At 39.8% G+C, this 144,179-nt stretch overlaps 4 protein-coding genes across 9 annotated transcripts in view; 3 read left to right on the top strand and 1 right to left on the bottom strand.

Annotated features, from left to right (window-relative positions):
• Positions 1-26,823: 26,823 nt before the first annotated feature.
• atxn1l (ataxin 1-like) lies at positions 26,824-38,719 on the top strand. Of its 2 annotated transcripts, XM_053513791.1 has the most exons (5): positions 26,824-26,942; positions 28,487-29,571; positions 30,393-31,861; positions 37,990-38,038; positions 38,209-38,719. In XM_053513791.1, the coding sequence occupies exons 2-3, from the start codon at positions 28,606-28,608 to the stop codon at positions 31,590-31,592; spliced, it is 2,166 nt and encodes a 721-aa protein (XP_053369766.1). In that variant the 5' UTR covers positions 26,824-26,942; positions 28,487-28,605; the 3' UTR covers positions 31,593-31,861; positions 37,990-38,038; positions 38,209-38,719. The 2 variants fall into 2 exon arrangements, with proteins under 2 accessions (XP_053369766.1, XP_053369765.1); XM_053513790.1 differs by having other exon boundaries at positions 37,990-38,719.
• A 1,985-nt stretch (positions 38,720-40,704) lies between these two features.
• znf821 (zinc finger protein 821) lies at positions 40,705-58,918 on the bottom strand. 5 transcript variants are annotated; one of them, XR_008365716.1, is made up of 7 exons: positions 58,536-58,918; positions 51,966-52,097; positions 51,750-51,862; positions 49,396-49,494; positions 47,099-47,265; positions 42,272-46,831; positions 40,705-41,117 (listed from the first exon to the last, which is right to left on the bottom strand). XR_008365716.1 is itself a non-coding variant. In XM_053513786.1 (7 exons), the coding sequence occupies exons 1-6, from the start codon at positions 58,573-58,575 to the stop codon at positions 46,066-46,068; spliced, it is 1,317 nt and encodes a 438-aa protein (XP_053369761.1). In that variant the 5' UTR covers positions 58,576-58,918; the 3' UTR covers positions 40,705-42,407; positions 46,053-46,065. The 5 variants fall into 5 exon arrangements, 3 of the variants coding, with proteins under 3 accessions (XP_053369761.1, XP_053369762.1, XP_053369760.1); XR_008365715.1 differs by having other exon boundaries at positions 40,705-42,407; positions 44,270-46,831; XM_053513786.1 differs by having other exon boundaries at positions 40,705-42,407; positions 46,053-46,831.
• An 8,189-nt stretch (positions 58,919-67,107) lies between these two features.
• On the top strand, positions 67,108-101,983 carry ap1g1 (adaptor related protein complex 1 subunit gamma 1). The gene is made up of 23 exons (XM_053513222.1): positions 67,108-67,201; positions 81,339-81,542; positions 81,725-81,849; positions 81,937-82,078; positions 82,165-82,261; positions 84,877-84,953; positions 86,112-86,207; positions 88,130-88,210; positions 88,319-88,417; positions 88,522-88,577; positions 89,470-89,583; positions 89,699-89,839; positions 90,293-90,347; positions 90,679-90,801; positions 90,893-90,982; positions 92,168-92,292; positions 92,391-92,495; positions 92,602-92,740; positions 96,904-97,027; positions 97,133-97,234; positions 97,327-97,487; positions 97,589-97,687; positions 100,675-101,983. The coding sequence occupies exons 2-23, from the start codon at positions 81,342-81,344 to the stop codon at positions 100,774-100,776; spliced, it is 2,454 nt and encodes an 817-aa protein (XP_053369197.1). The 5' UTR covers positions 67,108-67,201; positions 81,339-81,341; the 3' UTR covers positions 100,777-101,983.
• Positions 101,984-113,780: 11,797 nt separating this feature from the next.
• The window catches only part of phlpp2 (PH domain and leucine rich repeat protein phosphatase 2), a 47,780-nt gene continuing 17,381 nt past the window's right edge, over positions 113,781-144,179 (top strand). The window contains exons 1-8 of the mRNA XM_053513748.1: positions 113,781-113,904; positions 118,472-118,743; positions 123,016-123,149; positions 130,172-130,362; positions 131,840-131,965; positions 137,263-137,417; positions 139,227-139,373; positions 140,606-140,836. Of these exons, the coding sequence (XP_053369723.1) occupies positions 118,478-118,743; positions 123,016-123,149; positions 130,172-130,362; positions 131,840-131,965; positions 137,263-137,417; positions 139,227-139,373; positions 140,606-140,836 (1,250 nt within the window). The 5' untranslated portion in view covers positions 113,781-113,904; positions 118,472-118,477. The remainder of the gene's footprint in view (positions 113,905-118,471; positions 118,744-123,015; positions 123,150-130,171; positions 130,363-131,839; positions 131,966-137,262; positions 137,418-139,226; positions 139,374-140,605; positions 140,837-144,179) is intronic.

Below are 144,179 nucleotides of genomic sequence, written 5' to 3'. Positions count from 1 at the left end.
TTTTTACTCCGGGAAACTTCACCATAGCTCTCCTTGGCAAGGTTCTGACCAAACACTATTTGACAATGCACTTTGGAGATTTTCTTTTTTGATTGGTTAATCTTTTTTTGAAAGTGAAGACCGCTTAAACATGATGGTAAACATCCAACACTGTGTTTCATCACACATTCACTACATAAGATTTCGGGAGGTTACTTAGCTGTTTCACTCGCTGTAAAATATGAGGTGTTAGCAAAACGTTTTGAGAAACAGTTCTACACTAGACCTTTTTTGCCTGACAGGGATAACAGACACTCACTGCCCATTTTGGGCTAAATGGAAATCTTTATTTGCTTCAATTTCAGTTTAAATCTATTTAAAATTGATTACAAACATAATGTTTTCTGAGGTTTGCTATGGTGCTTTTACTGCTATTTGTTCCATTACAGCTGAAATAAGATCAGCCAGAGAGGCCTCATGTGGTCGTCTTTTAAGTGCTGCTGAGTCATCTGATGTAAACAGCACGGAAATTTAGCAGCTGACCTTGAGAACTCCATCATCCAGATAATAAAATACAGAAAGGCAAGAAGATTCCAGGCTTTGTGGAGGCTTGTTAAAACAGTCCCAAAAGCAGTGGGTTTAGGAGCAGTGGTCTTGTCCATAGGCCTGGAGCTCATCATCGCTGCTGGACATGAAGCGGCGTGTGTTCGCTGAGGAAAAGGCTTCAGGTGTGAGAGACTCCATAGACGAGTACATGAAGCCTCTACGTATGTATTTCCATCAACCGACCGGAGCGCTAGAGGAGACCGAACGTCTGGAGAAACAGCGGAGTGAACAGCTCCATGCTGCATGATGACCAAATGAGCTCGTCTGCTAATAAATGGCCAATGGGCTTGTCTGCTATCAACTCGACTTAGAGGAGCTGTTAAAGCAGTACAAGGCCTACAAGAAATCAACCATCTCACTTTCTCACTCTGACTGGTGGCTAATAGTGACTTCTATATCTCCTTCAATGAGATCAATTTTACAAAATCGTTGGATTGTTAAGGACAAGGAGCTTGATCAGGAAACAAGCTTCGTATATTACCTGCTTTTGATGACGATCAATTCGAATTACTTTGCTGATCACGTATTCGATAACTGGGCACTGCTAAAAACAGCTAAAAAGCTATTTCAGCAATCTTAAGAAGAATCTAGAGGCTCTGATCCTCCAGAACAATGAATTTAACCTGCAAAAGGTCTTACCTGCCTCAGACGAACAGGGTGCTTAAACTATAGCTTACTGTATCAACATGTAGCCCATGCAGGGTTTTATACATGATAGTCCTTTATGATAGACATATTATATTAACATTATCCTATATAGTATTAAGTTATTGATTGCATGTATTACTGCCCTTGATTAATCTGTAGATGTAATGTAATCATGTAATCATTAATTAATGAACAAATTCAGCTGATGAAAAGATAACAAATTCTGGATTTCTGCACTTCTTTAAATATCAATGGATAAAATAACAATAAAATGAAATAAATCAAAATAAAATATTTTTATATGCAGTATACAGTCATGAACAATAATAAACCTGTAACAGTAAAGAAAATATTAACAACTAGATTAATTATTAGAAGGAGCCTGATAAATCTAAACATCCATAAAATGAAATAAGAGAGAGAAAAAGGGAAAGACAGGGACAGAAAAAATTAAAACACACTATATTGTATCATGAGTGGTGGGATCAAGCAGTAAATTGCTCTAATTGCTTTTCGTGTGTTGCAGTGAAATAGCTCGGGAGAGGGGGGCAAGCTTGGAGATGTGTGGCTGAGTGTGTGTGTGTTTGTGTATGCTATTTCTATGTAGATATGAACATAGCTGCTGCACTACTATTTTTTCCAGGGGAGGTTTCATATCAGCTTGTAATAGGACAGTTGACAAGGGTTAGAATCAGGTTTCTTAATTACTGGTTTAATAACTATTAATTTAAATAATTTTGGTACGGACCCACTGCTGAGTGAAGAGTTAACTATTTTTAACACAAATTCTGTTATTTCTGGTACAATTTGTTTGAGAAAATGTGTAGATATAGAATCTAGTCCACAAGTTGATGATTTTGCAGAAGAGATAAGTGAAATGAGTTCACTCTCTTGAAGGGGAGTAAAATAATTGGGTCATGTTCCTGCTGCTTTTAAGAAGGCAAGAGATATTCCCATCCTCAAGAAACCCTGCCTGGACCCAACAGAAGTTAATTCAATTCAATTCAATTCAATTTTATTTATATAGCGCTTTTAACAATGGTCATTGTCCCAAAGCAGCTTCACAAGAAAAAAATGAAAGATTTTTTTTTTTTTTTTTTTTTTTAAGAAAGAAAAGAAAAGAAAATATTTGGAAGTGTGTATGTGTGAGAAAAATGTGTCTAGATAATAATTAAATTAATGAATAATGAATTAAATTTCTCTGATGAGCAAGCCAAGGGTGACAGTGACAGTGGCAAGGAAAAACTCCCTGAGATGGTAATAGGAAGAAACCTTGAGAGGAACCAGACTCAACAGGGAACCCATCCTCATCTGGGTGATAACAGATAGAAATAACATCAAGTGTGTTGTGCAGGTGAAAGTTCAATATATCAGAAGTTGTGTAGATTCAGTTCAGCAGTAGGTGCAGAGGGCAGATGGGGTCTGGATCACTGGAAGCACAGGAGCAGGATGTGTAGCTCCAGCCATCATAAAGCAGAATCTAGCTGGAGCAGGTCCTTCTCAAGATGCTTTAGAAACCTCGCAGGGTTGGCCTTTGTCTACTGAAGCTGGCACAATCTCCAGATGTCTCAGGATGGGTAGAAAAATACAGAAAAGATGGAGAGAATTAGCGTAGTTGCCATTCAGGATAAGTGTAATGGAGTATGAGGTTATGGGATGAGTTACGCGTATGCCAGATTAAAGAGATGCGTCTTGAGCCTACTTTTGAATTGGGAAACCGTGTCTGCTCCCCGAACAGTGTCTGGAAGGCTATTCCAAAGCTTTGGAGCCAAATATGAAAATGCCCTGCCCCCTTTTGTAGATTTTAAAATTCTGGGAATTACCAGAAGTCCGGAGTTTTGTGATCTTAAGGGACATGGTGGATTATAGCGTATCAAAAGACTGGTTAGGTATGAGGGAGCTAAACCATTTAAAGCCTTGTATGTAAGTAATACTATTTTGTAATTAATTCTAAATTGAACAGGTAGCCAGTGCAGGGATGATAATATAGGTGTTATATGATCATATTTTCTGGATCTAGTGAGAACCCTGGCGGCTGCATTTTGGACTAACTGTAGCTTGTTTATTGAGGATGCAGGACAACCACCTAGTAATGCATTACAATAGTCCAGTCTGGAGGTCATGAATGCATGAACTAGCTTTTCTGCATCAGATACGGATAGGATACTCCTAAGTTTGGCAATATTTCTAAGATGGAAAAAGGCTGTTTTTGTGATATTGGAAATATGATTTTTAAAAGACAAGTTGCTGTCTAATATCACGCCCAGGTCTTTTACTGTTGAGCTAGTAGTAACAGTACATCCTTCTAAACGCAGGCTGAATTGTGAAAGCTGTTGTGTGCTGGTTTTTGGGCCGATGAGCAATATCTCTGTCTTATCTGAATTTAGTAAAAGAAAGTTATTGGTCATAATTGTTTTGCATTATTGGTTATTGGTCATAAGTTAACAACTATCGCCCGGTATCGCTTCTCTTTTTTATTTTCGAAATTCTTGAAATTACTGTTTATAACAAAATTTCTCTTTATCTTTCACAGAACAACCTTAATAATCTCACCAATCTGGATTCAAAGTGACACACTCCATTGAGACTGCCCTTCTGTCAGTCACTGAGAAGCTCCATGCTGCTAGATCTGCCAAAGTGTCATTTGTCCTCATCCTCCTGGACCTATCAGCTGCATTTGATACAGTGAACCAAAAGATTGTATTATCTATTCATAAAAACCTTGAAATCTGTGGAACAGCGTGGCAGTGGTTTGCTTCTTATCTAGAAAATATCTAGAGAACTTACCCTAGATGTCCGTTCAGCAGAGTCTTTGACAATCTTTAAATGACGATTCAAGATGCATCTGTTTCTTCAACACTTGGACTAATTACAAAAAAAAAAAAAACTATTTTCTTTCCTTTGTGTTTGACTGATGGCACTTACTTAGTAACCTAGTAACCCAGTATAAGTATAATCTATTCAGTGATGTAAACTTCAAAGCACTTTTTTTGCCAAATGCCTAAATGTAAAGGTAAATAATCTAGGTGGTAATCTGACACGGTTATCTTATCTCCTGAATCAATGTTTATTAAATTGTCTGGTTTAAAAGCCTGAATTTGTTGCCCAATGTTTACATTTTTTTTATAGAAAAAGTACCCACTACTATGTGTAAATGTTGTGGAGATTTCTGCAGTGGTCTTATTTCTAGTTAATTTTGCTACAGTATTAAATACAAATCTAGAATTATGACGTTATTTTCTATAAGAGCAGTTTGCTTTAAAGTGCGTTTGTGGTCATTAGGGAGAAAGTTTCTTATCAAGAAACAGGGCAGGGTGCTATGAAATGTGAATGTGTATAAATCATAATGACCAGATTGTCCCTGATGAGCAAGCTGTGGGTGACGAGGCTGAGGGCAGAATCATATCATGCCCACTTATCATACATTGTTTAAATGCAGCATAATTAATCAAACAAAAGTCATCAACAATAATATGCCTGTAACAGTAACTATTATCAATTAGTAACAGATTAACATGTCCTGTTTATTGATAGAAGGAGCCTGATACAGATAGCAGACACTCCCTGCCCGCACTACGCTAAATGAAAATCTTCATTTTCTTATCAAATTTAAAATTGATCACGAACAAAATGTATTCAGCGGTTTCCTATGGTGTCTTTACTGCTATTGGTTCCATTACAGCTGAAATAAAACCTGCCAGAGGGGCTTTATGTGGTCGCTGTAAAGTGCTGCCGAGTCGTCTGATGTAATCACTGATGTTGGTAGCAAGGGTTCTTTGGTGAAGTACTAAGTATTAAGTCTAGCAACTAATAAAAGACATCAGCAGCAGGATTTCGGGCTATGTGCAAAGTCTGGGCAGTGCATTAACCCCTTTTACTAAGGTACCATCACTGCTCATCATCACTGCTCATCATCACTGCTCAGGAGGACAGGGAGAGTACAGCACAGAGTCAGGAGGAGCGGGTCGAGCAGTGAATTGCACTAATGCTTTTTGTGTGTTGCAGTGAAAAAGTTGGGGTGAGAGGGTCAAGCTGAGAGATGTGTGGCTGAGTGTGTATGTGCATATAAAATAAATACATGTTGAGGATTAAAACTCTACCTAAGTGAGAACTCTACCTGTATTCAACACTTAATTTTCCCAGTACCCACTAGTGCCAAATTTTTTTGCTGTAGCTGCAAAAGCTCCTCCAGATGTAGGTCGAGCAGGAGGAGTGCAAACATCTCAGCGTGCAGTGTTGAGGAGCCACTCCTTCTCATCATCTCAGAGTCTGAATCCTAAAAGGCAGTTGACCAGGGTACTGCATTCTTGTCACAAACATTACACAAGCATTAGGAGAAGTAGTCCGTAAGCTCTGGAGCTCCTTCTCACTGCTATGAGTCACACAATAGCAGGAACACTGGTTGCATTGCATTGCGTTCCACAGTGTTCCACAGTGTACTTTAAAGTGTGCACCATCCTCCAATTTGAAGGAAACTTCCCTTAACAAAACACGTCTATTCGGAACACTCTGGAACGTCACCAGCGCAGACATCACATCCTCTGTATGTTTCCATGGTAACATAAGCACCAAACAAACCAAAAAAAACTGTTGCTGCTGCTGTGGAAATTTCACACTACAGACATTAAATATTAAATGTTTATTAAAACAAAACCTGATACAATTATAAAGCGATTCAATTATTTGATTAATTTACAAGATGTACAGATACAATTATTATTATTGTAGCTATATAACATAGGCTACCTCTGTTAGCCGTATTAGCTACCAAAATCACTACCCCGGCGAGGGTTCACCACTAGAGGGCACTGTGTTTAGTTTGTAGTTTTTGTTGGTAGACTCAGTTTCCCAGAAGGCACCTCGGTCAAGTGATGCGGGTGCTCACCTGAACAAGGTAGCTCATTACTCTCGTTATAAATAGCTGGTTGTCTGGGAAACTGGGTCGAGCATTACTGTGAGTTCTGTTAAGTGGGCCTTTGTTTTAGTTTTCTTTAATTATAGTTGGCCTTTTGGTTTCTGGAGCTTTAAGTTAAGTTTATATTTGTCTTAGTTTAGTAAGTCTTTGTGTCTCCTAGCAGGATTAGCCTCTAGGAGAATTAGCCTTGTGTGTTTACCCTCATGTGTGATTAACCTCCTTTGCATGTGTAGTTTTTAGTCTGTATAAATACTAACCAGTGCACTACTAACCTGCTTGGATCTTAGTCTGTTTAGTCTCCTCATCTGTTTAGATCATAGTCTGTTTAGGTACTAACCTGTTTAGCCACTAACCTTTAGAGTTCTTAGTCTGTTTCATACCTAGTCTGCTCATCCCTTGGGTCTCTGGCTACTAGCCTGTTTAGCAATTAGTCTGTTTAGCTGCTAACTAGCTTAGCAGCTAATGTGCATAACAGCTAGTAGGCCTAGCCAAGTCTGTCTTGTGTGTTTAGCCTCTTGCATGTATTGTCCCTTGTGTTAAGTCCGCTAGTCTGTTTAGTGTGTCTTGTCTCATCTGGTTTGTATCCCATGTCTGTACTGTATTCGTTTGTGTAATCCCTAGTCTGTGTATGTTAAAGTGTTTTATGAGTACTGTTTATAGCACACTCTAAGGTAAAGCCAACTTCCTTTGTTCATTTTTTATTAAAAGACTGTTACACATCATCCCCCTCTGTGTCTATGCCATACCTCAGCCCACAGTACAACACCTAACAGTACGTAACAAGCCCGAGTTAATGAAGAACGTCACATCTCTGTTGTATTGTACAATGAATACTGGTTTTAAAGTCAGTAGAGTTTGTTCTTCATACATGAACGAAGCAAGTAAACGTTTCGGTACCGCACACAACTCGTCATGATTCAGCTCCCAGATTTTTCAGGAAGATGGGAGGAAATCATTGGATTTAGAAGAAACCCACTACATTTTTTCACAAAACAGCAACCCAAGCTCAGGTTCAAACCCAGGACCCTGGAGCTACCTGATGCACCGTTCCAGAGTGCAGAGTATTATTTCAAATGCCAGGATGAATTTCAGAGGTCTTAAAAAAAAGCTCTGTAAATACTGACTCTCTGTATACATTTATGTACTTGTCAATAAAAGCCTTTGACACTTATGAAATGCTTGTAATTATACTTCAGTATACCAGAGTAACATCTGACACAAAGATCTAAGAAGACTAAGGCAGCAGACTTTGTGAAAATTTATATTTGTGTCACTTATGAGGTTGTAGGCTTTGGAATATGGTTAGTCTTGTATGTGATGTGTAGGGTACATCACCAGGGGGCGGCATTGTGGAAAGGAAGCATGTGATCTGGTCTGGTACTTGTCCTGCGTCTGCTACAGTAAGCTTTTATTTACATTTCAGCATTTGGCCGACACCCTTATCCAGAGCGACTTAACACTTTGCTTTTAACACTAGAGTGAGTGCATATGCCAATCGCACTCCATGCCACTCTACTCTCTGGCTCACCAGCTTGAGGCTGGGTCTTTTGCCTTTGTCCTTAGTCTTCAAAGCTTGCTCTGTCTTTGTCTTTGGCCCAGATACCTTTACCGGTGCTACCTAATGATAGCACAAAGTGCTCAGGTATCAGGGCTCAGGTAATAGGCAAGTTCGCAATGAATGTGCTTACAGTGCCATCGCCTGGCAACCATGCATCTGGGTGACCGTGCCTCTACCTGTTCAGAACCCTGCGGGTTAGAAGACTGAGGACCCTGGAGCTACCTGATGCTTATTTAAAACAGGCTTTTAAATGTCTTTAAATCACACTTTTGCATTTAACAATGTGGGATGTTCAGCTTTAGAAACCTGTAAACGCCACCGCTAAAAACTGCAGCAAACCAGAACACTGCTGAATGCAAAAAAAAAATGTTTTAATAACTCTTACCAAAAAGTTTACTTACACTTGATGTTAGTATACTACTTTCAGAAGATAGATAGATCAAATCAATTAGCTAATAGAGGAAGAAAATATATGCCATAAAAATATATGATATGATTCGTATCAGCCATAACATTAAAACCCATAACATTAAAACCCAATATCGTGTCGGCAGCTCTGGCCCCTTGGGGCTTAGTGTGCTGTGGTGTCTAGGGCTGTGGTGACGTTAGCGGTGGTTCCCTTGAGTGCTGTGGATTGCGGAGTGGGGCCTCCATGGATTTGACTGAATTAGTGGTTAGTAAGATTTAGATCTGGGAAGTTTGGAGGCTGAACCTTTTTTCAGCAATGAGCTCTACATTGGCTTTTTCACAGGATCCGTCTGGGAGGACTGGCTTTTGGTTTTTGGTTGAGCTCTGCGTGCCCATTATTTCTGTCAACTGTTTGCTGGTATAATGTTATTCATGTTATTATACTTGGTGTTGGGATTATTGTTGTGGCTGATTGGTGTGTGTTTGTGTGTGTTTGTATTTATATATACACATTACCAGTCGAAAATTTGGACACATCTTTTCCTTCATTGTTTTTTTTTGTTGTTGTTGTTGTTATTTAACTGTTAATAAAACATAATATTTGGGTATTGAATTGCATGATAAACTGACTTTAAAGAAACAGTCTCATCTACAATGCTGTATGGTTTTCAATGTCATAATTTTTGTTACACATAATCATTTTGTGTTAACTGTATCTATCCAAATCCTATTTCTTTCCGTACAAAATGTTGATTTGTATCAGAATGCATGTGTGTGTGTATGTGCAGTGTGTGTCTGTGAATAATGGAGGACAGCCAAGAATGAGTGTATGAGCCTCCTGAGGAAAGTGGAATGTGAACTCATTTTCTTCCAGCTGTGTATCAATACCTCCAGGCCATTTGTGGCAAATAACTATTATGAGATGTTGAAAAAGATTGTATTGAAAAGTAGAATGGGTAATGGAATACAGGAACATGTCTACGTATAGAGTAAAAAAGGAGGAGGATCTATATATGACAAAATGTAACTGACTTAATAAATAATTTTTGTTTGGTTCTTTAAATACTTCTGTAGGTGAAAGCATATTTTGTGGTACTACACACTAAGTGCTTTTAATGGTGTCACGAAGAAGCTTTACTGGACTACAATCCTGAAAATAAATGAAAAAATATATATATACCCTTTCTAGGCTGCTCTTCATATTTCTCTCATTGGATCAAGGACTTCCTTACCAACCGTTTACAAATAGACAGGTTGGGCTTGTACCTTAACACTCAACACAGGGGCCCCACAGGGCTGTCTGCTGAGCCCACTTTTCTATGCCCTCTATGCTTATGACTGTACCCCAACCTATTCTAATAATACAGCCATAAAATTTTCAGATGATATTACGGTCAGTGGACTTATCTCAGGCAATAAGGAAACTGCTTATATCTGCATGAGAAGGACAAGAAACTCCTTCAAACGGAGTTCAGATCTGCACAGGAAATTGTTGTCTGTTCCCTGTCCTCCCTAAGGAAACTTTATAAAACACACTGCCTTAAAAGGGCAGATAATATCTTATATCTTAAAGGATCCTCCTCATCCTGGACATCATCTATTTAAATTACCGCCATCAAACAAACGTCACTGTTCCATTTTTTCATTTACCCTCAGACTTAAGGATAGTTTCTATCCTAGCACCATAAGGTAGTTAAATGCTGCTTGGTTTCTTAATATTGACTTATAAGTTGTGAAAAGCTAACCAGTGCCACAAAGCCATGAAATCTTGAGTAATTTGTTTTTAAAAAATTTTGGCACCAGTGGCATTGTGATTAGCAGTGTCGCCTTGCACCTCCAGGGTCGAGGGTTCAATTCCCCCTTCGGGTCTGTGTGTGGAGTTTGCATGTTCTCCCCATGCTTGGTGGGTTTCTTCCAGATACTCTGGTTCCTCCAACAGTCCAAAGATATGCAGATTAGACTAAATTTTAGTTTCTAAAATTTTAAATTTAGTTTCTAAATTAGCCGTAGTGTGTGAATGAGTGTGCGCCCTACGATTGATTGGCACCCCATCCAGGATGTACCCCGCCTCGTGAGTCAGTATGCTTTTTTTTTTTTATGTTTATTGTTATTTTTTTTATCCTACCAGGCGGTAGCAGTTTCCATCTCCTCATAACATTCCAGCTCGTTACAGAGCTCCTCCTTGTTCCTGATTTAATTGAATAAATAGCTACAGGAAAGGAAGTAAAAGACAAGATAGCAGACGTATATTGCTGTGACTGCTCCGACCTCATTTCTGGATTAATTTAGAAGGGAAAGCTTTATAATATCCTATTTACCGCAGTGTTGTCGGCGATATGGGTTCCTCTATATCTGGTCCAGCTGATAAACATTTAATAACAGAACAGAGAGAGGCTGTATTCCTTCACATGTTAAGTGGTCCTCAGTCATCTGATGTATTACCTGATGTTGGTATTGATGAGTCTTTGGTGAAGTACTCTGGATTATTTTCAGTAGAGGACTTCATCATCCAAGACCTGGCTTTGGGCCATGTGGAAAGTCTGGGCTCTGCTTTAGCTGCTTTCGAGGTGGTACAAAAAGTGGTGGGTTTAGGAGCGATGGCCCTGTCCATAGCCCTGGAGCTCATAATAGGGAGAAGAAAAGACAGCACGCTGGATATGATACACCGTGTGTTTGCTAAAGAAAAGGCTTCAGGTGTGAGAGACTCCATGGACGAGTACTTGAAACGCCTAGGCATGTATTTGCACCAGCCGCCCCGAGCGCTAGAGGAGACCGAACGTCTGGAGAAGCAGCTAAGCGAACAGCTGACCCGTCTGAAAAACTCCATGCTGCATGATAACCAGATGAGCTCCCGATCCCTGAAGCACTGGACCAACGGTGCGGCTTTCCATCTGCAGATGCTCATCCATGCAGCCAGACTGAAAACACAAAGTTCCGCAGTACACAAGGAACGACTTCAAGTCTATGTAGCTTCCATCGAGAGAGTGCTTAAACGCTATCAATTCGACTTGGAGGAGCTGCTGAAGCAGTACAAGGCCTACAAGAAATCAACCATCTCAGTTTCCAGAGTTGTTGATGTTTCACGCAGATACTATAAGGTTAAGGACAAGGAGCTTGAAAGGGAAATTGTCAGAGTGGCTTACAGTGGAAAAGCAGCCAGTATTTTATCGAATGATTACGTTGACTACATGTTTGACAACTGGAGCAAGTTAAAGGAGTTGAAGAGCTATTTCAGCGATCTTAAGGAGAACCTAAAAGACCTGATCACACAGAAGGGCGAATTTAACTTGCAAAGGGTCTTACGTGCCTTAAACAAACAGAGTGCCTAAAATGTACACATACATAGTTCATTCATAATAGTCCTTTATAATTTGCCTATTATGTAGGACTGTATGTAGGAACACATAAGGTACTGTATGGAATTTTTTCTACTTCTTCTTCTTTTTTATTTTTTGTAAATACATATATCTATTTGAATGCAAACCTGAAACAACAACTCTTTCAACAATCTCTAACAGCAACTTGAGACTGAGGAATGTTAAATAGAGCCCCGGTGTAAATGATGGGAATCTAAAACAACTACAGTATTTCAACGACAGCAACATGTGGGAAAAAACTTGAAGAAGTGCTGATGTCTCGTCTGTGTGCCTCTCTGCTCTTCTCCTTTTGATCCTAAGGTTGGGCAACACCGTACACATAAAACTTGTGAACTGTAATAATCTTGGAGAGAAAGGTAAAATGGAACAAGGATGCCACCTGCTGCCCAATGTCATCCATCATCCTCCAACATAAATGCTTTTTATCTAAGAGTTTTGATTTGATTTGATTTTTTTTATGTTTTAATTGTGTACTGTCTGAGTTCAGGAGTAAAACTGTTGAGTTCTTTAGGACAAACTTTAAACATAGCACATTAAGTTATCACTTGATTTTTAAAATCTCTATCCTCTGTTCTTTTAAATAATCTATATATGACTGTAGTCATTTCAGTTATTATATTATTATTATTTCTCAGGTTACATATGAAATCTCACTGAGACTTGAATTTATTCCACATGTAAAGTCAGTTAATTAACCACCTAAGAGAAGGAGTAACAAGCAACATCTACTGTATATTATGTGTTTTAGTTGTGTATTCTCTGAGTTTGACAGTGAGTTCAGGAAGAGGAGGAACAGTGTCATTGTTGAGTGTGCTCAGTGTTTCTGGAAAAAAAAAAAACTTCAAGCAGTAAGATAAAATCACATATTCAGTCAAGAGCAGGAAACTGCACGGTAGCGCATGGCTTGAGAAAATGCTTCCTGTTATCAGAATTTGGGGCTGAACTTCAAAACCTTGGTGTGCATGAAGCTTCAGTAAAACCCTCGTTTTGTGCCTGCTCAAATCTTGATTCTGCTGATGACAATTTAAACATAACCTGTATAATTAAAGAAATATAAAACATGTGATCATAATAAACTAAGGAATATGTACATTTGTCAAAATACACAACGAGGCAAGTGTAATTAATTGACAGAAAGGTAGTCTTTAATAAAAGATCATTCTAGCAAAGAAATGCCTTGTAGGTCTTTTTATTATTAGTTTATGCATATTTGTCACATTTAATTGATTTAGATATTAAAAAAAAATTATATAAGACAAACAATCTGGGTCAAAACAAAATGTTTTTTTTTATTAACTTGATTACACACATCCAAGTCTGCCCCTTAAATCATCACAGAAAAACAACAGGAAAACAGTTTTAAAAGAGTTGCAGTATTTAGAACTTCAAACCAACTTCAAAGTGGCCTGGCCCTGGTGTAGCGACGGACAGTTATTTCTTGCGCTCTTTATGGATCCCTTTGAGCATTCAAATCCATCTACGTTTTTTTCTGCTTTTTGTCCCTTGTAACGTTTGGAATCTAACTTTAGCATGGCTGATCACCTCATGGCATCCGATTTACAGGCAGCCAATAAGCGACCAGAACATACCTCATGCGATCAGGCAATGAAGATGAAAAAGGAAGTGAAAAGGAAGTCTGCTTTTTCTGTTTTTCAGTCTGCAGTTCTCTTAGCCTGGCGAAACAGCAGATACATTATATTGAACTTGTTAAACTGTTTTGTACTTTAGGACCATCAATCTGATTATTATATCCCGTGGTGCTGTTAAAGTGATGGCGGAGAACACCTCTGAAAGTAGAACAGATCTAATAGATATATACGGGCGTATGTTGTATGAATCATCTGACCAAAACCCTGATGTTGGGATCGACCTCTCTCTGGTGAAGTACTCTGGATTAAATTCAGCAGCAGAACTTGAGAACTCGGTCAACCAGGAACTAAAAGACGTGTGCAGCAAGATTCCAGGCTACGTGGCAGGTCTGGGCTCTGCACTAGCAGCTTTCGCAACGGTCCCAAATGCAGTGGGTTTAGGAGCGATGGTCCTGTCCATAGCCCTGGAGCTCATAATAGGGAGAAGAACATTAAACGGGTAACACCATAGTGTGCATAAAGCTTCAGTAATCCCCTTGTTTAATAACTTTTATTCTGGTGATGACAAGAAAATAGCTTCAATAAAATAATTTATTTTGTTGCGGTGGTCTATTCCCCAGGTTCCTACAGTCACCATGTGGATACCACAGTTTTAAAATTGATTAAATTATATAAAAATTAAAAAATTGTAAATAATTTTTACCGCAGTAAGAGGTGTATGGTATGTATTTGTTTATTATCCTTGATGTTTTTAGTATGATTTTCAGTGTTTTGGGTTTGTTTGTTCATTGATGTTTCTGTACGTCACACATCACACATGTACTTGAAAATCAATTAAAAAAAAACATAATTCTAGTAAAAAAAAAATATATATAAACATTTGCATTGTATAGATATTGTTACTCTGTTTAAGGGTTTTTTAGATCTTAAAACAGAGAGTCAAAAAAATGTTTTTTTTTAGGTTTTAATTGATTACACACAGGTTTGATTACTGCTAAGTCTTCATGCGATGTTTAATTTCAGAATGATTTGTGTTTATTTGTAGAGTTCACCTACAGTATGTGCAGAAAATGTTGATTATTCTCTCTGAGTTTGTTTCCATGGCTGCCAACAATCAAGTGTAAAAAGACCCTAAAATAAAATCCTCTTGTGCAAACAGTTTACGGGACGACGGATTGTAGTGTTTTTCCTTTCGCTATTAAGGGTTTTCACAGACTTCACCAAGGCTTCAGAAGCCCTTCAGGAGGGTTAACTAGTAAGAAGAACAGGAAGGAAAGTAAAAGTGAAAGTAAAAGAGCAGAGCTGGTCAGAGTCAAGACAGCTCTGCATTGATTCAGATCGTAAAGATGTTCGCTTTTTTCGGAGAAAGAGAAAGCCAGGAGGATCTTTTCCGTCGTATGTTAAGTGCTGCTGAATCATCTGGTCTTATCCCTGATGTTGGTATCGACTTCTCTTTGGTAAAGTACTCCAAGATAAATTCAGCAGCTGAACTTGAGAACTCGGCGAAACAGACACTTAAAGACATCCATGACAGGATCCCGGACTATGTGCAAAGTCTGAGCTCTGCTTTAGCCGCTTTTAAAAAGGTACCAAATGCAGTGGGTTTGGGAGCCGTGGCCGTGTCCATAGCCCTGGAGCTCATCGTTAAGACTCAGGAGGAGGAAAGAGACAGCACAATGTACATGACGCGGCGTGTGTTCGCTGAGGAAAAGGCTTCAGGTGTGAGAGACTCCATGGAGGAGTACATGAAGCGTCTACGTATGTATTTGGACCAGCCAACCCGAGCGCTAGAGGAGACCGAACGTCTGGAGAAACAGCTGAGCGAACAGCTGACCCGTCTAAAAAACTCCATGCTGCATGATGACCAAATGAGCTCTCGCTCCCTGAAGAACTGGACCAACGGTGCGGCTTTCCATCTGCTGATGCTCATCCATGCAGCCAGACTGAAGACACAAAGCTCCACAGATCATCAGAAACAACTTCAGGTCTATGTAGCTTCCATCGAGAGCGTGCTTGACTGCTACCAATTCGACTTAGAGGAGCTGTTGAAGCAGTACAAGGCCTACAAGAAATCAACCGTCTCACTTACCCACCCTGCAAAGTGGCTTGTCCTGGTTTACTTTCCAAGTGCTTTATTTTTAATGTGGTATTGGGTTGTTAAAGACCGGGACCTTGAAAGGGAAACTCCGGTTGTGTTTTATCCTTTTCCACATCCAGGTGATTTAAGTTATGTTGACTACATGTTCAACAACTGGGATCAGCTAAAGGACTTAAAAAACTATTTTAGCGATCTTAAAGAGAACGTAAAGGACCTGATCATCCAGAAAGCAGAATTTAATCTAAAAGAGGTCTTACCTGTCTCAGATAAGAAGAGTGACTAAAGTTTCTACCTACTGTACATGTAGAGGTGATTTAGCGCCTTAGGCATGCTAGTCCTTTCCTAAACTGCTAGTTTATCACACTGACACCTTATTACAATGATGCTATGCATGGGCTATCCTCCATTACAAACTATAAACCTGTTCTATAAAACAGTGTTGATAAATTAAGCATGAGCCACTCTTCTAAAGTTAAAAGCATGCTATTTGTTTAAAGAGAGATGACAGACTACAGTATCAATACGCTTGTGTTAACCTGCTGTCTGTATGAAGTATGTATCTGGTAGCATGTTTGTTGTGTTAAAGAGAATTAGCAGCATAAGTACAGCAGTTCCCCTTTAATGTACCCAGAATCCTCTGTGTGTAACACATGGACAGACTGAGTAAATGTGATCGGTGCATGTATGCTTCTTATGTAATCTTCATTCATTAATAAATAAATATAGTTATACATATAACAACGTACATGGTTTCAGTTAATGGAAAGATTTTTTTTTAATCAGTGTCTTATATAGAACTCGTTTCATTGTTTGAGGATTTTTTTGCACGCCTTTTTAAAATCGTGGATAAAATATAAGCTGTTTATTAAAAATATGCGATAGAGCGAGCCTGACAAATGTTACATGTTGTGTTTCAGATCCAAAGCGGCATAAAATGAAAATGTTGAGAAAGAGAGAGAGAGAGAGAGAGAGAGAGAGAATTTTTCTTTTCTTTTTTTTAAATCACCTTTGAGCGCCGCCGAGCAGTGAATTGCAGTGACGAGCAGTGGCGTGGTGTGGGGGAAATTTTTGAGGAAGCCAACTGAGTTTAGCAGTAATAGAGAAACTTTATCTTTCTCACTGAAAGTCTGAATCACTTTTTTGCCCTGTCTGTATGCGGCTCTGGATTTTAATATTTATTTGCTTTATTTTTAAAATTCCGCTCAAGAGCGGAAGAACATTACTTGAAGATGACGAGAGATCAGGAAAACCTTCAACAAGGTTTCGAAAATGTCAAAACCATTCAGCAACTTGTGCATGACGACCATCGGAGAACGATCCACAATGTTGCTGCCGTTGTCGGTGTGTCGTACAGAACAGTTATCCTAACCTTTGGTTCCGGGAGAACACACCACTGATAATAAGTTTTTCTGTGTTGCAGTAAATTTGGTAAAATAAATAATGGCCCGTGCAAAACAATACATGTTCTTATAAGTCCGAGGTTGTATTTGCCAAATACTAAGACCCGCTACACTCAGATGATTTCTATTAAATTTTTACACAAAAACACATAAAAATGACCTAAAAAGGAGGGTTTCTCTGCGAAAATAAATCTCTGGTGCGAAAAAATGGCAAAAATATTTCAATAGAGAAATCAGGATATGAAATAAATAAAATGATACAAATGTAGAAAACTTTAAGCTGAAAAATTTTAGCTTTTCAGTTTAAGTTGCTAATAAAATCAAATTAAAGTAGAAGTGTACAGTATAAGGTGTTAAGTGTTGAAGGTATTACTTACTTACTCACTCATTCACTCACTCATCGTCTGTACCACTTTATCCTTTATTAAGGGTCGCAGGGGGCCTGGAGCCTATCCCAGGAGACTTAGGGCACGAGGCGGGGTGTGTATAAGGTACAGGATAAATTACAGCAGAGAAAACACAAACAGAACAAAGTGCAACATGTAAGCAGTGGGCAAATGTGCAATGTGATGAGCAGTGCGTTACATCCTGACTTGCTGTGTTAGCAGGAACGTAGAAGAGTGAATAGTGTGAGAGAACAGAGCGAGCGGTCCTGGCTGTGAAACTGCAGTGAAGCATTATGTTCTTAATCAATTTGAAATCAATCACTGAGCATCCGGGAAAAGAGGACGTCTTGTGTTCCACCCTGTTTCCCTGTTGAGATCCCGCCAGGCACTGGGGAGTGTGCGGTCAGGAGAAGGCTCATACACTGTCATGGGACGGCATGGCGCTGCATTTTTATTGAAACAGAAACTGTTCTACACTGGTCATCTTTTGCCTGACAGAGATAACGGACACTCACTGCCTGCCCTGTGCTGGCTGAAAATAAAACGAGTACTTGAAACGCCTAGGCATGTATTTGCACCAGCCGACCCGAGCACTAGAGGAGACTGAACGCCTGGAGAGACAGCTGAGTGAACAGCTGACCCGTCTGAAAAACTCCATGCTGCATGATGACCAGATGAGCTCCCGATCCCTGAAGCACTGGACCAACGGTGCGGCTTTCCATCTACAGATGCTCATCCATGCAGCCAGACTGAAGACGCAAAGCTCCACAGAACATCAGGAAGAACTTCAAGTCCATGTAGAGTCCATCGAACGTGTGCTTGCCTGCTATCAACTCGACTTAGAGGAGCTGTTAAAGCAGTACAAAGCCTACAAGAAATCAACCATCTCACTTTCTCACCCTGACCCCTGGCTTATAGTGGCTTCTATATCTCCTCCAGTGAGTTTAATTTTACAACATCATTGGATCGTTGAGGACAAGGAGCTTAATCGGAAAACAAGCTCCATATATTATCCGCTCCTGATGACGATCAATTCTGATTATTTTGTTGATTACGTGTTCGAAAACTGGGCACTGCTAAAAAAGCTAAAAAGCTATTTCAGCAATCTTAAGGAGAATCTAGAGGCTCTGATCCTCCAGAACGATGAATTTAACCTGCAAAAGGTCTTACCTGCCTCAGACGAACAGGGTGCCTAATGTTTCCATCTGCATCTAGCTTACGCATGCTTCATCCTACAGTATATGATAGACATATTATATTAGCATTATGTTATATAGTATTATGTTATTGGTTGCACGTATTAAAACCATTGATTATGTTCATTACATTAAGGGACTGCATGTAAGAACACAGATGTTCGGATAAGAAATACTGCATAGAATACTAATAATGGATGGAGATGTGCACTTACTTTTAATGCAGATTAAATACAGACTACAGGATTCAGTGTCACAGTCATAGGCGTAATTTATGTCTTTATAACAGACTCTTGTTTTATTTTATCTTTAGTGATGTTAATAGGTAGCTTAATCTTATACGAAGTAGTAAAAGTGGTAACTTAGCTTTGTCAATGTTAATATTACTGATAATATATACAGGAATATAATAATAATAATAATAATAATAATAATTCACCATGACAAGTAATTTCAGGTTGTATTGTGCATGTGTGTGTGTGTGTGTGTGTGTGTGTGTGTGAGAGAGAGAGAGAGAGAGAGAGAGAGAGAGAGAGAATAACAATTGCTGTTTTTGTTATTATTATTAATATTATTATTACCTTTGCTTTCCTTTTATTTTAAATAGTTTTCAAAAAAGTCACTTTATCTTTGACTGCAGAGTTAAGTGCACTCTGTTATTTCATATATTTCTATTCATTTACTATTATTCTATTATGATGAAATATTAATATTCTATATTTTATTTTTTCTTCTTTATCACTTTTTCATTATAATTTTTTTGCTCTATCGATTCCTTGTTATTTGTTAAAAAAAGGGTCAAAACTTCAAATACTGGCTCTTTACATAAACTTAATGTAATTGTCAATAAAAGCCTTTGACACTTATGAAATGCTTGTATTGATACTCCAGTTTACCAGAGTAACATCTGACACAAAGATCTAAAAACACTGAAGCAGCAGACTTTGTGAAAATGTATATTTGTGACATTCTCAAAACTTTTGGCCCCCGGCTGTAGGCTTTAGAATATGGTTAGTCTTGTATGTAATGTGTAGGGTACACCACCAGGGGGCAGTAGGGACGCGTGTGATCTGGCAGCTGGGCAGACATGGTGTGGTACTTGTCCTGCACCTACTGCAGTAAGCTCTGTACCTGAACAGCACAAAGGACAGAAATACACAGACAAACACCAACAACAAAATAAATAAAGTCTTCTGCTGGGAAAGCAACAATAATAATAATAATAACAATAATAATAAAACATTACTCGATGGCACAAGTGCCAGGTCTTTAAAAAGGTCACGAGAAGTTTGTGATAATAATAAGGAAACATAAGGATTAATGTCTAAACTATAATGTTAGAACAACTGTTTATTGTATCTGAACACAATCTAGATTTAAAGCAGATAAACTTTTAGCTTTCTCATTCTCTATACCGCTTATCATGTACAGGGTGGCAGGAAGGCTGGAGCCCACCCCAGGGGATTCGGATCTGAGGCAGGGGGACACCCTGAACATGGTGCATGTCCCTCAGAACACACAGAGACACAGACACATTTGTTTTTGGAAATACCAATTAGCTTTCTCTGCATGCCTTTGGGAGGACATGCAAACTCCTCACACAGACCTCATGCGGAAATCGAACCCTCAACCCTGCAGGTGCGAGACCACAGACCGAACCACTAAGCCACCGTGCCCATTACCTTGTACATTCATTTACATTAACTTTAACACGAAAAGGCAAACTTCTCCTGCACCGTCAGTAGGACTAGGAAAAGCCAGAGGAACAACACACACACACACACACACACACACACACACACACACACACACACACACACACACATACAAACACACACATGGTTCCTGTCACCACATATGCCTCATGCCCTTTGCAGACAGTGTTTTTTTGGGTAAATGTCCTCCATGGTGGGTAGCCCCAATACCAGTGATTCTTTGGGCATTTTTTGCCACCCACTGAAGTAAAAAAAAAAAAAAAAAAAACTGTGAAAGATATCCATTAAGTAATTGATTATAATTTTTAAGGTTTTGGGACTCCAGTGATCCAACCAAAGGTTCGTACAGTATGTAATGTTTAACACACCACTGTGATACATAAAATTCTGACGTCGTACAGAATCACATGACCTGCAACCTGAGACAATCTAACGAAAGAGCAACAGAAAATCACTTTGAAAAAGAGTTTCCTACACGAACTAATAGCAATATTCATTTAAAAATAATAAGGTTTTCTGTAGTTAAACAAATCACTTTTTCATTTCTGCTTACAACAAAGAATTTATCTTTTATCATTTTTTTTTCCTTTATTATAATGATTGTTATTATCAGGACATGGGCTTTAAACTGCACCGGGACCTCAAGGGAAGAAATGAAGGGTGAATGAAGGCATAAACTGGACCTCAAGCACAGTACGGTGACGAGACTCTTCACTGCAGCTTAACATTCAAATCAATTCAATTTTATTTTTATAGCGCTTTTAACAATAATCATTGTCTTAAAGCAGCTTTACAAAAAGAAAAAGAAAATTTAAAAAAGAAAACTTATGGAAGTGTGTATGTGTGAGAAAAGTGTGTCTAGATAATAATAAAATGTCTCTGATGAACAAGCCAAGTGTAACGGCGACAGTGGCAAGGAAAAACTCCCTGAGATGGCAATAGGAAGAAACCTTGAGAGGAACCGGACTCAACAGGGAACCCATCCTCATCTGGGTGATAGAAATTATATAACATCATGTGTGTTATGCAGCTGAAAGTTCAATATAACAGAAGTTATTTAAATGAACATGAACGAGTCAGTAGGTGCAGAGGGCAGATGGGGTCTGGATCACTGGGAGCTCAGGAGCAGCATGTGTAGCTCCAAACCATCATAAAGCAGAATCCAGCTGAAGCTGGTCCTTCTCTGGATGCCTCAGGATCCTCGCAGGGTTGGCCTTTATCTACCGAAGCTGGCACAATCTCCAGATGCCTCGGGATGGGTAGGAAAATACAGACCAGATGGAGAGAATTAGCGTAGTTGTCATTCAGGATTCAGCATTCGAATGGTGCAAACATTTTAAAGAAGGCCGTACATCTGTGCTTCCGTCTGGTTGTTGAATGTGGGCCAGATTACTGTTAGTATAACACTGCACCTGACTTTATACTGTATCACATTTAAAGTTTATCAAATCAGAAACAGAAAGCAGACTGATGCCAGTGTTTTACTATTTGCTTTTTATTTTCTGTCACACCTGTTTAATGACTAATTAACAGCCTTTCCTGAACTAAAGTGTGTGTGATGAAGCAGGGGAAACACTAAACTCTGCAGGACACGGGGTCGTCTAGGATTAGGACTTATCCAGAACCACTGGAATAAGTGGAATCAGAATGTCTTGTGCAAAGCTCTGTCTTGGATTTTTCAAGCGAAAGTTCTCAGAGTGGTGTCTTTCTTTCGCCGAAAATGGGTGTCGAAGACTTGAGCACCACAGAAGGGTTAACTCTTTACAAGAAGGGGAAGAAAAAGTGAAAGTGACAGAGCACTTAATAAGAGCTGCTCAGTCTAATCCCCAGAGTCGCCAACTGGACTCATCTAAACACTTCGGGGGAATAAATCATCGCTGTAACGGTTAATTCAACATCGACTGCTGTTTGGTCACGACCAGGACTACTCTGAATACATTTCTGGATTAATCCAGAACAAAATGATGTTCGGTGTTTTAAGTCGTGCTTTTGGCAGTGAGGATACGGCTGAAAAGAGAAGCCAGAGAAAGGATTTTTTTCATTGTATGTTGAGTGCTGCTAAATCATCTGATGTCATCCCTGATGTTGGGATCGACCTCTCTCTGGTGAAGTACTCTGGATTAAATTCAGCAGCAGAACTGGAGAACTCCTTCAACCAGGTACTTAAAGACAAGTGCAGCAAGATTCCGGGCTACGTGCAAAGTCTGTGCGTGACTTTAGCCCCCTTCACTAGAGTCCCAAATGCAGTGGGTTTAGGAGCAGTGGCTGTGTCCATAGGCTTGGAGCTCATCATCTGTGATCAGGGTGAGGACAGAGAGAGTAAAGACAGCATGCTGGACATGATGCGGCGTGTGTTCGCTGAGGAAAAGGCTTCAGGTGTGAGAGACTCCATGGAGGAGTACATGAAGCGTCTACGTATGTATTTGCACCAGCCGACCCGAGCGCTAGAGGAGACCGAACGTCTGGAGAAACAGCTGAGCGAACAGCTGACCCGTCTGAAAAACTCCATGCTGCATGATGACCAAATGAGCTCCCGATCCCTGAAGCACTGGACCAACGGGGCGGCTTTCCATCTGCAGATGCTCATCCATGCAGCCAGACTGAAGACGCAAAGCTCCTCAGGGCACCAGGAAGAACTTCAAGTCCATGTAGCTTCCATCGAGAGCGTGCTTGACTGCTATCAATTTGACTTAGTGGAGCTGCTGAAGCAGTACAAGGCCTACAAGAAATCAACCATCTCACTTACCCACCCTGCAAAGTGGCTTGCGGTGTTTGGTGGGTTTCCAATGACTTCGATTTCAGAAACATTTTGGTTTGTTCAAGACAAAGAGCTTGATCGGGAAACAAGCTCCATATATCACCCGCTCATGGTGACAACCAGTACAGATGATTATATTGACTACATGTTTGACAACTGGGATCAGCTAAAAGGGTTGAAAAATTATTTCAGCGATGTTAAGATGAATGTAGAGAACCTGATCATCCAGAATGCAGAATTTAATCTGAAAAAGTTCTTAGCTGTCTTAGATGAGCAGGGTGCCTAAAGTTTTCACTTACATGTATTTATACAGTGCCTTAGGCATGCTAGTCCTTTGTGATTCAAGATTTTATCAAACTGACACCTTATCATAAAGATGTTACGCACATGCATAGGATTTTGATAAATGAAGCATGATTGATCATTGATAAATTAAGCCACGCTTTTCAGTTAAAAGCATGCTCTTTGTTTAAAGAATACAGTTTCATCCTGCTTGTGTTAAATTGCTGTTTGTATGAAATATGTATCTGGTAGCATGTTTGTTGTGTTAAAAAAAATTAGCAGCATAAGTACAGCAGTTCCCCTTTAATGTACGCAGAATCCTCTGTGTGTAACACATGGACAGACTTATTAAATGTGATCTGTACATATATACGTAGACTTCTCATGTAATCTTCATTCATCAATGAATAAATATAGTTTTGGACATTGTTAAAGATAACAAATCTTGATCTTTTTATGTTCACTATAAAGAATGTGTTTCTTCGAGGATTGCACTTCTTTACCTATTTATGGGGGAAATAATAAAATAATAAAATAAAGGGAAAAATAACAAAGCTTTCTGTTTTTAATTAAAACTCACCAGTGAGAACTCTACATTTCACAACTTGTATAAAATATAAGGGATGAAATTCAGTACTGCATACATTAACATGCATGAATACTCACGCATACACCCACATCGTGTGCACCCAATAGAAAGGCCTCTGATGCCAGGCATTGCTGAGATTTGTGTGACGGTGTTCAAGTCTTTTGTATGAGTTAGGATGACTTTCCTGCCATGCAGTTCGTTTTCCGTGCAGTAGTTGCATTTGCTCATGAAATCCTTTCATTTATTGTGGGAGATTTTTATCTTCCACTTTTTTAATAACCTTGATTAAAAATGTGAAACAAACACTGAATCTCTAGTCAAAAAGGACCAAAGAACGACTCAGGACTCTGCGCAGATCTGGATGAAGTAAGAAGGATTTATTGCAGCAATAAAACCAAGTGAGCCGCACTCGCAATGCTTAGGTTGTAAATCCAAGCATTATCAAGAGCAGACTGTCTGACAGTTACATGCAGGCTCATTATGTACAGTTTTCAAGGGGAGGGATGCACACCTTATATCCTCCCTTTGTTCTTTTTTTTCATTCCTTACCAAATGTTTTAACCCATTCTTTCATTATTTTTAAGTTTTTCTACCATGTTATGTTACGTCAAATACCTCGTCATCTGTACCAAGTGATTATATTTTTTCCCATTATAATTAATTTTTTTTTAAAAATACTTTCCATTATATTTACAATTCTTTAACACATTTTTCTGGCGCTAAATTTTACTATACATTCCAGTTTTTTCCTGGTTTATTCTACAATTCTCAAGAGACAGACCATGGGTAAGCATCTCTTTCGCACCATTTCAATTTCTTGTCTTGTTTTCCCAATTTTTTATACTGACATATTTTATTTTAATCTTATAGCTGATTGTACTTGCCCAAGTGCTCATTGCATCCCTCTGGACGACTCAGACAGCATAGGCAGTACGGATTATAACCCTACTGAACCTGGTGAAGGTGGTGTAATAGTGTGGGCAAAGTTTTTTTATACACTCTAGACTTGTTAATACAAATCAATCAACACTTGAAAGCCTATGTGAGACCATAATGGACATGCATCCCTTCATGTCCATTATTCATTCCATCCTTTATCCCTTGTAATAATGAATCATTTCACGAATTTAAATTCGTCTGAGATCTGTGTTAATCAATGGCCTTCCCAGTTATAAGAACTGAATCCAATAGAATACATTTGAGATGTGGTAGGATATGAGATTCACAAGCATGCATGTGCTCCTGAAAACGCGATTGTGTAAACATGAACCAAAATATCAAAGGACTGTTTCCAGCATCTTGTGATATAAACGCCATAAACTTTTAAGGCTGTTTAGAGACCAAAGTGAAAATCCTCTAAAATCCTACAGGTGGAGAGCTCTATACTGTTCACAAATTGTCAGGTAGCACAGCATCTTGCATGGTACAAGCACATTATTTGCTAAGTTTGTTTAGACAATTACAGCATATCAAATTGTGATATTTATAAAATCATGATACTTATTAAATCCCAATAAAAATCCAATTGGCATGAAGGTATGGTGAAAATATTGTGTTGTATTGTGTATGTTGGTGCTACTGGTACAAGTGGAACAGGTAGATATAGAAGCATTTAATTCAATTCAATTCAATTTTATTTATATAGCGCTTTTAACAATGGTCATTGTCTTAAAGCAGCTTCACAAAAATAAAAGAAATTCATTAAAAAATAATAATTATATATATATATATATATATATATATATATATATATAAAATAATAATAATAATAATAATAATAATAAATTGTGTATGTGTAAGAAAAATGTGTCTAGATAATAATGAGATAAATGAATGAAATTTCTCTGATGAGCAAGCCAAGGGTGATGGCGACAGTGGCAAGGAAGAAACCTTGAGAGGAACCAGACTCAACAGGGAACCCATCCTCATCTGGGTGATAACAGATAGAGATGATATAACACCATGTGTGTTATGCAGCTGAAAGTACAGTACAATATAACAGAAATTCTTTAAATTAACATGAAGTCCAGTTCAGCATATGGACGAGTCGGCAGGTGCAGAGGGCAGATGGGATCTGGATCACTGGGAGCACAGGAGCAGGATGTGTAGCTCCAACCATAATAAGGCAGAATTCAGCTGGAGCTGGTCCTTCTCTGGCTGCCTCAGGATCCTCGCAGGGTTGGCCTTTGTCTACCGAAGCTGGTACAATCTCCAGATGCCTCGGGATGGGTAGAAAAGTACAGAACAGATGGAACAGATTTATCACATGCTCGTATCTTCTTGGTCATCTTGTACATGATCAGTTAGAGACTGCGGGACATTTTTCCATGCACAGATCTGTGATAACTATCTAAGGCTTTGTTAGCTTCAGGCTTTTCAAATTGTGTTTCTTTCTTGTTTTCGCTGTGCTTTGTGGGTTTCCACTGGGTACTCTGGTTTCCTCCCACAGTCCAAAAAACATGCACAGGCTAACTGGTGATCTCAAATTGCCTGTAGTGTGTGAATGTGTGTGTGTGTGTGTGTGTCTTCTGTTATGTATTGGCAACCTGTACAGGGTGCCTCGTGCCCAAAGTCACCTAGGAAAGACTCCAGGCCCCCCACAACCCTGTATACAGGATGAAGCGGTATAGATGATGAGTGAGTGAGTGTGAATGTTGACTGGAGGTCCCACCATGGTTGTGAAATAGGAATAAACACTGTGGTAGTCACCAGTGGCCTCCACAGGCCCTAGCTAGACTATGGAGGGCCCTAGATCAATCTAGATTGATGGATAAAGATGTAATTTGCTTATATTGAAATCGGAATTTGTGTGTAATATACTGATACAAGTGGAACAGGTAGATATTCGTGTGGATTGGTGTGGAATGGTGTACCCTGCCTCGTGGTACATAAGTCTCCTGGGGATAGGCTCCAGACCCAAGCAACCGTGCCGTCCACCCCACCCCACCCCACCCCAACCCGAGACTGTTCACAAGATAAATCTGACGATCGGTGGGTGGGTGAGTGAGTGATTAACACACCCCAGGATTTCAGGAATCAGACGTTTTAACATTTATAGGAAAAGGTGTTGCAGCCCACGAAAGTTTTGGCACCCCAGTTAGAGGGGGGGGGCAAAACTTTCTGCAAGGGCTTTCTCAGAATGACGTAGAGTGGTCGTACGTCTACCTCGACATACAGCAGGTGGTCGTGATAACAATACGTGTGTAAATTACGTGTGTATACTGTGTATTATAGAATAAAGACGATCCGTGCGTCGCGAACGTGCTTTAAAGCGGCGCCCGAGAACGCGTGACGTCATCAGTGCGCGCCGCCGAGGTTTCGTCGCTGGCCTCTGAAATGGGCACTAATCATCAGCCCTGATTTCACTGCTGATTTCTGTCACGGACTCATCGAAAAAGCCCGAAACTCGAACCCTCGGCGACACCATGACATGCCCGGGTAAGTCCGCGTTTCTCAAACCAGTCGGTGCGACTGAAACAAACAACGCTGTTTTTCTTATTATTTTTCAAACCGCGATTAGCAGTTTAGCAGCGGGTGGCTAGCGCTCGAGCCTGCTTGCTAGTCGGGATGTCCCCGTTACTGCTCAGACCAACTCAACAACACATTTCTCTGTTTATTTTGGTTAATAAACTTGTTCTTTAAGACCAACAATAAATTCTCCGAGCGCGTCTTTATCCCAAGAAAACAGTTTAACTCTTAAAAAAATATAAAAAATAATGTTTTTATTTCTTTATAAACAGATTTCCTGTACAGTTTTCCATCTTGGCTAGCTAATAATGTCCAAGCCCACTCACAATCACAACAGCCAGAGCTAGCTCTTCGCTAACAGTTAAAGTACCATATAGAGTGTCGAAGTTCTTTATCAGAGTTGTTTTAAAACTGTGAAAACATAAATGGATGATCATGGACTGCAGCCTAGGAAAGCTGGGATGGATCAGTTAGAGGGGTGCCAAAACTTTCTACAACGCCTCAGAAGGGAAGTGGTACGTCTGTCTCTACAGTATACAGGTGGTTGTGATAAACTGCGTAGAAATGATTATTCTTAGGACACAAGATTCAGAAAGAGTTGTTTTTGTCAGCAAAAAAAATAATAAAATAAAACAAGTAAACAAATAAAAAAAAAGTGCTCGCTCTTAGCAAATAGGCATAGTTCTCCGTATAGCTTAAATGTGTTGGTTAGTCATTGTGGATGTTTTAAAGTTGTGAAAACATTTAATAGATGAGGCGTCGCAGCCTAGGAAAGCTGGGAAAGAGTGGTGCCAAAACTTTCTGAAGCGCATCAGAAGGGAGAGGACTTACAGAGAGTAGGAGCGAAGTAGGTAGGTAGTTGTGATAAACCGAGTATCATTTTTAAGTCACATAATTCAAAAAGTGTTGTTATTAAAATAATAATATTATAATAATAATAATATGTTGGTGTATATGCATGTAAAAATTAGTGATAAGGAGTAGGAAATAAAAGTGCATTGAAAATCTGAGAAATTTCAAGCAGAACCTAAATGTTTATTTATTTTTTAATAAATAATGCACTTGCTTTTTAATGTCATAAAATGTACTATTTATCAAAATATCTCAATCCAGCTTTTTACCATTCAGATAACAACAGTAAAGTATTACAGAGACTCATTGTGTGTTTGTGTTATGATTAAGCTATGTTGTACAAATAAATCAGATTTCATGTCAGATATGATGCCACAATTAATCCAAATGTTTGCTTCAAAATAAATAAGTAAGGAAGGCTTCTTTAGAAGATTAAATCCTTTACAAATTAAATCCTAAAGTTATGTACTTACTGAGTGTAATGTTTCGACTATAACAAACGTACAGTGTTTTCTGTTGATCTGTACCTTCTGAGCTACAAACAGCTAGAATTAAATTACTTGACTAAAATAGCAGTTCTGATTCTGAATAAAACACAGGAGTAGGGAAAAAGTAATTTTTTATTTTTTTGGAATACTCATGGAGCGTTTTTTTGTGTTTAGGTAGCGTGATGGACGAGCTGTGCGAGCGGTTCCCCGAGCTGATTGCAGTGGCGCCGTGTTTGTGGCTGTCGTCAGACCTCGCCTCTCGCTAACATCGTCCGCGTGTAGTACAGAGCACCATGAAGCCGGCTCACGAGCGCAACCAGGAGTGCCTCCCTCCAAAGAAGCGCGACCTTAACAATGCTTCCACCATTCCTAATAATAATAATAACAGCAGCAGTAGTAGTAGTACTGGAGGAGGTGGAGGAGGAGGTGGAGGGGGAGACGAAGCGACAATGTCTCAGAGCTCTGGGTCGGGCGGAGAAGCTCAGGGTGGAAGCGGAGGTGGCGAATGGGTCCGGACTCAACCTAACCTGCATTACGGAGTGGATGGGCCCGAGAGCATCGCCCCGGGGTTACCTGTGGATCAGTTCGGCATGGTGTATAAAGTCGCCGTTCCGTCGGTCACCTACTCGCCCACCAGCCTCCACCCCGTGCTCGGGCATATCTCTCCAGCCTACACGGTTCCCTCGTCGCTCCTCCAGCACACCGGCATCCATTACCCTCCTCTCGGCTATGCCCCCATCCCGCAGTTCGTCAGCCCTCAGTACGCCGCCGCCGTTCCCTATGCAGTCCCCCCGGGCTTCGTCCACAGCCCCTTGATCCAGGCTCAGTCCCACCTGGTGCCCTATCCGCCCGTCATCCAGGAAGGTGTGGTCTCGTCCCCGCCTCAGCAACAAGTCGCGGCTCACACCTACGCCAAAGTGGGAGCCGCAGGAGGCGTCCCGTTGGTGCTGACGTCCGAACAGGTTGCGGCGGCAGCGACAGCCGCCGCGTCTTCTTCGTCTGCGCAACAGCAGCACAGTCTAAGCGCGATCGGGATGATCCCCACGGCAGAGCGCGTCCCCGTGTTTTATCACACGTCAGCGGCCACTGAACGTGCCGCGCAGAATCAGGAGCACGCTCGAGAGGTGAACGGTGGGGAACGGGAAAACGGCAGGGACAGCATTCAGGACGTGGTTTACGTGCCGAGGAACGCAGCAGCGCGGATGCAGCAAGGAAGAGCATCTCCGGGTCAGCGCACCACCCCGGATATCGACCTCGAGGTGAGGCAGGCGGGGTTTTTGTTTTTTTGTTTTTTCTCCCCCTCTTTTTTTTTTTTAATTTTTTTTTTTAAATCAATCATTAAAAGATTTGTTTTCAGAGTATTTTTTTTTAAGTGAAGTTCAAGTTAAATTATTGACTTTTATTTTCAAAATATAAAAATTAAATTTTTTTTTAATTTCATTTAAAAACAATGTTTAAACATGAGACAAAATGAAAAAGCTGCTGACTAAGTGCTTCAGCAAGAGTGCTTGTGCTCACGTTGCTTCTCAGAAATTTTTTGCTTCTGGGTTCACATCCAGGTCGTGGTTCACCTCGGGTCTATGAAGTGATTTTTCTGGAAATGTGTATATATATATAATAGATTTGTTTAATAGTATTTTATTTAATGAGTCACAGATCCTTCTTATGTTGCTTGAGTTTCCAGTTTGTTTTTGGTAATTGAAAAATGTAACGTTGCGTCTGATGTTGAAACATTGTGAAAGATTCTTCCCCAAACTAGCACGGTGTAGACTTCTCTGAAACATTGAAGTTTTTTTTTTTGTATGTAAATGATGAAGGATGTTGGAAGTTTTGCTTCGCGTCATGCTTTTGAATCACTATTCGTTACACCATAAATCCTACTCCACTTCCTTCCTGTATTAGCTGTAGTATGTGTGTGTAGGTGGTTGAGCAATACCCAGTCTCAGAACCACTTCTTAGAAAGTACCCGAGATTTTAATTTTTTTTCTCAGATTGCACAAGGATAAAGGTCTACGCATTGACTTCTTGTAAAACGTGCAGCTTTTAACCTTTGAATGTTTTTTTGTTTATCTGTACGCAGGTCCAGCAAGTGGTGGGGCGTCTGGCGTCTCCGGTCCGCGTTCGCAGAGAAGTAGCGCACGGCTCGTCTCAGGGTGGCAGAGAGGGTCAGGGGGAGAGCAGGACGCCGTACACGTTGCACCCAGGCGGTCAACCGGACCCTCAGACAGCGCAGCCCGGTGGTCATACAGTGATCCTGCAGAACGGGCAGCCGGTTCTCATGCCACTGGACTACCATCATCATCATCATCATCATCCTCCTCCTCATCCTAATAACGACGCTGCAGCCGAAACGGCAAAACACAAAATCTCAGAAGAGTCGGGTGTAGCTGAGCGGGTGCTGGCGGTGGAGCTGCCCTCCGCCCCGGCCGCGGCTGCGCCCCCACCCTCACACTTCACCAAGGGCGCCATCATCCAGTTAGCAACGGGCGAGCTGAAGCGCGTGGAGGACCTGAAGACGAACGACTTCGTACGCAGCGCCGAAGCGAGCACGGGGCTAAAGATCGACTCGAGCATGGTGGTGGATATACGCGCTAGCTCGCAGAGACCTGGCTTAGTCGCACTACGCTTTGCTGTCGGCGAGCGCCAGAGCAAAGTGAGCATCGACGTTCCACCCGAGCATCCGTTCTTCGTCTTCGGTCAGGGCTGGTCATCCTGCAGCCCGGAACGCACCGGCCAGCTCTACGGCCTCTCCTGCCACCACCTCCAGGTGGGGGATGTCTGCGTGTCCATCACCCTCCAGCAGCACTCCGCGCCTCACCAAATGCCGCCGTCGGTTCCCCAGCAGCCGCAGCAGCCGACCCACAGCAGGACTTCCACCAAAGCCAACTCGATGTCAGGAGCCTCCTCCGGCCAGCCCATGGGCCCCCCAGCGCCTCACACCCCGCGGCCTCAGGGGCAGCTCAGGATGGAGCGCGCTCACAGAGAGCGAGCCGACAGGGAGGAGCCCTTGAAGCCGAGCGCCTCGGGACACGGGGACGCGCCCTCCAGACCCGAAAGGACTTCCGCGGAGCACACGCGCAGCCAGAGCAGTTATTATTTGCACACCGAGGCCCACGGGCCCTCACAGAGGCGTTGGTCCACCCCCGGTTTCCAAAGATACCCCATCAAGAGGGAGGAGGGAGGCCTGGCCGCGCCGCCGCCGCCGGGCTCCTCTCGGCCCTCTTTTATCCCTCAGGAGGTCAAACTATCCATCGAGGGGCGCTCCAACGCCGGGAAGTAGCATCAGATCAGACTGCAGGGCGTAGAAGAGGGGAAGAGGGGAGGAAAGTGTCAAAAAACGAAAAGAGAAAGAGAGAATGTAGCCTAAGAATGTTTTTTTTTTCTTGTTGTCGTCTTTTTTTTTTTTTTCTTTTGACATTTTGCACACGAAAGATTTTATACACACGCACCCTCTTGTTTTCAGGCAGCCCGAGAGCACTCGGGAGAGAGTAAGTGCCAGTTCATAGGGATGGCAAGAGCTCCGACCATCTGGACCGACTGCCCCAGCTGGTAAATGATCTACCAAAGCCTTTCACGCTCTGTAATTCACTTACAGATGAAATATCATTAGTTACAATTTTCACAGCTCTTGAAGGACATGGTGGGGTGGGGGGGGGACCGGACGCAGCCATATGATGTTCATAAATACGCCTGCTTTCCTCCTCATATATAAATATATGAATATATATAGATAGATATATAGATATTTTAAACATACCCTGTACTTGATAGATAGATAATTTGGACTACCTAACCATAAAATACTCTCTCTCTCTTTCTCTCTCTCTCTCGCTCTTTCTCTTTATCCTTTATCCGCTCACTTTTGACTCGATTTTTTTTAGTTTCTTGTTTTTTCATTCTCACATGACTCCACACCAGCCCCTCCTCCCAGCTACGTATCTTTCTTTTCCCTTTCCTCAGATCCAGTGTTTGTTCGGTTGGTGGTGGTTGTGGTAATTTTTCCTTTTGTAGCTCAAGAACGATCACCTCTTCCTGAATCAATCAAACAACCAACAATCAATATTTAGGAGGGAAAAAGAAAAAAAAAGTATCAGGTTACACATTTACACTGTCCGTAGTATCGTGCTCGACCCGTGCCACATGTTTTATTCTTCTTGTTGTTTTATTATTAAATTTTTTTTTCCATTTTTCGTTAGTATTACGGTATTGTGGTTTTTAAAATCAGCATTCCAGAGTAGAAGTCTTCAGATCGTTTGATCGTTGTTGTTTTTTTTCTCTTTCCATCACGTCCTTGGTGTGGTATGCGCCAAGTGTGTATGTTGGGCCAAAATCTTCACCACTTTTAAGAAAGAAAAAAAAAGATAAAAATAATAAGAAGGTAAATGTGGTATAGATCATAGCTGCTGAAGATCGATCTGGAAATCATGACATCACCACTGATGGGTTTGAAAGCAATAGCCTAACTTAATTTTTACCTTGAATTTTTTTTTTTACTTTTTTAAATACCAGCTTTTTTTTTCTTTTTTTTTTTTCTTCTTCCCTGTAGCACAACTTTTTTTTTTTTTTTTAACTTCTTGTGATTTCTCACCAGCGTGGGTTTCAAGCAGGGCACTATGTGACCTTTTGAAATGACACGATCTCTCTCTCTTTCTCTCTCTTTCTTCTTTTACTTTTATTAGAGATTCTAAGATCTAAGCACACGTTTCATTCCTCATCTTTTCCATCATTTTTGTTTGTTTTTGTCCCTAGTTCATTTTAATTAATTTTTTTAGTAGGATTTCCTTCTCTGCAATATTACTCCTGATGACGCTCGTCATTGCACACGGTTCACCAGGGCTGGGCGACGTGACGCAGATATTGTCTCGTGATACAGCAATACTTTTTGTCCTCAAGCGTTTTTTATAATACACACATAATGCTGTGTGTAAAAAAAACAACAAAAAAAAATTACTAACCTGTTAATATAAACGCCCTAACAAACGATATCCGCGGCACAATTTCCTCACCGATATCACATCGTCACATCGCCACGCCCTGTGGTTGAGTTTTCTGAAACAATTCATTGATGTTGACACTGACCTTTTTGGTTTTTTTGTTTTTTTGTATGAAGGGAAAACTTAACAGTTTTAATTTGTATTTATTTTTTTTATATATATATATTCATTCTTGTGTGTGTGTGTGTGTGTGTGTTTGTCTGAGAAACTGACAGGCGTGCTCAACACTGTTTACAAATTAGCCAAGAAGAAATGCTGCGGTTTCATCACTGATATAGATATAGATAGATAGATTTTTTTTTTAACCTACAAATTTAAACATATAAAATGAAAATGAAGTGCAATTAGAACATTTTGATGTAAACACAAACATGAGACGCCATTCCAGATTCGAGCCCGACGTTTCCCGTTTAGTCTAAATCGATCATCTGTTTGTTAGTTTTTTTGAGGGGGCGGGGCAAATCTATCAATTTTCGGAAAAAAGCATAGTTTTTTTTCCCCCACATTTCATACCCTATTGAAAAAAAAAAAACTAATTCAGAGATACATTTGATCATGAGGACAGTGCTTTTAATTTTCAATCATGTTTTTTGTGATAGATTTCGACTTTTTGGTTGTCATGTGATCTTTCTGCAGGTAGCATTAACTCTCAGCACGGATATAAATGTGTGTGGCCGGTCTAGTACGCGTTTCTGGTTTAAAATGATCGTTTATCTTTCTTTTCTTTTTTTAAATATCATCTCTGGGCTCTGGCTTTGTGTTGATTTTTAAAAAATTATTTTGTATTTTTTTATAACCTAAATATTTTCCGTAGAACAGATTTCTCAATCGGTCCTACGTATTTCAAATTGAAGGGTTTGATTATTTTTTTTTTGCCCCCCTGTTTGGATTAGGGATGCATCGATTGGTGTTATTTTGGTACTCGACGGTACCGATACTGACAAAACCGATACTGGGTAGTGTTAAGTATGTAGGATTTAAACAGTACGTTTAATAATTTTTAAAAAATTGCTTTGAATTCACCATTACTGACAAGGTGATGCCAAACGTGCGACAGCTTCTTCCGCGCACACTCGCTTCACCGTATACTGAACAACATCTCCACGGCGGTAAAACAACATCAGCATGGCATCGATCATTGGCTGTCGATATACAAGTATTTTTTTTACCGAACTAAGCGATCGAGCCGTTTCAGTATCCATAACGACGCATCCCTATTTCTAATATTAGATAAACTTCCCCCTTTATCTTTGCACTCCTGCCCTAAAGTAGCCTTTGTCGTCAACGTTTTGGTAAATCCTCTCATTCCGTTTCTGACATGTGACCAAAAAAAAAATTTTTTTGTCTGACAGACAGATGCAGTATGTTTGCTCTTTGGGTCATTCCACCAGGTTACACAAGCAATACCCTGACGCACAAGCCTGCGTGATCTCAGCTCTGTGTACTATGCAGTAAGAACGAGCGTCTAACTTCGGCAGCCGTGAGCTCATCTACTTAAAGGAACTGGACGTATTTCTATTGTGTCTCATGCACGAATTTCGTTTTAATGACTCGCCCCCGGTCGCAGTTCACTTCCCCAATCGTCATAGAGAAACTACTTAAAGGGGAACTCCACCATTTTTTTTTTTTTTTTTTTTTTTTTTTTTATAAAGCGTGAACTCTTCCGTTCTTTGTATCTGTACAGTGTGATCGTTCCTGACAAGAATCGTGACACATTTCCCAGGGAAAAAAAAATTTACCCACAAAAAAAGAAAAACAAAACATTTACGACGAATTGACATTCAGTGGAAGTCTAAGGGCAGATGACGAACCTCAAACAACATTTCAAAACAAACCCCCACACGAGGCCTACCTCGCTAGCTATTACACACACTTACCAAGTTTTTTTTCCCCCAACTTGATCAAATTTAAAAGTGTAGCTCTGGTTACTTTTACGCTTCTTTAAAGGTTTATGCCGTGAGTGCCTCGTGATGTTTGTTTAACATCCAAGCACAGATTCATCTCTGACAGGAGGCACTTCTACATGTTTTTAGAGTTTTATGCACGGAGGCCACTGATGAGTCAAACATCTACCCTCACACACTTTCATTATACGTGACACACACGTGCTACACACCGATCAGTCATAGCGTTAAAACCCAAAACATTAGGGCAGCGCAGAGGGTTGAGGCAACGAGTTACTGATCGGAATGTTGGCGGTTCAGGCCTCAGGTTGCTGTTGTTGAACTCCGTGGGCGTTGCATCTTGACTGACCCCGCCCTCTGGGATATGTCTTCAGTTTCTCAGTGCAGTAATGTGGATGTGACAAATAAAAAAAAAAGCAACAGGATCACTTTGGGTGCTGTGATGTCTTGCACCGGGACGTTAGCGTGGGGTCCCTTGTGAGCTCACTTGTTTGTCCGGCTTGAGATCTGGGGAATTTTTTGACCAGATCAACAACCTTGAACTCTTTATCTGCTGAACTCCGTACGCAGCAGGTTGTGATGCACTGAGTGTCCTGGTACCTTTCTGTCATTGCTGACTGGCTTTTCTGTAGAATCAGTTCGGACCAGACCAGACGGGTAGCCTTTGCTCCCCACGGCCTCGGGTGTCTCTGATCCCGTCATCAGTTTCCTGGTTTATAACTGATAATCAATGTTTTTCAGATCAACTGGTGATGACGTTAGTGTTATGGCTGATCGGGTTACACACGCTACAGATGCAACGGACTGACGTTCTGGTTAAAACGAGTTCCCATTCCAAATCTTCTTATTAATTATTAAAATCTGATTTCTTCAGTCCCATTTTTGTTTGCTTAAAGTATGAATTCCACAAAATCTTAAGTTTTTCATCCTGCTAGATTATTGTACATCGTGTTTGCGTGTGTGTGTTTTTGTCCCCCTCACTGCGCCGCATCGCCTCGAACTCCAACACACTGCCTTACTGACCCGCCTGCTAGAGGAGCTCAGATAGTGTGTAACGAAACGCTTCAATCCAGTGCACTGTAACTTTGACAAATCTAATGTAATGTTTGTGCCTTTCCTACACACGTGTGTGTGTGTGTGTGTGTGTGTGTGTGTGTGTGTGTGTGTGTGTGTGTGAGATACCTGCAGTTGCCACTTCTTTTTGACCACTAAGGGCTGATTTATACATCATTAAACATTGATATACAGAGGGGCCCAAAAATGTATACACACACGAAAAGTTTTTATACTTTTTTCTTTTTAAAAACCTTGAATTGAATTATAAATGATGTGTAGTCTTATTATGTTTCCTCTAAAGATGATGTCAGTAGTCGCACTTTTGATGATACTAATCAGGTATTTTCTTTTTGTTTTTGTTTTTTTGTGCGTGTATACATTTTTTTTTAAGCCTCTCTACATGTGGCCATGTATACACATGAGCACTAGGGGGCAGTGTTGGAAAATACATGACAAAGATGTAATGAAAAGGAAAGCGTAAGTAGCAAAAAACATCGAGACGAAGCGCTAAATAGCGAACGATCAGTAGCTGGTTTTGTAATTGTGAGGTGGTACTATGATTTTCATTTTTTTTTTTTTTAAGGAAAAATTCTTCAAACTGAGCTCTAGATTATAAGTAGCTTTGCAAGTTGTTCGTAGCTGTTCTGTGAAGTCGCCGTTCTCCTAGCGGTGGAGCTTAGACGAGCGTCCTATTCCGGATGATGACCTGAAGTTTCTCACACTGCCAAACCTTTTTTTTTATTTAATTATTTTACACTTTCAAAATGTTTTTTTTTTTCCTGCAGCATAAAAAAATGACGTTAAGACCTTGCACCCTCTCGCTCCTCCCTCCTGCTGGACCTAGAGCTCCTGTTCAGTCTGTGGTGTGTTATTTACCCATAATTCTCTGTGTACGTACAAATCAGCCCTTAATCCTGATCTGTCACAACTGCACGGTTCCCTCTCGTGTTCTTGTCTCTTCATCTTTACTGTCATGGCTTAGACGATGTGATCTCACACAGCGCCCCCTGTAGATGAACAGTCATAGTGCGTGGTCAACAGTACATAAAAATATAAAATTATATATAAATCAACTCATTTTCACATACATCAGGAAATGAATTGATGCACTTACTCTAGTCCACACTCGGTTACGTAGTAACCTCCTCTTATATTCAATTATATGCGAAACCGTGTTAAAACAATCAATGCGCGCGCGTGTGTGTATGTATGTGTGTGTGTGTGTGTGTGGATAAAAGATGAGCTTTCTATATTATCGAGCTTGCCTTAAGATTAGTTGTGGAACCAACGACGGGTTCGCCCTCGCCGAAAGTAGTAGCAGGTCGACTGTTCCGCGTAGAGGAAGTGAAGTCGTGAGCGTTTCTTAACAAGTTTTGATTGAGATGAGAGAGAGCCATGCGCTGCTGACACGGGCTTTTGAAGAGCTTTTACCTCAGAGACCTCGTCGTGGTTGGCGTTAGGAAATGAATTTTTATTTTAATAATTTCTTTTAAAATTCTGTTTGAAATGCGTCTTTAATCTCAGTCGAGGCGCGCAATGTGCCAAGACGTGGAGCTGGCGACTTGCATCATGTGATCATTCTGTGCTACGTATTTTAGCTACGGATGGACATACGGACGGATCGATAACAGGATGGACGCTCAGATCTTTTCTCATTCGTACTATCACTTTAAGACTTTCCTGACTTTTTCCTGTTGGTTTATTTTTCTTTTTCTTTTTTTAGATGCTTCACGACCCATTTACAGTAGAAACAGGACTGAGACTAAAACAGAGTGAGTGAGAAAGTTCTAATGGTTAAAACTTTTTGTTTGTTTTTTAAATCGATTAATTGTGTACTTTTAAAATCTTACTTTTTTGGCACTAAGTAACACTGCTTTTTTTTCCTTTATTTGATTTTATTTTTTAATTATTGTTTTTTTTTTTTACATGACCACATAACCAGTTTTACAAGAAAACAAGCGTCTTTCGTTTAGCGCATAAAAGATCCTGCAAAATATATGCAATGACGTGTATGTAATCTTCAATCCTCAAGTATAATCCAGGTTATATGAACTTTGTATAGTGGATTTTAATCTTGTATGGCCGTACCAGTATGTATTAATTCTTCTCAGAAGCCTTAGAAGTTGTCTACCCAAAGTGCTCCCTTAGACACCCTACACCTACCTGAACTTTACAAAGCATTAATAACTATATTTTGTTGCTTTTTTTTTATCTTTTATTTTAATTTGTACCCTTTTTTTGGAATAAAATAGATTTGTACTGTATATTTGTACCTCTCTGTGAACTACTTAGGGCAGTTTTTTTTCCCTTTTGTTTGGTTTTTGTCTTTTTCGTTTTCGCTGTCTTAATTCTATGTACGGACACAAAGATATTGTATTTTTATTGTTCCAGCTAACTTCTTGGAAACAGTGCATTTATCATGTTTGTTAAGTAAACACAATATAATATATATAATATTACCAAACTGGTCTGGTTCTCTTTTTTTTTTTTTTTTAAATTGTGTGTTGTTAATTTATCTTAATTTAGTTTTGTATACTTCTTAAATTCTATTAGCAAGGTTTGCTTACTTTTGTGTAAATATTTAATTTCTTTTAAAACAGGGTGGCCATAAGACTCCATACATAGGAAATTATAATTTTTTTTGTTTTAGATAAAATTATCTGAACACTAATTAGATGAGTAGATAGATACGGTGGAACCTTGGATTACGAGCATAATTTGTTCCGGAAGTGGGCTCATATTCCAAAACCGTATGAAACAAAATTTAATTTTCCCATAAGAAATAATGGAAACTTAAATTATTTGTTCCACAGCCTAAAAAATAAATACATAAAAATAATTAACACAAAATATAAAGTAAAAATAAAACAAATTAACCTGGACTTCACCTTTAAAAAAAAGTAAAAATAAATCCCGACAGATAAGTGTTTCCGTTTATCCGCGCAGGCGCTGTGTGTGTTTGGGCCTTGATGGTACTTTCTACCTTGATGGTATCCAAGCACTAGTAAAACACTGGGATCAGTGCATTAGTGTATCAGGAGATTATATAGAGAAATAAAGAGAAACCGTGTTCTGTTATTCCTCACAGGCAGAAGTCCCGCTTTAATTTAAACGGTCTGTGTATACTTCATAAATCTTTAGAATTTGTTTTTTTTTTTTTTCTTTCTTTAAAGGTACAATATTTTTTTTTTATTTGTTATGGTAAATATGTCAAACGTTTAGAAAGTAAATAGTTTATTCGCTGGCATTAGTACACGTGTATTACATGGGTAAGAAGACACTTTGGCAAAGCCTTCAGTGGGTCATTTCATAGCCGCATCCCAGTGCATTTGAGACTTCATAAAGGAAACCCTTACGATTGGATCACGGCTGCTTTCCTTTTAACAGCAAAACAAATATAAATACTGGACAATCAACATTATTAGTTTATTGACAGTAAAGGGGATGAAGTAAGATGTATAATTATCATGTTTAAACCTTTAAATAGGCAAGTTGGACATTACTTTGAATGAGCCGTGTTCCTAGAGATGTACCGAATTCTAAGATTTAGATTATTTTGATTCAGTTGTGTGTCACATGCCCTTTACAGCACGGTGAAATTATTTCCCCTGTTAGGAAACCGGGTCAGAGTTACAGGGTTAATGACCTTGCTTAAGGCCACAAAACAGTGGCAGCTTTGTGGTACTGGGGCTTGAACCCCTGACCTTTAGATCAATAACCCAGAACACCTCAGTCAAAAGGAGTAGGATTAAATATGTTTATACTTCTTCCTATTCCTTTTCGAACATATTCGTTCTGCTTGTTTATTTTATTTTGTTTGTTCTATTGTTACATGTTCGAAATAAAGTATTTAAATCAATTCGAAATCAAACTTAAGCGTTTGAGCCATTAAGAAAGTTCAACCTGGAATGTTCAGCAGAAAGCAGCATGACCGCTAAATGCTAACACCAACAACACGAGTCAGATTAAACTCACTGGCCGGAGAAGATTCTGGCATAAACGTGTGGGTTCTAAGAAGTAAAATAAATAAATAAAAAGAATATTATTTAAATGGTGTTGTACTTTACCTGTTTAACCACTAGGGGGACTAACTAACTGCTTATTCCCTGGAGGTGGGCGTGGCTATATGCATCACACAACAGAGCCAAGACACGCATAAGACACAGAATTATTATATTAATAATTATTAATTATATTAATAATAATAATTATTCTTATTATATTAACGCCAATCAGCTTATTTTTACCTTTAACCTTTGAACAATTTCTACACACTCCTTTCCCGTCAATGACGGGTTTATAATAATTTAAATAATCTGATTTTATGGGAAAAGGTGTGAATGTAATTATAGATCATTATAGAAATACAGTACACAATATTTAAATATTTCCTGTATAAAATTATTTCTTTTCTTCTAGTTGAAGGCCCATAGTCTCAGTGAAGATCTAATCGTGAAGAGCTGCATTGTTTCCACACACTAATACACACACACACACACACATGCATTTTTGCAGCCAGGTCAACGTTTATTGATCCCAGTTTCATCCTGACATTTTAATCTGTTAATCCAGTAACAGAGAATGGCTTTCCACATGTGTGTATAAATACACTACTGTACTTCTGTCCTGTTTTCTCGCGCACGTGTCGACTTGCAGCTCCGCCGCACGGCTCGTTCAGTCAATCAAGAGTTCGACAAACGGGAGGCTTCATGGTTTAGGATCCGCTGCGATCGATACAGATTGAGGTCAAAGGTCGAGGAAAAGCCGTTCGGCGACAAGCCGTGCCAGTCGACACGTAGCGTTAGCCGTTTTGCCGTCTGTAGACGTTTGTAAACGTGGTCCGAGCGTCTCCTGAAGGACGAACCGAAAAAAAATGTATACAAAACACAACCAAAAAAAAAAAAGCCAATTTGTCTTTAGGTCCTTTGACACAGAGCGAGAGAACGAAGCAGGCAAAGAACAAAACACAAGCGTATAAAAGAGGAACATATGCATGCACATTTCAGGGTTCTTCTCAACGCATAACACTTCGACACACACACACACACACACACACACACACACACTTGGCACACCTTAGAACCAGTGTTTCATAAAATTCTCTGGTCTTTCTTTTAAAAATAGATTGGCCTCGAAAAGGACCGAACCTGCGTGTGGATTTTGGATCAAGATAAGAAGAGGCGAATTCTAGACCCACATTCTGAGGGAAAAGAAAAGAAAAAACATAGTTTAAACCTTAAAAGATCGGGTGTAATTCATGTGCGAGGTTTGTTTTGTGCAAAAGATGAAACGGTTTTACATTTCCGTCAGCGGCGCAGGTGCTGCTGTTTAAATTTCATTTTTTTTTTATCAGCCAATCAGAACTTGGAATAAAAAACGTCTCGTTAGCTGGAGAAGTCACGATGTTGTCGAAAGCCAGGTACTTTTTATCTCCACATCAAAGTACATTAAGGGCGTAGGGGTTTTTCAGATGTTCCTCTCAGGATCAGGTTCCCAACTACACTCCTGGAGATCCACTTTAGTGTTTTAGAGAGAATTCCGGACATGCTGGTTCTCCAGGATCTAGAGGAGTTCTAGAGGAACCTGTGTTCCTGTGAGGAGTACGTGTCACGCAGAACTGAGCGTTTTAACTAAATGGGTTCTAGGGTTAAACAGGGTTTTTGTAGGCTAGAGGCTGTTTCATGAGAAGATATTGTTTTTTTTGAGTGTAGACCGAAGTTTAACTCTGATACTTGGTTTGTAAACTCAGATTTGATTTTTCACACCATCGCTCCAAACCGCGATCAACACGGGAGGGGGAAACAAAAACCTATACATCAGACGTGCCAAGTACAGATTTCAGAGTTTAGATGCGTGTGTGTGTGTGTGTGTGTGTGTGTATGTTGATTTGCTGTATGCAATCCCGTCTCCTTTCACCTTTCAGCTGCATAGTATCAATAGAAAGTGTCAAGATGTACAGGGTTTGGAGTACAGAATCGTTGCATAGTTATTTATCTCACTCGCACCTCTTTCTATCTCTGATCCAGACTCAACATCACGCTGCCGCGTCGGCTCCGACGGCAGGAACGAAGAAAAACCTCAAAACGGTCAATCTTGTTAACCTCAACTGGCGTGTCAGTGTTGTTTTTCTTTCAGCGATAACTGGAATAAAGAATCGGAATGGAGGAAAGGAAAACAGTTTACAGTAAACAATAAAGTACAATATGATCTGACCCTGTTCGTTTGTTTGTTTGTTTTCAAGAGGTATCATTCAGGAGTTATGGATAAGTTAAATCTGTGTGTAAACAGTATCTAAAGCTGCTGTAATCGAATTTTAAGAACACTTCGGCTAGTTACATCCTGACAGCGATCGCGGGGGGAAACCTGCCAAAAGAGACGCGAGCGGAAGTGAAGCGAAGATTTTTATTTATTTATTTTTCGCTAGCAGAAGTTCTGGGATAAAACAGAGGTCTGTTCTTCAGCGGGAAGAAAAAAACAAACAAACAAACAACAAAAAAATAAATAAACCCTAGAAAAGCCTTATCACAATTACATTTCAGCTAGCTTGATATCTAGGTGCAGTTTAGTTAACTCATCGCTTAGTATAATGCTAGCCAGCTAGCCTCCTTTTATATACGTTTATGCCAATATTAGCTAGCTAGTTTAACTGAGCTGTAATTTTTTTTTCTTAATTTCCAGATAAACAGTACTGTGCAAAAGTCTTAGGCACATGAAACGACTGCTGTAACGCAAAGACTCCTATAAAAACCTTATATATACTTATAAAGCCTGTAAACAGTAATTACTGAATCAAGGTCAGTATTTGGTGTGATGACGCTTTTAGGTGTCTGAAACCCGGCAGCTTAAATAATGATTTTTTTTTTTGTCTAAAAGGTGGTCAATTAATAATAATAAAGATGCGGAAAAAAAATAGATGCTGTTATGAATCGCGATTCTTTCATTTGGTGATTTACGTATCGCCACACTTAAAAAATAAAATAAAAACATTTTGGTGTCAATGATTTTTTAATTTTAAATTTTTTCCAGTTTGATTGAGCGTGACCAGTAATCAGACTCAAATACAGATCCTGTACGGAGCGTAGAAGCTTCCAAGCGGCGCAACAGAAACATTTTTCACCATCACGCGAGTTAAAAGCCTCCAATCTGCCTTGTTCTCCAAACTCCATGAGCTGATCAGTCTCAAACAAACTCATTACACACACCTACACCAGTCTCACATCCCCGCTGACGATAATTAGTGGACAATCGTGTGTTAGAAGCCAACACACACCCTTACACTCACTGTTGCGTTTTAACATTTTGGAGGTGTTTGAGGAGGTAAAACATCGTCATTTCTTTATAATCCTACAGGTGGCGCACTCTGAACTATTTACACATTTTCATCCTGTGTGGTAGGAGTTAAGTGTTTGCTAAGTTTGTTTAGAAATAATAGTTATGGCGGTTGACTCAGTTTGTATTGTTTAAATACACTGCACTTGGTTTTTAAGTGAGAAAAATTTTGTTATAAAGGGCGGGATAAATATAATGAATTACTTAAACTTTTTTTGAAGGTTTAAAATTGGAACTAAATCAAGGACAAATGTAATATCGAATGGGAATATTTATAAAATCATGATACTTATAGTATATATAAGTGCAAGATTCGGTGCCGAGGTATCGTGATATCGGATCGGGAGGTAACTGGCGATTCCCGTCACTATTACATAATGTGCTGCTTTCTTTCCTGGCTTACATACATGTTTTCTGGAATACTGATGTTTGAAAACGGAAATCCTTTTTTTTGTACTAACTTAATAATAATCATAAAAATTTAAAAAGAAACAAAAAAAAGACTTTTGCACAGTGCTGCATCTTCACTGGGTGTTTTAAAATCATAAAAACAACGCGTACTATAAGATAAATTTTGCGGTTATTTTTGCCCTTATCGAACTCGGACCCGAAGAGGAAAGGCGTGACCAACATCGCTTACAGCAGCTTTAATAAATATGTATAAATCTATTCACCTTCTAATGCAAAAATCATCCATCGAACTACAAACATGCTCACTGCCTCGAATCTGCATTCATCCATCTTTCATGCAATCAGTTTTTTTTTTTCACAATAATTATTTTAAACAGAACTTGTCATGCCTGTCTCGAAATATAAAACATTGAAAAAAAGATTTCTCCAGTGACAAAGGCAGCATTAGCGTTCGTTTATCATGATACACAGAGAGTCGAGGAGAGGAGAACGCCGCTACGAGAGTTCCAGGTCACGTCGCGCGACTGAGAGTCTGAGAGTTTTAGTCAGTTGAGCGCTTGTTGCGTCGTGGACGGGTTGTCAAACCCGAAAAAAAGAAAAAAAGTAAGCAAGCAGCAGGTCGGTGTGGATAAAACAATTGGAGCGAGGATGAGGCAGTGCTTCTCTCCACGGTTCTGCAGCGTCAAAGAGAAGAAGCACGGAGAGTTTCTTCTCTTCTATCCTCCCAGGCTGCGAGGACGAACCCGTTCACCCTCGACATCCCTGAGACAAGAAGGAACCCGTGTTGTTTTAGTTGTTGTTCTGTATATGTAGATCAGTACGGAGGTTTCGAGTTTACCACAAGTTCAGCGTGGAAACAGAGAGAGAGAGAGAGAGAGAGGGAGTTTGTCAAGTGGTATTTCCTCTTTTCTTTTCAGAAAGAGAGTCATCTGTGCATAAGTCTGCTTTCACAACGACGTCTTTCTCCTCCACAGCTCTGGACACTGGAGACTCCTTACCCTGTAAATATGTTTATGTATATAAGCATCTAACACATCTCTCGTTAATCTGTTTACTGTTAGAGGAGAGATATCCAAAATAAAAATAAATATAAATTCCATAATGTGACACTAGAGGGCGTTGTGTAATAAATGTCCTATAAACAGGGCTGATCAGTTAAAGTAAAAAAAAAAAAAAGACTTTTAAATGCTTTTTTTAAAAGCAATATTTTATAATTTCATTGTGGAACTAAAAGTTTAGCATTTTTACATCAGCAACATTTAGTTGTGTCATTTTTTTTCATTAGATTATGTGACTGAGTGTAGTTACAGTGACAGGAGCCGTGCTCATGACTGCCTCCTGCTGGCTGAGACATTATTACATTCACTTAATTTTTGAAACGTCTGACAGATACGACACTATTATTCTGAAAGCAGCTAAGCACCACTGTGTGTGTGTGTGTGTGTGTGTGTGTGTGTGTGTGTGTGTGTGTGTGTGTGGAGTCCCTGCAGTCCAAACAGAACACATCGAGCGCAGAGAGGTCTCGAGACGAGGTAGTTGAACCTGTGGATCAGAGCTCCAGCAGGAAAAGGAGGAGGAGGAGGAAGAGGAGGAGTTGTAGCTACAAAAAGTAAACTCCGGCCCCATCGGGCTGCACATCTCTTCCTCCTCTCTGTAGGTCCACATGCAGATTAGATCTGTAGAATTACGCGAGACAGATCGCTAAAACATGCTTGGTCGTGAGGAAGGGGCGTCAGATAGTCTTTACCCTGCGGGGGAGTATAAATATCGGAGTTCCTGTTTGTGCTCAGGTGAAAACCGGCCAGCTGTTTGTGCCCTAAACGCTGTGCAAGGAAGGAAAAAAAAATGTTTTCCCTCACTTGTTAGGTTAACGAGCTAGCTAAAGCTGTGCCGATTAACAGTAATTAGAACCTAGCGTCATTTTTTATAACGTGAATTAGGACTCAAAACATAATTTTTGGTTTTCACCTCAGGACAAATATCACCTGTTTATAAATTAAGGTGGTCACGTGAGTCTTATCAGAATAATTTCATCTTATTACGTACGAGAGGAAATCCGTTAGGGTATTTTCATGAACAGCCCGTTGTCCATCGAGGAGACCGGGACGGAAAAGGGGAACTGGAAGAGGTTGACGTCGGCGGTGAGCGCAGCCACGGCAGCGGGATCGTGCTCTATCTGAGCGCGCAGGGCGGGTTCGATCTTATCGAGTCTCCGCTTAAGCCGCTTGGCCTCTCGTTCGCGCACCAGCCGGGCCTGTCTTCTTTCGGGCGTCTCCGTGGCACGTTTGAGGCGCATGGCCTCGCGATCCCGCTGGAGCCGCCGCGCCCGCTGTTCCTGCGTCTCCTGCAGCCGCTGCATGCGCTTGGCCTCTCGGTCGCGTAGTCGTCTCAGCTCGCGCTCCTCGGGCGTCTCGCGCTCACGCTTGCTCTTCTTGGCTACGCGTTCGCGCTCTAGCCGCTGCACCCGCGCCTCCGTCGGTTCGTTCCTGCGCCGCGACGCCCACTTTCTCATGGCGGAGGACGGACTGCCCGATAACTGCTGGTACGCCACACAGCTGTTACACACCAGCAGCACGCCCGCCGGGTACACGGGCACGGGGTTCAACAAGTCAGGCAGCGAGTCGGGGAAGGAGGGCAGTGAAGAGCCAGAGGAGAGGAGGCTGCCCGGGAGCGGGGCGTAGCCCGAGCCTGGGGAGGCTCCGTGATTGGCCCCTTGGATGGACATGTGACCATCAGAGACGGTCACGGCCTGGACCATGGAGCAGGTCTGATCGCCGCTGTCGCTTTCTAAATCACTGGCACTAAGGAACTCCTTCAGCTTCTCCCTGCAGTGTGAAGACAAATGACACAAAAAAACATAAATGTCCTGCTTTATATCTTAATTATGTGCGATGTCATATCTGAACACCTCAGCGGTGTTACTACAAGTGTGAATTAATGCCGGAGTCGATTTAATTCATAAATCATTTTCAATTAGACTTAAAAATAGTATTTGAGAAGTGTACAAACGGGACAAACCATCATTGCAACATTTTTGTAAACGTTCTGAGCGTCACGTCTGAGTGAGGTGGAGGAGCGACTGGGTTACAGACCTGTTGAAGTTGTTGGTTTCTGTAAAGCGAGCTCCGCACACCGCGCAGTTGGAGAGTCGGTCGTCTGAATGGATGAGGAGGTGACGTCCGAGAGAACCGGGTGAGCTGAGAGCTCGTCCACACACCGGACAGATGTAACTTTTACTGCTGCCCACCGTCGACGTGTGCTGCTCACAATATCAGAGAGAGAGAGAGAGAGAGAGAGTAAACAGTCAGAATGTCATTTCATACAGTTACATATTTTAGTTAACATTTTCCACTGAACATCACAAGATCTACTGTAGTTCTGACCCAATTTAGATCAGAGGTTTAAATAATGAGTTCGCTGTTCCTCCATCATGCAACATTATAACCTGTACTTTGCTACAGAACATTGAAGAAGAGTTTGGATTATAAGCTCATTCCCTCAAATCATTGGTGTTTCATTCCACTGTGAGAAAATGGAAATGGTTTTAAACTGTAAAAAAATGAAAATATTTTGAGGATTTGTGCATCGCGTGTCAACTTTTCCATGGTGGAAAAATAACTGGAAATAAATAATCTTTTTTTTGTAAAATAAATATTTGTGCTGACAGGGAAAACCAGCTCACGCAATGTACTGGACAACAGCAAGAACGAGAGCTCTTTTTTATTTGTCTGTGTATATGGTGTCATGGGTTGTGAAATGTCTGTGTAATATAAAAATGTCTAACCAAAATGAAACCCTGCTAGGCCTATGCCTTAGGACCATTATAACGGTGGTGATGGCGAGTATTATGGTTTGAGTTCAAGTAGGCCTTAATGTCACTTCAACCCTATACAGTTAGTACACAGTGAAACGAAACAACGTTCCTCCAGGACCAAGGTGCTACATGCAACATCAATTTACAACATAAATTAACAGAAAAACTGAACTAGCTAACTAAGAGGCCTAGTTAGCTGGCTAGCAGAGACAAGACAGATAGTCCTAACATAAATTACAACATAAATTAACAAAAACTAACTAACTAAGGAAGACTATCTACAGGGTTTTTACAGACAACATACAACATAAAGTGCACACGGTTGTTAAATAATTAATTCATAACAAATTAATTAATTGTAGCCCACTGTTTCCACTACCTGACCCGCATGGTCTTTGTTTTACCCATAACTAAACCATAAATAAATAAAGATAAGTTACACACAAATTAACACCTGTCAATCACTTTTGCCGCGAGACTCTGGCATGAATAAGCACAAAAGGTGCAAATTCGCCTATCTGGCAATACTCTGGCTTTAGACCGAATGAAAGAGGACAGCCACGAGATACGTCTAAAGTGGTGTGTAGGATTTGCGGTAAAGTTGTCCGTGCAAAAGATGCGCAGACGACAAATTTACATAAGCATTTGCGTGTTCACCATCCCGCGGAATACAGCTCATTGCCAGTGTCATCACGCACAACTAGACCTCGCAGGAACCAACCAACAGTATCTGAGGTTTTCGCTAAAAATTACTAAGTACACGCGTGAAAGCGAAAGATGGAAGCGGGTTACTGACGCTGTGACCCGCTACCTAGCAAAACAAATGGTTTCTTTTAATACGGTAGAAAAGAGCGCATTTAAGGCCATGCTGCAAACATTCTTATACTTTCGCGAGACCTCCAAATCAAGAGGGGAATCCCGGTGATGCAGCGGGTTCAGCTGACCTCGTCTAAAGGTTGACCCAGGATAACAAACGTACCTGGTTTTTACTGAGCGCGTGAACGGCTGCCATTTCACCATTTTAACACCATGCAGAGCTGTATTGGACTGTGAACTCTGTTTTGCTGAGGTTTATCGGAAATTAGGATTATTCACCATCAGGACAGCTTTACAGGACATCGTCAGCTCCCGGACTAATTCTTTGAAACCGGTCAGGCCAACTCATTTATCCTTCACTCACACGCACATACAATATACTGGACTTTAGACATTTTATACATTCACTTACACACTGACAATACTGTATACAATTGTAAATATAGGTATCTGGGGCAGTGCAGTGTCTTTGTTTGTTTTTCTTTTTTTACTACTTCCGTAAATGTTTGTAGAACCGCGGTCCGTTCATATCTGCAGAAATTCCTAACTCAAATGTTCGTAAGTTGGGGACAGACTGTATAGTGGTGATGGAAAAAATGGTAAAATGAAGGTTGTGGCAGTGATGATCACAATGGAGGTAAATATAATAATGATTGATGATGACATTAATGATTATGATAATGTAATGGTGACGGTGGTGATGATGATAAGCGGTCATGATGATGGTAACGGTGATGATTATGGTGATGATTTTCTCACCTGGTAGACGTGTGCAATGAGTTGATCTGGAGTGCTGAACTCCAGGGTGCAGATGGGACAGGCGTAATTACCACCCAGGTCTGAATCCCTCTCGCTCTCCTAATGAACACAACACACACACACACACACACACACACACATATAGGAAGCGCTTTTAAGACAACAGCAGATACGTACACTAGTAGCAACCATGAGCGAGCCGGACCTGTACAGAATTTAGTTCCCTTTCATGCAGGGTACCAAGAACCCCCTGAGTGATGTCATCGATCAGCTAGATAGAGTTATACCATACATAACCTCTTTTTATGCAGCATTTACAAAGAAACGAGTAAAAATATGTTAAATATATATACATGTATTCCAACTAGATTTTACATATCGATATTATTTTAAAAGTATTGGCACCCCCCCTCCCAGGGTTTCTTTGCAGCCATTATGGCGGAACTCCTCCCTCTTTCACAGGTTATGCGATGATTATCAGGCACAGGGACTTCGGGTGTGAGCTGTGATGATACCCACACCGAGCTGAATGATAATCACTCGAGAATGTGCACTGATTGTGTGTGTGTGTGTGTGGGGATGTGTGGGAGGTGTGATGCTGTAGTACCATGTGCCCAGTGTATGACTTTTAACCACACACACACACTATCTGTTCTCTGCCCATTCTGCCACGCTTATCTGGCTGCCAACTACAACGAGGAGGCGTTAGCGTGGAACATGAGCGTCTCCTTCCAATCTGTGTGAGTCATCTCGACTGTCGTGGTGACGCTTTGTACCGTGTTGCCATAGAGGCATGAATCACGCTTCTGAAATAACACCCAGGACTCGTTTTCTCGTCTCTCGCCTTTTCATTAAAGAGCTCCGCAAAGATGCGCCCGATACGATCCATTCAAATTTATGTCAATGTTTTTATTTCTTTATTTATTTGTTTATTTTAACTGATTCAAGCTTTTAATTGAAATGAATTATCTCACTACTTAACACTTCCTCGTTGCGTTCTCGTGATTTACAGTAGGAGACGGAACCTGTGCTAAGACATTGTTGTGGGATTTAACCAGACGCTGATTTAAACACTGGATCTAAATATCTCTTAAAAAGAACTTTCATATAATGATTTTAAAATTAAAGTTGATAGTTAAATGCTCTAACTTATCTACCATGTCTAACTTATCTACATACGGGTTTCACTTACATCATAGGAAACATATGATGTTAAAGAGAGCGCCGACTTTCTTTAAAATGTTTCCTAAGTGAACATGAACGAGTTGTTACTATAGAAACTACTAGTGTTAGTACGCGTCATTGACAGTTAAAGAGTTTGCAAAAACAGTTAAAAGGTTAAAGCTTAAAATAATCTGCTGATCTTTAATGTAATCAGTGATATTATTATCGTCAGACAAATACACTCCCTGGTCGGTAATCAGAGAGTTTTGTCTTGAAACGACTCCAGCGTGTTAAAATTCACTTATACCACTTCAGCGCTGTTATTTCAGCCAAAGTGACAATATGAACTAATCCCAGTCAAAATATTCACTTTATCTTTTCTAATTAATATCTATTGGTGCAGGTGTTTGTTTACATTGAGACAGTAGCGCATTAGTAGATTATTTTACAGTAGATTATTAAATCCCACACATAACTGTTCATAACATCACTTTTACTCCACATTTAGATTCACTTATGGTGCGGATTAAACTTCAGACAGAGATCTAAGGACTGCAAAAGTGTCTGTCCAGACAGTTTTGCTGATGCTGCGACAAAATCTGACACATAACTGCTCACAACTTAATTTCTAATTAACATTTTAATTTCAGAGCCCAACACCGGGCCCTCAGTTCAGGTATTTTACGCGCTCTCACCTCAGACTGATGCGGATGTTTGCTCTAACGACCCGTGTTTAATCTCTGTTTGTTTTTAGCGCCACGGTTTCAGAAACATATGAGACAAACTGGTTTTAAACTTCCTGCAGGAAGAATAAAGATAGATGCATCTGTCCATTCATCTTTGAAGGTTCAGTTTTGATAGTCTACTTTTTTTTATTTTTTATTTTTATTCATACCGAGTCGTGCTTTCGTTTCTGTTTCTAGATTGTGGCGGCTTGTAGGTGCATTACCGTCGTTTCTGTGTCTTCCATATATTCTGTCCATACACTAAAATAAAAAAAATACTAGATGCTGTGACATACCCAAGCACTGCCCAAGTTTCGGGTCCCTTTCTTTTATTTACGTAGATATAAACCTCTGATTTGGACCTGCATGTCTGGAGAAAACCTATCAACACCTCCTGACCAATCAGAATGCACAAGAGTTTTTCCAGGAAGTCTTCAGGTTATGTCCCCTTATTTTGAGCCTCACCTCCTTCATGCCTCCGCCGTGAACGGAGCACTGACTCGCCTTGTGACACGCCATGTTGTCATCGGCCGAGGTGCTGGAGGAGTTCTCTTTGTCCAAGTCGCTGTCGCTGTCATCTGAAAACAGGAAAACAAACATATACATATAGATATACACGCTTCGTTAGCGTGACGGGTTTAAAGCGCTGAGCGGGATATCTAAAGTGTCTAAGAGGTTCACCGGTGGTGCCGTCCTGCTCGTCCAGGTCTCCGCAGTTGGCGCTGTGGCATGCAGGGTTTTCATCAAAGTCGTCTTTGGCCTCCATCTCCGAAGCGTGTTGTGGGCCAGAGAAGCCTGTCATGTGAAACGGCCCTGTGGGGAACCGGAGGAGAGAGTTACTGAGTGTGTGTGTGTGTGTGTGCACAAGTGATGATGACAGAAAGATGTCACGTAAAGCTCTTGCGGTGGACGGGGCGGTTAACTATTGGCACCCTTGGCAACAAAAAGATGTGCACCTGCCGTGAACACTGTTTGATTAGATAAATTCGGGAAACACGTTTATAATAATCTTGTAAAGCTCTGAGCTTTAGTCTTAACTACACAATAACCAGGAATATTAATTATGGTTAACGTTGATTTTAACATTTTTAAGCAAAAGATAAATAACATTTCGATTTCTCTTACTCAGAAGAACACCCTCAGGAATCTCCCAGCTCCATCTGACCTCTAACTGGCCCTCATTTACATCTATCGCTACCGTCTTGGTGCCTAATTGATGCTCCCCCCCCCCCCAATCCTTTTTTAATTCAGTGTATGAATGAAATAAACCACGCCCACCAGAGCCACTCGGCGAACGTCTCACTTTCAGAGCTAACTACTTTAACGCAAATGAAATAACGCACTGACAGACGCTTGTTTGATTTACATGTATTAGCTTTAGAATTAGATCAACTAGCTTTTAGAAATGAGGGAAGTATAGGTTCAGTTACGTATCGTGAATCCTTCAGGTAGTGCCAACACTTACCCCAAAAATAGATTTTTTTAAATACATTTTTAATTAAAATCCGTTTGCCTTTGAGGCGGTAAAATGTTGCAGTTCCTGTACGATCCTACAGGTGGTGTGCTACCCAAACATGTGTGAGCTAATCACAAATTCTTCTACACGAATACAGGTGGAAAAAAGGTATCACTTGTTCTTTTAGCATCAATCGTTCATCAAACGGCACAACTGTAAAGAACACTGTACTGTATCCTCGTAGACAATCCTAGACAATGTTTGTTGGACTTACAAACAAATTGGACTCGTTCGTATGTAGGGGACTAAGTGTACGCTGTTGGTTGGTTTAGAGTGTTTCATATTTTCAACATTATATGAAGATAAAATTACTTTTTCCATATTGATAGAATCGCAAAACAAACTGAAACGGTTTTAGTACTTTTAGTAGTTTTTAATATGTTTTTAGACAGTAAAAATGAGTGCTATTAAAATAAATATTAAATCGAAGCGACAGTCTATCCATGATTCATAGCTCTACTATCTAGCATAGTTAGATAATATGAATTCCTTCTCGCTTGCTCGGGTGAAAGTACAGAAAGTACGGACATAAATAAAAACTTTATTCCAAACTACATTAAGTCAAACATGATGACATTTTTAGTCGTGTTTTTTCTCTCTCTTTTTTTTTTATTAATTAAGCATTGCTTAATGCTGAACGTTCTTCACTCCGTCTCTCCCTCCGTCCATCTGTCTCACTCACGCGCCGTCAGATTTGCATGAGGAAAGACGGTCTCGGCATTCCAGACCGAACTGCCACAACAGGCCGGCTCGACGGCTTGTGATTGATGTGAGAGATACCCATCCCCCCTCCCCCCTTACACTCGTTCAGCCCGGGCTCTGTCTGTACATCTGTCTATCTACCCTCCCTTCCCCCCCCACCGCCTCCCTCCCTCCCTCCCTCTCTCTTCCCGTCTCGTTCTCGCTGCCACTCTGATGTTATCTCCGCGTCTGTGTGTCTGTAGGCAGATGACGCAGTGTCTGACCGAATCCAGACAAAGAGACAGACTCATCAGCCGACAGACGATGGCAGAAAGGGTCCGAGTCACGCCAGGGCGAAGGGGGAGGAGGAGGGAGGGGGTTTACAAACAAAACACACACAAAAGAGACAGAGTATGCCAAAGTTTAAACACAGAGCTATGGGGGTGGCCTTGAATTCACAGCACCCACCTCTCAGCGCTCGTCTCCACAGACAGACAGGCAGACGGACAGGCAGACAGACAGCGCATAGACACACAAGACAGGAAATATGCATGGGTGGAGGCCCTTATACCCTGTGTTGGTGTGAACACTTTATATCACCTTCCTTCTCAAGGAAATGTCATGAGCATTATAGTGTATGTATCAGTCGATATCTGTGCTCTCTCTAAAATGTATGCCCTCCATGTCTCATCATACGACAAAAGTTCGCCTGTGATAAAAAATAAAAAATAAACTACTTCCGGACAAGCAGCTCCCGCGCCCTCGCTCTCTGACATTTCAATAACAAATTTCAGACACTCTGACTAAACTTGTCTACTAAATCGTCCGTTGATAAACGCAAAAACGTCACGTTACGCACGGATCTCAAACTCTTTTACAATGTCTGGTTTGTGTAGAAAAATCGTTCTCCGTCACTCCAACCTGGCAGAGACCTTGTTCAAATATTTATACCTATCCAAACAGCATCTGTCTGACATGGTTAGAGAAGAAGAATCAGAACGAACCGTTGGGGGTGGTGCCAATACTTTTATTCATGGAGAACCCTGGATATAAAGTTGGCTGTACGTTTTGTCGGACGCTGCGGAAATACAAACAGACGTATGCTCACACACGGTGATGATGTACCACGCGTAGTGAGTGTGAAAACAGGAAGTTCATCCTAAACAGGAAGTCTGAATCCTGACGAAAACACAAGTTCATTCAAGCCATATTGAATTTATTATTTATTGTATATATTTCGATACAACAAGGCTGTTATCTAACACCAGGGCGACTCTTCCAATTCTCAGTTTGACCAATCGGTTTATCTGCACCATTTGTAGCTCCACCCACACCGCAGCAGATCCGTTCTTTCTGAATTTGTTAAGCAAATTTCAAACGCAAAAGAGCAGGAAAGCCCGGGGACAAGGCGTTAATCATCTACCCAGTTCTTTTTTTTGTTCTTCTTTCAGACAGAGTCTTAACACAGTTTCATTAAATCCTGGTTTCTAATTGGTTAGATGGTGCGGAAGCAGATTTGTCAGATTCACGAATGCGTTTTAATACGTTATATAATTCCTGTAGTAACGGTTTGTTCACAGAGAGTTGTGTAAACGTGTAAAGAGGACATGTTTGTGTAATGTTTATGGAAGGAGTCTCCAGTGTCAGGCCGAGGTAAAGCTGTAACTAAAACACACCTTCCTCATGCCGCCTTCACTCACAGTCCATTATTTTTATTTACGCAGCAGAGACATCTGATGTTCTCTCTATAAGATATCAATGTCTGATCTACTTTATATAAGATATCTGTAGTCTGATGTACTCTATATAGGATATTGGTGGTCTGATCTACTCTTTAAAACAGTGGTCTGATTTATTTTAAGATACACGTGTTCAGATCTACTCTATATATATATCATCAGTGGTCTGATCTACTCTTTATAAAACATCAGTGGTTTGATCTACTCTGTAAAAAACCCTGTAGTCTGATCTACTCTGTAAAAAAAACTGTAATCTGACCTACTCTGTAAAAAAACTTAGTCTGATCTACTCTGTAAAAAAACTGTAGTCTGATCATCTCTGTAAAAAAAAACCTGTAGTCTAATCTACTTTATATAAAAAAAACCTGTAGTCTGATCTACTCTGTAAAAAAAACATGTGGTCTGATCTACTCTGTAAAAAAATCCTGTAGTCTGATCTACTCTGTAAAAAAACTGTAGTCTGATCTACTCTGTAAAAAATCACGTAGTCTGATCTACTCTGTAAAAAATCCCGTAGTCTGATCTACTCTGTAAAAAATCCCGTAGTCTGATCTACTCTGTAAAAAATCCCGTAGTCTGATCTACTCTGTAAAAAATCCCGTAGTCTGATCTACTCTGTAAAAAAATCCTGTAGTCTGATCTACTCTGTAAAAAAATCCCGTAGTCTGATCTACTCTGTAAAAAATCCCGTAGTCTGATCTACTCTGTAAAAAATCCCGTAGTCTGATCTACTCTGTAAAAAAAATCCTGTAGTCTGATCTACACTGTAAAAAAATCCTGTAGTCTGATCTACTCTGTAAAAAATCCTGTAGTCTGACCTACTCTGTAAAAAAAGATGTAGTCTGACCTACTCTGTAAAAAAAGATGTAGTCTGACCTACTCTGTAAAAAAAGATGTAGTCTGATCTACTCTGTAAAAAAAACTGTAGTCTGATCTACTCTGTAAAAAAATCCTGTAGTCTGATCTACTCTGTAAAAAAAATCCTGTAGTCTGACCTACTTTGTAAAAAAAAAACGTAGTCTGATCTACTCTGTAAAAAAAGATGTAGTCTGATCTACTCTGTAAAAAAATAAACTGTAGTCTGATCTACTCTGTAAAAAAATAAACTGTAGTCTGATCTACTCTGTAAAAAAATAAACTGTAGTCTGATCTACTCTGTATTAAAAACCTGTAGTCTGATCTACTCTGTAAAAAATGTGGTCTGATCTATGCTGGATGAGATACCTGTGTTTAAAATACCTGTGGTCTGATCTACTCCATATAAGAGACCCATGGTCTGAGCAACTCTGTGGTCTGATCTACTCTATATAATATATTACTCTGATCATAACACAAGTGAAAACAGGAACCGTTTGTTCTGTAACAATACATTAAACTACAAACAGTTACAAAGTACGATGTGCCATTTATTAATATTATTAGCAAGTCGCTGTAATAAAACAAGGAGGAAACACTTTGGGACAAGCTGGTATGGGAGAATAATCAACTTCAGGGTGGTAAGAGTGACTAGACTTCATCACAAAACCCTGTTGTTCATTATTTTCCTACAGAAGCGCATCACAGAGGATGCTGTCACTTTTAAAAATATGACCCAGTAAAGCAAAGTGAGATGTTTCAGTTTCATGTTTTCTTGAGAATAAAAACCAGTTCCCAGTAATAGGCAAATGTCCATTAGTCCATTTTGGCATCAGTACAGAGCTGCATAGGTTTTTACTGAAAGCATATGGTGAGTCAGATTCAGTTTAGGAAGCATTTTAAGCCTATTTGTCTCTTGAATCGGATGTGCCCAAAAAAAAGTATTACATCATATGATGTGACATACTACTGTAAAACTGTTCTTCAAATAAAAAAATAAAAAAAAATTTGAAAACTAAATTAAACATCTAAACACAAACCATTTTTATATAAGCAAATGATAAATTAGATTTTCGGGACGACTGTAACTCTTACCCCTGGACTTGCACTAAGGTTTATCTCTTGTTTACTGATTACACAGAGGCACACGAGAGCTAAGCTCGAAAGCATGTCCGATCAAAACCTCTCATCGCATTTTTAGCATTTTTAGTCGCACAAGCTTGCAGGGAATCTCGTTCGGTATCAGATAGAAGATCTCCAAAATCTCGGATATATGCGGCAGAAAGGGGGGGGGGGTGCTTTTTTATACTAATAGTCTGTCACGTAATAAAAATGTAAACAATAATAATTTTTTATTACATTTTAAGTCTGAGTTCATTTACAATTCTGATTGTATCATAAGAATCTTAAACTCGCCACACTCACTTGTTTAAATATATTTAATTTAAAAATTCAACTCTGAACATCATCAGTTTATTCCGAAAACCCAATAGACTGCGAATAGCCCTTAACTCTCACATTGCTACTAGCTTTATTTAAAAATTTTAATGGATAAAAAGCATTTATTTAGCATCTATGTAAGGAGTCTTCAGTCTAAGTGCTTTAAAGCTGTTAATACTTTCATATTAACTTATATAGAGACAAAAGAAATCGACAAAAGTGAGAACAGGAAATAACTTGACCATCATTGATGTTTCTTGACGGTAAGGTTGCGCCTAACAATTTAAAATAACATTTTCTGGCATGTTCGTAATGGAAAGATTGAGATGTCGACAACCAACCACACCGGTTCTGATTTGTGGATCGTGATCGGTTCGGTTTATGGCTGATCTGGCCATAAAGTACGCCGAGATTCCCGACCGCAACTTATTAACTTCTAGTCCATTTTGTTTTAAAACACCAACACTAATAAGGCTTCAGACGTGCTTTACATTTTCACACATCTACGACTCAGGGTTCAGCGCTTCACATAGACGGCAGCACTTTGTAAGATTTCTGTGTGCTTGTTAAATAATAATACCAATAATAATAATAATAATAATAATAAACTTTAAGGACCTTAAACAACACTAAATCCGTACTAATCCTGTATAAACAAAAAAATTATATAATTAATAGTATATTTGTTTTGCTCCTAAGCCAAGAGAAATAACTCACTTGCTCATGAAATACTTCACTAAAAGTTTAATAGTTAATTCTAAAAATCAAAAATTAGGTAATAGATTACATATAGATAGAATGTTAGTGATGTGTTAATCCAACACACACACACACACACACACAGATGGTCATAGAGAATCAGCTGTCCCAGTTCTAGCAATGAACACAATAATTACAATAGAATCACCTCCAGTCTTTATTAAACAGGAGTTCAATGCTGATTAGAGAGCTATTCCAGACATTACGGTAATGTGAGATGAGTATATTTAAATATATCTGTACGATACCTGGGATACCTACAATTCACTTTAAAAGGGTTGGTCTGTTTGCGTCTTGACATATTATTATCCCCAAGCTGGAAAGAAAAAAATCCTGCCTCCTTCTCCTCCTTCTTCTTCTTCTTCTTGTTCTTCTCGATTAATTGCTGTATTTTTGCACAAAATCCAGACAGGAATAAAAATCAGTGTTTATCGGGGGAAGAAAAGCAGCAGCAGCAGCCCGCAGTTCATCTCATTCCACCGAATAACGACGGAATATTCCCTCTCCCGCGCGCCTCCCACGACTCATCCTCAGCCTCGTCCTGCTCTCGCCTCCATCCTGTCGATTTCACCTCATTCTCGGTGTAATAAACGAGCAGTCTCGCGCCGTGCTAACGCCGGCTCGGCTCGGTGTCGCTCGCGGTGAAGCTCTCTCTCTCTCTGCGCCGAGCGCGCGCCGCCATTCACTGCTGTTTTCCTTTCCCGAAATGCATTGTGGGATACCTAGCGGAGCGCATATGAGCGGGCGGCCATATTGACCGCGGCGGCGAAGCGTCGTCGCGTCCGCCATGTTGGAAAGGTCAGCTTGTGGCATCAAAAAGTTTAGAGATTAGCTCCGTTTACCTCACTCACGTCTTAAAACCCACAGTGGTGACGCTGAAATGACGCCTCATTCCCAGTGGGGAGGGTAACTGGGAAATGAAGCTTTGTGTTTAGGTGTCGAGGCCTCCAGCCAATAGTTCTACCAAAAGATTCATTTCACGAAGCTTCATTTAAGGGCTCGTTATACTGACCCCTAGTGGACAAATTGTGTAAATAGATAGTAGCATCCCAAGCAGCAGCACAATTAATATAAAGTAGTGTTGCATCCATCATTAACAGTGGTGTGTGTGGGTGTGTGTGTGTTTGGAAAATCCACTGTTCAAAGAATATGTTTATGCACATAATCACCAACCCTGAATCTTTACAGAAGATTTTCTTTCTGATCTAGAACAGAAAGGAAAAGTAAAGAATAAATAAAGGAAGTCATTTTCTTTCTTCCTTTTTTTAATTATAAACACAAACACAAACATGAATACAACTAACAAGCCACTTTTTAGAATATTTGAACATAAATGAATAAAGCGCAGCTAATTTAATATGTTAATTGAGGAGTGAAAAAAAATTGAGATAAAAAAAATAACTAAATACAATAACACTATATAAATACAATAAATAAATAAAAATTCCCATCAGTTACTGCGTCTCGCTGGAGCGTGAAAAAAAATGGACCTCGAAAAAAAGAATTTATTTATTTACTATCATTATCATCGAGGATGACATCATATCAATATGACACAATAAATTTCCACAGCAGCAGCAGCATCAGGAATCCGAGGTGCTTATGTTACCATGGTAACGCATGGAGGAAGCGATGTCTGTGCAGGTGATGTTGCAGGGTGTACTGATCGGTGGAATTTTGTAGACATTCACCAACATTCCCTACACGCATAGCAGTGATGTACACACAGAATGTTGATGTGAAATAAACGTACGACCAGAACTCCAACCAGAAGTGGGGCACCAGGATGGGTCAGACAAGTCCGGAGGGCAGAGGGAGTCTGAATCACTGGCAGCTCAGGAACGACATGTGTAGCAGGTGAATGTATATTTAGTGCAGAGTGCAAGCAGGGACTCCGGCAGGACTAACTATGACATCATAACTAAAAGGGAGAGCCAGAAGGAAACACAAACATGAGGGGGAACTGAGATGTAAAGCAAACAATCACCTCACCGTCAGCAAACCTGAGTGATCAATGAGAGTGAGGAAGACAGCATCTAAACATACCAGTTCACCATAATACTTTACATCCATGAGTCCCCCAGATCTGCTCCTTTACCTAAGGCTAATCTATTTACAAAGATGCTTGGCTAAATAAATACAGTATTAAAAGGTGTTTGATCGTCTCTGGTGGTCTGCAATGTCTGAACCTCTGTGATCCAGTCTGTACAATTCACCAAAGGTTTATTTCATAAAGCTTCATTTCAGGGCTCATTGTACTGCCCTCTAGTGGAGAGATTTTGTCTAGCAAATAAATCCTAACATTGCAAGCAGCACAATTAATATGGACATGCAGCTGCAAGTGATGTTGCTTTCATCACTGACAGTGTGTGTGTGTGTGTGTGTGTGTGTGTGTGTGTGTGTGTGTGTGTGTGTGTGTGTGTGTGTGTGTGTGTGTGTGTGTGTGTGTGTGTGTGTGTGTGTGTGTTTTGTTTGAAAATCCACTGTACAAAGGAAATGGTTATGCATGTCTTTGAAAATGAAATAAAGATCTGGGACAGAAAGGGAATGTGAAGAACAAATGAAAAAGTATTTTCTTTCTTTCTTTCTTTCTTTCATCATTTTTTCTCTTTCTTTTATTAATTATAAAGATGAGCATGAATACAACCGTTGATAGGTCGGATGAAAGCCACTGTTTAGACTTTTTGAACTTTTTGCTTGTCGGTGTTAAGCATTCAATACATAGTTCAATGATTAAAACACACAAGAAAAAATGAATTGATAAGTAAAAGAAAAATTAAAAAGATTTAACCTCAGGCAGATACTTAAAGACTGGCAAAAGTTTATTAAATTCTGTCCAGCGAGTTTTGCGTGATGCTGTAACAAAACCTGGTGGGACAAACACACAGACAGACAGACAGACAGACTTTTCTGAGACTGGTTTCTGGTCCTCCAATGTATAAAACTTGTTTTTTTTCAATACTTGGACTAATCATTCAGAAATGTAGAAGATTTAGCAATTGTTCAGTCCAGCAGTTGGTCGTCAGGAAGAGCTAACCAACCACAGAGTAAAAGGCGTGGCATTCTACAAATATGGGTGGAATAAAAAAAAAACATTATGAACATTATGAAATTGGGGTTAATTATATTTTATTTGTAGGTTTTATCTAAAAATGCATTTTATTTGACTTACAAGTATAATTCTTTAGATCTGCATTATTCTGATCAGATTAGTAACTTTTTACTTAATCAAAACTACCCCACACCTCCCCAAACCACAACCTTCACCCACACCCCTGACCTTTGATGCACAATGCCGCAAAGGTTGAAAAAGACGATAAGCATGCACTTGGTCAAGCTGTGGATCTGTCTCACCTTTTATGGTCGAAGAGATGATGGGCTCTTCCACCGTGAAGACTGTTGTTTCGTCTCAGGGTCGAACCCGTACACCCAAGTTTCGTCACCGGTAATGATCCTCGACATGAAGGACGGTTTATCTATTGCATGCTGACAGAGTTCTTAGCAGACTTTGATGAGATGGTTCTTCTGATCCTGCGTCAGCAGCCTGGGGACGGACTTGGCAGGAACACACGGGATTCGAATCACACGTGAGGATCACCTGGACTGTCTAGTATGACACACCAACAATGGCAGCAACGTTGTGTATTGTCCTCCGATGGACATCATGCACAAGTTCCTGAAAGGCTTTGACATTTTTTGACATTTTCAGGGAAGCTCAACGAAGGCTTCCTGAACTCTTTGCCATCTTCCAGTGATGTTCTTCCGCTTTTGAAAAATGTTAAAAAGTGCTTATATGGAAGCCTTGTTGGTGTGTTAACAGGGAGGCTTCAGTTTTCAAACAGTGTTTGGGTTTTCAGAGATATCAGGTAGAACAACAGTTATCATTACTTTTATAACCTGTAAATTTTACCCGTACCAGAATATGGGAATGACGTCGCAATAATGTTAAACTTACAAAATGAGCTTACAGTATTATTATTATTATTATTATTATTTCTTTGGTCATAGAAACAACCAAAAACAACAATAAAAAGAACGTGATCATGTGTCTGTGCTTTTTCTTTGACTATGTGAATTTTGTATATTTGGTTGAAATGAACTAAAATCAGTTCATCATGTTGCCTATTTTGTCCTGAAAAAAATGATACGTCACTCTGTACTGTATGATCCTGACTCCTATACTGTATGTGTTTTATTAAAAAACAGCAAAAGAAATAACAGCTAAAAGGCTACAAGCATAAAATTGAATACTTAAAATTGAATTTAATTGATCAGGCAGAACGTAGTAAACACTACAATGAGAAGCAATTTTTTAATCTTTTATTGCAATAGATACTTGCATATCAGATGTTTTACTATTCTGTGGTCTCCAGCATCATCTTCTCTGCTGTAGTCTGCTGGGGTAGCAGATTAAAATCCGCTGATACCAACAGACTTAACAAGCTGATCAGAAAAGCGGGCTCAGTCATTGGAGTGGAGCTGGAGTCTCTAGTTGAGGTATCTGAGAGGAGGATGCTGAAGGAACGTCTCAGTATCATGGACAATACATCACATCCCCTAGACGAGTCACTGAGGTCATACAGGAGCACGTTCAGCTACAGACTCAGAATACCAAAGTCTAAAACTGAACGCCACACGACATGATTTATACCAGTGGCAATTAAACTCTATAACTCTTCCTCCTTCATTCGGGAGTGTCATGACAGAATGAATCATTAGAACTTTATCATGCCTGATACATTGTGCAATATTATTACAATAACAATATTACATGCAAAACCACTAATTATGCAGTATTATGAAAATCGTGTGCAATATTTATATCTATCCGATGTGAATTATCATTACTACTCTATATGCAGGGTCCAGGGTTTGATTCCTGCCTCGGGTCTGTGTGTGTGGAGTTTGCATGTTCTCACTGTGGTGGGTTTCCTCCGGGTACTCCGGTTTCTTTCAACAACCCAATGACATGCAGATAAGTTTAATTGCCGTTCCCAAAATCCCTGTAGTGTGTAAGTGTGTGTGCCCTGTGATGGATCGAGACCCAAGTCTCCTGGGATAGGCTCCACCCCCCTCTGCGTGTCCCTATGCACAGGATAAAGCGGTAGAAACAATGAATGAATGAATATTAGGCATAATGGTTTTGTATTAGATAAGATTATAATTGTGTCGTTATAATTAATTCATTATTTAATTATAATAATTAATATAATAATTATCATTAGGCCAATTATTATAATTGTGTGTATGTTATGTATATGTATTATGTTGTGAACAAACACCAAGAAAAAGAAAAACCTAATACATGTATATATTCAGACCCCTTATTTTAAGCTAACCTAAGGACATACTCTTTTCTCTCTCGTTTTTATTTGTTTTTATTTATTATTTTATTTATTGTATTATTTGCTTATTTTATGCAATGAGGGTGAACTTCTTAAAGTTATTAATTGTTTTATTTGGATTTGAATTTTCTTTTTATAATTATTGCCTGTTTTTATATTGTTACTGTGGCTGCAGCTATTTTAGGATTGACTTTGTTCTGTTAAATGTGATTAAATTTGACATTTAACATTAATTTTAGCAACAATAACATCATCATGATAAAATGAGCAAACTAAGTCACAAATCTACAAACATGTTTCGTTAAACTTCACATACAGTAAATATTTTTTTCTGAGAGATAAAATCTAACTAGTAATAAACTGTAATAAACGCTTCATTCAGTTAGACATCAGGTGTACAATAATACAGCTAAATACTCTTAGAAAATAAAAACACATTATCATCAAAGTGATTTATTTCACGTTTCTTCTGAGCAATCTTTCCATCTAAATGATACACAGTGTGACACACATAGTGACAATAGGTTGGTGCTTCAGCTATAAATTATATTTTGTTATTATATTTAAATATTTAATGTGTTTTTTTTCTAATTCAGCCACTAGAGGGCGCACGGAATCACAGTGTTACAACTAGGTTTATGGTTGAAACCTAACAGTTTTAATCAGATATGATATTTGACTGACAATTAATCAACAAATAATCTAGTCATTCTTACATGGATCTGAATTCAAATAAAATAAAGTTTACAGGTAAATATAATAACTTTCCTCCCACAGGGTAAGCTAACTGGTGTTTCCAAACTGCCCATAGTGTGTGAATGAGTGTGTGTGCTTGTGTGCCCTGCAATGCATAGGCACCCTGTCCATGGTCCAGGGTGTACCCTGGCTAATGGCCCCCCCTGGGGTAGACTCCAGGCCCCCTGCAACCCTGTACGGGTCCTAAAAAAGTTGGAGTTTGTCTAAATGTCACCTTCTGTCTCGATCCTCCGTCATCATCACGTCATCCTTCTGCTTGCATTCACGCTGCACCTTCTCAGAGCCACACCCTCCTTACACGTCAAGTTTGTCAAGGTTTAGACAAAGCACTAAAGACTTTAAACCACTCCAGACACTGTTGTTAAAAAAACTATAAAAGATCTTTTGACATTTAGAAACAATTTGTGATAATCCTCCCTCAGAGTTCAGCGATTATAGCTGCAGAAAAATTAAAGTTGATTTAGGACACGTGGACTTCTGATAAAGAAACAATCCTGCGGCCCCAGAAACCTTCACTTAACTTCAGCTTACGCGTCATAGAAAGTGTTATTAGCAGTTAGTATTACTGTATTTCTAGTAGTGGTGTTAAGGCACATACTTACATGCTACGTCTAATAAATGGAAAATCCTTTTAGTTTGCCGTATATCATTGTTCGCGATTTCGGATCTGACATGAACATAAAGCCATTCTTTTAACTAGAAGTGCAAATAGTAGTGTATATGTACATTAGTGAAAATATTGGCATTGTGCAATTTATAAGGTCACTGCTGTGGAGGTGTGAACATGTTACATCAGTTCATGTGTAACTGTGGTGAACAAAGATTCACTTCTGATGAAGAAGTAAAGACAGCGGTGCATTCACAGCTCGCAGCTCGGCATAAAACATTTTTTAATGAGGCAATACGAAAGCTTGTTGACACACGGACAAAGTGTTTTGGAAAACAAAGAGATTACATAAAGAAATATGGATTTTAAATTTTTTTTTGTACAAGTTTAAAATAGATTCTGCAGCCAAAAGTGTGGATAATTTTTGACTCACTCTCATATGTACGAGAACTTTTTTTTTTTTACAGAATAATAGAGTTGTGAAATGTATTACAGGTCTTATGAGATGTAAGTGGTTTAGGGGTTTAGTGGAGTGGAGTGGAGAGTTTGGCAGGGTGATGATTGTGGGAACGAAGCTGTGTTTGAACCTGCTGATTCTGGTGCGATTCTTCACGTCATTTTATTTCATATTTTCTATTTTTTTGCATTTTGCATCTGTAATGCTTTGCTATTAACCATCTTCCTCACCTTCCCACTTGAAAACCTTGCTGTACTTATCAAGACTAATTAGCATCACATTCATCTCAAAATACAATCAGTTTCATTTCAGTTATTGAAAGTATATTGATATGTAGGTGGTATGCTGACTTTGTGGTTGGCAGCACTGTGGCCTCGCACCTCTAGGGTCGGGGTTTAATTCCCACTTTAGCTCTGGGTGTGTGTGGAGTTTGCATGTTCTCCCCGTGTTTGGCTCCTACAGTCCAAAGACATGCAGAGTAGACTGAGTTCCTAAGATTGCCTGTAGTGTGTGTGTGTGTGTGTGTGTGTGTGTGCCCTGCAATGACTTGGCACTCTGTCCAGTGTGTATGCCATCTCATGTGGCTTCAAGCTTCCTGTGACCCTGTACAGGATGTGTTTTATAGTATTTAAAGAATTTAATCATGAAAACTTTTTATCCTTTCTTTGTAAATTTATATATATATATATATAGACATGTTATAACGGTTGCGGCGGCACAGTGGCTTAATGGTTATCACTGTAGCCTTGCATCTCCAGGGTCTGGGTTTGATTCCCTGCGTGCGTGAAGTTTGCATGTTCTACCCATGCATGTTCTTGGAGGGTTTCCTCTGGGTACTCTGGTTTCCTCCCACAGTCCAAAGATTAGAAAAGATTAGGCTTACTGGCTTTGCCGAATTGCCGATAGTGTGTGAATGAGCATGTTAGTGTATGTGTGTGTGTGTGTGTGGCCTGTGAGGGATTGGCACCCCGTCCAGGGTGCACTACCCCACCTTGTGCCCTATCACTCATGGAATAGGCTCCAGGCCCCCGCGACCCTGTATACAGCATAAAGCGGTATACATGATGAGCTGTTAAACCTTTTGTTAGGAGACAAACTGCACTAAAATGTGCAACCGGATTTAAGATTGTGCAAGCTGATGTGATTTCAACACAAAACGAATTGTTTTTTTATTTTTTTTTATTTTAACTTTATCGAGTCATTGACACACTGTACATTTTTATACAGTTGCCTCAAATCAGAAGAATAAGAAAATAAAGTAAAAAATAAATAAAAGGAGCTTGCTTTGGATCACCTTTAATGAATGACTCTCTAAAGAAGTGCCACAACATGACGGGGTGACGTCATCACTGCCTGCCACGAGGTGAGGCGCAGACCGTAGCACAGCCCCCTAGTGGCGGTGATGTGTAATCTTCCGCGTTTTATGGACACGTAGCGGAATTTTATCGTTTGTCTTTGAGTACTCTATAAAGACACATATAGAAATAATAGTAAAAACTGAAAATAAATCAATTACTAATTATCTGGATAGTGATCGCACTGTGATTATGAGGTTATAAAACAGGTATAGATTCGGGCACGAGACAGGTGGATGTTAGGTCGAAGTTTTCGGCTCGCGCTTTCGGGTGACGTATATCCCTCCGCGCTCGGGGAAGAAGTGCCGACGCTCTCGCCGCCGCCATTTTGAATGTCTGGTCCTTTCCTTCCTCCGCCGCCGCGTAGAGACCGAGATTCCGCCTGATTTCTGGTGTCGTTACGGCTGGTGAGTGCCTTGTTTCGGTGAATAAACCGGGATAAACATGTTAGCTCGTGATTGTGCCTAGTTAGGTGTGGTGAACCGGCTGTTTTTGAAAGGTTCAAGCTGCATAACACCAGGAGGAGCAGGAGGAGGGGGTCGGGAAGTGAAGCAGGCTAGGTCGTTAGCAAGGCAGCTAGCTTAGAATTAGCCTAGCATAGCAGTATAATTTAACCGCATAGTCAATCCTGTGCTGTCATTCAGAGTCTTGCTAGCTCGCTGAGCTTGTTTCATTAGTGCTAAGCTAGTTAGCTAGCTTAGATACATAGAGATAGATAGATACCTAGGGATTTGATAATTCAGGCGTGTCCAGGGCACTTTATGATAATAATAATCCATTTATTTAAATAGTTTACCTAGTTAGGGTGTTGTTGTTACTCCTGAACTAGTTTAAAATTCTATGTTAAACCTTTAAACCCACCCAGGCCTTCTTGGTAGTTAATCCTGCCAGCCAAGTTGTTCTTCATTGCAACTCCATAAAATGGTATATTATTATTTGTCTTTAATTAAGCCTAATTAAATTACATTAAATGAAAGAAAACAAGTGTTTTGTGTTGTTGTCATGAATAAATATACTCTGGTTTGTGCTTTGGATGGTGGTGAAGTCATGGGTCTCTGTGTTGTTGGAGTAGTAGTAGTGTAATAGTTATAATTGATATTATTATTAGCTTTATTATACCTTGTTAAAACTGATGTTAGCAGAGATGTTAGAGAGAAATCAAAGAAAGGTGTGCTTTATTAGTGCTAACCTGCCTCACAACTAGCTAGCTTGGATAGATAGATAGATAGATAGATAGATAGAAGGACGATAGAGATACCTAGGGATGCGATTTACAACAAATGTTAATTTAACAAAATTAATAATAATAATAATAATAATAGTGCATTAATTTTACTAGTTTATCAGGTTAAGGTGTAGTTTTCATTCCTGAACTAGTTTAAATCCTGTGTTAAACCCTTAAACCCACCCAGGCCTTCTTGGTAGTCAGCTGTCCAAGTTGTTCATCATTTGCCGCTCCGTGAAGTGATTTAAAGAAGTGTTTTAATGTGTTGGCATAAATACACACACTCCAGTTTGAGCTCTTTAGAACCTGATGAAGTCATGGGTGGTGTTGGTAGTGTTAGTGTAATAATCATTATTGTCATTACTATTATTATTAGCATTATAAGTTACCTGAACAGAGAGAGAAATGAAAAAAGGATGTAAAGTCGTACTTATAAGTGTTTGTCAGGAGACATATTTAAAGGGGGGGAAAGATACTCAGCCAGAGGAAGCTTTTTTTTCCCCTTTTTTTTTTTTTTAAAAAGGTGATCAGGTTACCTCTCTCTCTCTCTCTCTCTCTCACACACACACACACACTTCAGTTGTATTAGGAGGTTCAGGGAACCTAGTCAGAATAGGAAGTGTGTGACACGGAGAATATATTGCAAAAGAATATCTAGAAAAATTAATCCAACCTGTTTATCCTGCAACAGAGTCCTAAGGTTAAAATTATTTTGACTGCTTCCTTCATTACCCACAATGCTGTTCAATGACCTGTTTGTGGTAGCGCCCTGAGATTCCACCTTGCCTTTATTCCTCTCTGCTTAAATCAAATGATGTTTGGGATCGGCTTTTGAACTGTCAACTAACACTGCTCAGAATGTTGTCATGTTGTATATCGTTAGCAATTCATGTGCCTACTGTTGCATTCTGGGATTTTGAGTCTGAGTGGGAGTGGGTTGAACTAGTTCTTAGTGGAATGCACACAACCTCTAATGTCTTGCAGAAGAATAATCACATGTGCTGGTTTTCATCTCTGACTTGATATAAATTCTTGCTCATTTTGGAAACACCTGCGTCATGTTGTTCCCCCACTGACATGTGGAAGTGGAATTGAATGACAGGAAGTCGTTACAACTTGTTTTTTTTTGTGTGTTTTTTTTCTTAGACGGCTTACACTTTCTACTAATTTGATTACTGGACTTTTATTTTTAAAGCATTTAATGCACTCTTACCCATGAGCCTCCACTGTACACTCTGTATACCCGCTAGCTATTACGCTGTGCTGTACGCACGTTCAGGGGAAGTTAATGTTCAAACGGCTGCTAGATGTTGAACACTCGGTGATGTCGAGTGTGTGGCATGATGAAGGAAGAAAGCTGAAGGTTTTTACGGAACCAAAAACCAACTCACTTTCTTTTGGAGTAAATATCACCAGTGGAACAAAAATGTCTAAGTGTGGAACAAACAACGGGTGTCATTAGGGATTGCTAAATCCATTGAATCCAGAATTCACAAACGGTTTGCCTCTGTCACACAGGATGCTTCAGTGGAACGTTAATGATGATGAAAGCTGGTGGTTGGTAATGAGTAAGGGGTTTTTAGGACATGGTTTTAGAGGTTATGATAGTTGATTAGTCATTCTCGAAAATGCTGGTCACTGATCGGGCATTAGGAACGGCGTATAGTTGATTGTGGTATCGAGTCCAGACTCTTACGCCTGCACCAGAAGGAAAAAAGTCACACCCCAAAAATTTGATAATAGATAACATCACTCAGATGGGGCTTGAAAGGACAAGGTTGGTAAGTCAGTGATGCTTTTCAGCACGTGCAAAATTTGGTACAATGTGGGCGGAGCTAAGAAGTATACCACTGCTCCTTGATTGACTGTCCAGAGCTCCTCCCGTCTCCTCTTTAAAAAAAATTTTTTTTTAATCCTAATCACTATGCGAGTGTCGCGTCCACAGAAGATTCTCAAAATTTCCTGCCACTTTTATGACACGACATAATTAGTCGCTTTCCATCCTTCCACGGTAAATCCTCTTTTAGTTAGCAAAAGAAATTGCACCTCATACCGTTATGAGGATTGGGTTTGTACTCAGGCTTGTTTGTATTTTTAATTTGAATCAAAGTATTGGCTATGCACAAGCTCATATTCCTTGTGACGTCATTCCTCTTTATCATCATTAAATATTCCTGACATGATGTTTATTTAAAAATCTTTTTTTGTTTTTTTATTTCTTCTTTTAAGCCACGATTTAGACACGCACAATATGATGGAGGTGATTCAGGCGTGCTTTTTACGATAACACTTTTGCTATTTCGAATATTGCAAAAAAAAAAAAAAAGTAAAAGAAAAAGCATGTCAGTATTCGGATGTCAAGGTCATGTTTAAAAAAAAAAAACATAAAAATGGGAAATGAATGACAGGAAGTAATGACTCTGTGTCATTTACAACCCAGGGGTTTGTTCGTGGTGTTTGAATGCAGCATAGCGAATATTTGCATCCCACCTCCAGACCAACACATGCCTGCTTTTAGTTTTTTTCCGCTTCTTGATTAGAAAGCCCTTTTGTTTCAAAAACCTCAGACACTCTGAAATGTCAGCTCTCCAGTTACACACACAGTCTATTTCCAAAAAAATATGTTCATAAGACGTGCGCAAAACTTCTCTCAATGTGGACTGACATGTTTCTGATTAATGTCCTCTTCTCTGTTGCTGTGTTACAAGCCTGCAGAGGGAAATATGCTCCGTTTCCTGATTAAAAAAAGGAAGGCCTGTGAAATTGCTGAATGTCTTTTGGAAACGAGTTGTCAGGTGACGTGATGACACTTTAAAAAAAAAAGGGTGTGTCTTATTTAATGGATTGCTTGTCCATTGTGCCTATCCTCGAAATACAATGTAAAGAATTCAAGGCTGCATCCATCTTGGAAGTAGTTATTTCAGGCTAACTCGCCTATTTGTCAACAATAGAGTGAATAAAGCATAACAATGGTTCTAATGTGTGATTGTAATGTCAGTTTGTAAATCGATATTATATTGCCTAGTTAAACAGACCCCAACGTGCAAAAACGCATCATTAACTGTAAGTGCAAGCTTGTTTCTGATTGGTTACAGCATCACGTGCCCAATAGAATTCATCAGGTGTTGATCAGTGATGATTAACCCTGTTCCGTTTTACGCTTATATATTGCACTGTAGGGGGCGCCGTATCAAGTCTGTAATTTGTAGGGACGGGAGTCACCAGGAGTCCAATGATACCTATGTAAATTATTTTGTTACAATTCTAGGCTTAGCAAATAATCCGCTCCAAAGGATGCTGTGCTGCCTGCCAATCTGCGAATAAGTAAAGCGGCACCTGTAGGATAAATTTTTGGATCAGTCAGTTTACCGATACTTTACCAAATTAATTTCACTAACTTCATGTTAGTGCCTGGAATGATAACACAGGCTTTCTAGATAAGTCACTATGTTAACAAATCGTTCACAGACCTAACGCCACACAAACAAACTTGTCATGATAGTCAGTCTTGAAGCACATTTTATTCTTTTATAGTTTCATTTATGAGTCTCGCATCCGTCTCTCATCAGTCTTTCTGATCCTGCCTGTCACTCTGCATCTTTCTTTCTTTTATGCCTCAAGTTCATGATTTGACACGTCAGAGCTAGGGTGTAATAAAAATTTCCAAAAGTTTTTGGCTTAAATAGAAGGGTATAAACACCAAAAAACTGTGAATTAAGGATCGCAAAGTATTTTTGTCCCTGGCAAGTGGTCTCGGTAGGTGTGAGGTTTGCTGGGATTGACAGCTAATCAAAAATAAACCTAGTGTGCATCAAAAAAAAAAAGGGGGGGGGGGGGGAGGAAGTGGTGGGCATATTAATTTAAATACAAAAAAATCTATTTAAAAAAATCTGCAGCATTTCAGCTACATTCACATTCCAAGCCATCAGTTATTCAGATTTAAAAACATTTTTTTAAATAATTTTTTCTAATGTGGACGTATTTGTCCTTTAAAACAGCACACTTGCACATTGGACCATCTGGTTTAAAGTTCATCATGAGTTTGTTCGAGAACTTGCTAGTTACATACATTGAATGCAAGTTTTTTATGTTGTATTTTCTTGCCATTCAAGTCACAACTAGGGCCTCCTTGTGAAAGTAACTCTCATCTGATCTGAAAAACATCAGACTTGTGTGTTCAGACAGCTGAGGAAAAAAATCAGGTTTTTCTAAAAAAAAAAAAAAAAAAAAAATTAGATTTGCCTCATTGCTTGCTGCTAATGTCAACGTAGCCTTATACTGCTTTGCCTACTCCCGCGTGTGTAATCGCATAACTCCTCCCCCTCCTGTATGCAACATGGAAGTAAGGAGAAGTCTTACCTCAGGAAAAGAGAGGAAAAAAAACAGTCCTGCTTTGATAATTGAACATGTGTACAGTATAAACTTTGTACAGAATTGATATCAACTGTTCGATTTGATATTGATATGAGGTCGTATCGCTCCGCACTAGCGATTTGCTGGTTGGCTTTAATTAAAGTTCTCTCCAGGGTTTCCTCAGTGCAGTATGTCTTTCCAGGATTCCTCTGGGAGTCTTTTGTTGTGTATATATATTTTTTTTCTGTCACTCGGTTGCTAGGATCTTCCTCCCCTTCCTTGCTTTCTTTTTTCCCCCCTCTCACCTTAGACTGGTTGGTTAATCCTATTGAGGAATGAGAAAGGAACTAAGCTCAGGTGAATGGGAGGGTGGGTTGTGCTGTTCATTGGTTAATATAAAGAAAGTTTAAATGTGAATAATTAAGTGATGTCAATTTCTGTCACAATCTGTCTCATGTAAAACGTTTTGTATTTGGTGTGGGTGGTTTCGCAGCAAGTGTGCTGCGAGTGTAAGACTTTGTACACTTAAGCAGGAGGTCGTCCTTATCATTTTCAGCCACCAGTCGTCACCTAAATCCACCTTTTGTGTTCTCTCGCATTGCTGTTTTTTGTTGTTTTTTTCTAATTAAAATCAGATCAAGTGGTGGCAAGGTTACTACATGCACAGAGGTGTTACTAAAAACTCTGGACTCTGGAGAAGTTCACATCTCATTTAGATTAAAAAAATATATTATTAAATTTAAAGTCTTCAGAGAAAGCCGCTTAGCAAATCGGACACGCAATGCAAGGGTGCGGCCGTTTGAGTTACCGGCTTACGATAACGCCGTGGTAGTAAACGTTAAATAATTTCTAAGCAACTCATTCATTAGGGGAAGTCAGTGTATACACATCTCACTCTCTCTCACTCCCTCAGACTTTTCCGGAATGCACTTAATCAGTAATCTGAATTCTTTGGAGTCAGATGTTCTTGGTAGCATCCCCCCCCCCCACGTGTCATGTCAGGTGTTCATGCTGTAAAGAGTTAATCATTCATCCATCGTGTAGTTGCTCAGTGTTAAAAAATGTCTAAGAACAGGTTTATTTCTTTAATGTTTATATAAACATGTTTATCTATTAGTCCTGATTAAACCAATTCAATTTAACTGAGCAGATAACTGACCAGATTTTTCCTTTTTTAAATTATGGATGTCCTTTGACCTGGACCTGCCTCATACCACAGAGATTAAAGAGGTTTGAGAACATTTTTTGTTAGAAAGCATATTGGCAACACTACAGGAATTTTAAATAATCCACTTATGTGCGTTTCCTCTCAGATGACGGGCCAGATTAGCACTTGCTATGACAAATGGGGAAAGGGAAAAAAGTTACCTTTTACTGCTTATTCATTTAAGAGGTAGATATGTCTTAAATATATACAGTGGAACCTTGGATTACGAGCATAATTCGTTCCAGAAGTGGGCTCTTATTCCAAAACACTCATAAACCAAACTTAATTTTCCATAATAAATTATTCATTCAACAGCCCAAAATAAAAATAAGTTTTTCCAATTTTCTCCCTAATTTAGTGTGGCCAATTCCTCCACGTTACTAGGGGGCTCCCACATTAAAGCTACTACTAGCACCCAGCCGGGAGGGCCGAAGATTATCCCGTGTTTCCTCCGAACCGTGTGACGCCAGCTAACCGCATCTTTTCGAACTGCTTGCTCACGCACCATTAGGGGCGGAGTAGCACACTCGGAGGAAAGCGCTAGCCGCTCCTTCCGCATGCGCAAGCTCATAGACACCCCTGATTGGCTGTAGAGCCATGATTAATGTGGGAGCGCGAGTACCTCTCATCCCTCCCCCCTGAGAGAGCCCGGCCAATACTTCCATACTAACGGAATCACTGCTGTAAAAAAAAAAAAACAAATTTAACCGGCACTTTCGCGACAGAATCGCGACAGAGGTTCCACTGTATACGGATAGATCTGGTTATCCATACACCTAATTCCAGGCAAAGGGGGGAAAAAAAGCTTAGTTTGTACTATATGCAGTATAAATTTAAAAGATACCACCTTGGTTTAGCTCGGTGTGACGACAGAACCTTTATTTAAGTCTCACTTAATCATTGGAACACATTTTTGAGGGTTCTAGAATTTGGCCCCAATGACTTGCATTGTAATTGCATTTAGGGTGCGGAGACGAAAAGTTTTTAGCAGCAGAGACCTGTGGTCATGTACTTATATGCTCCTCAGTTTAGACTTAAGGCAGTATTAATATCTTGTTGCTTTTTTAGAGTTTGTGCTGTTTGTGCCACCTACTGGATGATACTGCCACCTACTGGACTGGAGTGTGGAGCACATGATAACAGGACATGGCCTTATACGAGATGTGGCATCTAAACAAACGACAACACAAGTTACATAGTGTTTCCCAAAGTGTATTAGAATTGAAACGACAGTCTAAATCTGATTCACCCCTTTAGTAGATTGAATCTTTGTGCCTTGAAAGAAGCATGTGTTTATCATCAGCTTGTCCGATAGATTGGTGTGAAACTAGTGTAGTAGACAGCTTGTGGTTATTAGTTTGCCATTTAGATTAAAAAAAAAAAATTGTAATGGTAAAAGTTGACAATTTCTTTCCTTCCTAAGTTACCGTGACGAGCCGTTATAGCTAGCTCTTGGAACGATAAGCTTTCTTTAGTTGAACAGTTGATCCAAAAAAAAACATGATTGTGCAGTCTCTTAGAGAAGTCCGCTAACCCGAGATGATTCTTGACTCAGATTTAAAATATTCGCTGAACTGCAGACAGATGATACAATAATTTTTCATGATCCATGTGTTCACTTCGGTCATTCTGGCTGGCGCACTTCTTCTAGACCAAGGGTGAACAATTGATAACCTCAAGGTTACTGAAATTTTTTTTAATTGTTTCCTCCAGCATCCGAGCATCAAAACGTTTCCTGTCATTTCTTGTATAAGCATTGCTTACAGGTTGTTGTGTGATCGAGACAGCTTTTGATTTTTCCTACAGAAATCATTACACCTCGGTGTCACCTTTTCTCTGCGGCATGAAGAAGTCTTAGATGATGAGCGATGCGTGACGTACGAGAGATGCTAACGATTTGCATGAGTTTTCTTCTCCAGCATCGGTTAAGCGATGCTGCTTTTTTCTGAGAGGCAGCACGATGCGAAAACGTCTTTTGTTCAGCGAGTAATCACAGTAGTTTTCCCCTCTCCAGCTGTAGCAGCTTAATTACGTGCTGCGTGCTCGCAGAAAGAGTGCAGAGTTTATCTCCGACGACAAGCCGTGAAAAGCTCGCATGGACGTAGGCGGCGGGAACAAACTCCTAGGTTTTAAACTTTTGGCACCTCCGTGGGATCTTGAAGAAGACACCTTTCTAGGCATGGAGGGGCTTAGATTAGATTAAATCTCACAGCCGTTGTGATCAAGGTCATTCCAGGTCAAAGTAATGTTGTTTTTTTAAAGTCCCAAGAAGTCTGGAGATCTAAAAATTTTATATAATTTATATCATCAGTTACATTTTGATGCTTTTGAAAAGCTAGAAAAGTGTCTATTACATGCCTGATCAGAACAGCGGGTGGGCGTGTCCGATCAGGATGATCGAAAGGGAATCGCCATGGTAACTTGCAGACAGTTGTAAGTAGGGCTGAAACGATTCCTTGAGTAATTCGATTACAAAAAATGGTCGCGGCAAAACTTTCTGCGTCGAAGCTTCTTTTAATAAATTTTAGAAGCTTGCGTTATGTTTTTGGGCAATTATTTGTTTGGCGTGACACAGTGCGCTTCCTAATGCAAGCCCTGCCAGTAAACACCAACGAAGAAAAAGCGCTTACATCACCCACAAAGCGGAAGGAGACGCAAACAGTTAACTGTGTATTGATTTGAAAGAGCGTTCTGTTGCAGGCTACGAAATAGAAGGGAGCGATAAAAATATCAGTGAGCCAAGAGAAGAATAAACCAGCAAGAGAAAACAACAGGAATTGTCAGTAAAGGCTTATGTTATGCCTGAGCTGTAGATTTTAAAACTTTCAGTTCTAAAAGTTAAGTTGCACAACTTAGTGTTTTTGTATAATTATTTATTTTAATGTGTGCCTTAGTTTTTTTGGTACTTGGTCATTTGAAATGCCTTTTTTAGTTTTTGCATCTAAGAAAAGGCTTTAAAATAAGAATGTATGGCACTGTAATGCACTTAATTAATCTCAGTCAACTTTTAAGTTATTCATTGTATTGTGAATAATAACAATGTTTATTTTTAAATGCTGTATGCATATTCAATAAAATTTTATTTACGTAGTGCTTTTAGCAATGTTCATTGTCTCGAAGGAGCTTCACAAAAATTTATGCAAGTGTATATGTGTGAGAAAAGTGTCTAGATAATAATGAGAAAAGGAACAAGGAAAAACGACAAAAGGAAGAAACCTTGAGAGGAACCAGACTCAACAGGGAACCCATCCTCATCTGGGTGATAACGGATAGAAATTATATAACATCATGTGTGTTATGCAGGTGAAAGTTCAATATAACAGAAGTTATTTAAATTAACATGAAGTCCAGTTCAGCACATGGATGAATTATGTGTATGCCAGATTAAAGAGCTGCGTCTACAGTAGAGTCTACTGTGTCTGAGTCCCGAACACTGTCTCGAAGACTATTCATAAGCTTTGGAGCTAAATATGAAAAGGCTCCACCCCCTTTTGTAGAATTTGATATTCTGTGAACTACCAGAAGTCCAGAATTTTGTGATCTTAAGGAACGTAGTGGATTGTAGCGTATGAGAAGACTGGTTAGGTATGTGGGAGCTAAACCATTTAAAGTCTCGTATGTAAGTAATACTATTTTGTAATTAATTCTAACTGAACAGGTAGCCAGTGCAGGAACGATGATATTGGGGTTATATGATCATATTTTCTGGATCTAGTGAGAACCCTGGCGGCTGCATTTGGGACTAACTGTAGATTGTTTATTGAGGATGCAGGACAACCACCTAGTAATGCATTACAATAGTCCAGTCTGGAGGTCATGATTGCATGAAGCAGCTTTTCTGCATCAGATACGGATAAGATGCTCCTAAGCTTGGCAATATTTCCAAGGTGGAAAAAGGCTGTTTTTGTGATATTGGAGATATTATTTTTAAAGGACAAGTTACTGTCTAATATTACACCCAGGTCTTTCACTGTTGAGCTGGTAGTAACAGTACTTCCTTCTAAATGCAAGCTGAATTGTGAAAGCTGTTGAGTGCTGGTTTTTGGACCAATAGGTAATATCTCTGAATATCTTATCTGAATTTAGTAAAAGAAGGTTATCGGTCATCCAATCTTTTATATCTTGGACACACTTGGTTAGTCTAGACAACTTGGGTATTTCGTCTGGTTTTGTTGAGATGTATAACTGGGTATCATCAGCATAACAGTGGAAACTAATTCCTTGTCTTTTAATGATGTTACCCAAGGGAAGCATGTATATCCTAAAAAAATTAGAAGTAGATTTTACTAAAAAGAAAATTAATTAATCTTTGTTTCTTTTATATCTTTTACATTGCTGTTTTAATTAAGCAAAAGTCCTTTTTTTTATTAATCGATTGCATTTTTGCTAACTAGAATATATATCGATAGCTACAGCCCTAGTTGTAAGCGATTTGAAATTTGATATTAATCCACAGTGACGTAAATAAACTTCAGATAAAGAGAAAAAAAAGTCCTTCCTTAACACACAAACCCTTTTTTGGAAAGTCTGTGAGTTCTTATCTTCGAGTTCAGCATATGATGTCATGTGGTGGGGCCAGGGGTAGCTCAGTGGTTAAGGCATTGGACTGGGAAGATCCCAGGTTCAAACCTCACAACCACCAAGGTTCCACTGTTGGGCCCTTGAGCAAGGCCCCTAACCCACAACTGCTCAGATGTATAATAAGATAAAAATCTAAATCGCTCTGGATAAGAGCGTCTGCCAAATGCTTAAATGTCATCAAAATGGCCACCCAGGCTGTTAACAGTAAATACAATATGATCTCGCTTTACAGCCTAGTTGAACCTGTTCCACCTGGACCATACAGTCGATGATATTGGAACGCCGTAAAATGAGGAAGAGAGAGAGGGGATTTGTTTTTGTTATTGGTAGTAGTACTAATCGTGCAGTCTGAATCTAAAGTTTTTGCATAAAATAGAAAACTTGCATCTTCTGCAATTGCCAGATGAGTGCAGTACCACCACCTATTGGACTGGAGTGTGGAGCGGAAAATTGGCCGAAAAGATTGTCACCTTTAAACACCTTTTGCAGCAGTTCTGTGTTTTTTTTATATATACTTTAAGTAGTTTTAAATTTCATACGGAAAAACTTGTACTGCTGTTGTTTCGAAGCGAAAATCGCAACTCTCAAAAGTCGACCAGGATTTAAGGCTCAAGTCTGTTATATTTGATATTCACAAATAGGTTTTCCCATATGTTCTGATTCTTGAGCCGGATGGCGTAAATGGAGATGAACATCCTGGAGTTCGACAACGGTACTTGACGCGGTAAAAAGGATTCATATAACTAATAATACAATCTGAGCCAAAAGAAGTTCACAGATTCGGCATATGCTGATCCATTGAGTCAACGCTGCATTGTATAAAAAAAAAAATTAAAAAAAATTCCTGCTCCTCTTGCATGACGTCGGCTTAAACACGCTGATTCTAGACTTTTAGGATGTTTACCATCCTCTCCAGCCTTCTGTGTCCTCCTTTCTCTTATTTATATTTAGAGTTCTGTATAGACCCCTGAGCATTGCATTCCGTATTCGTCCCTGATCAGGGGTTCACCCACATGCATGCATGTGCACATACTGTTTATAGTACAGTATGGTGAGTGATGTTGAACTCGTGCTCGTCTCTGCACAGGAGGTTCATACGGAGACGAAGCAGGTCATTGATGTCATTCAGGCTTCCAGCCGAGTGTGGAGTGTAATCTTAGCGCTGCTCGTGTGCTCGTTTAATTTTTAATCAGACTCCAGTGCACTGAAACCTTAGCGCTTGGCTTTGAAGGTTTGTGAAGAGGGAATGGAATTTCACATGTCGATTCGTTGCTAACAATGTGTCGTGTCATACTTAATACAACAAAGAAAGTCAGATTCCTCTTCCTGTTTTCCTTAATGGATAGACTTTTGTACATTATTATTTTTATAATTGTACTATATAATGTCTATTTTCATCCAGCTTGATGGCCTGACCACGCCCCTTCTCTTTCTTCTCTTGTTCATTAATCACATCTGTTGCTCAATACCTCCCTAGTTTCCAGTGAACACATCCTACGGTTATAAGCACGGCGCTGCAGCTTCTATTTTACTCCCAAGTCTAAAAGGTGCATCATTGTGGTCAGATACAAGTGTACAGAATAGACAGATTGGATTTTTACAGAGTTTATGGTTCGCGCAGGTGATTTATTGCCTGTATTAAGCTTTTGTACCTTAAAGCTAAATATTTATAAGCATCGACCTTGTCAGATATAGACGCAGTTTATTATTTTTTTTGTTTTGTCTCCTAAATAGATCACTGTCACCCGTGTCACTGATGCTGGAGAAGACAAGGGCGTGGCCCATACATACATAATGTGCGAGAGCATATAACTCGGTTATTTTTATAATTACCGGAAGTTGTTGTTTGTCTCTTATAGCTCGATTTCTGTAAACTCCCTGTCAACCACAAGAAAAAAAATTCTCTTGTAGATCTCCAATTAAGAGCGATGACCCGCTTTCTGGGAAACCTGAAAAACCGGCAGCAATTTAATTTTTAATATCGTGGTTAAAATAAAAGTTAAAACTCTGTAGTCCCGCAACCATCGGTCTACCCGGTATTGCACCTAGCAGAGCGAGTGACCGCACTATTGTGAAATGTTGATGAGCAACAGTATGGGGGGGGGGGGAAACGACTAAAGGGATATTTTTACACAAGTGCAACAAGGGATATGAACTGACGTACCAAATTTGCAAGACGGCGTTTCCCACAGGTCTGAAATTGCGGTGGTAGCCATCGGAGCAGGCCGGCATTTAACCGCCAGCGCAGAAGTGGTCTACTACACACAACAAACAACACATATGCATGACCTTTAACATGATATTTTGATTTAGTTGATATTCCTATTAATTTCACATTTCAGAGATCTGACCTACTAACCCTCCCTGTGAAAAGTAAGACTAAGTAAAAAAAAAAATAATAATAATTAAACACTCTTTAGTGTACAAACATGTCAAACATGTGCACGTAGCCCTTAAACAGATTTTTTTTCATCTTTTTTTTCCTTCTTTTTCTTGTCAGCTGCAGCCGGCTGGTGTCACTCGTGTACAGGAGCACTGGCGCAAGAGAATCACGAGAATGACTCCCGGTCCGATTTTTTACAAGCTGGGCAAATAGACTTGGCAAAAATACTGCATGTGTGGGAGAACACCTGCGGTATGCCAAAAGCGCTGGCGGCAAAAGCGGCACCAAATAACGAGTAGAATAATAGTTATTTATGATATGACTGTGCATGCAAAGTGTGCAAACACCCTAGCAAAATAATGGCTGTAACTAACCTTTGAATAACCTAAAAACTAGTGTTTTATTTTTTTCTTGTGATTAAGTTTTTTTTTTGTGAAATGACCAACACATAGTTTCACTTAATGTAAGCCAGAGTTAATGTATAGAGAGTGAAGTGTTAATGTATGAGGACATGAAGAAGCGTTATAGAAAGGTGTTTTGCCGCTCTTAATTCATTAAGGTTAGCAAAACAGGTCGCTATGTTCATCACATGCTGGAAGATCATTTCATCAAGTCATTACATTCGATAGCTATTATGATAGGTTCCTGGTTAGAATAGAGCTTGTGTGGCCCCAACACGTCTTTTAACGGATTTGCACCCGTCCTTGATGTTGCACTTTAAAGCTTGAATTTCTTTGCAGCTATAGTCTGTGTATAAATGCTGAACTTTTCCCACTGTTATGCGTCTGATTGCAGAGGATGCCAGCTCCGATCAGACTGAGGGAGCTGATCCGGACCATCCGGACGGCTCGGACCCAGGCCGAGGAGCGAGAGATGATCCAGAAAGAATGTGCAGCGATTAGATCATCCTTCAGAGAAGAAGACAACACTTACCGCTGTAGAAACGTGGCGAAGCTGCTGTATATGCACATGTTGGGGTATCCGGCACATTTCGGGCAGGTAAAGTAAAAAATAAAATAAAAATCTAATCTTTAAAACCGTTAACTGATAATACATTTTATTAGTTGCTTTTGATATGTTTATGTATGACAATTGTTCAATAAAAAATAATTGTTAAATGATCTTTATCGCTACATGGCTTAGAACGTCTGAATGTTGCAAAAGGTTTTTCACTTTTCCAGCTGGAATGTCTGAAGCTGATTGCGTCACAGAAGTTCACTGACAAGAGAATAGGATACCTGGGGGCCATGCTGCTGCTGGATGAGAGGCAGGACGTCCATTTACTAATGACCAACTGCATTAAGAAGTAAGCGACAGACAGGAAGTGAACCGCACGCCGCGTCCGCGCTCTTTGTCTGACCGTTTTTTAAACCTGTTTTTAATCTGTTTGCAGCGATCTAAATCATAGTACACAGTACGTCCAGGGACTGGCCTTATGCACTCTCGGCTGTATGGGTTCATCAGAAATGTGTCGTGACCTGGCGGGGGAAGTGGAGAAGCTCCTCAAAACGTCAAATTCCTACTTGAGGAAAAAGGTAACATTTTAAACCTTGTCACTGTTTCATGTGGACTCGATCAGGATTGTTATTTGGATTTAAACGAGACACTTCGCTTTACGCAGGCAGCACTATGCGCGGTTCACGTCATACGGAAGGTTCCAGAGCTTATGGAGATGTTTCTACCGGCAACGAAGAACCTGCTGAGCGAGAAGAATCACGGTAAGAAACGTTTAATAGCGTGCATTTTGGTTTTATTTTATTATTGTTTATTTAGTTTAAACTTAAGGTTTTTTTTTCCCCATTATTATATGACCAATGCAGAATAGTCTTTGTTAGTGACAGCCCGAGTAGTAACTGGTGGAATGGACCTTTCCCTCGTGTTTGGCACACATTTATTAATTGGTAAATTTAGTACAGTTTTATTTGTATGTCCACATTGGTATTTTTGCTGAAACTTTCCTGTACTCACGAATTCTATGTTTGTTCACCTTAAGCGTTCTCTTGTGTGCTCAGTTCGTGCCTGTCAGGGTTGCCAGATCACACAATCCCGCATGGGCAGTTGCTCAGTTTCTCAATGCAGCTCTAAAGTACTAGAACTCATACTATTATTTATATATGATTCGCAGTATTAGTTTCACTAAAACTAATCTTTATTCATGTATCAATTACCAAAGACAGAGAAAATGTATTAGCATTAAATTTACTTTGTTTTGTGGGAGATCAGTGAAACAAAAAAGGTTAATCATAATCATTTAACCATTTTAATTGATGAAATTAAGTATTAATTATTTATTTCATGAGCATCTTGGACATCTGAGACATGTTTACATTTAAATCCATCAAAACCTATATTAAGATCACAACATTTGATTAACACAGGAGACTAAAATCATTTAAGAATATTAACTTTGATTAGTTTTGATTTTTTTTGTGTGTACAATCACAAATATTGTTAGTAATTTCAAACTTAAATACCAAATTGATATTTTTTGTCATTTATTTGAAACACATTTTCGAGGCCAACCTGCAGTACCTTTTTGACAATTAGCTGTGTGTAGCAGTGCTTGTTAACGGTTCATTAGATTAGATTACTGCTTTTTATTTCTTTATAACAGTTAGTCGTTAAAATTATTAAGGAAATGATGAAAGCTCCACTCCCGGGATTCACCATGTATTTTGCAACTTATTTATACAAGTAAGTAAAAAAATATCTTCTCCTGCAATTGTTTAATCCCCAGGCAACAATTATTAACCATGTAGGCGTGTCAGATTGCATCATGATTGACAGCATTGTCTCTTTGGTAACGTGTGAGGCGGTAGTGCTTGAAATGTATGTAGGTAGAAAAGAATGTTGTCTCCATTGTGTGTGTTTGTTTATTTATATTATTATTGATTTATTTTTTATTTTTTTTATTTAGTTGCAGTCATGTCAGAGCCAGGTAGTTAGTGTTTGTTTTATTTATAGAGATTGTTTCTAAATACACTTTACCTCAAAGTCTGGTTCATTTGGATTAGTAAGAACACAATCGTTCCACACTTAGGGACCCTGAGCAAGTCTGCTTGGACTCGGGAACAAATCAGTCGTGCCTGATATGTCGAGTGTTCTTAAGTTGGTGCCAGAATGTGTGTATGTGTATAATATACACTCACCTCAAGGATTATTAGGAACACCTGTTCAATTTCTCATTAAGGCAATTATCTAATCAATCAATCACATAGCAGTTGCTTCAATGCATTTAGGGGTGTGGTCCTGGTCAAGACAATCTCCTGAACTCCAAACTGAATGTCAGAATGGGAAAGAAAGGTGATTTAAGCAAATTTGAGCGTGGCATGGTTGTTGGTGCCACACGGGCCGCTCTGAGTATTTCACAATCTGCTCAGTTACTGGGATTTTCATGCACAACCATTTCTAGGGTTTACAAAGAATGGTGTGAAAAGGGAAAAACATCCAGTATGCGGCAGTCCTGTGGGTGAAAAAATGCCTTGTTGATGCTAGAGGTCAGAGGAGAATGGGCCGACTGATTCAAGCTAATAGAAGAGCAACTTTGACTCAAATAACCACTCGTTACAACCGAGGTAGGCTGCAAAGCATTTGTGAAGCCACAACACGCACAACCTTGAGGCGGATAGGCTACAACAGCAGAAGACCCCACCAGGTACCACTCATCTCCACTACAAATAGGAAAAAGAGGCTACAATTTGCACAAGCTCACCAAAATTGGACAGTTGAAAAAATGTTGCCTGGTCTGTTAAGTCTCAATTTCTGTTAAGACATTCAAATGGTAGAGCCAGAATTTGGTGTAAACAGAATGAGAACATGGATCCATCATGCCTTGTTCCCACTGTGCAGGGTGGTGGTGGTGGTGTAATGGTGTGGGGGATGTTTTCTTGGCACACTTTGGGCCCCTTAGTGCCTCTGATGGCTTATTTCAGCAGGATAATGCATTATGTCACAAAATGGCCCCCACAGTCACCAGATCTCAACCCAATAGAGCATCTTTGGGATGTGGTGGAACGGGAGCTTCGTGCCCTGGATGTGCATCCCACAAATCTCCATCAACTGCAAGATGCTATCCTATCAATATGGGCCAACATTTCTAAAGAATGCGTTCAGCACCTTTTTGAATCAATACCACGTAGAATTAAGGCAGTTCTGAAGGCGAAAGGGGGTCAAACACTGTATTAGTATGGTGTTCCTAATAATCCTTTAGGTGTGTTTGTATATATATAAATAAAAAGGCACAAAATTAAGTTTTTATTTTTATCAAAGCCAAAGATTATATTTTTGTAAAAAGAAAAAATGTAAACAATTTTTTGTTTTGTCTTATGGTCAGGTGTTCTCCACACGTCTGTCGTTTTACTCACCGAGATGTGCGAACGAAGTCCCGATATGCTCACTCACTTCAGAAAGGTAGGTCTTTATCCTCTTCTTCTGGGTTTTAACAAATAACTGGAATGATCGGCTCATTTTATTTATTTATTTATTTATTATACTTTTTTTTTCTTTTTTTACGCTCGTCGTTATAGGAACTTTTTTTTTTCCTCTTGATTCTTGCTCTGCATTAATTGATGTGTATATATATTTACTCGACAGAGCGCTGGTTCCTTTATAGGGCGTCTTTTTTTTCTTTTCTTTTTTTTTTCTCGGTGTACCTACTACTCTTCTGCCTCACCGGCACGGCCCGCCCCTCTCTATCTCTATCTCTCTCTCTCTATCTCTCTCTATTTATATCTCTCTCATTACTCATGATCGTAACATTTATTTATTTATTTTTAAGCTCTTCTTTGAAAGTTAACGCTCTCTTCCAGTTCCCCGACCCTAACATCTCCTTCATATTTTTCTGTCATTTGTCTTCGTTACAATTCCTGCATTGTGTTAGAATGAGAAGGTAAGACGACGTTCTGGTTTCATAGCTGGTGCATGCTCTTAAAGAATCTCACTTCACTTGTGCTCACTGTAGATGTAGTGCACTATGATTGATTTTTTATTATTTATTATTTTTTTTAATAGTTTTGTTTTGGTTTTATTTTAAATGCGTTCTCCTTGTCGTCTTTCCCGTTATTTATGATTTTGGTCTTGAATGTCATCACAGAGCTGTGTATAATCCGTGGTCCAGTGTTCCACCATTTAGACTAATAAATAACGGTCATTCATTCAGTTATTTGTCCTTGAGCACAAATTTTAAATTAATCTTTTATTTTTTTTTATCAAAAACTAATCCTTGGATTTAAATATAAACCCACCGCTAATTTTTGCTGTTCATTCAGACCAGGTAAGTTTCGTAGTAATACTTGTTGATTCTGTAATCATGACCGATGCATTCATTCGACCCGCTTCTAACCGAATGTGCTGAGAAAATCAGATTATTCCAAGATGATTTTTTCACCTTCATTGTGTTTATGGTTGCTCCTCCCCACCCCACCCCCTCTTGTTGTTCTTTTTTTTTTTTTTTTTTTTTTTTGTCTTTATGTATAATTTATTTACAAACCCTGTACTTATAGCCTTTCAGTCTGTTATTTGTGCATTTTGTCGGTTTATTGTTTTCCCACCTGGCGTTTTATTTTCTAGCTGGTTCCCCAACTAGTGCGAATCCTGAAGAACCTCATCATGTCCGGATACTCTCCTGAGCACGACGTGTCTGGGATCAGCGATCCTTTCCTGCAGGTAAGCCCCACCCTCTTTTCTTTCTGGCTTTTACCCACTCCCTGAGCCAGGGCATAACAAAAGTCGATCGATATTGCTTTGTAAAGTACGTCATGCTTTTATTACACTCCAGTGTCACATTTTGGAAAAGTACCTTTTTTTTTTTTTTGAGACAGTATTACAATAGTATGTGGCTTAAAAAAAAAAAAAAATGTGTATATATATATATATATATATATATATATATATAATATATATATATATATATATATATATATATAAGTATTCATGATTAAATCTGTTCACGTTGTGTGTGGCAAGCAAAGGGAAAGTGTACCTGCAGAGCCACATCTGTTCTGGGATGTAGCACAGCGATTGGAGATTATTCAAGCCGGATGAAAAGCCGAATATCGCAAATATAGCAGATCAGACATGCATGTATTCTGAAAGCAAGACAACTTCTCTCTTCTTAGCTTTAAACATAAACTTTTTTGATGAGCTGTTTGTTGTTGGTAGGCTTACTTATAAAAGTAAGGATTTTCTTTCATTTACAGCTTTCCTGATATTTTGTAAGCAAACAAATATGATGCACATGATGTGTGTAGCGATATGGTTAAAGTAAGCAATATAGCACAAGAAGGAGTGCTGTACTGCTAAATATTACTGGTGGAACTAACTTACCGCAACTGGCGGAGTGTAATTAACAGGTGTGAAAGTAGTTTTAAATTCTTACCGGTACTGTGTAGCCAATTGGTGAAAAGAATAAACTGTTTTCTACATTTCCTTGTCGCACACCAAGTAGTGCCCTTGATCAGGTATTAGAGAGGGATTTGGAACTCAGTCTTGTGTTTGAGCTGGTTAGCTTTGTAGCCGTAAAATAAAAGGACACAGACAGTTCAAGGGTGATTCGGAATGTCTTAGAAGCGATTACTGCAGAGACAGCGTGTTGTTTAAGACAACATAACGTTATCAGATGTGTGTTCTTGCTGAAAGTGCTGAATGTGGGTTTTGTCAGGCAGCTGCTCTCTCAGTACTGCGGACTGTACAGACCTACTCTCACCCACGCTGAGACCCACAGTTAGTATCATTAACCACTGGACAACACCTGGGACACGCCCACTCATACAGATAGTAACAACACTGTGAGGTGTAACGATCATACTATGTCTATTATCACCACTTGTGGAATGACTCTCGTCCGATCAGACTGCTCGGTTGGAACTAACTCTGTTCAGTTTATACTTTGTAAAATTTCATGTTGATTTCTACTTGGAAAATTCTGATAAATTTATGGTAGACATGATATTTTTAAATACTTGCAATTTTTTTATAACACTGTAACATTGCTGTTCAATCCAATGAAGGTCCCATATTTTAAGTTAAGTCTTTATTTGTCACATGCACTTTATCCTGATCTAGTGCAGATGGTGTTTAAGGGCCTTGATCAAGGGCAACCTGGTGGAGCTCGGGCTTGAACCAAATTGTGTGTGTGAATGCTCCAGATCAGATAACGCATTTGTTTATTCCTTTTTAAAACATGCTTCAGTGTTTATGTAAATGAGCTACTGCTGAGCCACGCCCATCTAAAGAACAGCAGAGCCGGGTCAAGGACTGTTCTTGTATGAGGTCACATTAGAAAGAAAAATAAATTCGCTTTATTTAAGCTGCCGGGCAAAAAAACAGCGAATGTGTTTTTTTTTCTTTTGTTTGTATATACACACACACACACACACACACACCAGAGACCAGTCTGAATTTCTAGACTAAAAAGTTACTAAGTGCCTTTTAAAAGATGACTCCTAATGTACCACCTGTTTAGCTTATTCATGTAGTGGTTTTCACAAAATGATTCATGTCTAACATGTAATATTACTATTATTTAACGTTTTATACAGAGTCCTTTTCTTCTTGTGTATGCACTAAACTGCACGGATTTGTTTTAGGTGCGAATACTGAGGCTACTGAGAATTCTAGGAAAGGGCGACGATGACTCTAGCGAGGCTATGAATGACATTCTTGCGCAGGTAAAACATTTCTGTTCATCTAATTTCAAGATCACATGAAGTTTAGATTTTAAAGCTGTGTTTTATGTATTTATTTTTGTTTGTTTCTTTATTGCTTGTGCGTTCTAGGTTGCGACAAACACAGAGACGAGTAAAAATGTAGGAAATGCTATTTTGTATGAAACTGTCCTGACTATTATGGACATCAAATCAGAGAGTGGATTACGGGTGAGTTGGAGCGTATAATAAGTTTGTTCTTGTTTTATTCATTGATTTTGAAAAATATGAAGCCTAATTTTATTTTGTTTTTGTTTTTATTTTCCCTGCTACAGGTATTGGCTATTAATATCCTGGGTCGTTTTCTTCTCAACAATGACAAAAACATCAGGTAGCTGCTTTTCCTTTTCGTGCATAAATAATAATAATAATAATAATAATAATAATAAAAAACACTCTTGGTGGACAAGCCTCATTATTATTATTATTATTATTATTATTATTATTTTTAACATGTTCTGAGTCAGATTTCTGCAAGGCTATTAGCAGTTTACAATCAGGGGGTTGCCAAGATTGGGGTTTTTGCACCAAGGTAAGTTGGAACAAAGCAAGTGTGTGTTCAGAGAGGTTTATTTTGTATTGATGGAATAAATTAGTTTAATTCACATAGGGTTTCTCATATTAGGAATATGTTTTAGAGAACACTTGATCTCAAAGTCTGGTTCATTTTGATCAGTGAGAACACAATCGCTCTGAATGACCGAGTATGCTTGTAGAGTTGGTCTCGAGAGTGGTACAGCATCAAATCAGATATTGAAGCCCAATATATAGATATTGTACCTGAGAACGGAAGAATACACGACATCATTAGTGCCGTTAGTCGTCCCTGAAATCTCTGTGTGCATGTAGCACGCACCATCTCATCCTCTCACCTACCAGGAAGGCACTCAAGTGTGTTATTTTAGAAAAAATGTCAAGATCAATAATATTTGCCATCGTGCGAATGGTAACTTCTCTTTTTCTTATGTCTAATGGTGGCTCACAAACCAAGTAGATGCATACTGCCCCCTGCGGTATCGAATACTCAAATACGCATGTTTAACCGAGTACAGAGAGACATAATGTGCACTGCACATTTAAAATGTCTGTCTAATACAGAACGTGTTTCCAAGAAAATGTGATTATTTCTGATGGACCTTTTGAATGGATCTGACAACCCTCTAAAAAGTATTATTTTTTTGTTTCTTATGATGCCTTGATGTTCTTTTTCTTCCCCAATTTAGATATGTGGCACTGACCTCTTTACTGAAAACAGTCCAGACAGACCACAACGCAGTTCAAAGGCATCGGAGTACCATCGTGGACTGTCTGAAAGACCTGGATGTCTCCATCAAAAGGTTCTTATAATCAAAAAAAAAAAAAAAAAGTCTTATTTTTAGTGTCATCACTTGGACTTCTCTCAGTAATGGCGCGGCTCTGAGTGATGATCTTGCGTTATGTTCTTCTCCACAGACGTGCCATGGAGCTGAGTTTCGCCCTGGTGAACGGGAATAACATCCGCGGGATGATGAAGGAGCTGCTGTACTTCCTGGACTCATGTGACCCGGAGTTCAAAGCCGACTGCGCGTCAGGGGTCTTTCTCGCCGCCGAGAAGTAAGCCTGGGGTTTGTTGTGGTTCGTAGGCGATCTTGCGTGGCAGAAAAGCTGTTAACCATACAAAAAGTTCCAAAATTTATAGCACCTTCAGTTTGCTGTAGATATGAATTTCTTTCTATTCAAAAAATATGAACCTGCCTCTAAGTCAAATTTTTTTTGCCACCCCAAATAACCGTTGCTTAACAAAACTGAATTCCTGTGCTTTCTCGTGTTGTTTAATTTATTTAAACCTGAAGCAGGAGTAATTTTTGTCTGTGTTTTTTTTATTTTTATTTTTATTTTTTATTTTTTTATTGCTGTGTGATGATAAAATGAGTGATCCATCGTCAGAGCATGACGCTGTTGACACATTCATTTCTGACAGCATGACCTCAAGCATTAGATTTATTTGACCTAAAATGTCTAAACATATTTATTATTCATTTATATATTTTTATTTCTTCTCCCCAGGTATGCACCCTCTAAAAGATGGCACATAGACACCATAATGAGGGTGTTAACAACGGTAAATCATCTTCTCTTTGATGCTTGCCTTGTGTTTATAGGTGTTTTAGATGAAGTAGATTTATCCAGATGCAATGACTAAAGAAGGAAAATCCAGAAAAAAATATAATGCAATGTTTATTGATAGAAATAAACCTGATTTTAAAGTGACGCTCCTGAGCTGTTGAGTGATGAGGATTTTGAGTGATCCATCGACTGACCAATAGACCTGATGAGTTCATTATAACTCTGACAGCAGCTCTGATTAGTCTTAAATGAAGAGTGTTTTATTTTTTGTTAATCCTTGCTGCAGTTTGGACGTAACATCATTTTTTTTTTTTCTCTCGTTCCAGGCAGGGAGTTACGTCCGAGACGACTCCGTCCCGAACCTCATCCAACTCATCACCAACAGCGTGGAGATGCACGCGTACACCGTGCAGAGACTCTACAAAGCCCTGCTGGACGACATCTCGCAGGTGGCGAAGCTATTTAAGACGACGTCATCCCCTGTACCCGCGTGCTCGTTTATGCTGAGTGTATTTATGTCTATTTGCATTTTTTCTACAGCAACCTCTGGTGCAGGTGGCGTCCTGGTGCATAGGAGAGTACGGAGACCTGCTGGTGTCGGGCCAGTGCGAGGAGGAGGAGCCCATCCAGGTAAATATTATAGCACTCCATCATTTGAGCTCCGCCTGTCAGAGTAACTCAAGAACCGCATGTGCAGATGATGCCACAGGAATCTGAGGTTGTGTGTGAATAGTCCCTTCTCTCTGGAATTAAAGAATGTTGGTCTCTTTTTAGAGTGTGCAGGACTTTAAGGGGAGCGGGAAGAATATTTACAGGTGGAATTTTATTTTAAATTATCTACTTGCGGAAATTATCTAGTGGAAGAGAATTGTGTAGATATCGGTCTGTGCACGACGTTAGAGCTCGATAGCGCACTCTTGGTTTTTGTTTGCATCTCCGTCTCAGCGGTCAAGCCTTTACAGATGGAGATGGTTTTTAGAGATGTCAATAAATATGTGGTTGGTGGTTTAATATATTTGAATGGAGAAAGAGGATGGCAGGGCTTTATGTCGTCATTCCGTCACATTAACCGCCCAGCTTTATCCTGTATTCAGAGTCACGGGGACCTGGAACCTATCCCAGGAGGCTTAGGGCACAAGGTGGGGTACACCCCGGACAGGATGCCAATCCACCGCAGGACACACACACACACACACACACACACACACACTTATTCACACACCACGGGCAATTTGGGAACGCCTATTAGCCTAATCTACATGTTTTTGGACTGTGGGAGGAAACCGGAGTACCCAGAGAAACTCGCCAAGCACAGGGAGTACATGCAAACTCCATCCCGGACACTGGTGGTGCAAGGCGACCACTACACCACTGTGCCGCTGCAACGAATAACATAAGAGATGAAACCAATTAAAAGCACACAATAAATCAATTTCCGAAGTGCAGTTCATGTGACAAGAACCATCCAAACAGCTCCAGGTTGTTGTTGATTACTAATTAGTCAGGTGGGAGGTTTTGTCTCTCTGTTTCTCTCTGCCTGAGAGCATTTTCTTGTTAGCAATATTTTAATTTAATACAATCGTGTAAAAGAAATATGAATGTAATTAAATATATGAATTACTTTCTTTTAATCATTTTATCATTCATTATTCTTGGTTTATGTGAAGTTACTTGATTCATTAAGAATAAGAGATGGTGTTAAGGGAAACATTAATTTAAAAAAAAATTTAAGTGCATAATGAAAAAATTCTAAATGAGCCTACACATTTTTCCCCTCTCGTGTAAAGTGCTGGCTCTTTATTCCTCTGCTCACAGGTGACAGAAGATGAAGTCTTGGATGTTTTGGAAGGTCTTCTTGTCTCCAACTTGTCCGCTCCCGTGACACGGGGTTATTCGCTGACTGCCATCATGAAGCTGTCCACTCGTTTCAGCGGTGTGAAGTAAGCCAAGCTTTTATTATACACACTTGCATTAATGTATAGTTTGTTTTATAAGTCATGTAATGTTTTTTTTTTTTTTTTTCTCCCCTGTTCCTTAGTCGAATAAAGAAAGTGGTGTCCATATACGGCAGCAGCATAGACGTGGAGTTACAGCAGAGAGCTGTGGAGTACAATGCACTTTTTAAGAAATATGATCACATGAGGTAAGAGCTCAGATACACACTTTCACATGCAACCTAACCGATCATGATCGATAAAGGAGGTTGGGTTACCGAGCTTACTCCACATCACCATCTCTCTCTCACGAAGGCCGGCGTTATTAGAGAGAATGCCTATTATGGAGAAGACGGCCACTAATGGCCCGACGGAGATCGTACAGACCAATGGGGAGACGGAACCTTCTGCACTGGACACGAAACACCCTCCCAGCATCGCTCAGACAAATCAGGTGAGATGTAAGCACTGGCATCGATAAGGGTTTTCAATCAACGTGGGGGTTGAAAACTTTTATATATTTTTAAAATAAAAACGGATACGACATCAAGTTGGGTTTGAGCTGTTGAGTGATGAGCATTTTGAGTGATCCATCGACTGACCAGTAGACCTGATGAGCTCATTATAACTCTGACAGCAGCTCTGATTAGTCTTGCTCGAGTCAGTGTTTTTTAATCCTTGCAGCGGTTTTTAAGGGACATCAAGTTGGGTCTGAGCTCTAACGTCTTGGAGGAAAAAAGTTAATTGAAAAAGCTAATTAGTTCTTTTGAGTTTGTGTCAATATTCATAAAAGTAGACTCCGTATGATTTTATAATCATATTTCATATAAATGACCAGTAAGACTCGATATTTGATCAAAACAAGTGTGATTGATGGCTCATTAAAGGAGGATGATTCAGTGTCTTTTTGAGGCCTGACTGCAAAACTGCACTTTAAGAAGTAAGCGTTTCATCCTTGAGTTGCTGTCTGTCATTTTCATCTCTTTAGAGCTGAGATTTTTGGCCGTATTCACCTAATTCAGCAATGCTGTGAATGATGTACAAAGCTTGTTGTCTTCTCCTTATTAAAATTAATAAAGTCTCTTAGTGTTAATTATAAACTGCCGTTTTGTTACATCTGTAAGATCTTCACTCGAGGCACGAAGCGAGGTCCTGTGTAAAATATAAAATAAAAAAGGGGGGGTGGTTATTAATTAATAAAGTGAAGATTTAGAGGAAATAAGGTGGGAATTATGGTAAGAAAAATTTAGAAGGTAATGTAGAAAATAAGGATATGCATGAGTGATTTAGAAGCAGTATCCACTGGGCAGGATGACACAAAGTGATCGCAGTGGCAAAGAAAAACGCAGGTGGCTCTCAGCTGCATGTGTTCATTAAAGGCCTGAAGGCCACTTGCAGTCTTTATGTTAACCTCAGCAGATGAGAGTTAAAAGTGACTGAGCCAGCATGGCTATAGAAAAACTGAATTTAGGGCATGTCGCTCCCCTGTACCTGCGGCGGGCTGTTCCTTACAACGGCCAAATCGCGACGACCGCCTGAAAGCGAAAGTACTCAGTGTGGCTGCTTGGGCGTACCCCCGTCACTGCAGGATCCTTGACGCGTCATAGAGCTTTAAAACAAGGGTGGAGAAATTGTCTTAAACCTTATTTGGCTGAAATCGATTTAGTTAATGGAACAAACGCAATGAAGCAACCACAGGAGCCGCGAGTTTCTCTGAACAGTTAACGCGTCACATGATTATGTGAGCTTTGCATCAGTGAGTGACACAAAGTCAGTATAGAGAAAATGTAGTGTGTGTATTGATTATCAAATCATGCTTGATTCCTGTATCTGATAAGGTGGTTTCTCTAATCTTGAGGTGGGATCTCTCTCTTCTTAATGATTTTCCGATTTATTTTATTTCTTCTGCTTTTTCAGGCTGGCTCTATAGTCAGGGTTTTATCGCTCAGGCCAAGTATATGATCAAGTGGTTCTTTTTTTTAAGCAAATTTTAAAAAATTCTTATTTTTTTGGCTTTCTTGTGATTCGGGAAGCGTTTATGTAGGTGAAGGTCACTGATATGCCTGCAATTATAGCAAGTATTTGCAATCAGAATTTTTTTCTCTTTTTTTTTTTCACAAGAATGAAGCAATATGTGTATAGAAAAGTCACAGGCATGCATCTGGATGGATGTAAAAAGATTAGACATCAAGTAGGCTCGGTACACAGTAAAACTAAACAATGTTAAGTTTCCACAGTGCTACATACAGCATAAATTAACAAAACTAGCTAAGGCATGAAATCAGTGTGGCACAAAACAGGAAATAAGAAAATTTCATTCAACTTTTTGTATAGCTCTTTTTAACAATTGACATTTTTGCAAAGCAGCTTTACATAATCAAAAGAATTATTTAAGTATGAAGAAAACCTTAGAAAGAAACCCTAAGAACCAGGCTTAACAGGGAACCCATCCTCATTTGGGTGAAAACGGATAGCAGGGATTGATCTGCATCATATTGTGAGAGACTGAAAGTTCAGTATAACATGTGTTTAAGTAAAAAAATTGAGTCCAGTTTGTTATTGGAGGCTCAGGTAGACTGTAGGAAACTCCAGTCCTGAACTATCGAGCGACTACAGTCACAAGTCCTCAGAAAACAGCTGTCTACATCAGCCGAGTACAGGGCCGTCTTCGTGGAAAAGTAGAACTGCCCCCAGTCACCACACACATTCCAGACAGACCACACGGGGCATCCATGTGACGAGATTTCTGGTTCTGGATCACTGGCAGCACAGGAGCGACATGCATGGCTCGACAGAGAGACGAGAGAGCGAAGAAAAGATGAGAGAGCAAACATTAATTGGAAGACTATTCCAGAACTTTGGGGCTTTGTAAGAAAAATCTCTGTCCCCTGCTGTAGTTTTCATAATACATGGTAGTGACAAGCAGCCTGCATCCTTTGATCGAAGTAGGCGTGGCGGATCGTAAGACGCTACCAGTTTACTCAGATATTGCAGCGTGAGACCATTTAATGCTTTATATGTCAAAAGTAGTATTTTAAAATCAATGCGAAATTTCACAGGAAGCCAATGAAGTGAAAATAAGATAGGGGTGATTGTGCTCGTATCTTCTGGTTCTAGTGAAGCTTCTTGACTAACTAAAGCTTGTTTATACACCTAGTTGAACCACCAGACAGTAAGCCGTTACAATAGTCCAACCTAGAGGTCATAAAAGCATGAACTAGTTTTTCTGCATCATTTAGTGACAATATATTACTTATCTTGGCAATATTTCTGAGATGAAAGAATGCTGTCCTGGTAATATTTCTGTCAACATGAGCTTCAAAACAAATGCCGGAATCTATAATCACACCGAGGTCTTTCACTGTTGCACTTGATGAAACAGAAAGGCCATCTAAAGTTACAGTGTGATCAGAAAGCTTGCTTCTAGCTGCTTGTGATTTTATGACTAGAACTTCTGTCTTATCAGAATTAAGCAGAAGGAAGTTAATTAACATTCAGTCTCTTATGTCCTGCACACATTTCTCAACTTCAGTAATCTGTTTTTTCTCATCTGGTTTTGCTGACACGTATAACTGTGTGTCATCAGCATAACAATGAAAACTAATACCATGCTTACGAATTATGTTGCCCAGATGAAGCATGTAAAGAGAAAAAGGCAGTGGGCCTTAAACTGAACCCTGTGGAACACCAAACTCTGCTTGAGAACATGCAGAATGGTCACCATTTAAATCTACAAACTGATAACGATCAGTCAAATAGGATCTGAGCCAGGAGAGGGCTGTTCCCTTCCTTAGATTATTTTCTAATCTGTGAAGAAAAATACTATGATCAATAGTGTCTATCAAAAGCTGCACTGAGGTCAAGTAACATGAGGAAAGTGACGCGATGAGGCCTAAATCCTGACTGATACTGTTTGTTTATGCCATTCCTATGTAGATATGAACATAGTTGCTATGCTACCATATTTTCCAGAATCTTATAGATAAGGGCGGGGGGTTGAGATAAAGGGGAGGGGAAAATAAAATTACAGACCAACTCATGTAGCTCAATCAAAAGTATGTACACAAGGATGCCATGGACATTTAATTCCATCTAAATAGGGTTTTTAACTTGAACAATATTTCCCCCATTTAAATTTAAACATTCCTGAGCAAGTAGACAAAACCGCCAAAAAAAGATCGAATGCTCTGTACCTTTTACAGATTTGAAACCAACTTTAAATGTAAACATCAGAAATAAATGCCAATCAGAATGGGATAAATGTCTAAACTATGTGAAATAAATCTTGATGATGGAACAAATTATACATTTCTTTTTAATAATCGTCGGGATCAAGTTATTTATACAGTATGCAGAAAAGCTACAGACACATTTTAACTGTCCAGAGAAAACTACAGTGTTTCATGTAAAACCTTCTGTTCATCAAACATTTTATTTGATTATAAAGCTTTTCCTTCTTTGAGGAACTTTTATACTGTTGACACTTTTTAAACAAATTAATCCAAAGTAAATTAGTTTAAAGTTTTCTAGCTTTCTAGTTTAAAAAAAGAAAGTAAACATTTCTGTATTTTTCTTGAACGATATTGATTTATTTTCTATTTCCATGCCATGTTGAAGGCGAATGATTTGTTAGACCTGCTCGGTGGTAACGACGTCCCCGTGATCCAGACGGCTCCGCCCACTAAACCTGCCTCTGCCGGCGGAGAGCTGCTCGACCTGCTTGGGGATCTGTCCCTCTCTGGTAGGTCATTCGTCTCTCGTTTTTATTCATATTTTGCTCCGTCCTTCGTCTCTTGTTCGGCCAATTAGGTGGTAATAATAATAATATTTCCTTCTGTCTTCACAGGTGGTCCCGCCCCCACCCCTGCTCCTTCCGTACCTGTATCACAGCCACCGTTTCTTCTGGACGGTCTTTCCTCGCAGCCGCTCTTCAACGACACCGCAGCAGGTGAACTCACTGTAACGTCTGCGCGATCCGTCTACGCTGCTTTCAAACCAGCACAATCTAACTTTTTTTTTCTTTCCTTTTTTTTCTTTTAGCTATCCCTCCAATGATCGCGTACAACAAGAACGGCCTGAAAATCGAGTTCACCTTCGAGAGGTCCAACCCGAACCCTAACGTTTCAGTCATCACCATCCACGCCACCAACTCCGCCGAGGCAGACATGGCCGACTTCGTGTTCCAGGCCGCAGTACCAAAGGTCTGGCGTCCTCGACGTCTCTGCCATAGTTTTAATAGACGTTAATGTCAGCGTCGTCTTCCTGACATGCATCCTAATCGATATGTGTGGTGTTATTTTAGACGTTCCAGCTGCAGCTACTCTCCCCCAGCAGTAACATCATCCCAGCACTCAACCAGGGAAGCGTCACACAAGTCATCAGAGTTCTTAATCCACAGAAGGTGAGCGCTTGATTACAAGTTATTGAATTATTGAGTCGTTTGGCTGTTTATCTTAACCGCTATACAGTCATGTGAAAAAATTAGGACACCCTTTGAAAGCATGTGGTTTTTTGTAACATTTTTAATAAATGGTTATTTCATCTCCGTTTCAACAATACAGATAGATTAAAGTAATCCAACTAAACAAAGAAAACCGAAGAAAAGTCTTTTCAAGATCTTCTGTAAATGTCATTCTACAAAAATGCCTATTCTAACTGAGGAAAAAGATAGGACACCCTTGCCCCTAATAGCGAGTGTTTCCTCCTTTGGCTGAAATAACTGCAGTGAGACGGTTCTTGTAGCCATCTACCAGTCTTCGACATCGGTCTGAGGAAATTTTACCCCACTCCACAATGCAGAACTTTTTCAGCTGTGAGATGTTTGAGGGGTTTCTTGCGCGTACAGCCCTTTTCAAGTCACCCCACAGCATCTCAATGGGATTCAAATCTGGACTTTGACTTGGCCATTCCAGGACTCTCCATTTCTTCTTTTTCAGCCAATCTTTGGTTGATTTACTAGTATGTTTTGGGTCATTGTCATGTTGCATGGTCCAGTTCCGCTTCAGCTTTAATTTTCTAACTGATGGTCTCACATGTTCTTCAAGCACCTTCTGATACACAGTAGAATTCATCGTGGATTCTATGATGGTGAGCTGACCAGGTCCTGCTGCAGCAAAGCAGCCCCAAACCATGACACTTCCACCTCCATGCTTCACAGTTGGTATGAGGTTCTTTTCTTGGAATGCTGTTTGGTTTACGCCAAACATGTCCTCTGCTGTTGTGTCCAAATAATTCAATTTTGGACTCATCTGTCCAAAGAACATTATTCCAGAAGTCCTGGTCTTTGTCAACTTTATTTCTGGCAAATGTCAGTCTGGCCTCGATGTTTCTCTTGGAAAGCAAAGGTTTCCTCCTTGCACACCTCCCATGCAAGTTAAACTTGTACAGTCTCTTTCTGATTGTAGAGGCATGTACTTCTACATCAACAGTAGTCAGAGCCTGCTGTAGTTCTCGAGATGCCACTTTAGGGTTTTTGGAGACCTCTTTTAGCATCTTGCGGTCTGCTCTTGGGGTGAACTTGCTGGGGCGACCAGTCCTGGGCATGTTGGCAGTTGTTTTGAAAGCCCTCCACTTGTAGACTATCTTCCGGACAGTGGAATGGCTGATTTCAAAATCTTTTGAGATCTTTTTAAATCCCTTCCCAGACTCATAGGCTGCTACAATCTTTTTTCTGAAGTCCTCTGACAGCTCTTTTGTTCTCACCATGGTGCTCACTCTCACTTCAACAGTCAGGAGCACACCAAACTAAATGTCTGAGGTTTAAATAGGGCAAGCCTCATTCAACATGCAGAGTAACGATCTACTAATTATGTGCACCTGGTGTGATATACCTGTGTGAGATCTGAGCCAATTTAAGAGGGAATACATGTGAGGGTGTCCTATCTTTTTCCTCAGTTAGAATAGGCATTTTTGTAGAATGACATTTACAGAAGATCTTGAAAAGACTTTTCTTCAGTTTTCTTTGTTTAGTTGGATTACTTTAATCTCTCTGTATTGTTGAAACGGAGATGAAATAACCATTTATTAAAAATGTTACAAAAAACCACATGCTTTCAAAGGGTGTCCTAATTTTTTCACATGACTGTACATGTTTTGTCTGGAAAAACTAATGTTTTAAAAATTTAACATTCCTTACAGGTCAATTTCTGAAATTATAATTTTTTCGGTTCTACAAGTTTAACAAGGTCTTAATAGCTGTGTTTACATGGACTTTGATGATGATGAAAAAAGACGATATTTGTATTTCTGATGTTCTTTAATTAAACCTCAGTCTCGTAAGCATGCGCGCCAAGGCTCTCTAGTGATGTGATGCAATCTAAGTGCTCCCTTCACACTGGGCGAACAGAATAAAAGTAACGGCGCCCCCATAAAAAGAGAATGATTCAGCATGTGCCTTTGCTAGATGGCCCACTGCAGTGGACGAGTTACTTACTGCTTTATCAGAGGTCACTTTTTTTTTTCTTTCTTTCATTGTAAAGTTTTCAGTCGTATTCATTATTTATTTTTTTAGATTTTTTTAGATTTTTTTAGATTTTTGTTCAGCAACAAGCTTTTAACATTCACCTTTCTAATTAAGCAGTGACACTATATAGGGCATTATAGGGCAGTAGTCAGTTCCTGCTCTCTGTTTCACCCAAATGAGGATGGGTTCCCTGTTGAGTCTGGTTCCTCTTAAGTTCCTATTGCCATCTCGGGAGTTTTTCCTTGCCACCGTCGCCCTCGGCTTGCTCATCAGGGACTGTCTGATCATTTTGGTTCATGCACACTGACATTACTTACAAACTTAAATAAATTCTTTTGATTGTGTAAAGCTGCTTTGTGACAATGTCAATTGTTAAAAGCGGCATACAAACAAAATTTTATTAAAATTTAATTTAATTGAATAGCACCAGTTTTATATAAAAGATTTTCCAAGGGCTGGCGATCATCACACACTCGCACCATAGCATAATAAACATCATTAATAAACACATCATAACATAACGCAGAATCAGTGTCACTACATTTTCTCGTTTTCCATGTGATGACACAGCCCCATCTATGGGCGATGGGAGGTAATGACACCTGAAGTGAAACCCAGCACAAGTGTAAATGCCTTATGTCTACTCGGTTCCATTTCCTTGCTGTCACTGGAGAAAATCCTGCTTCACATCGATAGTTTGTTGGAAACGGGTGTTTTAGCGCTTTGTTGCGATCACATCACGCACTTTTATTTTCATTCAGATATATATATTTTTTTGTCCATGTAAACACAGCTAACATGCTAAAGAGTTTGACATTCCTGTTGTTAGACAGTTTGGATTCCAGGGGTTTAACTTGTGTTAAACTCAGAGATCTGACCTTGCGTTAGTACCTGAACACACCTGACTCCTGCTCTTACCTTTACAGCAACAACTGCGCATGCGCATCAAGCTGACGTACAGCTACAAAGGCTCTGCTGTTCAAGACATGGCCGAGGTCAACAACTTCCCCCCGCAGTCCTGGCAGTGATCGTGCTGTTCACTCAATCTGAAAAACACATTCACTCACACACACGCATTCGCACGCACACACACATTCACACACCTCAAGCAAGGGAACTGTGAGCTATGGAGCGTCGTTTCTCATCAGTGACTGTAACTGTACATCGCTTCCCCGGGGTTGCATGGGAAATGGAGGAACCTATCCAACACACACACACGCACACACACGAAATGGTAATTATGATGACAATGATAAACCCTTTCCCTTTTATTTGTTTTGTCTGTCTTTACTGTCTTTCTGCTTGAGAAACAGCACATCACTTATATGACCAGCTTGCACACAGGTACTCGGATTAGTGCGCGCGCGCACACACGTACACACTTTCTCTCTCGATCTAAAGCAGGCCCTTATCTTTATATCTGTACATGGAATATACCACTCGGAGGCGCTCTAGAGTCGATTTGTCTTGACTTTCACAGTTTTTTAACTTTAACAGACTTTTTTTTTTTTTTTTTAAATCAAGAAAATATATATATTTTTGATTTGCATTGGCATTTCAGATCTCCTACAACAGAGGCATTTCATAGCGAGTGATAAAGCTGGCGAGACGAGCGTTTGCGTCGTTTGCAGCTTTACGTTTAATTAATGCGCGACCCGATCTATAACCTGTGGCGAAATTCCCAGTGCACACTTCACCAGAGAGGCTTCAATATTCACTACGATACTCACCTTTTGCTCGGACTGTACCATAATTTAATACCTAAAGCGGTAGGTTCAGAGGGTGATCTTATTCGCTTCGCGTTTACACCGACGGGTGACCGGGTGATCGGGTATTTTGTGCGTGCATGACATGGAGACACGTTTTTTTTTTTTTTTTTTTTTTTTTTTCAGTCAGCTTCAAGTGTTTTTCGGGCCAGTCCCAACATGCATGTGGTCCGCTGTTTAAAAAAAAAAAAAAAGTTTATAAGCGCTGTTTTGTCTTATTCTGCAACACAGAACCTCTTGTGAAACTTGTATAGATTTTTTTAACGCTTGGAAGGAAGTAACCGAGATTGATCGAGCGCACGCAGTGTACCTAGCTAGCTTTGCTAATTGAATCTGACAGCGTAGCTAGTATGAAGCTCAGAATGATAATGGAAGAAAAACAAACCTTTTTTTATCATCTTTTCTTTAACTAGTTAGCATTAGACAAATTCTTACCTGCAATTATGGAATTATGTTTGGAAAAACACAACAGGCAAGCAGAAAAAAAAACTTGAGCCTTGCCTGTTAATGCGAGCGTGGGTTTTCCGATTCTTTCCCACGTTTTTTGTTTTTCATCATGTGGTCAGAAATCTCCGCGTGTCTTTTAATAATCCGACACCCGGCGTTGCCGACCGAAAGTCCATCATTAAACATCAGTGCAATTTGGTGACGAGTTAATTTTACACTGTATATGAGGTCCCTCATGAATGTAGTTACATGCACTGAACTTTTCTTTTTATTCGAGGGGGGTTTTAAGCTGTTAAAGCGGATTTGAAGAAACAAACCCCACCTTGTCGCCTGACTTTAAAGCATCGTGCCTTTTTTTTGACAGCAGACATCCAGGGTTTGACGTAGGCGTGTAGGTCCGAGGTCTGAACTTTTTCTTCTCGACTGTCTCCTGTTTTTTTTTTTTTTTTTTTTTTAAGAACATCACCGCAAGCAGTAACTGAAATACCTCGTGTTTATCTTTCTTGTTTTCGTTTGAAAAAAGCGTCAAGACAGCGTATCCAGGATTCTTTAAGACGCGAGTGCTTAAGATTTTCATGATCTTACGAAGACGTCACTTTCAGTCTGAATGCTTTCAGTCTTCACTTAAGCACAATGACCAGATTGAAAATAAATAAATAAATAAAACCCCTTAAATCCTTTGGTGACCAAATCAGAGCAGAAACGTGTGTATATCATGGAAAAAAAAAAAAAGAAAGTCTACGTTCTGTTACTTGATTTATGTTTCATTCTTTCTTTTTGTTTTTGTTTACTTTTCTTTGATGTCTTGGGGCTTTTTGTTCTGTACATATTGAGGGCTTTTAAGATGCATCTATCCTTTTCACCTTTTTTTTTTTTTAATACATATTGATCCTTTTTCTAATCTCAGATCCTATACAATAATCAGTCTAATTTAATAATGTTTGATTGTTTCTTTAGGAAAAAAATGTATTATCTGCTGCCTGTATATTGTACATAAATGTAAAAGATGATGGGAAAAAAAAAATAAACTCAGATTTCGAAGAGGTGTGGAGATTAGTTAGAGGGCTGGACTTGTATACAAGTGTAAAGAATCAAAGTGGATTTCTTTTCTTTTCAATAATTTTTTTTTCTTAATTTTTTTTTGTTTTTTGGTATTGCTAATCGCATAGACAGCAGTCGGAACGTCAGTGGTTTGATGCACTACTGAAATTGAGGCTTTGCAATATGATGAAGGGACTCGATGACGATGATGCATGCGCCGCACTGCCACCCTCAACCCTCCTCGCGCTTATCTTTCCATTAACGAACACCTTCAGGTCACTCGCCGCTACTCCTGTATGACTGCCATTTCACACAGACGCTTCCATGCAGACTGATTTTGTCACAACTGACTAACACACCGCACACTCCTTCCTTTCCTTTTTGTGAGACACACAAATACCGGACTGATCAAAGCTGTTACTCTTCTTACATATTTCTCTCCGTCCGTTTCCTCCGAGTGAAAGAGGAATCGAGAGCGGAGGGAATAAATGAAAAAGGGGCAAAGAGGAATAAAACCAGGCCCTGTGCTGCTTTTTTAGACTTGTGCTATTCACTCAGCTCAAACGTAAATGTGTGTGTGCGCGCGCGTTGACGAGAAGGAGCATCCGAGACGGAGCAAGTTGCCTTCCTGCACCTTTTCCTCACTTTTTTTTTTCTTTCTTTTTTTTGCCCCCGACTGCATGTGAAAACCCTGGTTGTAAATATTTGTCATTTTTACTCTTTCTGTAAAAAAAGAAAACACCCGAAAAGAAACAAAGAACTTCCTGTCGATGCAAGAGATGATGCGATTATTTGAAAATTCGCTCGCATCCATCATGTGTACAATTTTTTTCTTTTTTTTTTTTTTTGGAGAGACGTGTAAGGCTGTTAAAAAGACCACACGCGGTGTTAAATCTCGTCGAACGCATCATGTTATCACACACATGATTCCGTCCTCCATCCGTATCCTGTTTGTATAAATAAATGAATAAATAAAGCAAAGCTTGTTGGGTTTTTTTTGGGGTTTTTTTTGCTGCTTTTTTTTTTCAGATTTTTATCTCTTTGGGGCTCCTTTTTACGCTCGCTGTCCAACCACATCTATCGTCTGACCATGTGGAGGAGGAGGGGGGGGAGGATGATGATGGAAAGGCTCGGTGTACTTTGTATGTGTTGACGTTTTATTTTAGTTTGTTTGTTTCCCCTCATCAATAAGTTTGACATGCTGAGCTGGATCAGTGTCCCATGTCTTCAAGGAGTGAGTGAATGAATGAGTGCTGGACTGAAAATTAATTCATGATGAATGAAAAACTTGTAATCTACTACATGGGATATTTTAGACTTATGCTGTGTATATTGTCTTTGGGTTGGAGAAAATGACCAAGAGAAATAAAAAAAAATAAAAAAACTTAACGTTTGAGGTGGTATGTTTCTTTATTTGTATCAGTAATAATTATATTATTACTCGAACAAATCCGACTTACGAACGGTCTCCTGAAACGGAACTTGATCGTAAGTCGACTGTACTCATTAAAAAGGTTGTAATTTTTACAGTGGGTTTTTGTTACTTTTTTCCTTACTGTAAAAATTACAACCTTTTTAATAAGTACAGTACGTCGCCGACTTACGATCAAGTTCCGTTCCGGGAGACCGTTCGTAAGTCGGATTTGTTCGCAAGTCTGACGAAGTGAATTTTGTATACCTTTTAAAACAAATATACATGTAAAGCAATAAAAACAGGTTTGGTTCTGCATTATACTTGTGCGAGACTGTCTCTTGAAATTGCGAGGGAAATTCTGGTGACGCAGTGAGGTCAGCTGACCTTGTTTAAAGGAAATCCGGGTAGGAGGATAACGCTACAGTACATGTTTACTGCGCGCTTGAACTAAAGCCATTTAGTCTCAGAGCTTTATTGGACTGTGTTTTGTTGATGATTTTCTGAACTTGGCATCATTCACCATCTGGACAGCTTTATAGGACAGACATTTTCTATCATCGTGATTCATTGAAACCGTTGAGGTCGAGTCATTTCTCCCGTACCCGCACAAACACACACATACAATATAGCAGATTTTAGACATTTTATACATTCACTTACACACTAAAAATATTCAATATTATTGGTATCTGGTGCACTGCAGTGTACAATACATGTGAGATATTAATTGACCCAAAATTGATTGGGTCAATTAATGATGACCCAATCAATAAAAAAAAAAAAATCAATTCCTAAAAAGTTTTTTTTTATGCATTTGTTTTAAACAAGGTTTTCTTCCTGATATTGACTCAGTTTGCTCTTAATCGAGTAATCAGGTTAAGGTTTTAGCACAGAATTAATAAATGGCATAAAGACTCACTAATGATGTACAATTATTATTTTTTTTTTGTATTTGAAAATGAATAAATATATTTTATAAATTTTTATTACTATTATTTTGGCAAAGCTCTTTCATCTGAAAACTCAGTCACTATTACTGAAAAAAAAAAAATCATTTGAATTTTTAAATACCTGCGATTGATTGGCACCCTGCTTCATGGGATAGGCTCCAGGCCCCCCGCGGCCCTGAATACAAGATAAAGCGGTATAGACGATGAGTGAGGGAGTAATTATATATGAAGATAAAGCGTAGTTATAGTAAAATGGAAAAAAACTCTGTAAATGTTATTAATGTCTTAAATTGTCTGAAACATGCACGTTTTGTTAGAAACCTTATAAATAAAAAGATTTTTTACTCCCCCCCCCAAAAAAATGCAGCCACTTTTAAATAGTTCTACTTTCTTGGGTACTTTGTTCAATTAAAGAACAAAAAAGTTAGATGCTGAATAATCTGCCACAATGCCACCCTCTGGTGGTGAAAACTGGAAACTGCTGGAAGTCAGGGAATGATGGGCTGAGTTTTTAATCAAACTGATTCCCCTGTGGTGGGCACAGTGGTGTAGTGGTTAGCACTGCTGCCTTGCACCTCCAGGCTTGATTCCCATCTCTGTGTGTATTGAGTTTGCATGTTCTCCCCGTGTGTTGGGTTTCCTCGGGGTTCTCCGGTTTCCTCCCACAGTCCAAGGACCTGCAGATTAAGCTAATTGATGTTCCCAAATTGCCTGTAGTGTGTGAATTTATTTGTGTGGCCTGTGATGGATTGGCACCCTGTCCAGGGTCTACCTGTATACAGGATATATGAGAGTAATTCCCATGTAACTGAATTGTGTGTGTTCTTTAGAAACAATTCAAGACCTTTTATCTTTTTAGTTTGTCATAAAATAACCAAAAAACAGGCCACAACTTATCACTATTTAACCAGTTGTCTTTTTATGTCTGATTCTGTAAAAAAACAACTGTAATTTCTAAAATTTTGATGCAACATGTGTGTTAAATCCTTTACATTAAAGCATTTACATTCACATATTAATTGCTTTATTTAAATTCCATAATGCTGGATTTCATCATAAATTATGAAAATTCTATCGCTGTCCAGATACTTATGGATTTGACTAGATGATGTCAATACATAAGGTTTGAAGGAAGAGGTTTGTGCATTAGTGTTTTTTTTTTTGTTTGTTTGTTTAAATCTCTCAGTGCTAGATATAAATTCAGATATAACTTGGATCTTCTATTTTTAAGTTTGTAGTTTTCAGGGAAACTTTTTTTTCTGTTTAAAATTGTCCTATTCTTGTCCAATGCATGTCCAATCAAATGCTCTCTCCAAGTCATCTATCTCACCCATGTTAAAAAAAAAACAAAAAAAAACAGAAGACAAAGCAGGCTAAGATCAAAGGTGGGATGACTTAAGAGTGGCTCCAGTTCATATGAGACGGTACTGCATGAGATGAATAAGAGGCTTTTCATTCTTAATGAGTTGGTCATTAATAAATTTGCTGTTTAATAAAAGGTTTAATTACTGATTAATCAAATGCACAAAAACCTCAGCTGTATATAATTACATGCACGCACTTCCTCACTCTCGCCCACTTATCATAGGGGAGTGGTGGCTCGAACGGTTAATGCTCTGGGTTACTAATCGGAAGGTCAGGGGTTCGATCCCCAGCAATGCCTCGTTGCCATGTTTGAACCCTTGAGCTGCGACCCTGTATAAAGTGGTATAGAAGATGAATGAATGGATAAATATTAGTGCTGTCAATTGATTAAAAAAAATTAACTAATTAATCGCACATTCTTTCGCGATCAATCACAATTAAAAGACTGAAACTTTTTGGATATGTAAATGTAAATAATTAATGTAAACTCAAGACAATGAAACTATTTACATTCAAATATGATTGTTTATTGGAATTTTTGTTTAACTTGTAACACAGATTTTCTCATGTAAACAACATACCTGCAATAAACCATCAATATTCTCCAAATTAACTGTTGGCTTGAAAGCCATATTTATTACAGAAATAAAAACACAGGTATGTGCCATTTGTGTCATTTGAATTTCAAAACAATCAATGCAATTTACATTTGCGAGGCCCTGTAGAGATTGTTTAGGTGGGGTGTTTTGCTTTTAAGTGATAAGACGAATTACTTCTGTGGTATTTAAATTCGGCTTTGCAAAATGTACAGATTACTTTTGTTTTATCCACAGAACCATCCGGCAGAGTTTTATACTGAAACTTTCCGTCTAAAAGTCCTTCCTTGGTCTTATCCATACTTCTTTGCACGTTGAACACAGGTCGGCCACAACAGGAAATAAAAAAAACTGCAACCGCGTTAATTGCGTTAAATTTTTTTAATGCGTTAAATATTTCAAATTAATCGCATGCGTTAACGCACTAATTTTGACAGCACTAATATATATACAATGCAACAACATCAGATCATTTGTGCCACAAGTTCTGGCACAGGTTTTAGATCAGATGCACGTCCTGTCTCAGTTCCTAACTGGGATTGGGTCCAGCACTGTGTGCAGTGGCTTTGATGTGTCGGGTGTAGGGTTAAAGGTCTTAGCCCAAGGACCCAACCATGGTGGCCAGACGGTGATGGGGCTCGAACCCCTGACACTCTGTTTAGCTACTCAGACCCTAAAAGCCTTGAGCATTGTTTCCATTCATTATATTCTTCAAAAATGTTGTGGTTATGTTCCATCATTGCCTTAATTAAAAAATATATATTTTTCAAATTAATACTAATAAAATAAAACAGCTGGTTTTCCCGGTGATGTTCTTTGTGCCTGATCCAGTGTATTTAATCGAGCTCCCAAAACACTTCTTAATAAATCTCTTTAGATCAGGATGTTAACTAAATCCTGTAAATGTAATAAAAAATATAAAAACATAATATTGACGGGAGATTTCAGATACGAAACTTTCAGTAATTCATGCTGCTGATGATTTGAAGTCTTCTAATGCTTATATTTACACGTACATTCAGGTGCATAAATAGTCCATAAACGTTTCTTTTAAAATCTTCAGAAAAATTTTATAAAACTTTGCAAAATTTTTTATAAAAACCAAATTAAAATAAACCCTACAAATAAATACCCTTTGTTACTGTTATCTTTCAATGAAAAGAAAATATGTGCACCAAAATAACAAACACATTGCTCCTAATTCAACACGGCCAAAAGTTTCTGCACCTTTGATCATCACACCCATATAGTTCTTCTCTAAACTGTTCTCGTAAATCACACAATTATCTAGAATTTCTTTTGCTGTAGCGTTACAGTTTCCCTTCACTGGTATTAAGAGGCCCAACCCCTTATCCTGCATGATTATGCTCTTATGAGATCCACAGATCCATCTCCATGAAGACATGCTGTGTTAACGCTGGAAGAACTCGCATGCCCTGCCCCGAACCCTGAGTGAACTCGACCCCACCGAACAGCTTCGGGATGAACTGAAATTAAAACTGGATCCTCCTCGACATTCCAACATCAGCGCCTGAGCTCTTGTAACCGAATGAACACAAATCCACACAACCACGCTCCAGCCCCTGGTGGGAAAGCCTTCCCAGAAGAGTGGAGCTCATTATAATCCACAGATCATGAGACAAACGGGCCCCCGGGCACACACGCGCTAAAGACGGGCGATGAGGATATACTGTGTGGAAAATAAATGTGCATGATCATGTCTCAATCTAGCACGAAACAAACACGCTGTATTAATAAGGCTGCAATTGAGTGAAATATAAAAATAACATGTCAATTATAGGAGAACGTTGTGCCTCATCTTATAAATCTGGATCGACTTTCTTTTCCCAAAGCAGCAAAAACTCTGGCAGGTTCTCAGCTCGATATCTTAACGCTTATTGTGTAACCGTAATCTTGCTTATAGCTTTCAAAAAAAAAATGTATGATAACATTTGATTAATCCTGTGTTTTATCATAGCAGCTAATAGCCATTAAAAGGAATGTGTTCATGAAAAAAAAAATTATGAGTATAATAAGTGCCGTGAAAAAGTATTCTAATTTAAGGGATTTAGTTAAAGTCTGGACTTAAATCTGATTGAGATCCTTAAACAAGCTGGTCATGCTCGAAAATCCTCCAAAGCGGCTGAATTGAAACAATTCTGCAAAGAAGAGTGGGCCAAAATTCCTCCAATCCAGCGATGTAAAAGACTCATTGCCAGTGATCACAAACTGCTTGATTGAAGGGTGGGACAACCAGTTATTAGCTTTAGGGGGCAATTACTTTTTCACATAGGTTCTGGCGTGTTTGGAGTTCTTTTTTTTTTCTTATAGAAATGAAATCATCATTTAAAAACTGCTTTTTGTATTTACTCGGGTTTTCTTTATGCAATATTCAAATTGATCATGTTTGATGATCTGAATCATTTAAGAGTGAAAAATGTGCAAAAATAAATAAATCAAAATCAAAAACTTTTTCTCAGGACTGTATGTAAAGAAAACATGACCCCTAAAGATCCCTAAAACCCTCGACTTAGCTGTATATGACTATAGATAGATCGATATCTACAGGACGTCATTATTGCTCTACAGGACCTTTGTCCCACTGTCCTCATTGTCCTCATTGTGCTGAAAAATGAAATTAAATTTCATACTAAGGTTATAACAGGGACTCAGCAGTTTTATTAGACAATATCATATTTAATAGGCATGCACGGCTGTGAATGATTCATGCAGCTCAACTCTAAATCCAGTCCTGAACCAGACTACAGAAAAACGTGAGCCAAAATATCTTTATCCCACACAAGCCTCTTCAAAGATGATGATAATTATCTGCACAACAGGTTTACATCCGCAATTACCAGGGACGAGGATATCATTTTGCAAGAATTTCATTCGTTTCAGTTCAGGCCTTGCACTACAAGCGACACAGTGTGGGTTACCGAATACGTGTCATATTTAACACGTAGCGAATCCTTTCAACAGAGCAGGACTCTCAGACTCTGGGACTCTCAGTATCTTTAACGAGCTACGGTGTCCTGCAGTGATCATGTGGACGGTCAAGGGACAGTGTCTCCGGGTCTGGCTGTTATGTGAGATGAGACAAACTAGGTAGAGGATAAACCTATATGGTCTTGGACGATGAAGTGTTTATTTGTCCCTGGGCACAACTGAGATCTTCTAATGGCATCTGTTAAAGAGGCTCCTGAAGTTTAAAGACTCGAGTGTAAAGCTAACATTCACCTTAAAGCTAGCGTAGCATATAGGCGAGACCTTTAACTTTGAGGTTCTAATAAGATCAACTTTATGTAAAACTCTGGGCGTCTCTGACTCCTCAAGCAACAACGCAGTGCCTGGTAGGTATCGTTCAGTAATCTGTACTTGGTGATGATCTACAACTTAGTTAAAATAAACCGCACAGATGTCTTTCAAAAGGCGCAGGACGACTAGCTTGTGATTCAGTTGAGTATTATTTTAAAACCGAACTGTGCTGTGTGTTAAAACCGAACCAGTACTTTCCCACTCATTAATTGTCTATAGCACTTATCCACTACAGGTTGGTGGGAAGCTGAAGGCTCTCGGGGGACTCGGCGTGGGGTGATTGCACATGCTATGGGCAATTTGGAAACACTTAATCCGAAACCCATCAAGAACACAAACCCGAAGCTTGGATCGAACCCCTGACCCTGGAGGTGCTAGGACCAGTGCCGCATTGCCACTTCTTTCAACAAGAGAAAGGGGGATTTTAAGATTCCTAGCTACAGTGCTGTTAAAAAAAAATGCCTCCTCTTGTTTTTATTATTATTATTATTGTAATTATTATTTTGCATATTTGTCACGTTTAAATTATTGTGATCATCAAACAAATTTCAATATTACACAAAGATAATCCAAGTAAATACAAAATGTACTTTTAAGTGAAAAATCTCTCCAAACCTGCACGGCGCTATGTGAAAAAGTAATTGCTCCCTAAACATAATAACTGGTTGTTCCACCCTTGGCAGCAACAATCGCTGTTTAGCTACTCATTCACTCTTTCACATCACTGTGGAGGAATTCTGGCCTGCTCTCCTTTGCATAATTGTTTTAATTCATCCACATTAGAGCAATTTCAAGCACGAACAGCCTGTTTAAAGTTTAGTCTCCACTTTGACTAGTCCACTAACTTTTTTGTTTTGTTGTTTAACCCACTCAGAGGCGGACTTTGTTTTTTTTTGTGAAAAAATAATTGCCCCCTTGCTAAATCATGAAGTTGGGAAGGCTAAGAACCTGTCTGACAAAATGAAGCACGCTAAAAGACCTTGAAAAAAGCAATATGATCTAATATATGTACGCATGTACAGGCCCGTCTGAGGTTCGCCAATGAACGAGAAAGATTGGGATAAACTGCTGTGGTCAGATGAGACCAAAACTGAGATATTTGTCATCAACTCGACTTACTGTTTTCGGAGGAAGAAAAGTGCTGACTATGACACTAAGAACACCACAGACCCTACAGTCAAGCACGGAGGTGGAAACATTATGCTTTGGGTCTGTTTCTCTGCTAAAGGTACAGATTGACTTTGCTGCACTGAGGGGCCGATGGATGAGGCCATGTGTTGTAAAATTTTGGATGAGAACCTCCTGAAGATGGGTTGTGGATGGGTCTTCCAGCATGAAAATGACCCCAAACATACTGCCAAGGCAACTAAGGAGTGGCTCAAGAATAAGCACATTAAGGTCATGGTGTGGTCCAGCCAGTCTTTAGACCTTAATCCATTAGAAAATTCATGGAGAGAGCTGTAACTTCGAGTTGCCAAGCAACAGGCAAGAAACCTTGAACATTTAGAGAAAATTTGTAAAGAATAGTGGATCAAAATGCATCCCAAGATGTGTGAAAATCTGATAACCAACTACAAGAAACGTCTTCCCACTGTGCTTTCCAGCAAGGGTTTCTCTAAGAAAGTACTTAGTCATGTTTTGCTTGGGGATCAAATACTTATTTCCCTCATTAAAATGGAACTTAATTCAAAACATTTGTATCATGTGCTTTTTCTGGATTTTTGGTTGATATTCTGTCTCAATCCTTTACCATAAACCTTAAATGAAAATCAAAACCTTAGATAAAAAGAATAGACCCTTCATTTCTTTGTAAGTAAGCAAACTTAGAAAAATCTGTAGGGGATCAAATACTTATTTCCCCCACTTTACATACAGACAGACAGACAGACAGACAGGCATATAGATATACAGACAAACATAACGATAGACAGACAGACATACCTACAGGCAGACAGACAGACAGACAGAGAGACATACAGACTGTCAGACATACAGAGAGACATACAGACATACACTACCGTTCAAAAGTTTTAGAACACTTTCTAACTCCATGATGGTTCCTGATTTTTATTTCTTTGTACATTGTAAAGGAATGCTGAAGGCGTCCAAAAAATGCATTAATCTCCTTTGAACAGTTGATGCGCCAACTCGTCTGCGGCAGAGGTAGGTTTTGGTCTCGCCCTCCTGGGACGGCCTTCATGAGAGCCAGACAGACATATAGGCATATAGACAGACAGAAAGACACATATAAAGACATACATACCGTACATACATACATACATACATACATACATACAGACAGCCATACATACATACATACAGACAGATATATAGACATAGAGACAGACAGACATACATACATACATACATACAGACAGACAGACAGACATACAGACAGACATACAGACATATACATACAGACAGACATATAGGCATATAGACATACAGAAGGACATATGTAAAGACATACAGACAGACTGACAGACATACAGATAGACATACATACATACATACATAGATACCGTACATACATACAGACAGACAGACAGATATATAGGCATATAGACATACAGAAAGACAGATAGACATGCATAAATACAGCCAGACAGACTCTTTTTCTGAGACTGGTTTCTGGTCCTCTAATGTGTTAAATGTAAATGTACCACTGGAAGAGCGAGTTCTGATTAATGTACAGACAAAATCTTTATGTTTATTTATAATAATAATAATAATAATAATAATAATACCAGTAACAGTGTTTGTGCATATTTAATGTAAATGAGAAACAATGTATCAGACATGTGAAGGCTCAGATGGCTCATGAATAATGATGATGATAGAAGGGAGATGGCCCCGCCCCTCATGTTTATTCATCGTGTGATCTGACAGCCGACACACACACACACACACAGAGACTCAGAGCTCATGATGGCGTCTCTCCGAGGCGGGACGGGGTTTTTCCTCCGCCGCCTCCTGTGTCGGAATTCAGCGCGCGACGTTACGTGCGGAGTCTCTGCGCTCGAGACGCGGCGCTGCGTGTAGGAGCGACGACATGAAGGACGCGGAGAAGAGCGGCGGCGGCGGCGGCGGTGCGGAGGAGGAGGAGGAGGGCCGGGGCGGCGCGGGGACGTGGCCGGGCCCGGGGCTCCACGAAGCGGCGTCGAACCGATCGGCGAGCCGCGGAGGAGGAGGAGGAGGAGGAGGAAGAAGCGCTCCCGCTCTCACCCCTGCTCCCGCTGCGGGGATCCGGGTTTTAAAGGTACGGTCATTCTGTCTTTGCGCTGCTCTGATTCCAGCAGCACCATTACCAACACCATCATCATCATCACCATCATCATCATCATCAGTCCCTAAACCAGGGTTACAGCTTTTAATTCCATCTATCACATAGAGTGGTAGATCCTAGAGTCTAACCTGTTAGTTGACTTCTTCACTACAATGCTGACATCATCATCATCATCATCATCATTATCATCATCATCAATCTGGCCTTCATGCTAATGAATAATTAGGGAAATTTTTTTTTTTTTTTATATATTGTTGCATCCTTTTGCATTGACCTCATCCAGCCTGCAGGTGCTGTAGAGGCGTGTCCAGGTTTAGACCCCCGGCGTAACAATCAGGGTGGGCATGATAAGGGAAAAAGGGAGGAGGATAATAAATCCCAGTGATCACCCACTCACCACCTGAACATTTCTCATTAAGGCTGTCGGTCAGTGGGATTGAAGTGTTAGCCACTCCTTATCTGTATGGGCCTGCCCGCCCTCATTGCCACGCCTGGAGGGCCTGCTGGATAGAAAATGAGAAGCCATAGGGGTGGCCACCGAACATCCTTCTGACTTCCAACCTAACCTATTTGCCACCGCTATGGCTATTTCCCATCCTACTGTCGATTACTGAAAAAAAAAAATCAAAAAACTGTTTTTCACTGGTTGGGATTATTACCAGTCGTGGCCACCCCTAGTTGTGTCTTTGACCACCCTCATTGCCACCCCTATGGCTATAACTGAAGACACGCCTCTTGGACCTGCAGGGCAGAAGGTGAACAAGGACTCCTAAATACCAAAAACTCTGAATACCATAAAAAAGAGAAAAGTATATAAACGAATGGTCTTTTTAAACCCCTGGAGAGCTCGCTGTTCGTTGTGATTTGATTAATTGTAAAACAGCTCCATACGGATCTTAATGGATTTCCATTCCTCGAACGTTGTAATTGTTTTCAGTACACCAGTACATGCTGTCAGACACCTCTCGTTTGTTGGAACACTGCACAAATTTGTATAATATTAGCATTCATATAAACTTTACGAGCGATATATTTATTTATTTTTTTCCGCTTTTAAGTGTTTTGTAGATTAAAACAGCCTACGTTTTTACAAGCATACACATTTCTAAGCTAATTCACTCAAGCAGCTACTAATTAATGGTTAATAAATGGATACTAATAAAAATTAGTGAAAAAACTTGTTTTTATAAACTGGGTTTGAGATGCCAGACGATAACCTGTAAAAAAGTCACAATGAGTAAGCATATTACTTAGAATATTATTATGATTATTTTTACATCAGCAAAGACTCAACGCCTCATCAGCGTTTGATTAAAACACACACAACACCGCGGTGATGCTTAAACCGTCACAAGCTGAACGTGACTCATGAAGTCTGCTGGGCGATATGATACGATACGATGATGTGATTAGATGATATCAGTTGATATGATGTCATCAAGCGTCAGTGCTTTTAACACTGCAGGGTATTAATTTTATTCCTTATATTTTCTCTCACAGTTGTAATTTTTTTTTTTTCGGCGTCTAATGATGACCATGAAGTGGCCACGCCTCAGCAGCCTGCGATCTGTTCCCTCTCTCTGGCTCTATAAAGTCCAATAATAGTAATAATAATACTGATTTTACTAATACTATCACTAATAATAATAGTGGCGTTAATATATGGTGGTATACATATGTAACAACAAGAACAGGACCAACCAAAAGTTCTCCAAAGAAGGAGAATCTGTGAACCTGCGACAGGGTCATGGGTCAGCCTGGGGTCAGTAATCTGCGTAGGGAGTAAGGGCTGGCCCGTGTAGTCCGATCCAACAGAAAAGCTTCTGTAGCCCAAAGTCAATGCTAGTTCCGATAGAAAGGTGTCAGAACACACAGTGTATCACGGTTTGTTGTGTATGGAGGAGCTGCGTAGCTGCAGACTGGTCAGGGTGCCCATGCTGACCCGTATCCTCCACCAGAAGCTCCTACAATGGTCACATGAGCATCAGAACTGCACCATGAAGCAATGGGGGAAAGGTGGCCTGGTCTGATAAATCATATGGATGGCCACTTACCTGGGGAAGAGGTGGCATCAGGTTGCACTATGGTAAAATGTTGGTGTGATGCTCTGTGCGATGTTCTTTTGGGAAACCTTGGTTTCTAACATTCATGTGGATATTCCTTTGACATTTGACATGTACCATCTACCTAAATATTGTTACTGACCACGTTATACTCTTTTATATAAAACCTCTGATGATGGAAGTGTCCTCTTTCAGCAGGATAATGCGCCCTGACACACTCATGTTTGAAAAATGGTTCAGTTTGAGGAACATGACAACGAGTTTGAGGTGTTGATCCAAGCTGACAAGTCTGATCCATGGAGGCTCGACCTCACAACTTAAAGGACTAAATGGATCTGTTACTGACAGCTCGATGCCAGATACCACACACACACACACACACACACACACACACACACACCTTTGAGAGGTCAGGGGTGTCAGCAGAAGATGGACCATATCGATATGATGCAGGTGGTCATAATCGGTGTGTGTGTGTGTGTGTGTCTGAGAGAAAAAGTTTAACAGTGTTGTTTGGTGGGTACTGAAGGGGAAAAAATGCTCACCTCAGTGGGAGTTTGATTTCATCAGGCTGACTAATGACCTCACGCCGGCCTCCCGTGTCTGAATCAGGAGTGACTCGCACCGCTCGTCTCAGCATTTGTGCTCTGTGTAAATATTTACGTCTCTGCAGCGAGAAAAGCAAGAACTGCTGGTTCCAATGCGGGCGAAGTGCTCTGTCATGAGCCAGAACTCAGCACTTGCACTCACTCGACTGTTTCGTGTCGCTTAGACTGGCGGAGTACGTCGAGTTCTACAGTAGATTGTGATCGATCAGAAGACAAAGAGTTCATTTTATTTTCTATAAATGCAGCCCAGACAGTAGCGTTAGCGTTTCTATAGTATGAAGAAAAATAATAAAAAAGTATAATCATTGAGATAATGAAGTTTGTGGAAGGAGTCTCCAGTGCCAGCATTTGTACCAGACAGAGCAGTTGGCTGATTGATTACCTAATTATGACTTTAATCCTTGACATCTCTTGATTTTGATATGATGTCACGTTATATTCTCTTGAAATAAATAGTGAAACCCAGGTGAAAGAGCAAAACTTTAATTTGACGGCTAGTTCACGTCTGTAAACTCTATTAAATTATTTACTTGCTTTGCAACTGCCGTTTAAGGAAGTAGGTAAGTTTTGTGTCTTCCTTTGGCACATTCTTTGTCAGTTCAGAAATGTTTTAAATTACAATCATACCTTCGACTCTGCAGTGTGTAAATGCTATAATGAGAGTGAGAACTTTGAGATGTTTCACAGATGTTCTACAGTATTATAGGTAACTATAAATAGATATAAAGGACGTTTTGATGTTTTTGGGAAAGAATACTCAACTCAACTCAACTCAACTTTATTTGTATAGCACTTTAACAACAAGAATTCCCCAAAGTGCTTCACATAAGCAATAAAATAATAAAATAATATAAAAAGACAAATAATAAAATAATAAAATAATATAAAAAGACATAATTAAAATAACATCACACATATCTAATCAAACAGAATATATAAAATCAAATCTCATGTTGGTTTAAATGCCAGAGAAAACTTGAGTTTTAAGATGGGACTTAAACACCCTCAGTGATGTGGCCTCACGAATAGTCGAGGGTTATTCCACAATTTGGGTGCCGCTACAGAGAACGCTCGATCACCCCTGAGCTTGCATTTGGTTTTAGATAGAGTGAGCAAAGGTTTATCTGATGATCTGAGAGATCGGGGTGGGGCATAGGGCTGGAGCAGGCCCGAGAGGTAGGGCGGGGCCAGGCCATGTAAACATTTAAACGAATTTAAAATTAATTCGGTACTGTACCGGGAGCCGATGAAGGGAAGCCAGAACTGGGGAGATATGTTTTCTTTTACGGGTAGACGTTAGGAGTCGAGCAGCAGAGTTTTGGATCAGTTGTAGTTGATGTAGTGCTGCCTGGGAAACCCCAAAATACAGAGCATTACAGTAATCGATGCGAGTGGTGATAAAGCCTGGATGGCTATTTCAAAATGCTTAAAGGACAAAACAGGCTTAAGTTTTGCCATTTGTCATAGTTAAAAGAAACTGGACCAAACCACAGCACTGATCTGTTTATCAGAATTAAGGCCATGGTCAACCCAAAAAAAAGAATAAACTCACACCTCCAGGGTTGAGGGTTCGATTCCCTCCTGTGGCCTGTCTGCATTGATGTTTCATAGGTTTCCTCCGGTTTCCTCCCACAATCCAAAGACATGCAGATTAGATAGAGTCTGTGTGTGTGTGTGTGTGTGTGTGTGTGCCCTGCGATAGACTGGCACCCTGTCTATTGTAAACCAATCTATTGCCCCGAGTCCTCTGGAAGAGACCCCACGCCCTTCTGTGACTCTGTATAATATCAGCATTGTTCTGTTAAAGATCTGATATATACTGCGTATTTCTAAAACGTCTAAACCCCCGTCTCTCCTTCTGCGCCTCAGCGTAACATGAAGCGTAACGGAAGCCGGACCTGCGTGACCAGGAAGACTCGCTTCGGCTCCCGGGAGAGGGACTGGCTGAAGGGCGACGCCCAGCGCGGGTGTGTTTGTCTGTACGAAGCCACCGAGGTCGTGACCCCGGGCCCCCAGACGTCGTCTACGACCCAGCCCGACCTCAGACTGGTGCTCTGCTCCACCAGCACTACGGTGGAGGAGCTGTGTGCCCAGCGCCACTGCCAGGGCCTTTACCTGCAGCTGCACGGAGACCTGATCAGGTAATCAAGGACAAGCCAGATTCACAGAAACACACACACACACACTTGTTTAGTATTAACCGTGGATAACGTAGCACATGCTCCTGGAACAGGATTCTTTTTAACTAATCCCTGGTGTATGACATCATCAGTGTGTGTCTCTGACTCCGCCCACTTTCGAGCATTCTAAAAGCCCAGTATTAGCGATGTAACGATCTGAAGATTTAGATTGATGCATTGATTTATATGGCAACAATCATCAATCAATTAAACTGTATAATAAACTGATAAACAGGACAGACGACTGGTGTCTAAAAGCATTTTAATGAATAAATAATTTAACGGGTAGATTTATCGGTAGCTCTGTCCTTCTGTACATTATTATATCGCAAAGCTGATCTGATAGCAATCAAAGGTTATTAAATCATATCATATCATAACTCATTCAGAGGTAACATCAAATACTTGATTATTACCTAATGATTAAGGAGACACTCTGCGAGGCCACTTCCAGATGTTTACATTCACATTACAGCATCTGGTTGACGCCCTTATCCAGTGCGACTTACATTTATATCTCTTTATAAATCTGAGCAGTGAAAGGGTAAGGACCTTGAGAGAGAGGTCAGGGGTGTCTTGGTGGCAAAGGGGGTGGGTGTGTGTGGGTGGCTACTCAATAATGTGTGTATAAATAGTGTGTGTGTCTGAGAGGGATGCTTATCTTAGTGGGAGTTTGATTAAGTTCTCTACAGTACCAAGGTCACAACACTGGCAGCTTGGTGGTGGGTGGGGTTTGAACCTTCGATCACTAGTCCAATGCCTTTTCCCACTGAGCTACCCCTGCCCCATGATACTGCCCCTGAGGATGGCAAGAAGGTCTACGTGAAAGTAATGAAATACCTGGAGAACTGGTGACAGCAGAACAACCTGCTAATGAACGTTAACGTAATGGTGGACTTCAAGATGACACGATGGAGGAGCTGCCAGCATCTTATGATCTTCGGATTGGACACTTTGGTGCACCGTGACCCGTTATTGCACCATCACAGCACCGGACAGGATAATGGGATACTCCAGAGTGTGGTGCGATCAGCTGAGAGAACTGTTCACACTGAGCTCCCTGAACCGCCCTCCATCTCCGTCATGTGATGCTGGCCCGAGGCCAGGACGAGAGTGATGGACCTCAGGCATCTTGTACAACTGACTCGTCTCTCTGCTGCAGTCAGAGAAGTGCTTCCGCTCCCTGAAGGCCAGCGCAGAGACAATGAGCTTCTTCTAACACGCCATCCTGGCTCTCAGCACCGACAACACCCAGGGCTAGAGCTTGGATTTGTTTGCATAACACACACACGCACACACACAAACACACACCCAGCATTCTTGTAAATCGACCCGTATTACTTCATAGCTATAAATATTTATTATATACGTCGGAGAACTCCCTCAGCCTGATGTTGCACGCACATCTGGACGTATCTGCACTTAGTTCAACACACGGTCCAATTTTTTTTTTTCCCGCCGTCACGTATATATTATATATTTTTAGCATTTACATTTAGGCATTTGGCAGACGCTCTTATCCAGAGCGACTTACATTTTTTATCTCATTACACATCTGAGCAGTTGAGGGTTAAGGGCCTTGCTCAAGGGCCCAACAGTGGCAACTTGGTGGTTGTGGGGTTTGAACCTGGGATCTTCCGAACCGTAGTCCAATGCCTTAACCACTGAGCTACTCCTGCCCTTAGCACAGATCTAAGTAGCCTGTGACGTCCTTGATTGATTCAGATATTCATTTAGGGAAAATGGTATTGATGCAGTCCTAGTTTAAAGCATAAAAACAAAACCAGAGTTTCCACATACAGTGTGTTTGCCTGGTGTGTGAGGATCCAGGTACTGCAGTCGCTTTCCGTCGCTCACTCCCCCAGACCACAGCGCTGTTTTACACCGTGAGTCATTACTGTACCTCTTTGTGCCTTATGTTTTATCACAGCTTGGGTGAATGACGCGCAAATCTTGCAAGTTTGTGCACCCTCAGACATAGAAGTGTCTCATGTCTCATGTGTCAGACAGACGGCAAAAAGACTCAGGATTGGTGTACATATAATACAGAAAATGTGTGTGGCCGAAGAAGTTACTTTTGACGTTTCTGGAACATGGAAGTGACGAATCTCGCTTCCCTAAAAATTTCAAGTTGCTAACATCATCTGTTTTGGAGAGATGATTTTATATGTGAATCAAAAATGGCAAATTTTAAGCATTATACTGTCTCTCTACGTTACTCAATATGAATAATGTTTATGAGTATTGATACTAAAATTGGTGTGAGCTTTTTCAAGCATATGACCTGTGAAATTGTTGCTTAAATTAAAGGAGTTTGATTTTTGGTAAAAGCTTCAAAAAGGAAAAAATCTGTAGTGTCCGTAACCATGTCAAATTACATCCTAACAATTTAGCATTTTAGATTAGAATAATATAAACTTTTTCAGGTTTATATCTTGGCGGCACGGTGATGTAGTGGTTAGCACTGTCGCCTTGTGCCTCCAGGGTCCGTGTTCGATTCCCGGCCAGGTTCGATTCCCGTCTCTGTGTGCTTGGAGTTTGCATGTTTCTTCCTGTGCTTGGTGGGTTTCCTCCCACAGTCCAAAGATATGTAGATTAGGTTAATTGGTGTTCTCAAATTGCCCATAGAGTGTAAATAAGTGTGTGTGCCCTCCGATGGATTGGCACCCTGTCCAGGGTGTACCCCGCCTTGTGCCCTAAGACTCCTGGGATAGGCTCCAGGTCCCTGCGACCCAGAATACAGGATTAAGTATAGTCTCATCTTCTTAAGTATAGAAGATGAGTTAGAGTCAGGATCTGTTTTGAAAAAGTAATTAATCTGTAGAATTAGCATCAGTGTCGCCAGGGATCATTTTTAAACGAATCATGTTGAAGTAAATTATTTCTAAACGCCACGTTTTGAGCTTCAGGGCACAAAAGTGACGAGTCTGGAGAATCTCAGTGAAGCGTACGATACTGCATTATCTTCAGACTCATTGCATTAACTGAAACGCTGCCTCGCTCGGAGTTGTGCTGCTTTTCTTCCTCGGAATAACCGGATGAACGTTGAGGGGAGAGAGTCAGAGCGACACCGCCGGGGTTTGTGCGGCTCCATAAATAATGTGAAATGAGAGCGCACAGAGCAAAGAGCATAAAACATGTTTACTCCTAAAGAAAAATCACTTCTAATGGAGGTGTAAGGGCGGGTGTTGAACGGGGTAAACGTTTAAAATATGTGATTGTAAAAAAAAAAATCAAAACTCTACCATACAGTAAAGGTGGTTATATAAAGTGGGGGAAAATCTCAACACTTCTGTCCTTATGGAATTTTAGGTAATTTTCCAACACTGGAACATTACACTTCAATACGAATGAGTTCCAGCTTCTTTAAACCTTACTGAATGTTTTTTGGTGTCCATACGTCCTCACAGTGATGCTGCTATAATCATTGGTTTTTTTCTCTGAATAATGAAGCTCCATCGGTGAAAAGTTTCTTGCTAATCTTTTATAGCTTTCTTATTATACATACTTGACTTGTACAGCTGAAGAATTAGTCTTACGTATAAGAGACAACATCTGCCCTGACTGACTTCAACAACATCTGCCCTTTAACATCTGAAGTAGAACAGACTTCAACATCTGTCTTAGCGCACACTTTGACATCTGTCCTTAGACATATTTCAACATCTGTACTCAGTACAGACTTCAACATCTGGCTTTACTAAAAACTTCAACACCTGCCCTTACTACAGACCTCAACATCTGTCCTTAGACATATTTCAACATCTGCACTTAGTATAGACTAAAACAACTGGCTTTTCCACAAACTTTAACATCTGCCCTTACGACAGACCTCAACATCTGCACTAAACACACTGCAACATCTGCCTGTAATCAGACTTCATCTGCTGTAGACACACTTCAAGATCTGCCCATGGTTCACACTTTAACATCTGCCCTAGGTACAGACTTGAACATCTGCCATGCTGTAGGTACACTTTAAAATCACACACTTCAACTATGTTACAGTCTAAAAATGAATGATTAAAGATATTAGATGACGTTCCAGCACCACAGACTCGGACCTGAGTTCTTTTTTTTTTAAGCGTGTGCATGAATATGTGAAGGTGATATTTTCCAAACCAAACAAAAATAGCTTGTACGTTTGTTCATAGCTCACGTCTAGCTGAAGAAGGAGATGTGAGATGAACTTTAGGTTTTGTTTAAACTGTTATCTTATTTGTTGCTGGTCAGGAGGCTGGACTCGTCCGAGCGTCCTCTTCAGATGGTGTACGATTATCTGACCACGATGGGCTACGACGATCCTGTGCGTGTCCAGCAGGAAGCGGCGAACTCTGACCTCAGCTGCATGATTCGCTTTTACACCGGTGAGTACGAGCTGGTGTTCAGTGTGGTGCTGTTACAGTAAAAAAATCAAATACCGTTTTAATAAATGTGATGTGATACATTGTATCTGTTTAGGGTCAGATGATTTTTTTTTGGAACAGCCCTTAAGCTAGAAAGTTCCTGTTTTCACTTACGTTCACTTACTGTCTGATTGAAGTCTGGAACGCCGGCTTCCCAGGAACTCCCCCTTTAATCTTTTCCCAAACTCGGAGCGAGGTCAGGACTGTACGGGAGATGTGGCACTGACTCCCAGCCGAGTTCCTGTAATGTGCGAGGGATTATTGATTTCTTGAACCATGTTGACATGGTCATGCTTCAAACAGGAAGTGTGACATAATTACACTTTACAGCAGCGTGTTACAGCAAGACTCAAAGTTCACATGTCAAAGTTTAGTAAAGTGGCATTATAACAAGTCTTAGTGCTTGGACACACTAATTACTTCACTAAATCATCATATTCATTGTGTATTTATCATCATCATCATCATCATCATCAATACATTTTTTAACACTGGTTCAGTCCCTGCTTCTGTCCCTCATCGGTTTGTTCCCGAGCCTTATGAGTCTTAGTTTTTTCACAGCACAAGTTTATCATCTATCGGTCCTCGTCTTTACCTGAGTGAGCATCAGCTTCAGCATCAGCAGCATCAGTGTGACTCACGGCTCGGCTCTGAGGAGAGAAGGAGAGAGAACATCGAACACACTCCCGGAGTGTGATTCTCACCAGTTTATCACACAAACGTGTGGAAATTCCCTGCAGCCTCAGCTGGGGCCTCGTGGCTTGTGCTGGTACCTGGGAATTCCCTTTCAAACACACACACAGCGAAATACGGCTAAACCGCGACCAAGCGGCGAGCACGGCCTACGCCACAACTTCCAGTAATACAGCTCAGCCGTTGCAGGCCTTCCACTCTCATTGCTAATGCCTCCTTATTTCATAGGGCGCCATTTATTTTGCACTAACTGCATGGCTGGTCTTGTTTGCATATCGCCGCAATTCTTCATACACGATTCTCAGTGATATTTTGGTTTTCATTGAAATCGTTGTCCCTTTATGCAAGATTGTCAGGACTAGCTTAGGTTTTTTAAGACTTTGCACTACTGATTGGAAGGTTGTAGGTTCAAATCCCAGCACCACCAAGTTGCCACTGTTGAGCCCTTAACCCTCAACTGCTCAGATGTACAGTAAGGTAAAAATGTAAGTCGCTCTGGATAAGGACGTCTGCCGAATGATGTAAATGGATGTGCAGCTAAATGGGCGGGGCATTGTTGAAGGCAGAGCATTCTGTGGACCCTAATGTGCATGTGACTCCGCCCCTTTAGAGCTGGCTCAGTGATGGATGGAAGGAGGAGGAGTGCATGGGCTTAATGTGTGTGACGCAGCTTATTAGGATGATGTGTGCTCAGACCCAGGAGACACACACACACACACACACACACACACACACACTTAAGAACACCCTGTACACCTCTACTGATCCTCTTAAAGCAGTTTTAGTTTGAGATAAAAAGGAGAACTCAGTATATGTGATGTTCTGTCATAATACCCAGATTGAAAATGTGTGTGTGTGTGTGTGTGTGCTGAGTCAGTGATCAGAGAAAGAATTTTTAGCCTGATCTCTGTCAAGTATTTTTTTTTGTCCTGTCCCTCCCCAACACATTTCACATCATCATCAGCTAGGGGGCGGGGCTTATCCTATTGCTCATAACTATCAACCAATCAGAGCGCAGGATTCAACAGCGGGGTTGTGTATGAAAATGTTATGAACAGCTTAATAAGTTGACTTATGGTGATGAGTTTAATAAACAGGAAGGTGCTGTGTGTGTGTGTGTGTGTGTGTGTGTGTGTGTGTGTGTGTGTGTGTGTGTGTGTAAAATGGGTGGAGGGGGTCAGTCGGTGCAGCTGTCGCTCCCGGGGGAAGTGAGACTGAAGCTGGCTGGTGTTTATCCAGGGCTCTGACAGCCGCCCTGTCGGAAATAAATCATCTTTATCCCTGGCTTCGGCCGTTTAATGAGATATTGATCTTACAGAGCGTCAAGAGTAAATGAAAACGAAATAGAGGGTGTGTGTGTGTGTGTGTGTGTGTGTGTGTGTGTGTGAGAGAGCGAGAGGAAGTCTACGGCCTGAAGGTGTTACTCTTGGACCGATGTTTTGGTGCCTGAGCGACTGCAGACGGTCTCCCCTGTCTGGACGCGATGCCTAACCGAGACTTCATCATCATTAGAGCAGACGAGACTTTCATCACTGTTTGTCTGGTGCAGCTTTTTTATCTCATCTATACGATCCACCTCATTAACCAGAGTCCAGTTTGGGGCTGTTTTTTTATTTTACTTTTATTTTTTTATTTATAAAGGCAGATTAAACCTCATTATTGCGATTTGTACGTTCTTAAAGAGGAACAAATGAGGTTTATTTTGCAGTTATTTCAAGTGCATGACTTTAAAGGTCCCATGTATTGCAATTTCTTTAATAAGTGAACACGGATTGCAGAACTCCCTGAAAATGTGTGTGTGTGTGTGTGTGTTCCTGTTAAAGCTGAAATACCCCTTAGGCCGTGTTTTAAAACGTAGGTTGCGTGGACAGAAATATAAAAATAGGGAAAAAAAGGAGAAAATCTACATTTCTAAAATATCTGGCTACGTGTGGACATGGCCTTAGATAATACATTATTTTATAATGTATTATTTTTATTTTTATTTTTTACCTCCTTTTCCTTAATTTTGTTAAATTTTAAACCCTTAAAATTTTTATCCTGAGAACGTAATTGTAGCTCGTTCCTTATAACAAACAAGCGCAGCATTTAAACAATACAAAATAACTTTAAATACAAGAATTGAACTTAAAATAAAATTAAACACAAAGCTACATCGTTACTGAGTTATATCGTATTTATGTCCTTCGCCATAATTTATTTGTAAACAAGCTTAGCAAATAATTCACTCCTACCACATGGGATAAAAAGTGTAACTAGTTCAAAGTGCGCCACCTGTAGGATTATAAAGAAACGACGACGTTTTACCGCCTCAAAACGCCTCCAAGTCTCAAAACTCAACTCGACAGTGAGCGCGCGGGTTGTGTGGCTGTGAGCACGCGGGTGAGCATGCAGGTGTACGCGTGATTTTTAACTAATTAGCGCTCGCGGTGTTGTGAGACTGGTGTAAGCGTTTAATGAGTGGGTTTGAGACTAATTCGCTGACAGAATTTGGAAAAAAGGCAGATCGGAGGCTTTTAACATGTGATTTATGATAGTGTAACGCTATAAAAATGCGTTTTTGTTGCGCTGCTCAGAAGCTTCTGCTTTGGCCGACTGAAATCCAGCCAGTTCTGGTCCCTGGCCGATGACCTGTTCATCTCTATTATAAATAAAAAAATAGTTTTTTTTAAAAAAAATTGATTTTGGAGTCAGCGTCATGACTCAGCACACAAAAGAATCTCGGGTTCACTTTTGTCCCCGTCTCTCTCTATTATTTTATATCTCAAGCTCCTCTTATTTCACTTCTCCTTAAAACACATAATTTCAGTGTTTATGTAAATGACCTGCTGAGCCACGCCCTTCCAGAGAACAGCAGAGCTCAGCAACAAGCCGAGGGAGATGCTGTGTCTTTATGAGGTCACTGAAGTGGATTGTTTAAACCTCGGCCAATACAAACACAGAAAAAGCAGAAAAAGCTATTTTTTTTGGTGTGTTGTTGTCTAGAACAAAGAAAAAGTACATTTTGTACTGAGGGACTGGGTGTGATCGTACTCAGGCACGATACAAAGCAGCCGCTCCTAATGTGAAATAGAGCCGTGCGACTGAATCTTTTAGTCTTTTGTTCACCGATTCGATTAATTGAAGCTTTGGGTTGGTTTTTGATTCACATATTTTAAATGATTTTTTTTATGTTTCTACTGTTAAGTTTTTGGGCTGTTGGTAGAAGAAATACACCACCTACTGGACTGGAGGGTGGAGCAGATCGGGGGAAAAAGATAGATAACATATAAAAATAATCATTTCACTGTATATCATACTGTATATGGTTGCATACAAGACAAAGAAAATTTGAAATCAACAGCAAAAGTTACGCTGGAATTCCAATGCATATTAGATACTTTGAATAGTTTCTAATATTTTAAAACCTGTATGAAATAAAGCTGCTTGAAAGCAGGCAGTAAACAACAGAAATCACAATTTTCCGATTCCAATTTAGCGGAATCCTGTTGCTCTGACTCCTCCATCGACCCAGCGTGTGTGCTTTCTAAACAAAAGATGCTCGGCTGCACATCGAGCCGTGCTTCGATCCTCTCCTACGAGGCTCCTTCGGGTTTCTGAGGCCAAAGAGAGAGAGAGGAGGTAAGAAGCGTCAGGTCTCAGGAGGGAAAACATAAACACTTAATGAAAGATGAGAGGGGAGGAAAGTTACGTACGTCCTTTAGACTTCGCTTGAGCGGTTATTATCCCGAGTGTTTGCTCTGTGCCGGTTCTGGGACTCGCACCGGAGTCCGACGTGTCCTTCAGGGTTCCTGTATCGCAGCCAGCAGCGTCTCCTTAATCAGGTTGAGGGAGGTGAGTTTAATGTGGCCAAAGCCTGACATCCATCAGACTGACTGCATCTGGGGAGGATGAGCTCAGGGCTTTGAGCATCAGCCAGCGGTCGCCGTGTGTGTGTGTCAGTGTGAGGGATTATAGGGCCGGTTCAAGGCTTTGAGGATTATATATGACTTCCTTATATCATGACGTTCTAAAGCTGGATTCTGATCGGTTAAATGCATTAATTGTGTTTATGTACTTGAAGTCACTCGTATTAATATGTGATTGTTTCCATAGTAACAGCTCACTCACAGGGACCCGAATGATATGTGCTTGTAACCAGTGATCTGTAAGGAGGTGTGTAATTGATTAAAATGGAGAAAAATCTGTTCAGTTTTGAATCGCTATTCTTTTGATTCACGTCTCGCCAAAATCGATTTTTAAATGATTTAATACATTTATAACAGAGATGCATCAGTTGATCAGCCAGTGACTGAAAGTGTCTGGTTTCGGCTTGATCAGACATGACCGATCAGTGTTGGTCATAACCGATTATTTTACAGAGTGCACGAGAATCCGAATCGTGCAACGGAAATGCACTTTTTGGAGTTACGATATAAAAAAATTGCACACATTAAAAAAAAAACTGTCTCAAAACACCATGAACGCTTATTAGTCTTGTTAGATGCCGCGCGCGGCCACGTGCTCAGAACCGCTCAACAAACACTCAAGACTTTGGAGGCGGTAAAATGTTGCCATTTCTTAATAATCCTACAGGTGGCGCTCTCTAAATTATTCCCACACTGGCATCGCGTGTGGTAGGAGTGAACTAGATGATAAGTTTGTTTAGAAATAATATTTATGGCGGATGAAAGAGATACGTGCTGCTCAGTAACAGTGTAGCGTTTTGTTTATGTTTGTTTGATGTTAAATGTTAAACTCTTGTTGTTGAAGTTACTAATGAATGTTGCTACGAATGGGCTACGTTTCATTATTTCTCACTTAATTCAGTTGTGAAGCTGTGAAATAAAGCTAAGGTTATAACAGCTTTTTATTTTTAAAGCTTCAAAGTCTCAAAATTGTAACAAAATCTGAAAAAACAGTAATATTGATTCTGGATATTTATAAAATCGTGACACTTACATAAACACAATGTATATCAAATCGACACCCGGGTATCGTGATGTCGTTACTGACATTTAATGGAAGGAGTCTCCAGTGTCAGGGGGAGCATTACCGCTGCTCTCACAGAGTAACGTGAGTGGAAGCGCAAACGCACTTGTTGTGTGGACACTCTTTAATGATAAAACTTATGATAAATGGATAAAAAGCCAATATTTAAAACAAACAAACAAATAAATAAATGTTTACTCAATGGTAGATTGCTGCGGTATAAGAAGAATAAAACACTTTCAAACAACAAAACTTCATCACAGCAACTGGTTTTTGATTAGTTTCCCATAACTGAATGACACGTGCATGTTTTCCATTTTATTTACAGTGGAACCTCGGATTACGAGTAACGGGGTTTGCGAGTGTTCCGCAAGACGAGCAAAGATTTTCAATAAATTTTGACTCGAAAAACGAGCATTGTCTTGCTAATTTTTCCGATAAAACAGTCTCTTCGTTAATGTGTGTGTGTGTGTGTTTATTTTTACTTTATATTTTGTATTAATTATTTTTATGTGTTTATTTTCTTGGGAAAATAATTTGAGTTTCCATTATTACTTATGGGAAAATTCAATTTGGTTTACGAGTGTTTTGGAATACGAGCCCGCTCCCGGAACGAATTATGCTCGTAATCCAAGGTTCCACTGTATTTATTCTTAAAAAAAAAGTATTAATTTCTTACATGTATTCAATCAGTGCAGTTTAAGTGGTGAGATAAAGTTTTGGTGCTAAAGCACTGACAGCTTTGTGTGTGCATGTGTGTGTGTGTGTGTGTGTGTGTGTGTGTGTGTGTAAAGACACATGTCGAACAGTATGAGATACTGTATGAGACAAATATACAAAAACCTCTTAAATTACCCAGCTGGGTTTGTGAACCCAGTGACCGAGTAGTGTGTGTGTTTGTGTGTGTGTGTGTGTATGTGTGTGTGCGTGTGTGTGTTTGTGTATATGAGATTTTGAACTAACCAGTACATGTGACATCATTTTCTGGCGGATATTTCTTTATTATTTCTGCCTGAACTGTATGACACATATGGGCCTAATTAGCACACGGTGTGTGTGTGTGTGTGTGTGTGTGTGTTTGTGTCTGTGTGTGTGTGTGAGTGATATTGTGACAGCTGTCACTCAGTAGGACTCTGTGTTACACTCTTAATCATATTATTTTGTTGTGTGTGTGTGTGTGAGGGATATTGTGACAGCTGTTGCTCAGTAGGGGATTGGTTGTTAAACACTTGATCATTGTATTTAGTAATCTTTATTCATGTTATGTCATATAATCCTTTTATTGATGTGTGTGTGTGTGTGTGTGTGTGTGTAAACAGAGCGGCCAGTAAATGCTGACCAGCAGGACCGGACCCTCCTGAAGGGCGTGTTCAGTGTGCGCAAGGGCAAAACGCAGCTCCACAAGTGGGCGGAGCGACAGGTGATCCTGTGCGGGACGTGTCTCATCGTGGCGTCGGTGAAGGACAGTCTGACGGGGAAGATGCACATCCTGCCTCTGGTTGGCGGGAAGGTGAGTGTGAGACGCCTGTCTTCTGTCCCTTCACCCGGGGTCTCTCTGTAAGAACTGGGCCACAGCTGGGGCGTCCAAACACAGCTGTGGACGGGGGGTGTCCGGCGAAGACGAGATGAGCACGGAGGACAGCGTTCCATTAGCAAACATTCAGAGTCTGTGGAATTATTATAAAGCTGGAGGGTTACGATACCAGACAATATCAGCACTGCACATAGTTTCACGAGTATCGATACTTCGGTAATCTAAGAAAAATAAATATCCGAGATAATGTTTTGTTTTTTTTCTGTGCCATGTTATTGTTGTCACTTTTTATGGAATGTTCAACATCTGGAATCGCTCCTTTCAGAATAATCTACTTCATATAAATTTAATTTAATGTCTTTCTCAGGAAATGTAATTAAAATTACAATAAATTATTATTCTACTGGGTCTAAATACACTGCTGTGTGTGTGTGTGTGTGTGACTGTCCAGATAATGAAATGGACTTAAATAGGATGATGTATCATGAGTTCTCGACCCAGAATATTTAAGTCAATATATTAAACAAAATTATTTCCAATACCCGTTTGGATTGCGTAAGTATTCACCCCCGTTTCTGTAAACCCCTGAATTAGTGAATTAGGCCATGTACACACCACCAGGCTCAAGTGATGCATCAGATTTTTTTTTTTTACCCTAATGTGGCACAAATCTGAATCTTTACATCTGTCTGAACGCATAAATCTGATGTTTTTTAGATCGGACCTGCGACACTTTTGTATTCCGTTTTGGATCAGATACATCTCTGATACACGGCCATGAATTAGAACAGAATAGAAATTTGACAGATGCATCCAGAGATCCACACGCATCCGTCAGATAAAAGTCAATTGTAATTATGAACATGAATAGGTTTGACATTTAAATCTAATCTGAACAAAAAAAAATCGTAATTGAACAATGTGTCTTGTAATGTGTAGCCTTAAACAGTTAGTTAGAGGACAAACAACAAGCATTATGTAGAATAAAAAGCCATGAAAGGGAAGTTTTGGAAAATATCAGTCAAGGTTTGGTTATGTAAAAAAACAAAAAAAAAACAAAAGCGATCCCAAATGTTGAACAGTTGAAAGTGACAATAAATCTGGGATTAAAAACATGGCACAGGGTCAAGAGGTCAAGGGTAACTCTAAAGGAGACATAATTTCCAGAACAGAAAGGTCAAGGTCCAGAAAGCTGAAAGAAATTCTGTTTAGAGTTTTCTAGACTGACATGTGGAGATTAAAGTCTGGTGAGACCAAGCGGTTGAGGGAAACCCAACACCGCTGCACCGCATGAGAACCTTCTCACAGTGAAGCATGGTGGTGGGAGCATCACGTTCAGTCTCTGGGTTGGTTTTCGTGGTCTACATCTCACAGTGATTCGAACGCCTGCAACAGTGTATAATACTATAACACAAACCTGGGACGCTTTTAAACACGCTTTGTCCATGTGCAGGTGGAGGAAGTGAAGAGGAGGCTGCACTGCCTGATGTTCAGCTCAGCCGGACCTCAGGCTCACACCTACTACGTTAACTTCGACACGCTGGCTGAGTATCAGCGCTGGCATCGGCAGGCCTCCAAAGTAAGAACCAGATTTTTTATTTTTTATTTTTTTATCCAATTGGGTCATTTATCAGGCTTTATAAACTATACAACTACTCAGCTTTTAAACACATTCTGTCTCGCTAGTTAAAAAAAAGCGCATAGCTATAGCATAACACGTTAAGTTACAGCTTTTTAAAAATAGTTTAATACAATGAAATCACACAAGACATATATAATAAAGTATTCATTTAATAAAATGAAAAGTCTTTTTATATGTAAACATTCTAATATGCCAGGAAAATAGCCCGATTCTTTTTTCCCTCTCTGTTTATTACAGGAGATCAGATCAAAGTGTTATTATTATTATTATTATTATTATTATTATTATTATTATTAATGCAATGTCTGATTCCGATCCAATATTGGACTGATATCGATTCTGGATATTCTTACTTGTAAAATTTTATATTCAGTACTATACAGAAGTCTTAGCCACCAATTTTTTAGTTTTGTACAAATTTTGTTATTTATGTTTATTTTATGACTTCATTATGTCAGTACAAAAAACAATCCAAACATTTGTATTCCAGCAACAAAATTTAATTTTGCAGGAAAATATCTGTAGAACAGAAGAGAAAGCAGAATATTATGTAAAAGGGCACTTTTCAAAAAAAAAAAAAAAGAAAGCTTTTGGGTTCTATCGGCCTAAAAGCGTCCTCTCTGGTTCTGCAGGATGTCCAGTAAAACTAAACAGCTCATTTCCTTATAAAACTGCACAAATTGTACCTGAGACTATTTTTAGGCAAAGCCTCGTCACACCGATTATTGACTCATCAACTACTGTTTATTGCTTTTTTATAGTATTTTTTGGAATGTAGAAACTTTTTTAGAAGACACCTTCGCTTTACAACACAGTTTACGTAGATTTTTTAATCTACACATTTCAGATCAGATTTTATTAGTCCTGTGTGTTTGCACCGGACATAACCCATAACCCATAACCCATCATTCCCTGAGCAACACCAGTGGGATGTTCCAGAAAAGATGTGTTCATGTGATTATTATGGTCTCTTCAGACCTCTAGGTTTGCGTTCTCCCTGGACTCCGGAGCAACAATCCCGTATACGTTTCCTCTGGACTCCACCCACTCCACCTTTCACGTGTCTAGATTTATGGAGCTTTGTTGCATAAGAGGAAAATGATGTATGAGGAATTCAGCTGTGAGTCAAATGACCAGATCTCAGATATGGTTCAGATATAGATCCTTATTTGAATGTGAGCGGTGTCTCACTGGCAGGTTGGAGCAGAAGCATTCACCTCTATGATGCCTTAATGCTTGGAGATGTCCCTGGGGTGCTCTTAGTGTCGAGAAAGACATGAGACAGTGTCCTAACGACTGCTCTTCAAATGTGGAAGAAAAAATGACACAGTGCCATAAAGGTTCCTCGTCCATGCAAGAGTAAGAATAAATACCCTCTAGAAGCCATCAAGTCCTCTTCTACTGGGATTCGAGCCCATGCCCACTGGTGTCTCTGTCAGATGTAAAAAACAAAAATACTTACATTTAAATACTTAGATTTACTTGTATTATAAACGTGCAGTGTTGGAATTAAGACATTCATGACAAAATGTTAGAGGAAACAGATTATAGAGTTTTATAATATCTCGAACTTTAACATCTAACAAACGTTACATTAAAAAAAATTTTTCGAAACGGACAGGTACTGCATGCATTGGCTGGGTAGTATGGGGCGTGGCAACCCAGAAAATTCTTAGGATTATGACATTTTCTTAGAATTTCCCCTTAACTTTAGGACTAAATCCTAGTAAAGATAAAAATGATTCACTAAACATCTTCACCCTAAAAACAGCTCCTAAGGTAAAAGTTGTTAAGAGTAGAGAGGAGGACTTTTTATAGTAGATTAAAAAACTATTTAATTAGCTTTTTTTTTTTTTAAATATCTTTAAGATATTTAGCCTATAACAGGACCTTTGCATTAAGCAGCCTGTATTCATGATTATACAATTTTGTTTTATACAAACATTATGATTTAACTGTCTGTTCTATGATTATGAGGTCAGAGGTTATTTTTTATCAACCAATCACAGTCCTTGAATTGCTGCGTCATCCCTAGCAACGGGGGTCGACCACACCTGCTCACTAAGATAAAGGTTTTTGTACTTTCCTTACTCAGAGTTACTCTGAGAGGTTTCCTAAATCACTTTTAGTCTAGGACTCCCAGCTAGGACTTTTTAGGCTAAGATAGGAGCTCTCTGAGAGAACTCTAAGAAGCTTTGTGAATACGGGCCCAGATCCGAAAAGCAACGTCCTAGAGCCTTAGCCGCCTGAGCCACCCCTCCCACAGCTTGTGTTTAATGTATTCTTGTAAAAGTAGCTCGAGCTCTTGGTTTGAGAACTTTGGTTTTATTTAAACTTCTATCTAGAAGCTTTTTATAATGAAACTTGCCGTTCAGCACCTGGTGATGTTTCCTCAGTCAGCTTATTATCCGCGTTAAACGTGTCGTTATCACATGATTATGGGAAGCCGTAAGGGGCAAACTTGGTCATTATTATGATTAAAAAAAAAAAAAAGTAATGCATTAAAATTAATGAACAGTTTTAAAGGACCAGGTGGATGTACATTGATGAATGTAATAAATAAAATGTAAGTGAGGAATACAGAAGGAGACATGCTCTAGATTTAGTGTTTAAAAACAAAACTTAATAGTTTTTTAATGACATACAATAACAATAATAACATGTACAGCAAGTAATAATGTATGTTATCCCCCTAAAGGCAGACTCGTCAGACAAATAAGCCTATGTGGCGTCTGTAACGTCACGCCACGTCTCTTTTGGCTAGGTAAGGGAACCAGGCCGTGAGCGCTCGAGCACACACACACACACACACACACACACACAGGGCCAGTGTGAGGAGGAGAATTGTTTAATATGATGAGAGACGAACTCAAACCTGAGACGTCTGACACGCAGCTGACGACTGGAGATCTTATCTCGCCTCTCCGCTCCAGTCAAAGAGCGTCTTTATACAGCAGCAACACACAACCGACAGCAGTGCACGGTCTGCGCTAAGTCCGCCATACGCACACACACACACACACACACACACACACACACACACACACACACACACACACACACGCCCTCTTTATTTCTCACGACTTCTTAAGTAGTTTACTGTGTAATCCGACTGTAGTTGCCATAATAATACTGAAGGAGTTTTGTTGTCCATAACAGTTCGTGGAAACCGGAGTCAGAAAGACTCCGACTGTCTCACTGTAAACCGTCTGCTTCTCACTAGCCTGTCTCACATACTGCAGGTGTGTATGGAGATCTGCCCAGGAGGACTGGCTCCACACAGAGACTTTTGTACAAGACATGATATGGGTCATGATATAAAATTAAGGAGAACTGAAACTGCGGGAAACATTTCAAAACCCCGAAAGGTTCATTTGCTTTAAAAAATAAATGAATAAATACTATAAAGGGGTAAATGTTTGTGAAATGTATCATTTTAGGTTATGCAAAAAAATGCAGGTCGTTTCATTCAGTTCCGTAAAGTTTGTTTTTAATATAATAATTAAAATAAATAAATAAAAACACTATGAATGTCATGATTCTAGTGATATTATATCCAGTGGGAATCAGCAGGGATCGCCCGATACGATATAAACATGAGGCCTCGCTGCTGGTCCGATTTGTATTGTGATACTGTAAGAATTAGGATAAATATCACAACTTAGCAATTAGTTTCTCCCACCACAAACGATGCTGTGCTGTGTGAGGATAATATAGGAAGTGCAACATGTTACCACCTCGAATGCAATCATATAAAATTTAAAATGGAGTCAGTGTAGCGATACAAGAGTTGTTAAACCAAAGAATAATGATACGTAACTGAATCTGTTTTTTTTTTCCTGTTTCTATTTATATCCATATTATATGGTCGTGTCGCTTCCTGCCACACGGGAAACACTGTGCAATCTGTTTCCATAAATGATGTAGAAAAATTTTGTTTTTTTCAGAAATTTCTAGTTGGGTTCTCATTAAGTTCTAGTTTAAAAAGAATAAATAATTTAACTCTTTTGCTCAATAATGAACAATGTCATGTTTTTATTAACTGAGAAAAATTCCAGGTGGAGAAAGTCAATATCAGACCTTTTTGCAAAAAGGCTGATCTAATAGGGTTAGATGGCTAGAAAGAATAAACACTCAATGTTCAGTCCTCAAAAAGTTATTTACATTTAAAAGTATAAACAGCGTAATAAAAAAGTGTTAAACGCGTGCAGTGTTTATGATGTAATTTGGTTCTAAATTGAATTTAAATTTTTTTTTTTTATTTTTGTTTAAATTTAGAAGTTTCATTTAAAACTTTAAGACTTTAGTAAAGTTGTAACACCAATTTATGTTTATAAAAAGATCTGCCATTTCATTTAAGAAAAATAAATCCAATTTAGGAAATTATTGCAAAATTGTTTCCAATTTGTTTACATGTAATTTTTGTAATTTCACATTTTGGAATCTTAAACTTCACACATTTATTTTTAGACTTGACAAAACCTAAAAAAAATTGTATTATCCAAATCTAAACTAAAACTAACAATAAACAAATAACTAAATTATTATTATTATTATTGTTGTTGTTGTTGTTGTTGTTGTTTTTGTTGTTGTTATAACTGCTTTCTGCTTTCATCAAAAGACCAAAGTTTTCATGGAAATCTCAGATATAAAGCATGTTTTGTGTGCATGATCATGATGATGATGATGTCTCTGATGTTTTATCGCTGATATTTAGCTGGATTTGCGCGGCCGCTCTCACCTGCGACCCAGCTGCGTTTCACCTTTAACGTCCTGTTCACGATAAAAAGCTCATTATATAGGGTTCAGAAAGTACAGTATGTGTCATAAATTCCAGTTTGAGATCTTGTCATGGAAAAATTGAGACGTGTTGCAGTTTAAATGTTGCAACGTTACTCCACAGAAGTATTGGCACCCTCGGTTTCATTTGGGCCGCTCGTGTCTGCAAGACAAACTTGTACATGGTAGGTTAACATTGTGAATAGGACAAGGTTTTAATGTTAAAAAAGGGAAATGTCTATCACTGGTCTCCACCCACAGGCTAAAGAGAAACTCTGTCTTTATTTTTCGAGTTATTTATTGAGAAATCAGTTTCGTGAAAGTCCTTAGTTTGTGATTATCAGCTGTGTTATAATGTAGCAAACTGAATTTGTTCACCAAACATCTTACATGATGCAAACATCGCCCAACATCTATTACTGTATGTGTGTGTGTGTGTGTGTGTGTGTGTGTAGGTGGTGTCTCAGACCATCAGCTTGGTGGATTTGTCCTGCTACAGTCTGGAAGAACTTCCTGAGTATCTCTTCTACAGCCAAGACGTCACACACCTCAACCTACGCCACAACTTCATCAGTCTCGAGGGTCCTGGAGGTCTTTGTAACTTCAACAGGTAAAGATCACACCGGACCTCGAAACCATCTCACGCCTGTAACGTTCTGCAAAACGTAATGTAGTGGTGTTGTTGATAAGATAACCGTGAAATGTTGCTCAAATTCCAGCTTACATAACGCTCGGATAAGGCCGGCGAACGTCCTGCGTGATATCGGGTTGAGGCGGCGTGCGAAGCCTTCGTGCCAAACGTGAAGGGAGTGAGATGAAAACCTGACGAGATGGCGCTATTAATGTTAATAGTCAACTTTTTGTGTTGGAGTTTTACTGTTTGAGCTGTAAACAGTGTGTGTTTATGTGTTACGAGGGTGAACAGCTGGGATTCAACATCACCAGATTTACGAAGGGAATAAAATCTGAATCGAAAAAAACTCCCTACTGTGGATTTGTTTACTGTGCAGGAGGGCGTTAACACCATGAACCGTCCAGATCTGGGTTCAGGAGTGGGCGTGGCCTAAACAAGAACGTATCATTTATTAACTTTTGATTAAACATAGAAAAACAAAAAATGCTTTCTTTGTTTCTGCCTCCATGTAATTTTATTAAAAATCATTTGAAATACTTTTACATGCTTTGATCTCACTCTATATTCATCTTCCGATATTTATTCGTAAAGTCAAAGCTTTTAATTGCCAGGCCTTGACATATACAGTCTTAAAATTAAAAAAAAAAGTCATAAAAGGGCTCTAAAGAAAAGATGTCTTCGAAATCTCTTTAAATCTCTCTTTAGAGGTCATCGAAATATCTTTACACATACAGTTATTGATTGATTTATTTATTAAATATAAACCTAAACATCTGTATATTTAAAAAAAAGAAATACACAATTGAAAGCAGTAAAGTGTATCCAACTAAACACAGGCCCTTTGATGTTCGAAAATGCATCAGTGGTCTCATGAAGATTTTGTGCATGTTTAAGAGGCGCTGAAGTGAAATCGAGACTTTAGATCACAGTTCTGAGACTAAATCCCCCTTTATTTCTCTCTATAATCCCCTGCAACACTAACGCACTAATCCCAGTGTTTCACTAGTGCTTGGACACCATCAAGGTAGAAAGTCTTCTCGGTACATCAAAGCCATGATTGGACCGCCTGCTGATTCACGTCTGGGCCTCCCAGGAACTCCCTTAATGTTTACCCTGGCATGTGGAAATGTCTTGGATGGAGGTCAGGACTGTACGGTGGGTTTCCTCCTCACAGTCCGAAGACCGCAGTTTGGTGTTCCCAAATTGCCTGTAGTGTGTGTGAGTGTATGTGAGTGTGTGTGTGCCCTGTGATGAATTGGCACCCTGTTCTCCTCCTGGGACAGGCTACAGGTCCCCCGTGCCCCTGTATACAGGGTGATAAGTGAGTTCTTCCAGGGTTTTTACAGATCAATCTTGATAAACTTCATTATGATTTTTGTCTGAAAAGTGGATTTTCATGTAATATGTTGCTTTTTTCCTGTAATGTCTATTTTTTTGGTTGGAATAGTAATGTTTAGGGTAAAAAAATGTATTGACTCAATAACGCAGAAGTAAATTCGACATGAAAAAATAAATACAGCTTTGTTGTTCATCAAATGTTGTTCGATTTTTTAAACGAGTTACAATAAGACGTGCTCTTGATACGGTGTGTTTGAAAAGAATATCGCGATGTATCAAAGAATCTTTTTAAACAGTATCTGTCGCAGTCAAGATGGCATCGGTTTTATTGAAATGAAAACATCTCCTTCCCACTAAATATCACCGGCTGTGTGAGTTAATCATTGTACATCTTATCTCATCTTTTTATCCGTGTGTGTGTGTGTGTGTGTGTGTGTGTTCTCGCAGGTTCACTCAGCTGAAGAGTCTCAACCTGTCCCACAACCGTCTAGGCGCGTTCCCCGAGGCCGTGTGTGAAATCCAGACTCTGTCCGAGCTCAACCTGTCCTGTAACGGTCTCGGCTCCGTGCCCGCTCGCATCGGCAACCTCCAGAGGTCAGCTCGCGTTCCCATAATCAAGTCCTTCCCACTACGTGTTTTATTATGCTAACTGTGTAATATACCTGATAAAGGTACAGGGTACGTGAGATCAGCAGTGATATCACGAGCCACACCCCCGATCGTAAAAACGTTATGACTGTATACGAAGACATGATATTGACCTTAAAGTTTATAGGTTGTTTGCATATTGAGATCAGGGTTCTTTTGATTATGAATATTCATCAGCATTTGCATAATGATATGCAGGTAATTAGTGAGAGTGCTGTGAGCTTCTCTCTGAAAATATTTTTTGGAGTCTATTTGGCTTTTTGCTAATCTTTACTTTTACTACTAACACAAGGGGCGTTCAAGTCAAACTGGGACCTATGAAGACGGAAAATAGCCTCACAGTTATGAGCATAAAAACTCCCTTTATTTATTTATTTATATAATCACTTTCTTTCACATCCCATATGCAAATGATTAGAAGAGAATGATAAAAAGAACTAGTTATCTAAAGGGGTTAAGAGGGTTGCTCAAGGGCCCAACAGTGGTAACTTGGTGGTTGTGGGGTTTGAACCTGGGATCTTCCGAACCGTAGTCCAATGCCTTAACCACTGAGCTACCCCTTGTTAATAGTTGTATTAAACAAAATAAACAAAATGATATATTATAAATAAAGGTCAGATAGTTGTGCCTTTAGCGCATCATAGATTTAACAAATAAAATACTTAAATATTACTTTTACAAAAATAAAACAGGTCCGATGGTGATTTTGTTAAAACAATATTTGTAATAATTATAGAATATATGGACATTGAGAAGTTACCATGAGACAGAAAAAAATATATTTTTAGAGAATTTTTTTTATTTATTGTACTGTAGCAGAAAAACTAAACAAAACATAAACAAAATAATATCAGTATACTGTATTGTTGCAGTTTATACAGTATAATTTAAAAAGTAAAAGAAAAAATATCAATTTTTCTAACAAAGCAAACACAACAACATATACAGATAATAAATAAATGATGCATTAATTAAAACGATCCCAGCAAATCAATTACAAAAAAAAAAGAAAGAAAGAAATGGAAGTGGTTGAGATATTAAGAGGGTCCAGATCTTAGTGCTGCCATGATTATGTTGCCAGATCTTGTAAAATTCTATTTAACCATTTGTAGAGTTTATTTTTTTTGTACAGTGTTTATTGATGCATGACGTTTTCCACGTGTTATTTCCCGCCCCAGTCTGCAGACTCTCTCCCTGGATGGGAATCTCTTGAGCTCTCTGCCTGATGAATTGGGGGATCTGGTGCAGCTCTGCAGTCTGGGGCTGTCCTTCAACTCGTTTCCCCACATCCCCCTCGTGCTGGAGAGGCTAAGCGGTGTGGACCGGCTGCTCATGGCCGGGAACCGAGTCGAAGCCTTGGAGCTCTGCAGCCTGCTGAGGATGAGTCACGTCAAGAACATCGACTTACGGTGAGCCAAGAGAGCGTCGGGGCGCTTCACTCACGGCGCAGCGAACAAGCGGACACTTCTGTCTCCAGTCAATGGATTGGTAATTAAGGTACCAGTACTGAGCATGGTTCTGGTTCCTGCTGGGAATTAATAGAACTGAACAGACATGTGTGGGCGGAGCTAATCCTAATCTCTTATTATGTCGGGGCTTTGTTTAAGTCACCTGCCTCCATTAAACAAACTGTATTTTGTGCCATCAATAACGTTGCCTACGTTTTATCAGCATATAAGCCGCAGTTATTTTTATTTTATGAGTCCCTACAATTACTCCACCCTACACATAAACTCCGCCTACTTAAATTTTTCTGTTTTAGATCAAAGAATTTGATAGTAACTAAGTAGAATTGGGCCTCCGAGTGGCGCAGTGGTGAAGTGCTCGCCCTATCGTCCGGAGATCGCTGGTTCGGTTCCCGGGTGATGCTGTTACCTCTCACAGCCGGAGGCCTCGAGAGAGCTAAATTGGCCGAGCTCTCTCGGCGGGGAGGGATGAGAGGTATTAGTGCTCCCACGTTAATTGCACGGCTCTACGCCATACTGCAAGAGTCTGCAAGCTTGCGCACGCGGAAGGAGCGGATAGCGCTGGCCTCCGAGTGTGGGACGCTGCCCCAACTGTTCACTGTGAGCGAGCAGGTCGAAAAAAAAGAGGTCAACTGGTGTCACGTGGTTCGGAGGAAACGCGGACAGCCCCCGGCCCTCCTGGCTAAATGGTAGTAAGTAGCCTTAATGTGGGAGCCTCCTCTAGTGATGGAAAGGGAATTGGACACGATTAGATTGGGAAGAAAATTGGGGGAAAAGAATTGGACACGACTAAATTTATTTAAAATAATAATAATAATAAATAAAAAAAAACTAAGTACAATGACTTCATTACTGTACTAAAGTACACATTTCAAGAATCTGTACTTAACTTGAGTAGTTTTATCAGTGGTTCCTTTTTTTTTTGTCTTTTACTCCACTACATCCTACGATAAATATCTGTACTTTTTACTTCACTACATTTGTAGTGAAGTAGACTCTTGTACTATGGCTACTGTGAGCTAATACAAACTTAATACTTTTGATATTTAAGTAAATTTAAAGGTGAGTACTTTTTTCCCCAAATGTAAAAGGAGGACTTTTTACTTGAATAATATTTTACCTGGAATATCTTGACTTTTACTAAAATACAGGATTTGTGTGCTTTGTGACACCCAGTTATTAAATGTAAGGACAACGCACAACAGGAATGCGTTCACGCTAAGGTTTAGATTTTGAAGATGCCACAGTTTCACCTGTCCCAGGACAGAAGTCCAAGAGACCAAAACAACAACACTAGTGAATTATGGTCTTTTATGGGCTCATACATGCAGAAGTGGGTGGATAGCTGTTGTCTGATGGGTTAATGGGTGTGAATTGACCATGACCATAAGCTGTTAGCTTTTCCAGTAGTTAAATTATCCAAAGTTTGCAGTATTGCACTGGTAGGGATACCATTGGGGCATTTCCTGATTTGCATTCTCATGTCTGTTCATAGGTTTAAAATGCTTTTGAAATGAGGGTGAAAGGCTTGAGAATGTCATTTGTCAGTGGTGTTCCCATTCTCAATGTCCTGGCTCTCTGTTTGCAGCTTGTCTTGGGTTCAGTGAAAATAAATATGTTGGTAATATAATTGGATAAACAGCAACAGACGTTCTGCGACAGAAACCATGCTGGTTTGGGTTCGTCCGTACAGTCTGTTGTGATCCGTTTCTGGGTTCCGCGGCTCGCCAGTGAACAGGGCATCGTTTGGCGCAGAGCGCGTCTTTTCTTCTGCTCTTTAATCTTTATCTTTCACTCTCTGGCTTTGTCTGTGAGTTAATGCTCCTGTCAGGCTCTATGCATAATGCACAATCCATAGACAACACTGATGTAACACGATCATGCACTGTTACAGAACAGAGGTCATGTTTTCGCACTCGGCGCAACTGAAACACTGACATCTTCATCATGGAAAATCTTTGGTTTTGGAGTTTGACTGTTTGCTTTTCGTCTTGTGTTTTTCGTTCGTCTGTTGAGTTTGATCTTCGTGTGGGGTTAAGGACTTACAGGGTTTATAAACAGAGCTCTGGTCAGGCTCGTAAGAGATGGGAACGCAAGGAGCGAGAAGGAAGACAGACAGGGACGGAGGGGGAGGCGGGTTTATATTTAATTAAAGATCTCAGAGTAGACTTCAATCAAATCCTCCGTCTGATTTTAATAAACATAATCAGAATGACTTTAATCCTTGGTTTGGGCCTGTTTTATGAAAACCAGCTCTTGGATGGTGATTCTACTCAAACAAAACTGTTTTAAAATGCAAACTTTCTCAGTACTTTCGCAGTGAAACGATTGGGGGCGGAGCTGCACATGAGCTCGGTTTGTGATGTCACAAAATCAGTCGACGAGTCCCGTCCCATATGCAGATTATAAGTGGATGACCATGTGGTACATGCAGACTCTTGTTCGGGAGGAAAGGACGATGGTTGTCATGGTGACATTATAGTCTTTTAAAACGAGTTATATAGTTAAATTAGACGCCGTTGGTTAAACTACGCTGTTAGGACTTTGCAGGAAGACGGTCGTGGGTTGGGTGTGTCTTCATTTGCATACTCATGTATATTGATACAGTAGGTTCGGCTGTTTTAAATGACCCGTGTTGAAGAGCTTGAGAGGAGAACTAAAACTGATTTTTCTGCACGGGTGTTTTGTAATTGAAAATGACATGTGTTGGCGGACTTGAAATAGCGACATCTCTCCTTTGAGAGTCTCGCGTTTCTTGTCGGAAGACAAACAGCAGATGTGAGCAGAGAGATCGGAGCTCACACTGAGTTTTCGGTTCGGGTCCCTCAGACGTGGACGCTCTCCTCTGGAGAAGCTGTTTAAGCAGCTGTACGCGCGTCACAACCTTGAGGAACATTAAAGGACGGGTTATCGGGTTATTCCGTCGTTTCGTTCATTCGGCTCGTCAGAGGCCACAGTTTCAGTTCCCACTTCTCAGTGTGGAGTTTCTTTTTATTTCATGTTGCCTTGGTCACGTTCGAGGTTTTTAAACCATAGTTGGTTAAAATTACCTACTTCTGTTTTCTAATGAGTAGGAAGGATAAAAACTGGTTTTATTAGATTTCAAGTAATGAACATTCCATTTCTTATGATAATTCTTGGTTATTAAACATTAACCACCCTCACTTTAGATTTAGTGTTGTTTTTCCAGTCTGTTTAAAAGATTTCTGTTTTAGCATTAAAAAAAAAAACAGATTCCTTATGCATCTTAATCCTAAGTACCCGAAGTCTCCTAGGATGGGCTCCA

Source organism: Clarias gariepinus, chromosome 15 (assembly GCF_024256425.1).
Source record: "Clarias gariepinus isolate MV-2021 ecotype Netherlands chromosome 15, CGAR_prim_01v2, whole genome shotgun sequence".
Taxonomy (NCBI): Eukaryota; Metazoa; Chordata; class Actinopteri; order Siluriformes; family Clariidae; genus Clarias; species Clarias gariepinus.
The sequence above is the reverse complement of the archived record's forward strand: the minus strand, read 5'-3'. Positions and strand labels throughout refer to the sequence as shown.

Bases quoted from the DNA above. Each gene is read 5' to 3' on its own strand.
- atxn1l (XM_053513791.1), top strand. From the start codon at position 28,606: ATGAAGCCGGCTCACGAGCGCAACCAGGAGTGCCTCCCTCCAAAGAAG. The intron at 29,572-30,392 runs GTGAGGCAGGCG...ATCTGTACGCAG, and splicing joins CCCCGGATATCGACCTCGAG to GTCCAGCAAGTGGTGGGGCG.
- znf821 (XM_053513785.1), bottom strand. From the start codon at position 58,575: ATGTCAAGACGCAAACAGACCAACCCTTTTAAAGTGAATT. The intron at 52,098-58,535 runs GTAGGTATCCCA...GGTTCCCCACAG, and splicing joins CAACCCTTTTAAAGTGAATT to GGCCGTTTCACATGACAGGC. The intron at 51,863-51,965 runs GTGAACCTCTTA...TCCTGTTTTCAG, and splicing joins CGAGCAGGACGGCACCACCG to ATGACAGCGACAGCGACTTG.
- ap1g1 (XM_053513222.1), top strand. From the start codon at position 81,342: ATGCCAGCTCCGATCAGACTGAGGGAGCTGATCCGGACCATCCGGACG. The intron at 88,211-88,318 runs GTAAAACATTTC...TGTGCGTTCTAG, and splicing joins TGAATGACATTCTTGCGCAG to GTTGCGACAAACACAGAGAC. The intron at 88,418-88,521 runs GTGAGTTGGAGC...TCCCTGCTACAG, and splicing joins AATCAGAGAGTGGATTACGG to GTATTGGCTATTAATATCCT.